General features: G+C 51.3%; 3 protein-coding genes across 7 annotated transcripts in view; 2 read left to right on the forward strand and 1 right to left on the reverse strand.

The window, feature by feature from the left end:
* Nucleotides 1-8058, reverse strand: part of DET1 (DET1 partner of COP1 E3 ubiquitin ligase) — a 22395-nt gene extending 14337 nt beyond the window's left edge. For 2 of the 3 annotated variants that reach the window (XM_044230414.1, XM_044230416.1), the window contains exons 1-2: nt 7984-8058; nt 132-1224 (exon numbers count right to left, since the gene is read on the reverse strand). In XM_044230414.1, coding sequence (XP_044086349.1) covers nt 132-1214 — 1083 coding nt within the window. In that variant the 5' untranslated portion in view covers nt 1215-1224; nt 7984-8058. Of the gene's footprint in view, nt 1-131; nt 1225-4942; nt 4990-7983 lie in introns of those variants that run through there. The other variant, XM_044230415.1, reaches the window with a different exon arrangement.
* Nucleotides 8059-52058: 44000 nt separating this feature from the next.
* Nucleotides 52059-60799, forward strand: AEN (apoptosis enhancing nuclease). Of its 3 annotated transcripts, none has more exons than XM_044230086.1 (4): nt 52059-52150; nt 56105-56709; nt 58220-58420; nt 58863-60799. In XM_044230086.1, the coding sequence occupies exons 2-4, from the start codon at nt 56170-56172 to the stop codon at nt 59097-59099; spliced, it is 978 nt and encodes a 325-aa protein (XP_044086021.1). In that variant the 5' UTR covers nt 52059-52150; nt 56105-56169; the 3' UTR covers nt 59100-60799. The 3 variants fall into 3 exon arrangements, with proteins under 3 accessions (XP_044086021.1, XP_044086022.1, XP_044086023.1); XM_044230087.1 differs by lacking the exon at nt 52059-52150 and adding an exon at nt 52736-54754; XM_044230088.1 differs by lacking the exon at nt 52059-52150 and adding an exon at nt 54763-55833.
* A 3081-nt stretch (nt 60800-63880) lies between these two features.
* Nucleotides 63881-74742, forward strand: ISG20 (interferon stimulated exonuclease gene 20). The gene is made up of 4 exons (XM_044230366.1): nt 63881-63902; nt 64141-64392; nt 72956-73156; nt 74504-74742. The coding sequence occupies exons 2-4, from the start codon at nt 64165-64167 to the stop codon at nt 74588-74590; spliced, it is 516 nt and encodes a 171-aa protein (XP_044086301.1). The 5' UTR covers nt 63881-63902; nt 64141-64164; the 3' UTR covers nt 74591-74742.
* The last annotated feature ends 66621 nt before the right edge of the window (nt 74743-141363 follow it).

A 141363-nucleotide genomic window follows, 5' to 3' on the forward strand; every position in this document is an offset into this window, starting at 1 on the left:
GGCCTAGGCTACCAAAAATTCAAGAGCATGGAAAATGGGAATTCCTGAGAGGCTGGCCATAGGCAAAGAGAGAAACCTTCCCACTTTCCCGAGGGGCTGGAGGCAATAAAGGGCCTGAGAGCACTTCACACCTGTGATGGGTCTGTGACCCGCAGGGTTACCACGTCCTCACTGGTGTACTTGATAAACAGATGGTTTTCATCCAGAAGCTGCATTTTCCACATGCGCAGCTGCCGCAGCTGGTCAAAATATTGGAAGAAGCGCCTCTTGGCCATTGCGCTCCCATCCTGCTCTGCCCGGCGCCACAGGTACACGAGCAGCCGGTGTTTCAGCGAGTTGATGAAAGGGTCTCGGAAAGGATTGGCCATGCCCGTCTGGCTGTCCCGCTGCACCTCCGGGAAAACGGCCGACACCGTGAGGAGGTCATCCTCGTAGCAGAAGCGGCCGATGGTCCTCACATCAATGAAAGTGCCTTCAGGAGTCACCTGGAAGACGTGGATAGTCTGCTGCTGCACCGACAAGATGGCCAGGATGTTTTTGTACAAGTACAGCCCTTGGTTGTGTGACAGGACCACCTTGTCACACTTGAAGGTGCGGGTGTCGCACAGGCGACCCGTGTGAAGGTCGATGATGTGAAGGGAATAGTCCTCCAGGGGGGACCGGGGGTTAGGGGTCACGGACTCACTATTCCGGTAAACCTCGTAAAAAGGGGGGTGCGGCTCATCCGGGAGGTAGGCAGCTGAGCCCACAATGACACAGCGGCAGTCGTCGGTGAAGAGGCTGCACTCCCGGTTCAGGTGCTCCCCGTTGGCGGCCACGTTGGTAATATGCAGCAGGACAAAAAAGCGTTCGAAGAGCCGGCCGCGGATGTTGACTGACCGCTGGTCGTTGCCATTGGACAGGATCTCCCCCTCAGAGCCCTGCAGTAAGTCCTCAGCTGCTTGGCAGCCCTGGTACTCATAGATCTCAAGAGAGGTCTGGTCTGAAGAGAAAGCAATAAAGTAGCGCCCATCAGGCGAGAATTTACGCAAGAAACACGGAGGCTTTTCAACATTGACGACCGTGAAGTTGGGGAAGACATTCTGGTGGAACACTCGGACCTGATGCCAGTGGGTGCCTGCCTTGCCTGAGCTGATTCGCCGCCGTTCCAAGCGGTGAATGACATTTTGGTTCTGGATTCTTCGAGGTTTGATGGTGGAAACATGATGATCCATTATCACATCTCTGCATGGAAAAGTGAAGAAGTCAAAAAAGCAAAACATAAATATCCAGAAGTCAAAGCGATCTTCCTCCTGAGAGCCGGGACCTAAGAGCTCGCAGGGTGACAACGATCAGCACTTCTCCTTCCCAGATTGCAGTCAGAAAACAGTCCTGAGATTTCTGATTCTAAAAACAGGTTTGAAGGAAGGACCTAATTCACTAGGAACACCTTCAAAGCACTCTTAGCTGTTGGAAATATTCAACAGAATAAACAGAAATACATCAAATTTGTTCAGTGTAAGAGTATCATCTCGTGCACGTTCATTAAAGAAATGTATTTACTGGGGCGCCTGGGTGGCTCAGTGGGTTAAAGCCTCTGCCTTCGGCTCAGGTCATGATCCCAGGGTCCTGGGATCGAGCTCCGCATCGGGCTCTCTGCTCAGCCGGGAGGCTGCTTCCCTCTCTCTCTCTGCCTGCCTCTCTGTCTGCTTGTGATCTTCGTCTGTCAAATAAAAAAATAAAAAATAATAATAATTTAAAAAAAAAATGTATTTACTAGCCCTTAAGATGTCCATACTACCTGGGGCACCCGCGTGGCTCAGTTAGTTAAGTGGTTGCCTTCGGCTCAGGTCACAATCTCAGGGTGCTGCAGTCGACCCCACATTGGGCTCTCTGCTCAGTCAGCAGTGAATCTGCTTCTCCCTCTCCCTGCTCTGTGATCTCTCTCACCTTCTCTCTCTCAAATAAATAAATAAAATCTTTAAAAAAGGGGGGGGATGTTCATACTACCTAAAGCAATCTATAAACTCAATGCAATCCCTAACAAAATCCCAACAATGGTTTTGGAAAAAAATAGAAAAATTTATCCTAAAATGCACATGTAAACTCAAGGAACCCCAAACAGCCAAAACAATTTTGTAAAAGAACAAAGTTGGAAGACTCAGACTTCCAGATTTCAAAACACATTACAAAACCAAAGTAATTTAAAAAAAAATTGTGGTACTGGCATAAAAACAAATATACCAATGGAATAGAGTAGAGAATCCAGAAACAAACCCTCACAGATGTAAACCCAAGATTCAGGAAGTTCAGAGAACCCCAAATGCGATAAACCCAAAGAAATCCATGCCCAGACACACTATAGTCAAACTTAAAAACTAAAACACAAAGTAGAAATCTTACAAGCAACCAGGTAGATGAGGTATATTACCTTGAGGGGAACAATTCAAGTGTCTGGATTTTTTGAGAAACCATGGAGACCAGAAGGAAGCAGAACAACTGTTGCCTCTGGGTCAACAATCAAATCTCAGCTAAAAATCAACTCTTCAGATTTTTCCCTATCTTCCCATTCATATCAACTCTCATTCTACCCTATTTTATTTCCTTTAGCCCTCATCATGTTTTGAAATTATCTCAATTACCTTACAAGTATCTGTCACCACACACCAGCCCAGGGGCCCTGCCCAACTCTAGGTGAATCCCACCACCTGGGGCAGTACCTGAGGCACAGTAAGGGCTCAGCAACATGGTAAATGAATGAATGGAGCAACATTCCAACAGGTGCCTCGAAGGATCAAGAATTCACGAGGCAAAGTAAAAGAGGAGCACTTCAGAAAGAAGGAAGCCTAAAAAATACACTGGGAAAGAGTGTGGCGTGATACATTTGGGAAACAGAGTAATCCCAAGTGGTTAGAGCCCAGGAAGCACAGAATGAGTGATAAAAGAGAAGTCCAGAAATGCAGATTGGAGCCAGACTAGAAAATGCTTCACACGCCACTCCACACCACACCATTTTAAGCATGGAGTAACTTCTCCATCTATATCTATCTATCTATCTATATATGTATTTTTTTTAGCTTCTAATAACAGAAATTTATTATCTTGGAGATCCAGAAGATAGAAGTACCAAATCTAGGCATTAAGAGGTCCATGTTCCCCCTGAAGTCTGTAGGAAAGTATCTGTCCTTGCCTCTGCCACCTTCTGGTGGCTCCTAGCAGCCTTGGTAGTAGCAGCAAAACTCAGTCTCTGGCTCCATCTTCACAAGGCTCTCCCCCTGCCCCCAGCTCCCTGGCGGCCCTGTGCCTTCTTGTCCCTCTCTGCTGTGTACAAGGAATCAGTTATAAGATAAGGGCCACTTTAAATCCAAGATGATTTCATCCTGAAGTCCTGAGTTACAATTTTGAAGGCTCTATTTTTTCTCCTTTTTCTCTTTCTTTCTTTGCTATACTCCAATAAAATTTTCTTTTATCTTTCTTTTTTTATTAATTTTATTTTTTTATAAACAGATAATGTATTACTAGGCCCAGGGGTGTAGGTCTGTGAATCGCCAGGTTTACACACTTCACAGCACTCACCATAGCACATACCCTCCCCAGTGTCCATAACCCAATCACCCTCTCCCTACCCCCCTACCCCCAGCAACCCTCAGTTTGTTTTGTGAGATTAAGAGTCTCTTACGGTTTGTCTCCCTCCCTCTCCATCTATACTTTAAAAATAAAAACATAACACACAATGTGGTATTTGTTTATACTGTCTCCTTCTAAAAGGGATTCGAAGTGTTTAGGCAAGTATAGATACTGTCTAATCAAGTTAAAGATGTGCATACCTCCATGACGGACCACACTAACTTTCTCAAACTGCTAGGCATACCTCATTAATGAGGCCTTGAAATCAATTTAGTGGATATAATTGACTTTTTAAAAAGTGGAATAAAATAAAAAATATGAGCAAATACTATTTCATGAAACGTTTCAATTATATATATGAATTACAGGTACCGGGTGAAGATATAAAATATATTTCCTACTGATCTAGACTGCAGCAAGAGAGGGCTTACTGTCTGTCCCCAGGCCAAATCTTGTCTGCCTGCCTGTTTATTTGTAAATAAAGTTTTATTGGAACACAGCCATTCCCATTCATTTACGTATTATCTATGCTTTGCTTTTGTCCTACAAAGACACACAGATGGTTAGTTGAGACCAAAGACCACATGGCCCATAAGCCTGAAATACTTAAATACTTAACATTGTCTTGCCCTTCAGTGCACCCAATAGTGTCTTGCCCCTCACATCAGCCTCTCTTGAGCACTGGTTCCTAACTGGAGCAATTTTGTAACATCTGGACACAATGTTTGGTTGTCCTAACTTGGAAAGGAGGGATGTTATGAGTGTCCAGCAAATAGAAGCCAGGGGTGTTGCCAAACATCCTACAGTGAACAGGACAGCCCTCCACATTTACACCAAGATGTCAACTGTGCTAAGGATGAGAAACTCTGATCTAGAGAAATGTCTGCAGCCGGACCATTAGCAACAGCAAAAACTGAGCAAACTCCAAATGCCCATGAACAGAAGACTAGATTGATTCTTCCAGGCATATTCATGCAGTGGAATCTTACGAAGCAACGAATCAGGGCGCTGCAATTATACATAATGACGAAGTCAACCTCAGAACACAACAATGCCTGAAGCAAGCAAGCAGTAGAATCGCTTTGTGTGACTCCCTTTTTATAAGCTTCAAGCGATTTCTAGTTTAAAGCTATCAATATATATGGTATACAGTTACAGAAAACAGAGGAATTATAAACATAAAGTTCAGAACAGTGGTTACCTGTAAGAAGTAAGAAATGGGATGGGGACTGGGACACACTGGCAGCTCGATGTAATATTTTCTCTTAAATCAGCATTCGCTGTACTATCATACTTTGAAGACTACATATACTTTTAAAGTATTATTTGAACTTACTCAGAGTTGTTCTTTTTTCTTTTATTAGGAAACAATCATCATGAAGAAAATACTAATGCAGGAGAGTAAGATGAAGCCAGATGTACAGAGAAATGCGTACCACGTAGACTTGAAGAACTGCCAAGCTTCTAATTTGGCCTTGATTTTTCCAAGCAAAGCAAAAAGGAAAAACCAATCAGTTACAGAATCTGCACAGCCAATAAGATAGAAACTTAACAGAGGCCTGGAAGAAGCACAGCTCTTCCCGGCATGGGAGTTTAAAAGCAATCCCTCTCCTAAGTTTTCTCAAAGGACCTAGGCATGATACAGTGAGCAATGTTCTCCATACCCGAACAACAAATCCTGAATTTCATACAGCTACTCCTTGTTAACAGTGACATTGTTGCTGTGGCTATTGTAATACAGCCTAAAAAACACACTATTAAGGTTTAAGCATTTCAAAATACCAAACAGCATACAAAACTGCTTCACTCAATCCCTGCCAAGGGCAACCCTGCCAACCAAAGATGAGGGCTGGAGTCAGGGTGACCGGAATGGGAAGACAAAAGCAGATAAGGCCCAGGCATGGGAGGACTAGGCACAAGACACAAGTTTGTTGGCTACAACAAACTGCTGAGTGGGATCAAGTATACTACAGCCGTTCAACTTAGAAAGAGCCACTGATCATACTAAGCAAAATAGATGCTTAATTCTAAGAAAACTGATGCACACTTTGTATAGCCCAATCTTAAATTCTCTGATTTGTCTTCTTAAGGGAAAGACACCAGGGGCGCCTGGGTGGCTCAGTTGGTTAAGCAACTGCCTTCGGCTCAGGTCATGATCCCAGAGTCCCAGGATCAAGTCCCCTATCAGGCTTCCAGCTCCATGGGGAGTCTGCTTCTCCCTCTGACCTCCTCCTGTCTCGTGCTCTCTCTCGCTCTCAAATAAATAAGTAAAATCTTAAAAAAAAAAAAAAAAAAAGGCAAAGACACCAGAAACTGGTGTGAAAGGTGTGAGGGGGTAGGCTAAGTGGAGTTGAGGACCTGTTAACTTCAGCTCCGAATTATACAGAAAATCCTCACTGAATTTCCCAATACTTCTCTCAGCATGCACGCTCTCTCTCCCTCTCCCTCCACACACACACTCTATTTCATATCATACAACTGTGATTTCTGGAGATACAGTGAAGTTATTTAAGGCTTTTTCAACTTGTTCTCTTATTGTTCTGACTAAAAAAATAATACATGCTCATAAAAATTCAAACACTGTAGAAAAAGTATGAAATGAAACTCCCTTTAGGGTGCCTGGGTGGCTCAGTCAGTTAAGCTCCTGCCTTTGGCGCTGGTCATAATCCTGGGGTCCTGAGATCGAGCTCCTCATCGGGCTCTCTGCTCAGTGGGGAGTCTGCTTCTCCCTCTGCCTCTCCACCTTGCTTGCTCGCTCTCTCTCTCTCTCTCCAAAACATATGTAAAATTATTTCCAGAAAGAAAGAAAGTCAGTCCCTTCTAGTCAGGGTGAGAATTATTATAAAAAGAGTCAGAGTAACTGGTGTTATTTCCCCAAAAGCTGGCCCTCTCCCAGCTCCCCTAGACCAGTGAATGGCCCAGCTACTCTCCTGCTTCTCAGGAACCAGACACCTGACTGTCTTCCTTGACACCTCTTTCCCTTGGCCCCCTGATCAGTCATCAAACTCTGGAGGTTTTCTCTCCTACTAAATAGCCCTCTCATCTTCCACTTACCTCTATCACCTGCCGTACCCTTATCCCAACTTTTATAATTTCACGCCTGCGACACCGCATCAGCTTCCTACCTAAGCCCACTCCTTGCAACAGCCAATGATCTTTCCAAAAATGCTTTTGCGACCACGCCCTTTCCACTACGGATTAAAACAGGAAAGCATCTTCCCACTGCTCTTTATGATCAGAATCAAAATTTTTTAACACGACAGCCAGGTGCTCAAAGGTATCAGCTCTGCCTCTCCAACCCCATCTGTTCCCACTAACTCGAACCACTTCTTCAACAGGGATCCCACCTCCTGCCTCGGAAGCTTGGCACTTGCTATTAACTGAAATCTAAAAGAGCTCTTCTGCTCCCTTTGCTAACTCCGATTTCAGACATCAACCTAATTATCTCCTCCTCAAAGAAGTCTTCCTTCCCCTCCCCCTTAGCTCAAATACCAACTTAAGAGCCACATCTCGCCTTCACAACACTGGTCATCCTTCAACTCTGTCTCTGCACTTCACTCCTACCTGTGGCACTAATGGTGAGCTCCTGACCAGTACACTTATTCTGTCCGCCCCATCACCTTCCTGGACACATCTTAAGCCTCCTTTCCTGGACGCGGGACCTGCCTCACGCCAAGTTCTTTGCCAACTCAGACATCCACAGGAGCTGTTCCCTCTGCCTAGGGCGTCTTTCCCCGGGGCCCTTGCATAGTTTCTCAAGTTGCAGCCCAAGTGTCATCTCCTCTCTGCTCTTTCTCTCTACAGCAGGCCTCCCCATTACTTCTCCGTCTGTCTTCTCCATAGTAACGGCCACAATGCGCGCACCTGCCTTTACTTGCACGGCTGTGTGCTTAATGACGGACTCCCCACTACACCGTACTCCCTAGGCGGGAAGCAACCAGGTATGCTTCGGTCACCTCAGCGTGCTCAGTGCCCAGCAAGGGGGCTGCGTACGCCTTCGGGACGTTATTTATGAATGAAAGAAGAAAGCTTGGCTGAATGAGGCCACTCGCTCCTCGTGTGGCACTAGGGGTCCTTTTCCCCTCGCTGCGTCTCAGCTTCCCCACAAGGACTGGCGCACACACCCCTCAAGGCGCCGTGACGGCTTCCAAAGCGGTAAGGGGATACCAAGGGGCGGGCACACACCCCCAAGGGGGCGCCCCCGGAAAGAGAAGCCCGGGGCGGGGCCTCCAAGGGAAGGGACCGCTCAGGGAGGGCGGGAGCCGCGGGGCCTCCGCGTGATGCGGGGAGGGGGCCGCCCCACAGCGGGAACGCGGGAAGGCCTCGGGAAAGGCCTGACGGGTTTGGAAGCTGAGCCAAGAAAGGAGAAGTCCTCACCTGTACGGTCCTCGTTCAAAGGGCCGGGGAGAAGAACCCCCCGGCCTGCTCGGCACGCGCCTCCCCCAGCCCCGCCCCCGCCATGCCTCGGGCCCCGGCACCCGCGGCTGCGAGCCCCCGCTTCCGCTTGCCACCGGAAGTGCGGTGCAGCGAGAGGGTGTGGGGAGAGCGCGGCGGCGTCAGCGCACACTGAGAGTGTTCCAGCGCACCCTGGTGTCCGGAGGGGGAATCGAAGCCACAGGAGCCCAGTAGCTGGGAGGGAAAAAATTAACCGAGAGCCCTAACGTGGGCATGCTGTGATCTCTTAAGATAATGTCTCCGAGCCTGCTGGACACGTTTGCAAAAACACGGATTAAAAAAAAAAAAAAAACACGGATAAAAATTGTTTCACCTCTTGATTAGATGCGCCCTTTCATCGGTGGAGGATCGATCTGCCCTGTGTTGTCCGCTCCTGCACAGTAAGCCCTTGGACCACCGGAATGTACCCCCCACCCCCGCACCCCGAACATTCTGCCCCAATACACTTGCTGGCCCATAGTGGAAGTGCAGAAAAGCTTCTTGCGTTAACCTAGTCCCATAACCTTTACTTCGACAGCCTGCCCCCAAATTTCCCCCCGTCGGCCTCCTTCGGATCATTCAGTTCTCAGCGCGTGTGACTGCTTCGGATTGTTCTCATTCCACTGACACCTCATGCTACCTCTTGTTTTTTGGTTTTGTTTTTTTTTTTTTTTTTTTTTTAAGATTTTATTTATTTATTTGAGGCAGAGAGAGTGTGAGAGAGAGCATGAGCGAGGAGAAGGTCAGAGAGCGAAGCAGACTCCCCATGGAGCTGGGAGCCTGATGTGGGACTCGATCCCGGGACTCCAGGATCACGCCCTGAGCCGAAGGCAGTCGTCCAACCAACTGCGCCACCCAGGCGTCCCTGGTTTTGTTTTTTTTTAAAAGATTTTACCTATCTACTTGTCAGAGAGCAAGACACAGAACACAGCAGGGGGAGCAGCAGGTAGAAGGAGAAGCAGGCTCCCTGCTGAGCAAGGGAGCCCAATGGGGGACTCGATCCCAGGACCCTGGGATCCTGACCCCAGATGAAAGCAGGCAGACGCTTAACCGACTGAGCTACCTAGGCGTCCCTCACTCTATTTTTTGTTAGCATTCATCACTATATGATATTACCTAGTGTGTGTGTGCGTGGGCATGCGCACAAGTGTCTTTGTTCTGTTTCCCTTCCCCCTTCTAGAAAGTCAACTCTGTGAGGGCAGGGATTTTGTCTTGTCCTCTATCTTCGCCTACAGTAGAGTTTGGCATCTTGTCGGTGCTCTACAGTAAGGATTCCGTCCACGAGTGAGGGTCTCCGTCCACATTGTTCACAGCAATCCTAGGAGGAAGGAATGCTAATTAGCCTTTACAGATAAGGACACAGACTCAGGAAGGGTAGGTGGCTAAGAGAAAACAGGGTGGGTTCTTGGAACGGTCTTGACATTTAGGCTGATTGTTCTCAGGTACTGACTTCAGAGTCTTCATTTTCTCTTCTGGGAAATGAAGATTTGCTGCCTAGTGAGGTTATTGAAAAAAATTCGAGGTGTCATCCTTAAAGCGCCTGGTACAGCCTGGAATGCCGTAGATGCTCAGTAAAGTGTTACTGCAGTTACTCACGATCAAATCCCTTAACCCACCTATGATGAAATTGAGACCCCGAGAAGGATATGACTAGTACAACTTCATAGGAACACAAGCGGCAGAATTGAGGCTGTGACCAGGACTTCCATCTCCCCTGTTCAAGGGTTCTCTCCCACAGTATCAAGTTCTGACTCTGCCATTTGTGTTCCTACATGATGTTAGGCAACTCACTCACCCTCTCGAAGTCTGTTTTCTTATATCTGAAATTGGGTAATTATCTGACTTGATTACTAGAGAGATCACACAAGAGAATATCGTTTAAATTATCAAATGCTACCCAGATGGAAATGTTTGGGGACTGCTATCTCTGTGCTGAGCCTGGCAATTAAAATCGGGAGCTTTACTGGTACCAGAAGAATAACTGAAAAGAAACTCTACCCCGATCTCACACTATGTACAATTCCAGGGGTGCCTGGGTGGCTCAGTCATTAAGCATCTGCCTTCAGCTCAGATCATGATCCCAATGTCCTGGGATTGAGCCCCACATTGGGCTCCATGCTAGGTGGGCAGCCTGCTTCTCCCTCTCCCTCTGCCTGCTATTCCCCCCACCTCTGTCAAATGAACAAATAAAATCTTAAAAAAAAAAAATTCTCTCTCTCTCTTTCTCTCCCTTTGCCACTCCCCCCTCTAAAAAAACAGACCAAAGGCCTAAATGTAAAAGGACAACCTATGATACTCTTAGAAAGAAACATAAGCCTAATTTTTTATGACCTTGGATTAGGCAACAGTGTCTTAGAAATGACACTAAAAGTACAAGCAACCAGAAGGAAAAATAGATTAAACTGAACTTCATTAAAATTTTAAAATGTTGGGGCACCTGGGTGGTTCAGTCAGTGAAGCATCTGTCTTTGGCTCAAGTCATGATCTGAGGGTCCTGGGATCCAGCTCCGTATTGGGCTCCCTGCTCAGCAGGAAATCTGCTTCTCCCTGTCCTTTTGTTCCTCCCCACGGCTCGTGTTATCTCTTGCAGTCTCTCTCAAATAAATAAATAAATAAATAACAAATGAGTTTGTACTTCAAAAGACACAAGAAAGTGAAAAGACAACCCACAGGATGGGAGAAAATAATTGCAAATCATGTATCTGATAAGGGTCTAGTATCAAGAATATTTTTTTTTAACTCCTGCAACTCAACAACAAAAAGACCAATTGAAAAACTGGCAGAGGCTCATATACATACATGGCCAATAAACACACGAAAAGGTGTTCGACATCATTAGTCATCAGGGAAACAAATTCAAAAGCATAGTGAGATACCCTTTCACAGCCACTAAGACAGCTATGACTTTCAAAAAGGAAAATAATAAATATTAGTGAAGATGTAGAAAACTGGGGTTTTTCTGCATTGCTGGTGGGCATGGCATAGTCATTGTGGAACATAGTTTAGCAGATTTTGTCTGCCTTTTTTTTTTTTAGAGGGAGGACAGAGGAAGAGAGGAGAGAAAGAGAGAGAGAGAGAGAGAGAGAGAGAGAGTCTTTTTTTTTTAAGATTTTATTTATTTGTCAGAGAGAGAGAGAGAGGGAGAGCAAGCACAGGCAGACAGAATGGCAGGCAGAGGCAGAGGGAGAAGCAGGCTCCCTGCCGAGCAAGGAGCCCGATGTGGGACTCAATCCCAGGATGCTGGGATCATGACCTGAGCCAAAGGCAGCTGCTTAACCAACTGAGCCACCCAGGCGTCCCGAGAGAGAGAGTCTTAAGCAGGCTCAACGCCCAGTGCAGAGACTGATGGAGGGGTTCAGACTCAACGACCCTGAGATCAAGAGCTGAGTTGAGATCAAGAGTTGGAGGCTTAACCGACTGAGCCACCCAGGTGCCCCCTTCATGTTTAACTTCTATTTAACTTACATTTATAAGGATGTCTTTAAAATCCTCTGACTTGCCATATTGTTCTTGCTATTTGTAGATCTACTGCAGAGTCCAACATGGGGAGGCTGTCACACTGTGTCACACTGTGCTTCCTGGAAAATCTGCTAGCTGTGGAGGAGGCCTGGGGTTGTCTTTTCTCCAGCCATTCCCAGGAAGTGGATTTCAATTCGTTGCTCACAGAGTCTGATGTTATAGAGGTGACCAGAGGCAAGACTATGCCTGCCTGGGAGGTCTTTACAAGAACTTTGCCTTCAATTCAGAATAAAATAAGGGGCGACAGAAAGGCTCAGAGCAGAGGAATAGTATAAGCAGACTGATGTTTTAAAAACTTCACTCTGGCTGACACGGAGAGAGGGAACTCTTGAGAGTCCAGCCAGGAGGCTACTGCAATAGTCCAGGCAAAAGGTGATGGTCACCCGGATTTGAATAATAAAGGTAAAGGTGGTAAGAAGTGGTCAGATTTGAAACATACATTAAAGGTGTATCACCAATGGCTTGGATAAGCAGTGTGAGAGAGAGAAAGAGGAGAGGCAAGTATGTTCCAAAGTATTTGGCCTAAGTAACTACGAATGCTTCAACTCAGAAAGTAAGTGTATCTTGAATTGGGCGATGTTTAAAGTCATCTCCTGGGGCACCTGGGTGGCTCAGTGGGTTAAAGCCTCTACCTTTGGCTCAGGTCATGATCTCAGGGTCCTGGGTTTGAGCCTCACATGGGGCTTTCTGCTCAGCAGGGAGCCTGCTTCCCCCTCTCTCTCTGCCTGCCTCTCTGCCTGATCTCTGTCAAATAAATAAATAAAATCTTAAATAAAATAATATAAAATAAAGTCATCTCCACAGGAACCGAAGGTGCCCCTTCGGTTTTGCACCTACTGATCCCAGAGGCCTATCGCCATGCCAGGGACAGAGGCATCAAATAAAGATTTGCTGAATGCTGATACCAGCCTCTTGTGCAAGCAGGGCAGCACCTCAGATCACACCTGCGATTCCAGAACTCTTCAGCCTGCCTCTCCCAGATGTCCCAACTTCTAATTGCCCACCGCCCCCCTCCCACTGTGCTCCTAGCCCTGGGAAGAACATTGAGTCCTGACCCCCTCTGCATCTCGTGCTCCTCTGTCCCTCTCAGGAGTCCCAGGGCACACTGGGTCCCCAAGTGACTGGGCTGATGGAGTGGTAGGGAGGGGGACCTGGAGGCTCTGAGAGCTTTCTCTCCTCTCATTCCGTCTTCCTGTGGCTCTTCTGCCAAGGCTTTTAGCAACTCTGCTCTGTTTGTGCATTAGCTACGAGAGGAGAAGATGGGAACAAAAGCAGGATGAGAGGTTCTTGTTCCTTCTCCCATTCTAGAAGAGGCTGGCTGAGCTCTTTTCACCTCTGCATTCACTGGCAGACATTTCTTATCCTAAGTACTACACCACGGCTGCCCCACCATCCCCATCCTCCCCAGCACCAACATCATCATCATCACCATCATCGCCAGCACCATGGCCAGCGTCATCACCCATCTTTCGGTGAAAATCATCACAAGCACCATTGAGTACCTATTTCCTGTACACCAAACCCTGTGCCGATCATTTCAGCTACATTATGTCATTTAATCCCGTGAGTTCGGCATCATTATCCCACTTTACAGATGCTGAACTGAGGCTCCGTTTCCCTTGGCTCTCATTTAGATTCCCCCCCCACTCTACTCCCGTTCTACAAGGCTCATTTCCTTAGAGTAAGTCCTGCATGGCTAATTGCAGGAAATGCTTGGTTTCTGCTTGTAGTTGCTCAGCCTTCAGATTCCAGATCCAAATCCTTACCAACTGTTTGAAGATGTACCTTCCCGCCATTCTCTCGGCTAAAGGCTTCCTGCCCCCACAATGGTTTTTCTTTGTCGTTGGTGATCCCGCAGCCGCTAGTCTCTCTTGAACAATCTTCCCACTGCCCTGGGCACCTATGCTCAGGCAACAGAGTGAGGTTTGCTCTTGCCAAAAAGCATGGGCGCACGCACGCCTTTTCTTTGGATTTGGAAATGTTTCGGGAGAATTGCTCCCATTCACGTGGCACAGAAAAGGAGTACAGGCTTCAGAATGAGGACTGACCTGGGTTTAAACAGGCCATCCCTTGCTGTGTCTGAGCTGGGACGCCCGGGCAGCACGCATAGGGCTGGAATCTCGTCCTTGCTGGCTCGGCCAAGCTGGGACCTTGGCTCAGTGCTCCATCAGCCAGCACTTTGCCTTCATGGGAAAAAGAGTGCTTTTCCCTGCAGCTAAGATTTTTCATGTTCTCTGGACTTTGCCTCCTTGGAGGCAAAGGAGGATCTTTTTCTCACTGGTCCACACAGAAGACTTGCCTTTTTCGCAGTCAATCCACCCAGAGGAGGAGCTTTGTTCTGATGGACATGAAGGTGCCTTAGGGTAGTAGCAACCGAGGTTCCAATCTCATTTTTCCCCTATGCTCAGTGTGGCTTCAGACAAGGGACTTCACTTGTCTGTTATTTTCAGCCAATTCTTTTAGAACGCTGGCTCTGTGCCAAGCTCTGTGCTGGGTGCGGCAGGACAAAGGTGAGTAAGTCATGATTTCCTGCTTCTAGTTGGAAAGACACTCAGGAACAGCTAATTCTATCAGAAGTGGTGAGCCCTCAATTAGAGGTCTGGGCGAGGTGGGGAGACCAGCACCCAGCTCAGCACTTGAAGAGCAAATGCTACAGAAGGCGCCGAAGGGGAAGGTCAGCCTGCGGTTCCAGGCAGCAGGGACCACGGGCCAAGGTCAGAGAACCAAGTGCCGGCTGGCATTACCGAATCACAAAGGGTAAAGCAGGCAGGGACAGCACAGAGGGCTAAAGCCTCTGAGGGGGGCGGCACCTGGGTAGCTCAGTGGGTTAAAGCCTCTGCCTTCGGCTCAGGTCATGATCTCAGAGAACCGCATCTGGCTCTTTGCTCAGTGGGGAGCCTGCTTCCCCACCCACCCCCCCTGGCCTGCCTCTCTGTCTACTTGTGATCTCTCTCTCTGTGTCAAATAAATAAATAAAATCTTTAAAAAATAAAGGCTCTGAGGTTCACTTAGCTCCTCTTTAAAATGGGAATAACAGTATTACTTCAAACAGTGCTGGATCCGATTAGGTATCCAATCAACGATCACTTCTATGCCCAGGCAGATTTGAAACTTCTTGTCTTAAGATTACGTGTATGGCCTCATCAATCTGCATTAAATAACTAGTTTTTGATTGTCTAGTGCTTAGTACCTGTTAGAGGCCTAACAAGGATTTGTTAAACTACTGAATGAATGAATGAATGAATGAATGGTTTAAGCCAAACCTAAAGTCTCCTCCTTCTAGAGGTGCCTGAGATCTGGGGTCAGAAGAAGGTAGGAGGGGGAGGGGAGGGGGGAGGAGAAGTAGGAAACCATCAGCACCTTCTTTCCTGGGGTGGTAGCTGTTTTAACCACAGAGCGGTGTCCCCTGGAGGGTTTCCCTTAAACTGGGGGACCCGGAGGTGACCCAGGGCCATCTTGTTCCACCCTCCTCTCTCGGGGCAGGACGAGGGGGAACAGCTGAGGTGTGAATGGCCGGGATAGGGGTGCAGGCAGAGCTCTGGAGGAAAGGATTGCTCTTGCTGCTTGCTGGAAATGAAAAGAGGCTGGGGGCCAAGAAGGCAAAGTCCAGAGAACAGGAAAAAATCTCAGCTGCAGGGAAAAGCACTCTTTCTCCCATGAAGGCAATGAAATTACAGGCAATTGTGAGGCACAGAGATTCGATAAAACCTGGGGAGGTTATCAGGTGAGGGGACAGGACTGGCTGCGGAGAGGGAACAGCTGGTCCTCCCCTCCAGTGCCGATAATCGCCCCTCTGTTACGCAGACTGAACAAACAGTCCTTCGGGGCCCCTGTTATGGCGGCCGCTGGGAAGGCTGGAAGAGCGTGGGGGCGGGGCTGGCTTCCTCCCAACCACCGCCGGACGCTGGGGGTCTGGCCGCCCCAGCACTATGGAGCGGGGACCTGTTCTGAGGGCAAGAGCGACAAGGGTGGCTGAGTAGAATGACCTCCTGTCCCACAGACCACCAGAGGGCCGTCTGTGGGAGAGGGACTGGGCGTGCCTTTTTTCCCTATGCATCCCCCAACCCCTGTGGTCCTCCCTGTCATCCACAGAGGACCCAGGAGTGAGTAACTCCCACTGTAGAACGGAACGGGTGTGGAACATGTTTTTGAGGGAAGCACAGGGCCGGGTGGACACACACAGTGGTGACAGCCAGCCCAGGCGCCCCATCGTTAGGGAAGGTCTTCAAGAAGAAGGAATCTCTAACTAGGTCTGGTGCACAGGGGTTTGGGGAGAAAGCCACAGAAGGGGAGAGTAGGGGAGAAAGCACACTGTGAGAGACACCTTCTAGAGCACCTACTGCACTCTGAGAGGCAGGTTACGGAAGGAATAGAACAAGCCATCACTCTGACCAGGAATTATCATTCCGGTTCTTAGGGGAGGAGAACCATCCACGCCAGACTATTCGTTAGAACTGAAATGTCCCCCCAACGGGGCAACGGCTGCGAAACCAAACGGCCCCGCTCCAGGACTAGAAAGCAGCTTCCAAAGCCAACAGTAAGGACAGCTGACTCATAACATTGTGTAAGTTTATGGTGAAGTAAGCATCAGAGTAGGACCCAAATTGTATACGCCAAGTCTAAAATGTTTTAGCAAAACCATACGGGAAGAACAATGCTGGGACATAACCATGGCACGGTGGGTGGGCTTGGGTGAGAGATGGAATGCTCTTTCTTTTGTTCCCATTTTTTTCATGAGTCAATTCGATAATTTACTTTTCCGCAAACTAAAAATGTTACAGCACAAGTTGGGAATGATGTAGCCCAGCTACCGAGAGGGGACCCCGATTCAACAAATGGAGGGGGACCTATGAGCCAGTGTAGCCTAGAGAACACAGTCATGACTACGGTTCGTGGAGAAAGCAGTATGTGGGGAAGAAAAGCTTCCCCGGGTAATAAAAATTCAGCAAGCTTCAACACTGATCTGTTGACAATGGCTACTCCTGAGAAGGGTCACAGAGAAATTCACTTTCTACTTCATACACTTCTCTGGTGTTTTCCATTTGTAATGACCATGTTTTATTTTAATGATTGGCAACCTCAGTACAGATTTTTATACTGTAAGTATTCAAAATAAAACACCAGCAATGGCATAAAATGGTAAGTTGCGGGAAATGCTGAGTTTTCAAGCTGCTTGTAATCCCCCTTTGACCCTCAGAACAGGCCATCCGTGGCCAGAGCAGCTCAGCGAGGACAAATGAGGTTTCCTTCATTCTACGGCCCTGAGACCCTGCACTTGGCTAAGCTCGGTTCAGCAAAACAAATCCTCCCTGTGCACATCTCTTATACACAGATCACCTGGCTATAGCCAGCACTGGGGGTGCTGAGGGGACACAAGAAGACTAAGGTGGGCCCTTCATTGGATCAGAGTATAGGGCCAGGGGAGGAAATTCAGCTAGAAGGAAAAGCATGGGAATCTTCTGGAGAGTCTCCACGGCCTGGACTTGGTCTGCACTGGAGGGCAGCGGTCTGATAGGATTTGCATCAAACCCTAGGAAGATCATCTTGGGGACTGTGGAAGACAGAGACAGGGACATGGAGGAGGGAGACACGGGATCACCTTTCCAGGGGATGAGGGCCTAGGCTAGAGGGTGTATCCAGGGAGCCCCCCACTAGCGACCAGCAGGCTTCTCTTTGGGGTAGCAGGCAGTGAATGGGCTGACTTACCCCTCCCCCCAATTCCCAAGCCAAGTGTGTCCTCTTAACGAGCAGTTCCCAGCCGTGGGTGCCAAGTGAATGCCATGGGAGTTTTAGAGCTGCTGAATCCTAATTTAATTGATCAGACGTACACCCTGGGCCTCGTGTATTCCAGAACTTTCTGAGGATTCCAGAAGATAGTGGGGTTTGAGAGCCACTGCTCCAGAACGTCATCAAACACAGCAGGAGCCCCAGGGGCCTGTGCCCAGAAGAGCTCTCCCACCTCCTCCCAGAACAGACGACAAGCAGCTGGCCACTCTTTTTGGCTGACTCTGAGTTTGGAGCTTTTCTGGGGAAGAGACAGCCCTGTCCTCCGCGGCACTGAGGGTATTCAGCTACTTCTGCTTAGTACTACCCATTACGGTCTTCCTTCTGGAAATCTGATAATCATTTAATGCACGGTTGACCCCTCTTCCTGTTTCCCGCATCATTACAGGGCTATACATTTGGACCATGGGTCCTTCTGTACATGGGAAGGCAGGTGGAGAACACGAGAACACATGTGTTCAGGGAGCCACCTTGACCCTTTCTTTCTTTCTTTTTTTTTTAAGATTTTATTTATTTATTTGACAGAGAGAGAGATCACAAGTAGGCAGAGGGCAAGGGGGAAGCAGGCAGAGGGCAAGGGGGAAGCAGGCAGAGGGGGAGGGGGAAGCAAGCTCCCCGCTGAAAAGAGAGCCCGATGTGGGGCTCAACCCTAGTACACTGAGATCATGACCTGAGCTGAAGGCTCAACCCACTGAGCCACCCAGGTACCCCTGGATACTCCTTTCTATCTTTTGTAGGAGCTGGGGTGCTGGGAAGGATTGTGATCCTGGGGACATCTAGCCTCCCTAGTCTCCAAAGGACTATAGGAATATAGGAAAAGGACATCATTTTAAGTATCATCATAAAGAACTGGGCTCTATCCCAAGATGCTGGGGGTGGGCACTTGCAATTGAAAACGGACATTTGCGATATGGGACTGATAGCCACAGTAGCTGGGAGGTGAAGCTTGGCCACTTCTTCCAGGGTGAGGTCACCCAGTGCTCCTCTCTCCTTCCATCCACCGCACTGGCAAAAACTAAAGGCTGCAAGCCCAGGGTGCACAGGAGAGCAGAGCAGCTAGGATGTGGGTGTCCAGGGATGCCAAAACCGTCCACATGACCGTAGTAGGACAAGTCACCTTCCACTCCAACAGGAATCTTACCTCACAGCCTGCCAGGGCACAATTTCCCCCACCCATTTGCCAGTCCACGATTGGTGAGTTTGGGAGACAGCCAAGGTCCCTCTAGGGACCTGGCCCACAGCCTCTGCCAGGGATCTGGAATAAGGGGGACAGAGTGACAGCAAGCTGCTAAGAACAAATGGGTGCCCTTCTGACTAACATGGGACAGGTTCAAGAGACGGCAAGAGGGAAGGGAGAAGTGGGGATACCTTCCCCTGCTGCCTTCACAAAACATTACTCTCTGCTGAGGGCTGGGCCCCTCGGGACATCTGATAAGGTTGTTAAGTCAGCTGGAACACCTGCCCAGCCATCTGGCACTTTCATCCTCCACACAGGGCCACCCAGGCCTCCTTGCTCACCTCCTCAAAACCAGGGGGCTGAGGGGTCCCCCACACCTGCCAGAGAGAATGAAATCCCCCATGACCCAAGGGCTATAAGGTAGCGTTCTGGCTTCCCAGGTGACACCTGAGAAATTCCTCTTTGACTTTGTTAAGAGATGAGTTTCTATCAATAACCCACTTTCTTTAAGGCTCCCAGTAGCTTAAACAAGGGTTAATTCTGACTTTGCTGAGATAACAGAGAAGCATGGTTGGGGGTGGGGGGTAGGAGGAGGGCTGGAACAGGGAGAGTTTAAACAAGGCTGCCCTCTGTCCATATCAGACTGGAAGAGAGCTGTAGCCCAGGGCCCATTAATCATCTCAAATGCTGGGCTTCCGGATCTTATCTGCTGTACCATCACCGCATCCCTCTACTTCTGGGCTCTGGAAACCATAGCATTTGCAGAGAAAACACAGTACCTATGTTAGCAAATCTTGTTAGGCTCTATCTAGTGGCACATGACCCATTAATGTATATATTTAGCTGTTCCAATAGCGTTCTGATTTGTGTGAAGGAAAGCATCGGGGCTGCTGGGAATGTTCTGTATCCTGGCCTGGGCCATGATTGTACAGATGCACGCATTTGTAAAACGTCACGCAGCTGTCCGCCCAAGTGCCCTTTATGCACGTACTCGCTCTATGTTAGCCCTCTACTTATAGTTTTAAAAGAAAAATCTATTTAAAAAAAAAAGAATGCACAACCGAGAGATGTTAAACTCTCAGGTGTAACACTCCCACTACCAAGGGACCCAGGCTACGTATGTGTGTGCAGCCCCCGCCTTAGTCCCTGGATTCCCTGCCCATTGTGGGGTGGGGGCAGGGGGCAGCAGCAAGGCGGAAAGAGGGCGAATTTGAAGAAGACACATCTGTATTTGACTGCTGACTCTGCTGTTTCCTAAGTCACTCAGGGCAAGTCACTTGGCTGCCCTGTGCCTCAGTTTCCTCACCTGTAAAGTGGGGATAATATTCTCTGCTTTGATGATTGGAGACAGTAAAATGGAAAGCACCTGGCTCATCCCAGACCCACACTAAATCTTGTGAAATAGCAGGTCCCTCGAGATCCTGCTTCTCCCGCTTCGTTGTCCTTACCATAGCTTGACGCACTCAAAGTCTGAATTGAGCTTTGATCCCTTGGCATCAACTCCTCCCTTTCCCACCTCCTCTCAAGCACTCCATGATCTTCCCATCCCCCTTCCAACAGCAAAGTCCCACTTATAACCCTTGCCCTGTCCCCTGCCCACACTGCCACCTGTTTCAGCAAGCGTGGGCCAATCCTTTCCACCACCCCTTCCACGAGATCGCCCCGCCCCTCCCTCCATGTTCATCGCCCCCAGCAGCAACCACGGCCACAGCAGCTATGGCCCCAACCTTACCTATGGATTCAGGAGACCTTGGGCTGAAATGCCCACCGTGTGTGAAGAGGATGTCCACAACATGCCCACCACTGGCTAACAGAGCCTGGAGGATGGCCAGTTCTCCGGACTCAAGGTACAGGGAGGGGAGACTCAGAGCCCGCACGTGGAGCCACCTGCGTCCACTCAGGAATGGAGACCTGTCCAAGACGAGATGTCACAGAAGCATCAGTGCTCACCTGTACACACCCTCTCCCCAGCACGCGTGACTGTGCTGCTGGGAATTCACTGCCCTGCCCCCAAAACAAACCCTCTCCTCTATGGACCAGCAGACTCCCCACTTAGCAGGGAGCCCAGCTTGGGGCTCGATCTCAGGGTCCTGAGATCATGACCCGAGCCCAAGACAGACGCTTAACCCACTGAGCCACTCGGGCGCCCCTTGCTTACAAATATTTAAAGACGTCCATGTCTCTGGTCCTTGAAATGATACTTCTCCAGATGAAAGGTGGCCCATTCCATCAGCCATAGTTCAGACTCCAGCCAAAGGAGTGCCCCCTCGCTAAGCCTGCCCTGGGTTCCATCCCGCAGGCAGCAAGAGGTAAAATTAAATTTTCACCCCGGCACCCAAGTGCCCATTCCAGGCCCTCCTCTGAGCTTTTCACACCCTTTTACCATCCCGCACCATGGCTCCCAAGCCCTCCGTGATTGATTCCCGGTTCACAATAATTAGGCCTTGCTTGCACTGTGACAGGAGAGAGAGCTCTGCCATTTTCTTTAAGGAAACCATGTGCGAGGCCAACCTGCTGGTGGTTGCCAGGTAACCTTGATGATCCTGCAGGAGAGACGAGCTGGGGAGAGACCGCGCTGGACAGCCTAGTTAGCAGCTCCTCTGAGAGGTGTGAGTGTGTGTGTGTGTGTGTGTGTGTGTGTGTGCTGTGGTGCACAGGCAAAGTGAGCTGGGTCAGAATGAAGGAGCGTCAGTCTTTCAGGGGGAATCATAACGACAGATACCGTGGTTGGATAATTTATAATAAATTATGAAACACCGCACTATCTCTTTACACTTAAATGTTCCTTCCTGTCTCCTCACCTCTGGGAGCCAAGCAGGACTTGGAATTTCTGAATATGACAGAAAGCAGACAGAGCCCGTAGGCAAAGGCCTTTCTGCTTTTATAAACTATGAAGCGGCAGACTAAGGGATAAGGTGAGGAGTCTTGGAAGGGGCAAGGGAAGAGGGGTGATGTTGGGAAGGGGGATTTCCTGGGGTCTGGGAAGGAGACAGAGAGGCCCATGACCCTTCTTCGATTCAAGGACCTGACACACTCCTCAGGTGATGGTAAAACTTCGGGTGGGTCAAGGTACCTGCACACCCAACCTCACAAAGGGTTCCTTAACCTACACCTGGCACAGGCCTCCCGACTAGAAGGAAGCACGCAGGTGCCGTGGGCACAGTGCAAGGCTCCAGGGAAACCCATGCGAGCCAGAAGCCAATGTCTTCGCATCTCCAACAACCCAGAACCTTCACAGGGTCCTGATGGAGGCAGAGGACACCCAGGCTCAGACTGCAGTTCCCTCCCTCTTAGGCGGGGCTAGGGAGTGCGGTGCTCAGAGCTCAGCGATTTTGACACAGAGTGATTAAAACTCTTTGGGTAAAGGAGGCCCCTGTTGGGTGAGTCAGAAGAGCATCTGACTCTCAACCTCGGGATCCGGAGTTCAGGCCCCATGCTGGCTGTAGAGGTTATTTAGTGAATAAATAAACTTAAAAAAAGAAAACAAAACACCTTTGCAAGTGAACAACTTGGTTAACATCTACCAAACTTTGAAATGTCACAACCAGTATCTGAACTTGTTTTGTTTTGTTTTTAAGATTTTATTTATTTATTTGACAGACAGAGGTTACAAGTAGGCAGAGAGGGAGGCGGAGAGAGAGGAAGGGAAGTAGGTTCCCTGCTGAGCAGAGAGCCCGCTGTGGGGCTCGGGGCTCGATCCCAGAAACCCGAGTTCATGACCTGAGCAGAAGGCAGAGCTTTAACCCACGGAGCCACCCAGGCACCCCCAGTAACAAGTCACATTTCTTGTATCTCTACTGCTCCCCAGATCATGCTCTAGGACCTGTCCCAGGGGCACACTCACCTGTGACAGGGCTCACTATGGGCTGTTACCAATTTTTTTTTTTAAAGGTTTTATTTATTTATTTGAGAGAGAGAGAGGGAGAAGCAGGCTCCCCGCTGAGCAGGGAGCCCAATGTGGGGCTCGATCTGAAGACCCTGGGATCATGACCTGAGCCAAAGGCAGACACTTAACTGACCGAGCCATCCAGGCGCCCTGGAATGTTACCAATCTTTTAAAACTGTTGCCGATCTGTTGTTGAGAAAATGGTATCTCATTGCTGCTTTAATGTAATAACGCTGAGTAGTGATTTTCAACTCGACTTCTGTTTGTTTGCATTTTAACAGTGAGACACATCTGTGTATTAACTAGTGGTAAAATTAAAGTAAATAAAAATCATGATTCTTTAGGCTTTTCAGAGCATGGCTTTGGAAGATAGCAACAGTGGATAGAAAAACAAGGCGAAACTGATAAAACCACGTTGTGGAAGGTTTGGGCCACATCCTTTAGATATTAGGTAAAAGTAAATGATTTGATAACATAATTAAACTTGATCATATGTAAATGTATATTACATATGGGCATACACAATACACATAAACACACAAATACATACAAAATCTAATGAAATTACGTGCACATAAAGCATACATGTAACAATCTCCAAAGAATGACCCTGCCTTGAGCTACAAAGGTAAACTAGACAAATTCTAAAAATCAAAAATCATAAAGAGGCCACGGTCTCTGAACACAATGAAACAATATTCAAGATTAATAATTTTAAAAGGATAACCAAAATATTATCTGCCCAGAAAGATCATTAAAATGTTCTCTTAAATACTCTGAGGTTAAGAAAAAAGAAAAAAAAATCAAATTACAATGTGTTTAGAAATGAAAGACAACAAATTGGTTTAAAGATTTAAATTTAAACAAAACTAGACAATTTATGAGTAATTAAGAACTAATCTTGGGGCACCTGGGTGGCTCAGTGGGTTAAGCCTCTGTCTTTGGCTTAGGTCATGATCTCAGGGTCCTGGGATCAAGCCCCACATTAGGCTTTCTGCTCAGTGGGGAGCCTGCTTCCCCCCCAGCTCCCACCTTCCTCTCTGCCTACTTGTGATCTCTGTCTGTCAAATAAATAAATAAAATCTTTAAAAAAAATAAACACTAATCTTGGGATAGGAAAGGCCCTTCTAAATTTGACAGCAAGGGGCATCGGGGTGGCTCTGTTGCTTAAACCTCTGTCTTCAGCTCAAGTCAGAATCCATGGGGTGCTGAGATCGAGGCCCACACTAGGCTCCTCCCTCAGCCGGAAGCCTACTTCTTCTCCCTTTGCCTGCTGCTCCCCCTGCTTGTGCACTCTCTCTCTCTCTCTCTCGCTCTCTTGCTCTCTCTCTCTCTCATCAAATAAAATAAACAGAATCTTCCTTAAAAAAAAAAAAAAGACAACAAGCTTCAGAAACCCCAAAAGACTAATACATTCAACCACCTCAGATTAAAAAAATAAAACAAAACCTATGTGATAAACACAATGGGCAAAATCAAATGATAAACTAGGAAAGAATATTTGCAACTTAAATCACAAAGGGCTAATTTCCTAATCTATAAAGATCTTCCATAAACCAGTAAGAACAAATACTAATTGGGGCACCTGGATTACTCAGGCCATTAATGGCTGCCTTTGGCTCAGGTCATGATCCCAGCCAGGGTCCTGAGTCAGAGTCCACCATCAGGCTCCCAAATCAGCGAGGAATCTGTTTCTCACTCTCCCTCTGCCCCTCTCCCCACTTGTGCACTCTTTCTTGTTCTCTCTCCCTCTCTCCCAAATAAATAAATTTAATTTAATTTAAAAAAGAATAAAGACTAATAGCCCAAGAGAAAAATGCCCAAAGGATATGAACCAAGAGTTCACATGGGGCGCCTGGGTGGCTCAGAGTGTTGGGCCGCTGCCTTCGGCTCAGGTCATGGTCTCAGAGTCCTGGGATTGATCCCCACATCAGGCTCTCTGCTCGGCAGGGAGCCTGCTTCCCCCTCTCTCTCTGCTTGCCTCTCTCCATACTTGTGATCTCTCTCTGTGTCAAATAAATAAATAAAATCTTTAAAAAAAAAAAGAGTTCATAGAAAAAGGAATTTAAGAAATGGCTTTTAAAACATACAACATGATATTCCATTGCACATACAATAAATTTAATTGCAAAATAAGACTACATTGAGATATCGGGTTAAAGATAAGGACACAGTAGATAATGACCGTTACATTATTACACAAAGTTCAAAAACAGGCAAAACTAATTGAAGGTGTTAGAAGCTAGTGGCTGTCTTAAGCGGTAGGGAGCTGGAGATATGATGGGGGTTGCTGGAATTCTATTTCTTGATCTGGATTCTATTATACAGATGAATTCACTTTGTGAACCTGAATGGAGCTATACATTTATGATTACCACATACGTCTGCATGTATGTTAAATGTCAATAAAATTTACTTCAAAATACTACATTGAATATAACATTTTACTTATGAGTTTAGCCAAGATCAAATCATTTGATGATGCATTATGTTAATAAGGTTGAGGAAAAGGGAGCGCTCCTATGTATTGCTAATAGGAATACAGACTCACAAAGCTTTGACGGGAAGATGATTTATTAATATCTGTGGAAATTATCAATGCACGTGCCCTCTACCTAGCATTTGCACCTCTAGGAATTTACCTTATAGATAACAGTTGCATCAATATGAAGATGAAATGCATTGCCACATTCCTGAGAGATCAAAAGATTTAAGGCTCCCTATAGAGCCATCAACAGGGGATTAATTAAATAGTCCTTATAATGGAATCCTTACAACAAAATGCTCTACCATCATTAGCTCTAAGGAGGAGATTTTTTATGTGCCAATATAGAATGATCTCCAAGGTGAATTTTTTTTTAGATTTTATTTGTTTATTTGACAGATCACAAGTAGGCAGAGAGGCAGGCAGAGAGAGAGAGGGAGAGAGGAGGAAGCAGGCTCCCCCTGAGAAGAGACCCCGATGCGGGCCTCCATCCCAGGACCCCGAGATCATGACCTGAGCTGAAGGCAGAGGCTTAACCCACTGAGCCACCCAGGCACCCCATCTATGTAATTTTTAAAAATGTTTTAAGAAACAACGTGTCAAATAGTTAAAAAAAAAAAAAAAGAAACAATGTGTCTGCCGTAATACTTGTTGCAGACAGGATAGAGGCTAAAATCAGGGGACAAAACTTGGGGAAGAAGCAAGTAGAAGCATCATTTCGGAATAGCTCCCCTAAGGTATTTATCAATTACAAAGGGAAAAATAATATTATAGTGGCAAAACCTGTCAACCACCACTTTATTAACATCACCAGGAGTAAGAAAACATCATGTACCCTCAGATACAATGCACTGGGAAGGATACAATATCTCTTCTGTAGTATTCTCCCCAGTAATGTGTGACCTCCATCCCATCAGTGAGAAAACACCACATAAAGTCAAACTGAGAGATTTTCTACAAAGTTACTGACCAATGTTCTTCAAAAGTGTCAAGGATGTGAAAGTCAAGGAAAAAATGAGGAACTGCTACAGATCAGAGAAGACTAGGGAGTGATGTCAACCAAACAAGGTGTGAGATCCTAGAACAAGAAAAAGGGGCATTAGGAGGAAAACTGGTGAAACTCAAACCAAGTCTGTAGTTTCATTAGTAGTATCGTAAAGATGTTAATTTTCTGGACTTGATAATTGCCCTGCAGTTATAGAAGTAGTTGGCATTAGGGGAAGCTGAGTAAGAGAGATGCATTAATTCTTTTTTTTTTTTTATTTCTTTTCAGTGTAACAGTATTCATTGTTTTTGCACCACACCCAGTGCTCCATGCAATCTGTGCCCTCTCTAATACCCACCACCTGGTTCCCCCAACCTCCCACTTCCCCCCCCCCCCGCCCCTTCAAAACCCTCAGATTGTTTTTTGGAGTTCATAGTCTCTCATGGTTCACCTCCCCTTCCAATTTCCCTCAACTCCCTTCTCCTCTCCATCTCCCCTTGTCCTCCATGCTATTGATTATGCTCCACAAATAAGTGAAACCATATGATAATTGACTCTGCTTGACTTATTTCACTCAGTATAATCTCTTCTAGTCCCATCCATGTTGCTACAAAAGTTGAGTATTCATCCTTTCTGATGGAGGCATAATACTCCATAGTGTATATGGGCCACATCTTCCTTATCCATTCGTCCGTTGAAGAGCATCTTGGTTCTTTCCACAGTTTGGCGACCGTGGCCATTGCTGCTATAAACATTGGGGTACAGATGGCCCTTCTTTTCACGACATCTGTATCTTTGGGGTAAATACCCAGGAGTGCAATGAGATGCATTAATTCTATTATTTTTACAACTTTTCTGTAAGTCTAAAATTCTTTAAAAATGGAATGAAGGAAGGAAATGGAATGGAATGGAAGAGAGAGGGAAGGAAGGAGGAAGGAAGGAGAAGTACAAAGAAGGGAGATTGGGGAAACTGAACAGAAAAGGAAAAGGCCTGGAAAAGCAGAATTCGACAGTGACTTAGGTACCTGTTGTTTGGTAAGCAATGTTCTAATTTCAGGAAATGACTCAGCCTGCTGGGAATTTTATTCAATTTTAGAGATAGAAATAGTTTTTTTTAGCAAATGGTGCTGGAAAACTGGACATTCCCATGAGTGAATCTAGACTCAGACCTTATATGCTTCACAAAAATTAAAGCAAAAATAGATCACAGACCTAAGTGTAAAATGCAAAACTATAAAATGGCTGGAAGGTAACACAGGGGAAACCTAGATGGCCCTGGGCGTGGTGACAACTTTGTCACAACACCAAAGCCATGATTCATATGAGAAGTAACTGATCCACTGGACTCCATTAAAATTAAAATTTTCTGCTGTGCCAAAAACACTGTCCAGAGAATGACAAGACAAGCCACGGGCCGAGAGAAAAGATTTGTAAAAGAAATGTCTGACAAATATCTCATAAATGTCTGATAAATGTATGTATGTCCAAAATATAAACGAACTCTTAAAAATCAAAAAGAAGAAAAGGAAAAGGCTCAGCAAAACCCCTCGCCAAGGAAGATACAGAGATGACCAAAAAGCATGTGGAAATATGTCCACATCATTTGCCATTAGGGAAATGCAGATTAAAACAAAAACAAGATACCACTGCACATCTCTTTAAAAGGCTCAAATCTGGAACACTGACACCACCAAATGCTGGTGAGTGCGGAGCAACAGGAACATTCATGGCTGGTGGGAATGCAAAATGGCAGAGCCACTGTTTGGTGCTTTTTTTTTTTTTTTTTACAAAACTAAACATACCCTTCCCATAAGATCCTGCAATCATGTTCCTCAGTATTTACCTAAGTGAGTTGAAAGCATAACCATGCAAAACCTGCCCACAGATGTTTACAGCAGCTTTATTCTTTTTATAGTGTATTTTTTAAAAAAGATTTTATTTATTTATTAGACAGACAGAGATCACAAGCAGGCAGAGAGGCAGGCAGAGAGAGAGGAGGAAGCAGGCTCCCCGCTGAGCAGAGAGCCCGATGTGGGGCTCGATCCCAGAATCCTGGGATCATGACCTGAGCCAAAGGCAGAGGCTTTAAGCCACTGAGCCACCCATGCGCCCCTATTCTAGCTGCTAAAACTTGGAAGCCACCAAGATGCCCTTCAGTAAGTGAATGGATAAATAAACCGTAGCACATCCAGACAATGGAAGAGTATTATCCAGCACAAAAAAGAAACAAGCTATCAAGCCATAAAAAAAAAAAAAAAAAGACACCTGGGTGGCGCAGTTGGTTAAAAACTACTGCCTCCGGCTCAGGGCGTGATCCTGGAGTCCCGGGATCGAGTCCCACATCAGGCTCCCAGCTCCATGGGGAGTCTGCTTCGCTCTCTGACCTTCTCCTCGCTCGTGCTCTCTCTCACTGTCTCTCTCTCTCAAATAAATAAAATAAAATCTTTAAAAAAAAAAAAAAAGACATAGCAGAGATTCAAATGCATATTACTAAGCAAAAGAAACCAATGTGAAAGGTCACACTACTGTGTGAGTTCAACTACATGACAGTCAGAAAAGGTAAAACAGGCTAGTAGAGACAGTAAAATGACTAGTGGTTGCCAGGGGCTGGGAAGGGAGAGAAATGACTAGGTAGAGCACAGAGGACTTTTAGGACAGTGAAGTTATTCTTTGACGATTCTATCATGGAAGATGCATGTCATTATACATTTGTCAAAATGTATAACATAGAAAACTGTATATTCTATAGTTCACAGCAAGAGTGAACTGTAATGTCAACTGTGCACTTTGGGGGATAACAATGTATCAGTACAGGTTCATCAGCTGAAACAGATGTACCCTCTGGTGGGGAATGTGGGCAGAGGGGAGGCTGTGCATTCGTGTAGGCAGGGGAGGTATGGGAATGCTCTGTACTTTCTGCTCAAGTTTGCTATGAACCTATAACTCTGAAATATGAAATTAACTTAAAAAGAAAAAATGTTTAATTTTTTTAAATGAAAAAAATGAGACAAAACAAAAACAAAAAGTAAAAAAAAGAAAAAAGAAAAACATTTGCATGTAATACAGATTCTGATGGTTGGAGGGAGTCTTTTTTTTTTTCTTTAAAGATTTTATTTATTGATTTGTCAGAGAGAGAGTGGGCACAGGCAGGCAGAGTGGCAGGCAGAGGCAGAGGAAGAAGAAGGCTCCCTGCTAAGCAAGGAGCCCAATGCGGGACTCGATCCCAGGACACTGGGATCATAACCTGAGCCGAAGGCAGCCGCTTAACCAACTGAGCCACCCAGGAATCCCTGGATGGGAGTCTTGATAGTTATAGCAGGAATCCCCACTTCATCCGGCAGACCAACTAAGAGATTATATGGATATGGAAATGTCTGCCAGTTCACTCCCGGGCCTCCTGGAGTCAGAATCTCATCAACATCATTGAGCCCAAGAGCTTGGAGTAATGAGAAATTTTTCACCAAGGAGAAATCTTATTTTAGAAAGGATCCTGGCTAAGGTGCCCAGGGCTGCGCAACACAAAACCATAAAACCGAGGTCCTTGGAGCATTTAACAAGATTTCCACTTGATTTCTACCTCAATGATTTCATTGAGATTTGTCCAGGAAACTGGTTTCTCCCAATCTGCTAAAAGGTTGAGATCTGCTAAAAGATTTAGAAATAATAATGTGGGAGGGCCTGGGTGGCTCAGTGGGTTAAAGCCTCTGCCTTTGGCTCAGGTCATGATCCCAGGGTCCTAGGATCGAGACCCACATCGGGCTACGAGCCTGCTTCCCCCCCACCTCTCTGCCTGCCGCTATGCCTACTTGTGATCTCTGTCTGTCAAATAAATAAATAAAATCTTAAAAAGAAAAAAAAATAACAATGTGAATAGGAAATACTGGGTCAGCTTGTGTTGAGTCTCCTGTGCATATTAATTAACTCGTGAATTTCCTTCCCGGAGATGGGAAAGATTGAGTGCTCAGAGGCAACTCTTACAGGCCTTCCTGCCCCAAGAATGCCAAGAATTCACCTGTATCCTCTCCAACATGATTTGCCTCTGTGACTAACAGATCACTTCTCCAAGCTGCCTTTGGCTGCTGCCTCTGGCATTTTCCACTCTAAGTCTCCTCTGATGGATAGTCTGGTAGGTTGCCAAAGGAGTGATTTACACTTACAGTTAAACCCAGGACCTTCTCACCTGCCTCCCCAGGCAAGCGGCCTTTATCTGCACTGCTTAGAACACCCTGGGGAAACATTAAGGCGAAATTGAGTACCTTCTCTTTATCTCTTACCTAATTTAAAATTAGTGTGTGCTTTAACTGTAAATCTCAGACTGAGCCAGTCTTAGCTAATTATGTTTTTGCCATTTCATTTTATGTGATAACAATAGTATCAGCTTTAAGCAGAATTTATAGTTTTCCAAGTGCTCTCCTGAGTGTGAGCGTATTTGATGCTCACCGAAACCCCCATCAGGTAGCAAAAGAAGAGTTGCCATCCTCATCTGAGGAAAGAGAACCCATGACCCAGAAGTCCAACAATCTCCCCTCCCCACAAGGTCAAACATCAGTTTCTACCATCAAACAACTTGTGCAGGCCTTGTGTCTGCTTTAAAATGAGTCGCTAACTATTTCAAAGATATGTAAAATACAGAAAATACAAAAGATAGCCCCGTATCTATCTCCCGGTTTTAACAACTGTTAACACACGTGCCTCTGATGCTTTTAAACAAGAAATAAAATGAAACAGGGGTGCCTGGCTGGCTCAATCAGTAAAGCACGAGACACTTTTTTTTTTTTTCAATGAGCATGCGATTCATGATCTTAGGGTTGTGAGTTCAAGCCCCATGGCCCCATGTCGGATGCAGGTGTTGCAGGATTTCTGTCTTTACTGTCCACAGTTCTTGGTCATGCAGATTTGAAAAATGAAGAGGTAGACCAGATGAAAAGTGGTAGGCAATGAAGCAAAGTTTATTGAGCAACAGTATAAAGGTCCCGGAGAGGGAGGGGACCCAAAAGGGTTGCCCTTGGAGTTTCCAAGTTTAAGGGTTTTTATGAGCTCTTTTGCAGAAGTACCTTAAACAATCAGGGTGTGCTGAGTAGTGCCAAAGAGGGCACTACCGACTGAGCCAGCCAGGCCACCGTGTCTTACTCTTCAAACAGTGCTGCAGTAACCATTTTTCTCATGCTTCCTTGTGACCATGCATGAGAATTTCCCTAGAGTATGTACCCAGAAGGAGGGTTACTGGATTGAAGGATATACATACCTTCGAATTTACTAGGTGCTGCCAAATATTAGCGATTTATACTTACAACAAGTGTCTAAAAATTCCTGTTTCACTGTATCTTTACCAACCCTTGGAATTATGACTCTATAATAATTATTATTAATTTTCCAATTTGGTGGGTGTGGTTGGTTGTCTTCATTGTTTTCACTGGAATACCCTCAGGACTCGTCAGTCTGGACAACTTTCATAAGTCCACTGGCCGTTGGAATGCCCTTTTGTACGAACTGTCTGGTTACGTCTTTTATTCAATTTTCAATTTTTAAACTCTTTTTCTTATTTATTTTACAAGTTCTTTTTCAAAATTTTTTTATTAACATAGGATGTATTATTTGTTATTTTACAAGTTCTTAAGGAATTCTAGATACTAATTTCTCATTGTTGATAGGTTTTGTAAATATCTTCTCCCACTTTTTAATTTGATTTTAACTTAGTAGCTAACTTTTGCCTCCACTAAAGTTTCAAAGGTAAATGTTATTGAATATTTCTTTTTTTATTTGTGCTTTTTGGTTCTTGTTTAAGAAATCATTCACTGTCAAGAGTCAGAAAGATATGTTCTTGTATATTTTTCTATTTTTTTCTAAAAGCTTAACACATTTTTGTTTTTAATTCTAAATGTAAATTACTTTAGGGTATGGTATGAGATTACAAACTTCTTTTATTTTATGTTCCTTATAAATGTTTTCATATAAATGTTCCAACTGCCAAACACTCACAGACCAGTCACCCGTGTATCCATAGGTCGGTTTCTGGGCTCTCTGTTTTTTCTATTAGCCTATTTAATATCTCTATGGCTGTCCACGAAGTACTCATTACTACAGCTTTTTTTTTAAGATTTAATTTATTTTATTTTTAAGATTTTATTTATTCATTTGACAGAGATCACAAGTAGGCAGTGAGGCAGGCAGAGAGAGAGAGGGAAGCAGGCTCCCTGCTGAGCAGAGAGCCGGATGCGGGGCTGGATCCCAGGACCCTGAGATCATGACCTGAGCCAAAGGTAGAGGCTTTAATCCACTGAACCACCCAGGTGCCGCTTAAGATTTTATTTTTAAGTAATCTCTCTACCTAACATGGAACTCAAACTCACAACTCCAAGATCAAGAGTCCTACGCTCCACCCATGGAGCCAGCTGGGTACCCCTCCTATAGCTTTATTATAAAACTTGATATTTTATGGGGAAGTCTCCCTCATTAATCCTTGTAAGTCTCTTGGCTATTCTTGGCTGTCTTCATATAAAGTTTAACACCAGTTTGTTAAGGTCACATGAGAAAATTCCCAGGCTTTTTTATTAGAATTGCAATAAATTTATAAATTAACTTTAGGAAAATAAACATTGTAATGTCATTGCCATATCCACCAACAGGTCATGTCTCTCCGTTTACTCAGGTCTTCATTTATAACCTTCGATAAAATTTTAGAATGTCCTCAGTAAGTGCCATCATTACTAGATTTATTCCTTGGCATCTAAAGGGTTTTCTTGTTATTCTGAGTAAGTTCACTTGTTATCTTTTTTAAAATTAGGCATTGCTTGGGAATGCGACTGATATTTTTGAATCGAGGAAGTATTCACATACCATAAAATTCTTACCCTTTGTTTTTTTTTTAAGATTTTATTTATTTGACAGAGAGAGATCACAAGTAGGCAGAGAGGCAAGCAGAGAGAGAGAGAGAGAGAGAGAGGGAGGAGGAAGCAGGCTCTCTGCCCAGCAGAGAACCCAATGCGGGACTCGATCCCAGGACCCTGAGATCATGACCTGAGCTGAAGGCAGAGGCTTAACCCACTGAGCCACCCAGGAAACCCCTTACCCTTTTAAGGTATACACTTCAGTGGTTTCTACTATATTCTCAAGGTTGCGCAAACACTACCGTCTAATTCCAGAACATTTCTGTCATCTGCAAAAAGAAACCCCATAAACTTTAGCATAATGTTTTCAGCGTACACCTGCACTGTAGTGTGGGTCAATGCTTTGGTCATTTTTATGGTTCAGTAATATTCCACTATATGGAGCTATCACATTGGTTCATTCATTTATTGGCTGACGGACAGTGAATTGTTTTCACTTCAGGGCTATTATGAATAACTCTATCATGACCATTTGTTTTGGTTTGGTTTCTTAATTTCTTTTATTTTTAAATATTTTTTTATCTATTCACTTTTGAGAGAGAGAGAGAGAATGAGCCTGGGGAGAGGCAGAGGGAGAAGCAGATTCCCCACTGAGCTGAGAGCCCCTGGCGGGACTCGATTCCAGAATCCTGGGATCATGACCTAAACTGAAGGCCGGAGCTTAACCAACTGAGCCTCCCAGGTGCCCCTTTTGTGATTAGTAATATTAAGAGCATTTCTGTGGGGATGCCTGGGTGGTTCAGCTCATGAAGCATCTGCCTTCAGCTCAGGTAATGATCCTGGGGTCCACGGATCAGCCATGGGGCCAGGCTCCCCGCTCAGTGGAGAATGTTTCTCTCCCTTCCTCTGCCCTTCCTCATGCTCATGCTCACTCTTACTCTATCGCAAATAAACAAATAAAATGCTTTTTTAAAAAAAAAAAGGAGTATTTCTCCCATCTTATTGGTTGTTTTCTGTGTAGCTTGGTTCCCCCCCCTTTTTTTTTCTTTCTAATCTTCCCCTCGATTGATCTAGTTTTCCTCATTCCTCCTCTTTCCTCTGCTGGTCTGGAAATGAAACTTATAATTTCTATCATGTTAGCTGTTTTTAAAAAAAATTTTTTTTAAGATTTTATTTATTTATTTGACAGTGAGAGAGGGAACACAAGCAAGGGGAATGGGAGAGGGAGAAGCAGACTCCCCCACTGAGCAGGGAGCCCGACCCAGAGTTCCAGATCATGACCTGAACTGAAGGCAGATGCTTAAAGACTAAGCCACCAAGGTGCCCCTAAACTTTATTTATTTAAGTAAGCTCCAGCAGGGAACCCAACGTGGGGCTTGAACTCACTACCCTGAGATCAAGTCCTGAGCTGAGATCAACAGTTCAAGGCTTACAGGACGAAGCCACCCAGACGCCCCTTTACTCCTTCATTTAAAGAGCTTACCAAAATTTAGGTAGATTTATTTTTAGACTTGACTGCTTGTCCCACTGTCTCTGTGTGTGAGGCTCCTGCATACTGTCCGGCACATACCAGGTACCCCATAAACATCTGTTGAACAAATCGTTGAAAAAAGTGCAGCGGGGGCAGCTGGCTCAGGCTTAGTCAGTAGAGCGTGGGGCTCTCAATCTCAGGGTTGTAAGGTCAAGCCCCCCCGTTGAGTGCAGAGATTACTTAATAAAATTTCTAAAAAAGAAGAAAGAAAAAAATGTAGCAATGTTTAGTATTTGTCCTCGAGTCCTTTTTTTTTTTTTTTTTTGCCTACAAACAGAACAGTTCAAGGTTTGCTAGACATTATAACTATAACCACCTCCTTTACAAAAATGTTTTTAATTATAGGGCCCCTGGGTGACTCAGTCATAAGGCATCTGCCTAATCCTGGGATTGTGCTCCCTCTCTCACTGTGTCTCTCTGTGTCAAATAAATGAGTGAAATCTTTAAAAAAAAGAAGTTTTTAATTGTAAAATGCATATAATATGAAATGTACCATCTTAACCGTTTTAAGTGTACAGTTGAGTGACACGAAACATATTTGCATTGTTGTGCTACTATATGGGCCCCCCATCCACAGAACGCTTTCATCTCGCAAAACTGAAACTCAGTACCCATTAAACAGCAATTGTTCACACCCCTCTCCCAGCCCCTGGCAACCACCATTTTAGTTTCTGATTCCATGAATTTGACTACTTAGGGTACCTCATATGAGTAGAATCATCCAGTATTTGTCTTTTTGCGACTGGATGGAGATCAATGAAAAATATGAATTTTTAAATGTTTCCCATACCTGCATATTTTGAAATGTGAAAATGGAAGAGGAAACAAACAAAAAACATCCCCAGCCTTACTAGTAGGAAATATCCTGCTCCCTGTGTTGTCTGAAAGTGAACGGCACAGATGTCTATGTGTCTGTCAAAGGCTGGACCCGTAGGGCACTGGCCTGTGAGTAGCGAAGCAAGAATTTCAGCCTGAGTGAAGCCCTTACCAGCTTCTGCTGGACTGGCAGGGTAGGTGAGGGGGGGGGCACTCACATGATTATGCGGCCTGATAGGGGATATTAAGGAAGCGAGGAAGTGAGAAGGGGTCGAAAATATTTCACTTCCCTCTTTACTATTAAAAGGAAAATGGTTGGTTGGGGCGCCTGGGTGGCTCAGTGGGTTAAAGCCTCTGCCCTCAGCTCGGGTCATGGTCCCAAGGTCCTGGGATGGAGCCCTGCATCGGGCTCTCTGCTCTGCGGAGAGCCTGCTTCCTCCTCTCTCTCTGCCTGCCTCTCTGCCTACGTGTGATCTCTGTCTGTCAAATAAATAAATAAAATCTTTTTTAAAAAATAATAATAAATAAAAGGAAAATGGTTGGGACGCTGGGTGGCTTAGTTGGTTAAGCCGCTGCTTTCAGCTCAGGTCATGATCCTAGGATCCTGGGATTGAGTCCCGTATGGGGCTCCTTGCTCAGCGGGGAGCCTGCTTCTCTCTCTGCCTCTGCCTGCTTGTGCTTTCTCTCTCTCTGACAAATAAGTAAATACATAAAATCTTAAAAAAAAAAAAAAAAGGAAAATGGTTGATGATGAATGGCCTTGGTGACACTGACACAAAGGAGAGGAAGGCTTCCGCTGGACGTGACTCAGCCTTGTCTACAGGGTCAATGCTACTTCACTGCATGCAGAACCCAAATGTCCTCAAGTGAGGATTCCCGCAGGTGGTTCTGCGTGGGTGCACCCTGGATGTGCTCAGGCAGGCCGGGGTTTGGGGGGTGGCCTGCGAAGAAAGAGTGTGTGAGAGAGGAGGGTGAGCCTTCACATTCTTCAGTTCAGGAAAGACAAGCTGTGTGTTGTTAGGTGACCAAGGGTCCGACCTGCCAAGGTGGGGCGGTGGGAGGGAAGGGGAAGGCTAGGCAATGTCCCCGTGGAAATGAAGATTTCTGCGTGATCGCCCTCTGGGAGTCTCCCTGAGGCCAGGCGGACCCTCTCCTCCCTAGTTTAGCCAGGACAGAGGAATAAGGGCGAGGACAGAGAGGTGGGCCCCGGACTAGTTAGCTCTAGGGCTCCGTCCAGTGCGCGTAGAGTTGGCTTTGGCACCAAAGCCCCACCCACCTCCAGCATTCTACACCCCCACCCCCCATTCTTCCCCTCCTCCAGCACTCTGCTGCAGCGGAGCGGAGTCCCCGAGCCCAACCACGCGGCAGCAGAGAGGAAAGGCGGCGAGCTGCTGCGTTGCAGGCCTCCTGGAGCTGTTGCCATGGCCACAGGGGACTTTTGATGTGAAGCGCAGTGACCACCCCCGCACCACCAACTTCCCTTCTCCACTTGTCCTCTGGATGACGTCACGGACGTCCGTGGCCCTGACAGGCCACCTGTAGGCTGGTCTCGGCTTTAAAGCAGCTGTTCTCCCCCTGGTCACCGCAGCCGTGGCCACTGTGTCTGCTCCCGGAGCACAGCGCGACTCTGGACCTGCCTGCCCCCCCTGACGGCGCGGCCACCGCTTGGGACCAGACAGATTGACCGAGAGAGGCAAGTATTCACGGGAAGCCTCACAAAATACCTTCCTCAAACCCTAACCCCTTCCACCGCACCCCACATCCCGCCCCGGCTCTGCAGTTCTTGGTGGAGAAGCGACGAGCCCAAGGCGGGGTGGTAAGGGGCTTTTCTTCGAGAAAGAAGTGGAGCCAGCTGTCCTCCTTCCTGGCCGCGGCGACCGGTGCTAGGTAAAACCCCGACCAGGGTCCTCCGTGCCATCCTCCCCCGCAGGGCAAGGGCACGGGACTGGAGGAACAGCCAACTCGAACTGAGATTCGCGAGACCGAGCTGCTTCGGAGGGCCGGGGAAGGGGGGGCGGTAGGGCCCAGCACCTGCCAAAGGTGCCTTGCCCGCTGATAAATTCACGAGGGGGGTGGAAAGGCGGTGAGGGCGCCTGGGAAGCGGGAGGCAGCTCCGCAGCCCCACAGCTGAGGGCTCCTACCGGGTGCTCCGGTCCGCTGGAGTTCGGGAGTGGGGGGTGTTCTCACCCACCAGCCAGACGACGCAGACGCAGGGTTTGCGGTTTGTCCCGCTGGGTCAGAGGCGCCCGCCGGGTGACGGGCTGCACCAGCCTTGGGAGTGCGCACTCTCCGGACCCAGCCTCCCCAAGCCCACCACAGCAACCTGGTCTCCGCTCTGCTCGCCCTTCAGAGTCTAGGTGCAGCAGACCTGTTGCATGTAGAAAAGCGTTGGGGCTTGGTGTTCCAGGCTTTCCTTACCAGCCTGGCCCGCCAACAGATCTGTGCACCAGGAGTCCCGGGAGTCAGTCTGCGGACACCCAGAGAACCCAGCGGCCGAGGAGAAAACGTGGAGGGAGTGCCGGGAGGCCACTGGATAATCAACCCAGTGCAAGGGGCTCTCTCTACACGCCGCGACTGTGGCAAATAATTACACAATTCGGGGAAGGGAAGGAGATTAAGTCCCGGAGGGAACCCAGTTTGCCGCGAAAGCACTTCTTTTGTAGACACGTCCTAGACTCGCTTCTACCCCCGGCAAAGGGTGCCTGCTCTTCGGATCCTGACCTGGGGGGTGGTGTCAGAAACCTGCAGCTGGAGGTCCCCAGAGCCCCTCCATGGCGAATCCGAGGTTCCAGCTTCAGCACTAAAGGCTGGACAGCGCCTGGACCGTACTGCGTCCGGACTCCGCCAGCGCTTAATTTCTCAACCCTCAAGCGGTGGAAGCCAGGAGGTGAGGCAGGGTTCGCCCAGGGGGTGGGAGGTGGGGGAGGGAAACCCCTCTTCCTCATTTTCCCAGGAGCGTAGGTGTCAGATTCTAGGAAGGAATTCCATCTTCCTATTCTCTGGAATACCTTGGCGCAAAGTGCCGAGGAGAGAACAGGCGCGCCTGAAAAAGGTGAGTTTAGGGGCAAGCTGGACAGTGGATGTGCCGGGAGCACCAGGTACTGCTGTGCTGTAAAATATCATCACATCCAAGCCGTGTTCTCGCTCGCTCCCGCCCACCCCCACTTCTTCCTTCTCTCCCTCTCTCCCTGCGACCTCCCAGCGCCCTAACGCGGATGAAGGAAGGGATGGAGCGAGAAGATACTGAGGCTGAGGTAAGAAGCACATTTTATCTGGGTCAGAATATCTGGGTGTAGGTGAAATCTGTCCAAAATGAACATCAAGGTCCTCAATTTTAGCCAACGGAGCCTAGAGAGTCCCCTTTACATGAGGAGCAGAATGACTCTTTTGCTAGAGAGGAAAAAAGCCCGGAGGGAAAGACGTTATCACAAAAGGGCTAACGGAGGTGGGGGAGGAGGAGAGGGGACAGGACCCTGGTGCTAGAGTGTGGTTACCAGGCAACCAGCCCCAGCCTTCTGTTGCCTTGGTTACCGTGAGTGGAGGGGTTTTGGCCACTGATTATCTGTGAACACCTTGATTCTTTAAATTATCTGCTAGGGAGCTCCTGCCTTCCCTGGGCTGGATGGGAGTCACAACCAGTCCTGCAAAATCCCAGGGGTTTAAAAGGAAATCCTAGAAGGTGAATTTTTCCTTTTAAGTCAAGGTTCATTGCGAGGCACCCACCTCCCACCACGGCAACCCTTACCACTCTCCCCCTCCCCTTTCACTGAGGTGATCATATCCTACTCTGCCCTTTCTCTGGGATTTACAATTAGGGCTTTTTTCTTCCTTTTTTCATCTAGTCCCTTAGACTGACCGGCTGATCTTCTTCCCCCCTCTTTTTTAACCGTTAAATGAGAAAAACATATTTGTTCTTCGTGGATGAACGGCAGGAAGCCAGGGAAATTCTCCAAAGGTGGTACAGAGTGTTTCTCCTTGGTTTGGTAGTGCCTCCTCCCTCCCTAAACAACCCCCGCCATGGGAAGAGGGTTGAATTCTAGATCACCCCCTCTTCTCTGCTCTCCCCAAAGACCACACAGCACAGGTCGGTAGAAATGCTCCTTCCTTAGCAAATTGCCCCTGGCATCACCTGCCTTTGATTCCCCAAGATTCTCCTCTCTTCATTTCCTCTCTAGCCTACCTTTAAAGCAAATGCGGCTCTCAAGGCTTCTAATCCTCTAATCTTCCTTTCCCTTGATTGAGGAACACTGACTCCATTTTTCACCTGTCAACCTTACCACCTGCGTTCATTTGTGTAGTATCTGTGGGGAAATCATTTTACCCATCATTTCCCAAGGCGTTTGTAACAGTCTCAGAATGATTTCAAGGGACATCACTAGTAAGTCTATAGGCTTGTGTTCTGTGCACTATGTCACCTGGACTACTTTTCCTTAAGGACCATGAACTTTCCCTTTCCAAAATGAAATCCTGCTTTACACCGAGCTCTGACTTAAAACAGGGAAATCTCTGTTTCAGGCAATAACTGTCATATCATTATCTGTGATGCTCTGCAACCGTAAGCACATATTTCATTTTTTCTTTCTCGTCTTTTCCTTCACACATTGCTAATGTTAAAAAAAATTAATCATGATAACTTCAATCTAAGTTGAAGGTAAAAATTACCCTCCATTAACTGGCTAGTTTTGGAGAGATTTACATTAAAATTCTTTTCCTTCATATGTTACTATAGAAACTTCTTTTTAATACAGACCGGACAGCTGGATTGCTTTTTGTACTTTTCTTCCCAAAGAAGTGCCTCCTTTAGGAATTCTCTGGGGCACCCATCATTGATCACATCAATAATGTCCCAAAGCCCCATAGCAACAGGGTTTTGTTTTGTTTTTAATTATTATTCCTTTTCTGCTCATTTTCTTTATGGACAAAAGATCTACTTTCAAGAAAAGAACTGAGATCTTATTGGCCAGAAAAGGAGAAACGTTATTTCATTGGTTAGTTTGTATTGCCTTGTCAACCAATCAGAGGATGCCATTTATCCTTTTCTGACTAGCTGAGTGAACAGGGTGCCCAGAGTGTTTCAATCTGCCTTAGTTTCATCCAGTAGCAAAGGACGGAACTCAAGAGTTCTAGGACCCAGGAATGTTGACTAATCCAGATTACATTTTACATGCAAGAACGAATTTTGCTACCTAGTTATTTAGTTTTCTTTTTCTTTTTAAGATTATTTATTTATTTTTGACAGAGAGAGTCAGAGCGAGAGAGGGAGCAGGAGAGAGAGAAGCAGACTTCCCACCTAACAGGGAGCCGGATGCGGAGCTTGATCCCAAGAGCCCAGGATCATGACCTGAGCCAAAGGTGCACGCTTAGTGACTGAGCCATCTAGGCGCCACTATTTGTACTTTTCTTAAACAACAACAACAAAAAATTCGTTGTTCTATGGATTCTTCTTTTCATTTAAAAACATATCTTGGGGGTGCCTGGGTGGCTCAGTGGGTTAAAGCCTCTGCGTTTGGCTCAGGTCATGATCCTAGGGTCCTACGATCTCTGCTCAGTAGGGAGCCAGCTTCCTTCTCTCTCTCTGCCTGCTTCTCTGCTTACTTGTGATCTCTGCCTGTCAAATAAATAAATCTTAAAAAAAAATCTTGATCATCTTTCCAAGTCAGTGCAGATTCTTGGTTTCAGCCATATGAAAGGTCCAGGGACCTGGTGCCTGGATGGCTCAGCTAGTTAAGTGTCTGCCTTTGTTTCAGGTCATGATCCCAGGGGCCTGGGATCGAGTCCAGCATCGGGCTCCCTGCTTGGTGGGAAGCCTGCTTTCTCCCTCTCCCACTCCCCCTACTTGTGTTCCCTCTCTTGCTGTGTCTTTCTCTGTCAAATAAATAATCCAAATCTTTAAAAAAAAAAGGAAAAAGAAAAGCCCAGGAAACCTTTGCAATCTCTCTTTAAAGTTCAGAATTGGTTCCTACCCTTAGGGAGTAGGAACTCTGGGAGGTTAAGAGGGGGAAGCTAGAAGACATAAGAGCTGTGTTACGTATGATGAACATGTATTTCAGCTTTTGGATTCATTCTGTCCAACATTGGTCTCCCTGGTAGCACTGTTTTCTACTTTAATTCTTCATAGCTACTCCTTTGGCTTGCATTTTCAGTGACAAGTGAAACATCTAGATAGGTGGAGATGAAGACTTTCCAGTTCAGTGTAAGGGCAGAAATATCACTTCCCAGGAAGACTTGTGGCAGGCCGCATGGTGATCCCTGAAACGAGATTATCCCAACCTCTGGTGGCACTGGAGTTGGGCGTTTTGGTTTTTCTTCCTCCTTGCACCCAATAGTCCTATTTGGGGATTCTGCCCTTATCCTACACTTCTGTAAAAGAAAGGGGCATTAAATTCCTCCCTTTCAAGACAGAAACTCTGACAACAGTTTGGAAGAAGGTTTAGTGTGAACACAGACTTGGTCAGTCTTTTCTTGGTTCTTGCCTGGAAGGAATGCTTGGAGTGGACAGGTGCCTGATCATGACGGGGTTCTCAAGGGCCACCTCCCTTAATGGCCACATCTATGCCAGGGTTTCTGTGGCACCATGACCTCCAGCACTGGACTATAAGCCTTTCAATATTAGGGGCTATCTCTTGTACACTTTTGAGTCCCTGGAACTTAGGCATGCTTAAAATGGGGGCCCAACAAATGTTTGAATTGAATTCTATAGGCTAACGCCAAGACAAGTACCTTGACTTCCTCTTTATGACAACGGCAGCTCCAACCCTGGGCCCTCCCCCATCGCTTCCTTCCAAAAGCTTCACAAAAGATAAATGAAGGCTCAGTTCATCGTTACCATGGTTACATGGAGTGGCCACACTGAGGATCCCTATCACCCATTACTGTCAGGAGGAAAAAGAGAGGAGGGGATTGGGGATCATTGTCAAGGAGGAAACCATGGCAACAAACATTGCCAAGGGGATGGCTCTAAATTCAGAGGAAAGAAACCAGAAGTGGGGAGAGGGAGGTGGTGGGCTCAAGGGCAGGTCATGTTTTCAAGGTACTTTTCTCTGAGACTGCAATGGCCTCCTTTACTATTTGCATCTTAAAAAAAATAATATATTTTTTATTTTATTATTCTTTTAAGTAAGCTCTATGCCCAACATGGGGTGTTGATGATCCAGAGATCAAGAATTGCATGTTCCATGGACCGAGCCAGCCAGGTGCCCCTCTTCACCCAACCCTGAAAGAGCCCAGAGTTAAAGAGTTTAAGAAAACTGGGGCTCATGTCCATTTTCATTGGTTCTGACAGGAAAGAGCTAATGAAAATGAATCTATTATATTCACACCTCATGATCAAATTCTGTCTCTGAATCCTGTCTCTTTGCTAAGCAGTTTCGTGAGCCAGGCTCTGTGGTAGGCTCTGGACTACAATAATGAGCAAAAGAGCCGGTGCTCTCATGGGGAGGGCCAAACAGCTGGAAGGCATTGGGCTTCAGAGCTGGGCACTGCCAGGCTTCTTCATGTCCCCCCTCTGTGCCTCCCAGCAAGCCCTGCCCTGCTCTGGATGGAGATAACAAACCAAGGTTGGAGAGCTGGGCTACAAGGGGAGAGTTCGCAATCAAAAAGAGAAAGAATTAAAATCAGCAGCAATAGGGGAGGGTAATTATCCTTCAACTACTGGAGAAATAAAATTACGGCCGTGCTCTCTGAGCCACCAGGATATTGTGCCTTTTGCCAATTAAGAAGCAGATATGTCCTGCTAGGGTAATTAGATGGTGGACTAGAGGGAGGGGTAGGGGTGGAAGTGGGGGAGCCGGACTGACACGACTTGCTTCTCCTCCATGGTTACCTGGGCTGGCCCAATTCCCTGGGGAGCCCAGCACTGGGCCTTGGGTAAGAGGGACCCTGGGGCTGGGAAGCCACCCTCCCCCTGCTCAGGTTCCCTTTTTCCTTTCCTTCCCATTCTGCTTCCCTTTTTCCTTTCCTTCCCATTCTGCTTGACCCAACACCCTCATCCCTCCTCTTCATTCTGGGCTATGGCTCAGTCAGCACTGAGGGAATTTTCACCAGGGACCATGACCGTGGAGTTGCAGGGATTGGGGAGAGGGGGGACCTGGTAGAGAAGGGTCACCATGACCTGGAATCCTTCCTTTTTCTTCATCCCCACGATAATGCCCTGCTTTATGATTAATGAAGAGAGGTAGAGAAATGAACTACCTGCCTGCCTCCCTTTAAAAATAAGATCTCGTTAATAAAGTATGTTCATTACAGAAAAGGAAACACTCCGGAGGCAAGAACAAGACAAGAAGTCATCCCTCTCCCTCCCCTTTCTGAGCAGAGGCTGCGGAGGCTTCGGACGTCGGGGAGGAGGGCTGGGAGGGTACAGACTGGGCGGTGGGCCGTGGAAGCGTGGAGCGGAGCAGCGCTGGCCCCCCAGGAGCGCGCGGGCTGACTGCGCAAGCGCCGGGAGTCACCTGCGGGAGAGGTCGGGGTGCGGGCGTGGACCGGCTCGCCCCATCTGGAAGACTAGTGATTTTGTTGTTGTCTCACTGAGTCCAACAACAAGTCCCAGTCTGCCGCATGGTGCCGGCCACCGCAGCGGGGTGTGGGCAGGGCGGCGCACCCCTTTCTGGCTCTCCTTCCAAATGTTCTTTTTGTGCTTTCTCTGTGTGCTGGAAAACACCTCCGGGAGCCACCCTGCACACCTCAAGTAGACGCTTCCAGAAACGAGGGCAGATTACAGCGTGAGCTGAGATGCGTGGGGGGTCGGGCGCGGGGATGGGGCGGCTTCCTCCGGAGCGCTGGAGGAGGACCACTGAGGACCCCAAGAGACGATCCTTCTCATCACTCACCAACTCACCCAACCACGGTAGGGTTGTGTTGGCTGGAGAGAACTCCGGGCGGACGCTCAGACCCTGCTTCGTGCCCCCCTGCAGAGAACACGCCGCCCCGCCCCCTTCCGCCCCGCCCCCCTCCCCTCCCCCCGGCGCACGTGGACCGTGTCCGCTGCCTACCCCAGGGCCGAGAGCCGACTCCTCTGGGTGCAACGTCTTAGCCCCAGAATCTGCCTCAGCGCTGCGGGGTCCAGAGGCACTACCGAGGGGAAAACCGGGGTAGGGTAGATCTGCGTGGAGCGCTGCCCGCCGCCCCGCCCGCCGCGCCCGCCCCGCGGTGACCGCAGCAGTCATCACACAAACCACTTCCCAGTCCCTCTGCCTGGCTCTGCGGGTGGGGCAGCTTGCCCTAAGGCGGTCGCTGAGTCCCCTGTGATGAGACCTTAAGTGGGGACACATTCTTCAAGCGACAATCCCAAATGCCCTCTCGGGACCTTTCCAAGTATATTCCCATCCTTCCTCACCCACCCGGCAGGCACAAGGCGCCCTGGGACGCTCCGGCCAAGGAAGGGAGGGTTTGGTCAGCAGCCTCGGGAGGCAAAAAGGCTGGAAAAATCCCAACACTAAAGCACCTTGCCACCTTCAGCTGGGTTGGGATTTGGACTCCTTTGGGGAATGCTAAAAATGCAACCATTAGTTGAGCTCACCCTGCTTCCGCCGCTTGCCAGCTGTGTGACTTTGGCAAAGAACGTAACCTCTCTAAAGGAATCAGCCCCTGGCTCCCACCAGAAGCTGCTGCTGTCACTGCTTCAGCCGCTCGGTCAGCTCCTCCCAACCCGCTCACTTCTCCCCCATTTCCTGCCTCTTAAATTTCTCTTTATTCCTGACCCTGCCTGAAGCCAGCGGGCAACCGGTCCTATTAGAAATCTCATTCACACTTGAGAAGGCTGCAAATTGGCGTCACTCAGTGGGGGGTCTGCCCTTCCTTGGGGGCCTGGCTGGGGAAGGAGAGGGGAAGGAAGTCAGATCTCTTCCGGACAGCCCTCAGCCTCCAGGCCTGGTGTGAAGACAGAAGGGGGAGAGGCCCCGCCTCAGGAAAACTAACATCTGGGGAGCAAAGTGGGGCGCGCTGCTGGGTTGAGAAATGGGTGGAAGAGCCCTTGCTGGTCTGTAGCAGAATGGGGACAGGGGGAGCTAGGAGGCATTCCCTGAAGTCAGACGCCCCCGTCCTAATCCTGGCTCCACCATTCACTGGCTGTGTGACTTGGAGCCAGTCACTTCACATCTCTGAGCCTCAGAGCCACACTTATGAAATGGACTTGATCACAACTACCATGCTTAGGTTGTTCATGATAATTTAACGAGAGAAGTGTCGTCCTACAGAACGGCATAGGTAAATACTCTTTGTCTCCTCTTTCATGTCTTTTTCTCTTCCCCGACCTGGGCAGCCACAGGTGCCCTTTCCTGAAGTAGAAACACGTGAGAACTACCATCTCCCTCATATGGTCTCCCCAGTGGGGTAGTATTATCCCATTCAGATGTTTATCTTTCCCTTCCCCAGATCAGTATCTTGTCCATTTCAGGAGGCTCCATATATATTGAAAAAATGAATATAGGTCATAGATTCCCCCCTCCCTCCCCACCACCACCCTGTTTTGTTTTGTTAAGTAGAAATCAAGGATCAGAGAAGGTGTGTGACTTACCTCTAGATCGTTCAGCAAAACAGACCACAAAACAGCTCACTACTTCCTCATGTAACTTCCAAGGTGTCTCAGAACATAAAAGGGTTGGTGATCCAAGGGTCAGGACATCTGGGTCCCCTTTCCTTAACTGCACGGACCCCCTATTTCGGGGACCAGCAGCCAACCCCGTTTCCAGCGAGCACATCTGGTTCCCCGGATGAGCAGGGACGCAGCGCCCTCTGCCGGGCTCTATAGGTAGCTGCGCTGTAGCGGAGATTCTCTGTCTTGGCCACACACTGGAATCCCTAAGGGTGAGCCTTACAAAAATCTGCAGGGGCGCCTGGGTGGCTCAGTGGGTTAAAGCCTTTCTGCCTTCGGCTTGGGTCACGATCCCACTCCCCGGGATCTCTGCTTGGCGGAGAGCCTGCTTCCCGCACTGTCTGCTTCTCTGCCTACTTGTGATCTCTCAAATTTATTTATTTATTTTTTTAAACCAGTGAACCATTTTTTTTTTTAATTTTATTTATTTATTTGAGAGAGAGAGTGAGAATGAGAGATAGAGAGCATGAGAAGGGGGAGGGTCAGAGGGTAAAGCAAACTCCCTGCTGATCAGGGAGCCCAATGGGGGATTCGCTCCTGGGTCTCCAGGATCATAACCTGAGCCTAAGGCAGTCGCTTAACCAACTGAGCCACCCAGGCACCACCCCCCATCAAATTTAAAACAAAAAATTTGCATGTTCAGTTCTCTCTCTAGAACAGTTAAATTAGAACTTTGGGGGTGTGACCAAGCATTCGTATTTCTTAAAGCTCTGCAGGAGATTCCAATATTCAGCCGAGACTGAAGACCACAAATGTAAGGGTTAACTTTTCTTTAAGATTTTATTTATTTATTTGAAAGACAGAGAGAGAGAGCCAGCAGGCACAAGGAGAAGGAGAGGGAGAAGCAGTCTCCCTGCTGAGCAGAGAGCCCAATCCCAGAACCCTGGGATCATGATCTGAGCTGAAGGCAGATGCTTAACTGACTGAGCTACCCTGGCACCCCAAGGGTTAATTTTATACGTGAAGAAATTTTCTAGTCTAGAATGGAACCAGCAACCGCGGAGGATACAATTCCCCTGAATCATCCCCCCACACGACTTTTTCATTTAAAAAAAAAAAAATCGCTCACGTGAGTCTTAACCCGTGTTTAAGAATCCCAGAAGTTCTCAGAAGTTGAGGGAAGGTATGAAGGTACCCTGAATGTCTTGGTGACAGGCTGTGTTTGGGCAAGTCCAAAGTCACTGTTGGATCAAGAGTGCTATACAGAGGGAATCTGCTTGAATAAAACGAGCAAATTATTTTCATTTGGTTCCCAGAGTTTCGTCAGGTTCATATGCTCCGAACAAGGACTCTGAAACTTGAACATGAACACAAAAGCGGTCGGTCAGCTCATTAAAACGGGTTGCTGGGCCCCAACCCTCTGGATTTCTGCTTCAGTAGGTCTAACCAGTTCCCAGGACCACACTTAGAGAACGGCTGGTCTGAAAAATGACCAGACTGACACCCCCTTTCAAGTCTGCACCTGGCCCAGCGGCACGTCAATCCTACAGCATCCTAAATAGGCCTCAGAACAGGTACACAGGCAGGCAGAATGATGCTTTGACCGTGGCAATGATGATTTATAAATGCAACGCCCATCAAGTCCTATGTCTCAAATGCTGCAGGATTGGGAAGGTGGAGGTGGAAGGGGGGGAAGGGGTGTGGTCCATAGTGACAGGACTGGGGTTAATGGGCTTTCTCCCACCAAGCCCAGCTCAAAGGACTTCTTCTATATAGAAGCTGCAGCCTCTGGGGCTTTTTATTTTTCTGATATTCTCACTCCAAGAATGGGAGGGTGAGGTCCCTAACGTGGGTCTGGGGATATTGCCATTCACAGTCAAGATGCCAGCATTAGGCCATCTGTGTTGTCTATCTGGGGACTTTCAACTTCTTTGCTCGATTTTTTAATATATATATATTTGCTTGATTAATAAGTATAAAATATAAATATATAGTCACATATTATTACATTGTTTATAATAGAATATATTTTATATTATATTTTATAACTTATAATTTTATATTATATTTTATAGGAATATACCTTTATAATTATTAATTTTATATATTTACTTATATATACTATATATGTGTGTGCATATATATAATTTATATATAAATATATGTGTAAATTATATATATCAATTATATATACAATTTTATTTATATATATATATAAATTTTATTTTTTTTAAGTGATCTCTACACCCAGCATGGGGCTTGAACTCACAACCCCAAGATCAAGAGTTGCATGTTCCACTGACTGAGTCAGTCAGCTTCCCCTGCTTGATAATATATATATTTTAATATTTATTTATTTTTGAGAGAGAGAGTGCTCAAGTGGGAGCAAGGGAGATGGAAAGAGAGAATCTTTTTTTAAAAACGGTTTTATTTATTTATTTTTTTGACACAGAGAGAGAGAGAGATCACAAGTAGGAAGAGAAGGAGGCAGAGAGAGAGGAGGAAGCAGGCTCCCTGCCGAGCAGAGAGCCCAATGAGGGGCTAGGATCTTGAGCTGAAGGTAGAGGCTTAACTCCCTGAGCCACCCATGTGCCCCAGAAAGAGAGAATCTTAAGCAGGCTCCAGGCCTAGCATGGCTCATCTCACAACCCTGAGATCATGACCTGAGTCAAAACTGAGAGTTGATTCTCAACCGACTGAGCCACCCAGGTGCCCCCCTACTTGATAATATTTTTAACCATCATTGTGTGTAGTTATAAAGGATGTATTGTAAATATTGATATCTTGTTTTTTTAAAGTGTGCTTAAATGAATGCAGTGAAGTCTAAATATCATAGCAATTTGATAATTAAAAACTCTTACTGACAATATTGAATTTTACCTGAGCCCTGTGCCCCTGGAAAAAAGCAATGGTTAAGAAATTTTCGAATTCTCTTGTGTTCTGGAAAGGACTTACTTCAAAGAAACATCCTGTCTCATTTGACTGAGGTAAGACTCATGGCTTCCCCCTTAGTTTACCTTGAACGAGGCAAGGCAGACACTCCAAATGTCCATTCCTCGACTCCTCAGTGGTTAGCCGAACTGCCTGGCACACTAGTCAATCAGAACAAAATGCTTGTTAACCAAACTTTGGCTAAGCTTCTCTTCCTTCTCTAGGGTCTTCAACTATGGCCATCCTCAGTCAGAGCCAGTTTGCAATTCCTCCTTAATGACCCCTCCAGAGAACAGGCCTCAGAGGAAAACAATTTCCCAACTGTTCTAAGACCTACCATCTGGATCTTGGATTAGACCACTCCGGTCCATCCCTCCTCCCCATCCCCATTCTTTCTACCCTGTCTACTCCTCCCCATAAAAGAAAGCCATTTTCGGGGTGCCTGGGTGGCTCAGTGGGTTAAAGCCTCTGCCTTTGGCTCAGGTCATGATCCCAGGGTGCTAGGATCGAGCCCCACATCGGGCTCTCTGCTCCTCGGGGAGCCTGTTTCCTCCTCTCTCTCTCTCTGCCTGCCTCTCTGCCTACTGGTGATCTCTGTCAAATAAATAAATAAATAATATATATTTTTAAAAAAGCCATTTTCGCCTCAATGTCAGGTGTTGGGGATACCTTCTGGTCAGAACCCTCCCCCAGGACTATAGTTCTCCCCTGCCCCCACCCTGCCCCCCAAAATCATTTCAAATAACGTCTCTCCTTACTAAATCCAGATCCATTTTTCCTTTACATTATATGCAACATTCTTTTTCCTTAGTGAACTTCTATTTCCATTCAGCTGCTATGGAGTTAATCCCAGCCTAAAAAGTTTTCATGCTTGGCAGTATTTTCTGGAGCCGCCAATCATACCTTTCTGTCACAAAATTGTGTACATAAATTTTGATCTCCTTAACTCTAAAAAAGTGTTCTGTGACCCGTCAAGTTCTAGGTGTTCATTTTTCTCTCCTAAATGAGATCTTGTTGCGTTTTCAGTACAAGTGATCAAATAACAAATAGGTAGCATTTCATTACAGGAGAGAGCCTCTTTAAACATAAAAAGTCAGTTTTCATTAGAAGCACTGTTGAAGGGGCGCCTGGGTGGCTCAGTGGGTTAAGCCTCTGCCTTCACCCTAGGTCATGATTCCAGGGTCTTGGGATCGAGCCCCACATCAAGCTCTCTGCTGGGCCGGGAGCCTGCTTCCCTTCCCCTCTCTCTCCGCCTGCCTCTCTGCCTACTTGTGATCTCTGTCTGTCAAATACATAAATAAAATCTTAAAAAAAAAAAAAAAGAAGAAGAAGCAGCACCGTTGAAAATATGTCTCTTAAGAAGGTAGGTGGAGCCAGTTATTTTTCCAATGAGTTTGTAGGTCCAGGGATGAATTTTAATTTTTCCAGGAACGAGACAGAGTTTGGGCCTTTTGTAAGCCCTGATAAACATTGTTGTCCACACGAAAAGCAGATAGAAGTGGAAGGAGGTTGTTTATTCTGTCAGTGTTTCTCAGTTCTTTTAATTCCTGATAATTACTCATTCTCCAAAAATATATATTTTAAATGACCTATTAGCTGACAACACGATTAAATCCTCCTTGGATCACAGGGAAAGTAAATCAGAAACCATCTGACTTAGGAGTGGGTTTTTTGCCCACTCATCAGTAATAACCCATATTTAGAACTGCCTTCTTGGGGCGCCTGGGTGGCTCAGTGGGTTAAACCTCTGCCTTTGGCTCAGGTCATGACCCCAGGGTCCTGGGATGGAGCATAGCCTTTATGCTCAGCAGGAGGCCTGCTTCCCTCTCCCCTTCTGCCGGCCTCTCTGCCTATTTGTGATCTTTCTCTGTCAAATAAATAAAAGCTTTAGAGCTGCCTTCTTGTTTTTCCTCCCTGGTACTATAATTTCTTCTTCTTTTTTTTTTTAGGTTTTTAAAAAAATTTTATTTATTTGACAGAGAGATCACAAGTAGGCAGAGAGAGGGGGAGGCAGGCTCCCTGCTGAGCAGAGAGCCCATTTCGGGGCTTGATCCCAGGACCCTGAGATCATGACCTGAGCCGAAGGCAGAAGCTTAACCCACTGAGCTACCCAGGCATCCCATCAATGCCATTATTTCTCCAGGTAAAGCAGCAGGGGCAAGATTCAGCATGAGTGTGTGCATGAGACCTTCCTTTGTAAAGCTGGAAACTTGTTATAAAAGGGGAGCTTGTTATAAAAGGGGAGAAGAAGGCTGAACCTCAAGGACTCCAGGCTTGTGCTCAGGTCCAGCCTCATGGGAGTAGAGGATCTGAATACTGAGTCCTCCTTGCCCCCCGAGTTATATCTCTCACAAAATGTCCATGTCTGAAGACCTTATGTCCTCTTCCCTACCACTCTCTGTCCTATCGCTATTGTCTCCTAAGGAGCTCTGGAATCTGTACCATCCTCTCCACCACGCTGACCCCCAGGATCTTATCTTGCCTGAATGTCCGCCATCACCCCCAATCCCTCTTTCTCCAGACCTAACCCATTCTTCCCTGCTAGGCAGCCCGAGGGAACTTCCCCAAATGTGAATGAACCAGCTGGGATTAAACTCCTCCTAGCTCCCCAAAGCCATCAGAAGTCTGAGTAGAAGGACTTCCTCTCTCTAGTGGCCTGTCTTTTGTCCTGCTTCCCTCAAGTCTGTATTCCGGTCAGAAGTAGCAGATTCCTGGATGCAGGTACCCTGGCCTTCTGGGTACCTTTCCTATGCCCTCTACTTGCAAGAGGGAGCTAGGAGGACTCAGACCGCTTTGGTAAGGGTCTTTGGATCTTAGCTTCTTGTTTCTTCTTAATTTCTTTTAGTGTCAATTTCCTTAACTGTAAGACAGAAATAATAATAGTACGTATTTCACAGGGTTCTTGTGCAGATTACATACATATGTCGCCTTTGCACACAGTGATGCTCACATAATAAATGTGAACTGTATATTATTGTTATGATGCACGTCGCAGTGGTTTATCTGTTGCCCAGCCAGACCTTGAGCAACTGAAGACTGAAGGACTGTGTTTACTCTGCTGAGCCCACAGTAGGAACTTCATACTTAGGAAGAAAGTATTGCAAAGAGATAAATGAGAGACTAGCGCCGAAGGAGCAAACCTGACTTTAAAAATCTTTCTTTAGTATCCCTCATGCACATTATTTCTCTGAATCCCCACAACAGAGAGGAGGTAGGCACTATTTATTAATCCCTATTCTGCAAATGTGGGTGTGTCTTCTGTAAGCCATTCAGCTTTTAGCGGCACGCAACTCGTAGGAGGCCACATCCCGACCCAGGGAGAGGGATGGATTGGGGTTGGAGGGACACACAGGGGAACCGGACACGGGAGACATGCTCCCTTGGGGTTGGCGAAAAATTTCTCCCGGGTTGGCTTGGCTCCCGGCACAAACCACACCCCTTTAGGAGTCCCCGCCCTGTCTGCTGTCCTGCACCTATCCGCCGCGAGCCAGGCTCCCAGCCAATCAGAAGAAGCGTTAGGCGGGCGCTGCTGATCGGCGAACCAATGGGCAGGCAGCCGGAGCGGGGCTTGCCCGGGCATGTGGGAGCTGCGGGCTGCTTGGACACCACGTGCGGGCGGGAGGACACGCGCGGCGCCTCAGGTGATCTGGGGGACCCTGCTGGGGTCGGCGGGCTCGGGAGGGCTGGCGCGGCGTCTCCCCGGCTCCGGGGTCCGCGCGCGGTGTCCGCCTCCGGCCCGCGGTGCGGGGGACCCCAGGGCCAGGCCGAGCGGCTCTCGGGGCCCGCGGGTGTGCAGGCCCAGCCCCGGGTGCCGCCTGTGCCGTGTCCCCGCCCTGCTCGGGGTTCTGAGGCCTGCGGGGGCGGCGCTGGGCGCTGGGGCTCGGCCTGGCGGGCTCGGCCCCGCCGCTGCGGCCAGCGAGTGACCACCGCCCGAGTCCCTACCGGGCTGAGGCCCGGTCTCCCCCGCGGCGCTCCTTGGGGAGCGCGGGCGGCTGGGGGAGATCGCGCGGGGCTGCTGGGCTCTCCTTGCCTTGCCCGGAACTTCCAGTACCTCGGGGGGGGGGGATCGCAGCGAGCCCGGCTTTCTCAAATTCGGGCGCCAGTTGGTACCACGGCTCGGGGGGTGGGGTCGTGCGCTCTGCAAAATGCAGCTTCTCAGCTCCCGTTCCCCAAAATGGCAGTTAGGACGGCGTCGGGTGGGGGGGGGTAGGCCCGAGGATCGGCGTTTTAAACAGACGTTCTAACTGCTTTGGGGGGACCCCCAAACCTCGCTTCACCCTTGGTTTTAATAAACCCTCGTTTTGTGGTCAGCGGATGGTGACTTGGTCCGGGCCATCTAGCGTTTAGGGCCCGGACCCCAAGAAGGGGGCCTTCAACCGCCTGCTGCCTCCCGGATCCCGCGGGTAGCCCTGCCACCGCCGGCGACTCTGACTTCGGGGGTCCTCTGGGGACTCTGCTGCTGGAGTCCTTGCCTTAGGCCCCCAACCCCCACAGGGAGGCCCAGTGGCTGCTGATCCCTAGGGAGCTGGTTGGGGGCTGGAGGGAGATTTGAGTGTGTCCTTATCGAAACTGGTGTGTTACTTGAGCCAAACTTCTCTCCGACCTCGCTGAGCTCCCTCCTGGGGCCCAGGACGGGCCAGACGTGTCCTAGATGATTAATGGCCGGTTCTGACCTGTCGGCAGGGTCAGGGCCCGTAGAAGAGGACTTGCTTTCATGTCTCGAAACCCGAGGCCACTTCTTCTCAGGGAGCTTCACTTCTGGCTTTGAAATCTTGCCAGCGGGGTCAGGGAGGCCACCGGCCCTGCTCCTGGGCTCAGCTCCTGACCTGCGGGGCCCAGAGCCCTTGCAGAGAAGGGAAGGGGCCCTGTTCTCCCCATTGCTGGGCTGGGGCAAACTGAGGTTCTGTGCGCGTCAGCTCTAATACGTGCCCTGCCCCGAGGAGGATGTTGATGATAGTTACGCGCACTATTAAAAAGGAGAAGGCCTCTTGGGGAGTGGATGAGTCAGGATGGGTCACCACGCCTGGCATCACCCAGTAGCTCCTCCCCTCGCCTCTTCATCTCTGCCCCTGCCGGTCAGAGTCCTCTCCAGCGCTCTTCCTGTGAGGCAGTAGGGATCCTGTTCCCCATCAGTCCCTGGATTATGCCCAGACTCTCGCCGCCTTCCAGAAGCAGTTCCCTCCACCTGTCTCCTCACCCACGAACGACCCCCTTCTCCAGTGTTCCACCGGCCTCCTTGCCTTTCCCAGTGCGGACGCTTTGCCTCGTGGGCTTGGTGTCTGCATGTTCTCTGATGGCCCTTCCCTTCCTGCGCTCCTGGCAGGTCTTCCCGACACCCTTCAACAGGTCCCTCCACCGCCACCTTTCACTAACCCGGCCTTTCTGTCTGTCCAGTACTCAGACCGCTGAGTCTGTCCTGAGGTCACTGCTCCCATCTGGAGCACCCTCTCATGCGGAGTTCCCCCAGTTCCCCGTCACCGCCAGCTTTGCTGTCCCCACAGTCCGGCAGGTTAGCAGCCCCGGCTTCAGCTCCCTTCACACGCCTCTGAAGAGGACCTGCTTGATGCCGGTCCAGGCTGGCTGTTGGGGGCGGGACAGACACACAAGACACACACGTCTGGGTCCCCACCTTCAGAGCGCTGTGAGGTAGTTCCTCTGTAACTGTCGTCTTCAAGCGCAGCGAGTTCCTCTGTGGTTGTGCCGTCAGGCCTGGAGGGGTGAATTTTCTTTGCTCCCCATCTAGATTGTCACTGTCTGGGGTCAGGAAGTCCGTGACTCCCGTCGGTGCTCTGGGACTCCCCCACGTGATGAGCAGAGATCAGTCTGGGGATCCCCACTCAGGGGCTTAGGGGAGGACCACCAAGGTGTGTGGTGGCCTTCCCAGAGTGGGGACAGAAGGTTAAGTGGTAAAAAGGGGAGAGGGACCCACCTCGTGCTTTGCACCGCAGCGGCATCAAGCTTCCGGCGGGCCCCTCTCCCTCAGCCCTGGGTTCCTTCTCTTTCCAGCCTTTGCTCCTCATGTGGCCACCAGTTCCCCTCCCTGTCAGCTGGAGGGTTACTGTTTCTTCTTCACACTGATTTAATCTCCTCCAGGGAACCTCCCAGAATCCTCCTCCAGCCTGTCCTGCTCCCCTTTTACTTCTGACCCAGCCCTGCACACTCCCTGTGCTTTGTTTCTGTCTCTGCGTGGAAGCTAAGCTGCTTGGAGTCCAGGATCGCCCTTGTCACTCTGTGCTCAGCACCTGGTGAGATAAAGGCTTGTCCCCGCAGGGCTTGCCGGAGGGTGTAGACAGGAGCAGAGGTGTGTGAGGGGGCAGGCCTGTGGTTTGGGAGGGGCAGTGAGTCCTGGGCCCAGGCACCTTTTGCCTGGGAAGAGCTGGTTACTGACCTGAGGAGAGTCTTAGCCTCTCTGGGGAAGAGGGGGCGAGTAGTTATTGAGCCCCTGCTGTATGTAATGTTTGCAGAGCGCGCGTGTGTCATATGGTCTCGTCTTCCTCAGGAAAGGGGGTGGGAGGGCCATTTCTCATGCGAGGAAGCAGAAGTGTAGCCGGTCAGGTAACTTCCAAAGAGCCGAGGGAAAGCCTGCTCTGCCCACTGGGAAGTCCTGGTTTCCTGGGCTGCTGCACACGCACCAGCTGACTCAGCAAGAGAGTGAAGCTTTCTAAGCGCCGCGCCTTGCTCTTGGGCAGCCGCTGGCTTTGTTGCGTGGGATTCACAAACCCACCCAGATTCCGGACATTTCCAGTGTTCAGTGATGGAGGGAGCTGCACACACTCCCTTCTCTGCTTCTCCTTTCTGGCAGCTGAGCCGATTTCCCGTGCCCCTCTGCCTGCAGTCTGTGGTGACTCAGCCACATGCCCGGCTTCTGAAAACTCTAGATGCAGTTGTGATGAGTGAAGTAGAAAGTCCCTTAGTCAATTACCTTATTTTGGTCAACGCATACCAAAAACACACAACTATTGTGAGCCCCTTGTGAATTTTTTTCTCCAGTTTCTGAGGGTCTGTCCTTTCAGAAAGGATTCTTTTTTAAAAAACTGGGATTGTGTTGCCCCGCTGGAGGGTTGACTCCCACGCTGGGTCTCGAAATTACTTAAATTTTAAAAACTTAAAAATGGATTTTTGTATGTGCGTCTGTATATATTTGTACGTGTGTATATGTATACACACACACACACACACTCTGGTTCTGTAACCTTTATTTTCCCTTATCTGTGCCTCTCTAAAACATGCTGATTCTCCTGCACCTGGAGGTGAGCTGTGGCCTGGAGGCTGAGACGGTGGATTCTGGGTTCGTGTCAGCTCTTGGGTCCTCCTACCTGAGCAGGTTACTTAACCTCTGTGCTCTCCTGGGAGATAATCATACTTGTTCAGGTTTTTGGGACTATTTAGTGATTCCATGTAAACAGACTTTCCCCTGGGGGCTTGACTGAGTGCGGTGATGATTCAGCAGGGTCCTGGACTCCGTGTGCGAGCCCAAGACAAAGAGTAGGGCTCTCGGGTGGCGTGGCAGTGAGCGCCGGGGGGGCCAGCCAGGCGCACCTCTCCCCAACACCCCCTCTCACCCTGCCTCTCTGCCTTGTGTGTTCCCTCTGCAGAGCGCCGCCCTGCTGGCAGATCACCCCCCAGACCGCACTTGCCCCCGAGCGCTGAGCCCACTGGGATGGTACCCCGGGAAGGCCCTGATTCTGTGCAGTGCCCGTGCCCTTCCCTGGCTAGCCTGCAGGCCAAGGATGCGCTTCGGAGGAAGCATAAGAGGAAGAGCCGACAGCACCAGCGATTCATGGCCCGTAAGGCGCTGCTGCAGGAGCAGGGGCTGCTGAACATGTCCCCAGAGACGCGGTCCTCCCCACCGCCCACGCCGTTGGGGGCACTGCCGGGCACTGAAGGCACCAGTGGCGGGACGCAGCGTCCAAGGAATGAATCGGGAGGTTCTTCATGGAGCAGGAAGCCCACCCCCAGGGAATCTGCAGGGCCCTGGCCCAGCAAGTGCGTGGCTATCGACTGCGAGATGGTGGGCACGGGACCCCGAGGGCGGGTGAGCGAGCTGGCCCGCTGCTCTGTGGTGAGTTACCATGGCGATGTCCTCTATGACAAGTACGTCCGGCCAGAGATGCCCATCGTGGACTACCGTACCCGCTGGAGTGGCATCACTCGGCAGCACATGCGCAAGGCCATCCCCTTCCAGGTGGCCCAGAAAGAGGTGAGTGCAGAGGTGGGGGCTTCTATGGGTGGGTGATGGCCAGGGAAGGGCAGCCCTGGGTGCAGTTTCCTTCACTCACTAAAATGTTTCTCAGAGGCAGAATCATGCATAGGGAAAGGTGAAATTTTGCATTATTCTCAAATAGTGTCCTCATAGATCAGTTGTGTTGGAACACGTATTTTCCAAATAAGCATTACTGCAGAACTGCTTAATGTTTCTGGGTTATTCTTGGGATTCGGTGAATTTGGGAAATACTGGTACACGTGGTCTTGTGTCCTCCTTTTTCACATGAGACATAGCCTAAGCGTGTCTTTCCCAGAGTTTGGAGATGATGCACAAGCGTGTCGCTGGGATAGCAGCAACAGGGCGGGAGGCCTGCGGCCAGCCCTTCAGCTCCTCGGTGCCTCCCTTGGCCTGGTTGGTGGGGCTCTGGGAACGGAACCGTGTCTTGTCAGCTCCAACCCAGCCCATACGGAGTGTGCTTGATCCCTTCCCACCACGTGCTTGTTAGGGGGGTGTGACGAGTGTGGTGGCGTGTCCCCACCTCGGAAGTCTAAATGGCACCTTCTTCCTCTGCTCTGCAAGCTGGGTTTAGTGATCAGCCGGACACGGCCGGCAGAAGCACTCCACGGGAGCCCACAGCGGGTGATCGGGAGAGCCAGGCTCGCTGCTGAGGGCTGGAGGCCGTTGCAGGCCTGGGGCCCTGGACGTGGCCTCCCTGGGGCCCGAGGAGGCTGCAGGCAGGGAAGAGAGACACGCACAGTGCAACTGCTGAGCACTGTGCCAGAGAGCGAAGGTTTCCAGGCTGGGAAGCGGAGTCCTGCACGGCTGAGAGGCAGAGGGATAGAATCCTGGGGAGAGGGCCTGTGTCTGCTGCTGCTTTCGGCTAATCCCCAGGGCCCGTCGCAGCCCACGGACGTTAGCCAGCGAGTCTCTGTCGATCACCTCCTGTGTGCTAAGCTTTCACTGAGCGGCGTCACTAGTCCAAGCAGACATGGTCGCTGGCATTTACGCCGAGCTGACTCGGAGGGCTGGCGGGAGACGGTGCCAGCGCTGCAGTCCGCTCCACCGCGGGAGAGGGCCACAGGGTCCTCTTGTCGCTGGGGCAGTGCTGGGGAGGCCTCGTGGTGTGGGAGCCGAGCCGGGCCCCGAGAGAGCTGGGTGGGGAGGTCTCCCGGGCTGAGAGAGGAGGGCCGGCGCCAGCAGGACACAGTCGCTTGTGTTGACTCCGCCAGGAGACCCACTCCGTGCGTGACTTCTTCGTGCCCGCAGCCACCCCGTGGAGAGCGCTCTTCTGCTGACTAGAGGGCTGACTTGGGTCGCGGGGTGTAGCAGGTCCAACGGCCGGGCTTCGGACTCAAGGCAGCGTGGCTGAGCGTGGGGCTCGGGTATCCCCTCCCCACGCCGCCCCCCCCTTTGCAGGGATCCACACCCCTGTGGTCAGGGCAGCAGCACGTGGCCTGGGCCTCCTAGACAGTGGGGCCTTCCCCCGTCCTCTGTCCGCTCACAGATCCTCAAGCTCCTGAAGGGCAAGGTGGTGGTGGGGCACGCGCTCCACAATGACTTCCAGGCCCTCAAGTACGTGCACCCTCGGAGTCAGACCCGTGACACCACTTACGTGCCCAGCCTCCTGCAGCAGCCCGGCCTCCACACTCGCACCCGGGTCTCTCTGAAGGACCTGGCCCTGCAGCTGCTACACAAGAAGATCCAGGTGCGTGGGGCGGGCGCAGAGGGCGGGTGCGAGGAGGGACCCCAGGCTGGGCAGTGGCTGAGCCTCCATGCTGCTAGTCCTTCTCCCTCTCCACTCTGCAGGGGTCCTGGTAACTGTCCCGCACGTACAGGCCACCCTGGGTGTCTTCTCTACCGACCCTGGTCCCCAGTGGATTGTGACAACCGGCCACAGGCTTGTGGGCTGGACTTTTCGGACCTGTCCCCCACGTAGTTCCTGGCTCTGTCCCTGCCTGCCACGTAGAGCCCACCTGGGGCGGCCCGAGAGCCAGGGCCTTCTTCGGGGGCGGCCAGTAACGTTCGCTTTCCTGAGTAGCTCCCAGGTACCCCGTGTCCCAAGCCTCACATACTTATTCCGAGAGGACGTGTTTGGGGCCGGCAGCAGAGCTGGGACCGTGGGCGGTGACCAGGGCTGTCGCCCGCAGGTCGGCCAGCATGGGCACTCATCGGTGGAAGACGCCACAACGGCCATGGAGCTGTACCGGCTGGTGGAGGCGCAGTGGGAGCGGCGGCAGGCCGGCAGCCTCCCGCCCCGCCCCGAGGACCGGGACCCAGACAGCAGCACGGACGTGGAGCAGTACATGGAGGACCAGTACTGGCCGGAGGACCTGGCCCAGGGCACCTGTGGAGCAACGGGGGAGCCACGGGACAGAAGGGAGTGAGGCGGGAGAGGCTCCCAGGTGGCCTCTGAATGGAGCGTTGGGGGCGCGGAGGGGCCAGGAGAGCCCTGGGCACGTCGTCCCCGGTAGGGCAGGGTGCGGCTAGCCTGCTGCCGGGGTCCGGGGAGCTGGGACCATCTGTCCTCTCCGCTCCCTCTGTCCAAGGCTGTTGTGGGCACTTAACCCCACCCCTGTGGCCTGCTAATGGCACTTTATAGACACTGTGAAAATGTCAGGTGCACAGGGACCCAGCTGGGGGAGGACGCAAGCCAACAGACCATCCCAGCTGTCACCCTACCCCCATGGGTGGATAGCACCCCCGTGCTGTGCTATCTCGGGGTGATGTCTTCTCCCTGGGGTGTGAGCTCAGTGACTTGGGGTACAGCTCTCTTCTCTTACTGTCCTTTTCCTGCCTCTTCCTCCACGGGCATCTTCAGATTCAGAACGAATGTGCCCTGAGCCTATAGGATTAAGGCCACTCCACGGGACGTTCCTTTCCTTTCTCTCCGAACTAGAACTTGGGCCGGCGCCACAGTAGGACCTCAGTGCTGGGCTGTGACAGACCAGCAGGGCCCCTCCAGACGCTTGGGGAGCTGGCACCAGGAGTCACCAGGCTCTGTTCGAGGGCGGGTGGAAGCGGGGAAGCTTTGGGTGGAGACGCTGGTGTATTAATTTTGACCCGACTCAGGCAGGAGGCTCTCTTAAGCACAAGCCTGAGGAACAGCACAGCAGTCTGAGTTCTGGGACCCGTGTGGGACCCCCTACCCAGTGTGTAGGGGGGCCGAGTGCATGTCCATGGGGCGAGGGCCAGGCAGGGAAGCCGTCTCCACACTCGGGCTGGTGTCCCCTCGGGCACTTGGATCCACAGACATTGTAGTCATTGGATTGCCTACAGCTTGCCAGAGCTGTCTCTGTCAGGATCTCATCTGCCACTCCTCTTGCCTGCTTTCCCAAAGGGCAGTTTGGGAGTATTGAGGTTAAGCAAGAGCTCAGGTCCACACTGACCTTTGAACCCCATCTTTGCTTGCCACTTAATAGCTTGGGACCTTGAACGAATATGAGACCTCACCCTTGAGCCCATTTCCTCCTCTGTAAAATGGGGCTAATGCCGTAGCCTACCTCATAGGGTTGTCCTGGGGGCCAAGTGCCCAGTGCTCAGCGTGGTGCCTGGCTCCCTTTCAGCCTCTTCTGGGGACCGCCTGAGCCCGCCCCTGGGGTTGAGACGGCTTGTCGCTTGGCTGCCCCAGCAGGGGCGGGCTGAGGACACAGCGTGCAGGTGCCGGGTCCTCACTGCTCCCTGCGGCTCGGTGACCGGTATATGCTCAGCTCCCCCCCTCTGCGTGCAGGAAATGACAGTGATTTTTATGTCCGTCTGATCGAAGCAGCAGGGCCAGGAACTGAGAGACACTACTGAACCCAACACTACTTCCAGGCTGCCTGTCCTCCGCTCCCTCCCTGTCTGCGGGGCAGGGAGCCGGCAGTGGCATTGACCTCTGCTGGCCTGGCTCCAGCGCTTTGTTCTGGAGTCCTTCAAAGTCTGTAGCTAGTGCCAAAGTCCCAGCCCAGCCGGGCTGCAGTTTCGATTCTTTGGGCTACAGACGGAAGGAAGAGGAAACTGTTACCAGTGGGAAAACGTACTGGGTTTAAGGTCAGCTTTGTTGTAAAACCATTTGTTCTGGAATAAAACACGATTAGAAAAGTAAGCCAAGTGGTCCTTTCTGAATTCTGAGGCTGGGGTGGGAGGGCGGTGCCGGGCGCGAGGTCTTGCTGCGTGCCTTGGCCTTTGAAGCGGGGGGTGCTTTCCAGAGGATGCTTTGGGATATGACAACATTTTAGAGCTACGAAATTCATGTCGTTTATTTTTTTAAATTTTACAACTGTCTTATTGTGGAGCACAAAGTTTGTTTGTCCTGAAGCTGTGTTCCCACTTCTCAAGAAAATGTGTAGTTCTCATTGTGATAAAATTCACATAAGATGCCAGCTACCATCGTAACCGTTTCTGAGTGGCGTTAAGAATATTTACAGTGTGCTGCCAGTCTCCTGAGCTTTTTCATCGTGCGAAACTACAACTGCTCATTAAACACGAACTCCCCGCCCCCTCCAGCCCCTGGCCACCACTGTTCTCCTTTCTGTCTCTCTGGATTTGACTAGCCCAGACGCTACCATCTGCCACCCAGGATTGAGAAATTCACACATGCGCATTTCGGAGCACAGGCCCAGCTGAGGCAAATGGACAGGAATTCAAAAGTCAGGGTGCCTGTAGGGAGCGGGGTGACCCGCTGTTCGGAACCAGCCACCCGGCCTGTGCCCTGTACCTGGGGCCACACAGTGGCAGCCTCTATACCTTGTATAGTCCTAAGCGGGCCAACTGCAACAGGACGACAGGACATGTGTCTCCTAAGGCTGAGAGCTTCGCCCTGAGTGACTCACTTTCCTACTGTCGCCTGACCTGAGATTGCCAGGGTGGTGTGGTCTGGCCAAAGGGTGAACCAATGACACCGCAGAAGCGTCCCCTCTAGGAGCAGCCCCTCCCCAACCTCCCCTCCACCTGGCTGGGGTCAGGGCTTCCTCCCCTGGGCTTCATGGTGCCTGTGTCGAACCCCAGTGCCCACAATACCAGCGAAAAAAATTCCACAGGACCCAGGCAGCTCTCCAGGTGCTGGGGGCCTTGAAGCAAACCACAAAGTGGGAGCAGGAACAGTAAATGGACAAGTAAAATCACAGTATTTCTGATGGCGCTGATTATTCCTACAGGAGAAATCCAGAAGGGAGAGGAGGTCCAGTTTTAAATAGAGGCCAGAAAAGGCCTTGGTGGGAAGCCTAAGGGAGAGGAAGCAAACTGGGTAGATAACCTGGAGGCAGAGCTTTCCAGGTGGAGATGGAGGTTGGATAACACAGGCCCACCCAGGCTCTGGAGACCAGACAAAGCCAGTGCCACGTGGGAGGAAGTGAGACGTAGTGGTGAAGGTGTGGAGATGGGCTGACCTTTGCATCGGGACCAAAGATAGAGACCTGATCCTGCCCTGTGGCCAAGAATGGGAGGCCCTGGGGGCAGTGGAGCGGGGAGTCTGGGAGAAGGAACCATGTGAATACACAAAGGCCTCCGGTTAGGTGTAAACAGTGATGCCAGATGAGATGGGGAAGGCTGGTGGAGAGGTGACAGGGTCCTGGAAACTGCAGGGGAGTTGAGGTTTGCTTTTTTTTTTTGATAACAGGAAACCACTGTAGGTTCTCCAGCGAAGTGCTGTCCCAAACAGTGCAAGAGATTAGATATGGGGAAACGAAATCTCTTCGGGTTTGAAGGACAGTGTGGAGTAGGGTGCGAAGGGGGAGGTGGGAAGACCCGGGAGCTGATGGGCTGGTAGGGAGGGGCCACGGGGAAAGGCAGGGAGGGGGACCATGGAGCAGGCTCCGGACTGTGGGGCAAAGAACAGGAGTGGCGGGCGTGTGTTCTCTCTGGGACGGGCGGAGGCCAAGTAGGGTGAGGGCGTGAGATGTGTGGGGTCCTAAGGGGACTGTAGAAGCAGAAACCTCACCACTGAATCTCGAGGGGGTTACTTTTTCAATGCACTTTCGCAAAAAGTAACACATTCTGCTTCATCTTCTCCCTAAATCAGGGCATAATCCTTCATGCATTTGAGAAACAAAAAGTCCCCTAACAGTCCAAAGTCAAGCAAAAATTGCTCATTCAGGATGGGAACCCAAGATAATCTCCTATCTCCAATTCAAACCCATGGAACAGCTGTGAGCTATGGCCTACCGTTTAGATGTATTTCAGGACTGGATTTCATGTTTGAGGTGAGGTCCGCTACAGTCAGACGTCACGTGGTGAAAACATCAGGGACCTGGGGAAATTCCTTTACAAGCCACAAACCTTGGTGACATCTGGGGGAAATCAGATCCCACGGCTCAAAGCTTACTCTTCGTGTGTCTGGGGCAGGAGGCAAGAATCTCGATGCCAGTCCATGGTGACAACTTCCTCACTGAAAGCTGCTTCTGTTTTTGTCTCCGCTGTAACTCATTCATCTATTCGATAAATACCGAGGGCTCTCTGTGTTGTCAGGCATGGTTGTAAGAGGCCAGGGTTCTAGCCTGGGAGGGAGTGTAACCCCTGGAAGTGTGGCCAGGCTGGTTGGGGCTCTATCCAGGCTCTCTTTTCCTTATCCTCAAACAGTGTCAGCCCAGCTAAAGGCAGAGCCCATTAAGGGCAGACAGATGGCAGGTTCTGAAATACCCCTGAGGCACTGGTGACTCCAGGGGCTCCCTCCCAGCTCGCCTTCCCTGGGTGGGGGGGAGGGTAGGCTGGCCCCACTCGCACCCAGCCTTTTCATGCCCTCCCTGTTGATAGCCGCAATGTCCCAAGAGCCAGGTCCCCCTGCTCCCATTAGAGACGTCTCTAAGTATCAGGTTGGTCATGGCCCCGGAAGTTGTGGGACATTCTGTGGTCCCCGATCCTGGGGATGTTTATTCTCTGGACAGACCGAAGGTGAGAAACGGAGGAAAGGTGTGGCGAGGCGCTGGCTTCTCATCAGCCCATCGTTTGAGAAGAGGAGGGCTCCGTGCACCTGGGTGGGTGGGGGGTGCGGGCAGGGGCAAAGGTGACCTGCGAGGACAGGGAGGCTGGAGCAGCCCAGCCCACGTGCCCGGCCTCCGGCCCCTGACTTCGCCTGATAAAAACCAGAAACTGAAACAGGGTCGGGATTCCCGGTGTGAAGTCAGAGATGACTCACAGCTCGGAGGGACTGTAGTAGCGGAGAAGTGGCACCAGAGAGGCAGATGTGAGTCGAGGGCAGGGGAGGCGGGCAGGTGAGTGGGAGCCGGGGCGGGAGTGGGGGAGGGGGTGGCCTGCCCGTCCCCGAGGACCCCAGGACCTCTGGGCTCCGGAAGCCGGGCGGGGTGGCAAGAGGCCCCCTTTGCCTTTCGCTGGGTGGTGTTCGTACAAACAGGGCAGAGGGCACAGGCTGGCAGGGTGGTGGCTGAGGACACCTGGGGCCACGGTGTCCTCATGTTGAGTTGTTGCCCCCCACCTGCCTCGCCTCCCCAGCACGTCTGAAGGTCTCGCTGAAGCATGGCGAGCGGCGCTGCGGTGGTGGCCATCGACTGCGAGATGGTGGGGCTGGGGCGGGGCCAGGGGAGCGGCTTGGCTCGCTGCAGCCTCGTGGACATCAATGGCACGGTGCTCTACGACAAGTTCATCCGGCCCGAGGGGGAGATCATCGATTACAGGACGCGGTTCAGCGGGATCACACCTCGGAACATGGAGGCGGCCACGCCGTTCGCCGTGGCCAGGCAGGAGGTGAGTAGAGGGCTGTCCGCGGGCCAGGCCGGACCCCCGCACACACACCCAGGTGCACACTTCCCGGGCACCTTCTCCGGGTGCCAGGTCTGCGACCTGTGACCCCAGATGCGGCAGGTCCCCCCCACCTCTGTGTGAGGGAGCTCTGGGGCATCCCTGTGAAGGCCTCCTGACCTCAGCCTTAGACTCACATCTGGGAGCGGCCTTCAGGGCATCCGATCCGCCCTGCTGGCCCTGTGATGGGGGAACCTGGTCCCACCTGAGGTGCCCCATGGTGGGGTTCTTTTCTCTACCCCGGTCAGCCTCTCGGTAGGGAGCTCCCGGAGCTGGAGAACAGGCCTGGAGCCCCTGGGCCCAGGGGAGAGCTTGTGCCCAGCCCCACGGTAGGCCTTCCCTCAGCTCGAGGTCAGTACGTGGCGCCGAGATTTCCCACCCTCCCAGTTCACCTAGTTGTGAGAACATGTTTAGGTCCCAGTTTCTGTTTCTGTTTCCGTTTCGCCGAACCACTAGAGGAAAAGCAAACTCATCCTCTCTTGCACCAGCTTTAGTCAATACTCGGAAGGTTACAAGGGCACGTAAATTCGTGAGTCTCTAGGCTGCTGGGGCTTGGTGGGGGGGCAGTCCCCGAGGAACAGAGAGGAACGAGCTCTGTCCTAGGTGCACACACCGCACCCCAGGCTCCGGGCGCTGGAGAGAAACCAGACGTCAGCAGTAACAGTTCCTGTTTCCTGCTCACGGGCAGGCCGGAGCTCGCTCCCGCCTCACGGGACAGCCACCGCCGCCGGGAGGGTTCTCGGGGGCTGTAAACTCAAGATTCAGCCGCGGGCCAGTCTTGAATCCTGGCTGCTGACTTAGCAGCTGAGTTACCGAGGGGAAGTTACTGGGGCAGCCGCTCTGTGTACCCAGTTGCCCACTCCTGTAACAGAAACTGGGTGTAAGAATTACAATTGCATAGGACTATCGTGAGGACTGAGGGAGCGCCCAGAGTGCCTGTGTAAGGACTCGAGAAATGTTAGCTGTTACCGTCGATCGTCTGTTATCCCCAAGTTAGAGACGCAGAAATTGAGGCCCGCTGGAACTAAGTGTACTGGTTTGCTGGGGCCACTGTAGCGACTTGCTGCAGACTGAGGGCTCAAACGGCAGAAATTCATCGTCCCACGGTTGTGGAGGCTGGGGCGGGGGCAGGCTCGCTTCCTTCTGTGGTGCGGGAGAGTCGGTGCCGCGTCTCTCTCCCAGCATCTGGGGTCGGCTGGCCGGCCTGGCTGTGGCCCGGCTTACAGAGCCATCACCCCTGTCTCTGCCTTCAGGTTTGCGCGGTGTTCTCCTTGCGTGCGTGCTTTGTGCCCCCGGGGCTCGTGTAGGAGGACAGGCGTCCTGTTGTATTAGGGCCCCGAGGGTCTCTGCTAGTAACACCTGCAATGACCCGATTTCCAGATAAGTCATATTTTGAGGTCCTGGGGGCTAGGATTTCAACATGAATCAGGGTTGGGGGACACACAATTCAACCCATAGCACTAAGTGACCCGCAAAGGTTCACGTAACAGAAGGTGGTCAGGACTCGGAACTCAGGCCCAGACCTCTAGAGCTGTGTGTCCAACGGGACCGCCGAGCCACATGTGGCTGTGAGCTCCCCAAAATGACGGGTCCGAACCGTGACGTGCTATCAATGTGAAATGCACACGGGACTGCAAAGCCTTGTGTTAAAAAATTCATAAAACACCTCAGTCGTTTTTTACATCACTGGCATGTTAAAATGATAGTATTTTGGAATCTTAGGTTCAACGAAACATGAAAACTAACTTCCCCTATTTTTACCGTTTTAAATATGGCGATTAGGTGATCTAAAATTACACATGTGGCTCATGTTATAGGTCTACCAGACAGCACTGTCTTCTAGGTACTCAGAGGAGGCTGGGGAGCCCTGAGTCATCGGCGCGGTTCTGGAAAGACTCCGTAGGCTTGTGGTATTCTTGAGGAATGGGCGGAGCCTGTGTCTGCCACCCAGTGGGCCACAGAGAGCCATGGAAGATTCTTGAGCAAGAGCATGGCAGGATCAAACCCAAGTTTTGAGGAGACTAGAGTGGGGGCTGCTGTGGCGGATAGATGGTAGGGAGGAAAGATATGTCAATAGGGGATGAGTCAGAGCCCCTGGGGAGGCATCAGCAGACTTAGGACTGGGAAGAAAAAACTCTCAGGTTGGAGGAAGCCAAAAGGGAGTCACCAAGCAGGGGAGGGCAGCATAAGGAAGAGGTGGGTTGGCTGTTCAGGGGTCGGGGGGACCCAGGGTCATGGCAAGAGCTCCCCACACACAAATCCCCATTTGAGAGGCCAGGTGGACTAAAGATCCCCATCCTTCCTCCCCGTCCAGCTCCCCACCCTCTCGCTGGCAGAGCAGCAAAAAGGACAGGAGAGCCCAGAGCAGGGGACAGCAGGAGAGGAGGCAGCAGGGAAATCCTGCTCACATCCCCTGGCCTGGACACACAGCCAAGTCCCTGCAAGCCTTTGGTCCCCACCCAGATTTGGGGCAGAATGCTTCGGATCTCATTTGCAGATTGTGCTAGGCCCCAGGCTTCCTGGGTGCAGCTCGGAACCCTGCCCAGGGACTGCCCACTGAGCAGTCGTTCAGAGAGGGAGCCAAGAATCTATAGACCAGGCAGACCTTTGACCCACATCTGAGGTTTCTATTTCCTGCTCCGTCATTCACCGGCTTGTGTGACCTTTGGCAAGTTCTCGAACTTTCTGAACCTGTTTGCTCATCAGTGACGGGGCTGCTGATGCCTCCTCCCTAGCTCTTGGAGTTTGGATGGAGTGCCATGCCTGTAGCCCGGAGCGCAGCGCCGGGCGCACAGTGGTGGTCATTAACTGTGCCCGTGGAGGGAGAAGGGCAGACACCCAGATGATCAGTCTGAGTCCCCTTTCTGACTTCCCTTGAGCACTGTGGTCTTAGATTCTGGCTCTCATTTTCTGCCTGAACGGCAGGTAAGCTGTGCCAGAGAAATTTTCCCAGGCCTGGCTTAGATCACAGCTTCCCCATACCACTGTTCAAACACCTCCCATGGCTCCCCATTGCCCAAGGTCCCCCAGCACAATACTCGTGGACCTCCGCGCCCTACCAACCTGCTTTTCCTGCCTGCTTTCATGACTCAGTCTCTATCCAGCCACACCCGTACTCTCCCCGGCCCCCTTCCCTGCCCCTAAATCCCTGCCCCATGCTGGCAGGCCTTACCCTCCTCCCCACCCTGCCCATCATCGCCACCTCCCCGCCGTGGGGCCTCTAGTTCTCTTGCTGTGGCCCCCATACTTTAAAGCTTGCCTGTCCGCACACCTGGTTTGCCTAGTTCCACGCCGCTGCTGTTTACTCTGCCCCCAGACTGGGTGGTGTGCTTTGTGCACAGATGTTTGTGGGATCGGAGTTGAATTGATTTTCAAAAAATACAGGTGTTCCGGTAGCTGCGTGGCACAAAGTTGCCCCCGCCCTCATGCCAGCTTTGGCTGCTAAGAAGCAGCGATTCACACCCAGCCGGGGACTGGAGGGCAAGCACACGGTTGTTAGACGTGCATGGACGTGGATGTGTGTCCTCTGGTTTGTTGCTAAACTTCTCTGCGCCCTTTGGTAGGAGTGTCTGGGCCACGGGGATGGGGTGAAGCAGGACAGGTGTATCCAGCATCGTGTTCTGGCTCTGTTCTAAGCGCTTGCCATGCACCCCTGCCTTTGCTTCCCACAGTAGCCCTGCGAAGTGGCTAACCGGCATTGCTGCCCCATTTTACAGATGAGCAAACTGGGGCGCAAGGCTGTGCAAGCTCTCCAACAAAGGCGTAGAGCGGAGACCCAAATCCTGGCTCCAGAATTTGCTCTGGGATATTCAGATCCCATCATGAACATGCATAAGTGTGTCATCTGAACGCTAGGTCGCCGGCGAATGTGAGGGACAGGGTCAGGCACGGCCTGTGCGTGAAGATGTGGTACAAGGCAACAGCTGTCCTTTGTTTCCACAAACAAGGACACAGAGGCAGCTCGATCCCCCTCTCGCCCCCATGTGCTAATTCCAAAGTCAGAGACCGGGCTCACGGGTCCCAAGATATGCTGGGTTGGGGGCTCCCAAAGGGGAGAAGCCTATCAGCCATCTATCGGACCCCCCAGGGCTGGGGGACACCTCTCAGGTGAGCCTAGGGCTTGCCAGGCCTTGGTTTCATGCAGACAACTTCCAAACGCTGCTCACCAACCTGTCTCTTCCTCCGACGGGAGCGGCGAGTGGGCCCGGCTCACCGTGAGCCATAGCCCGTGGTGGCCAGCAGGGCTTGGGGAGCCGGAAACCCCACCCAGTGCACCCAGGAGGGTTCCTGTCACAGGCCCCTGAGAATGTGCGTGGGATCCCACCACTCCCTTCTTTGTTTTGATTTTTTTGTAATGTGGTTTGATTACTTTCATAGTGGGAAGTTACTGCCTGGCATCTTCTGAAACCTCTAGGTCTGACCATCATCTAGAGCAGTGGTTCTCAGTGTGGAGTGATTTTGCCCCCCCCCCAAGGGATGTTTCGCAGTATCTGGAGACATTTCCGGTTGTCATAAATGGAGCAGGGGGCCTGCTACTGACATCCGGTGGGGAGAGGACAGAGATGGGGCTAAACCATCCTATAATGTGCAGGACAGCCCCTCCCCCCAGCCACACACACACCAAAGAAGCATCAAGAGTGCCCAGGTTGAACAGCTGGTCTAGAGAGCCCCACAGATCAGGCTGACAGCACAGGAAGAGACAGGTCTAGAGAGGGGCGGCAACTTACTTAAGGACACACAGCAAAGCTGTGATACAACTCGGGGTTCAGGTTCTGACCTCTCACCTGGTAGGCTATTGAATGCTGTTTTTTCTTTTCATTGTAATTTTTAATCACCTATAGTGTATTTTTGTAAGTTAATGCTCTCTTAATGTTAACCCAGTCCACTGAGTAGCATCTACCCATGATCAGGATTGGGGAGGGATAATTTCATTTTTAGTTGGCAGACAAACCAGCTGAATCCCATGAAGCCTCTGGGTTTAGGAAGGAAAAGCAGCAGAAGGGAGGCTTTCTACAGCTGTTTCTCAGCTGCTGCCAAGGCCACCCGTGCTTGGGCCAAGTGCCCTGTTGGGGCCCTGCCACCCGGCCGGTGTCCCTGGGGCCCGGCCAGATGGAGGAGGACGGCTTCACCATCCAGGCTTCCTCCAGCAGAAGCAGCCTTGCGGGATGCGGGCACAAGCTGGGGTGGGCGCACCTGCAGAGCAAGGCAGGGGACCGGATGAAGAAGGGGACCAGGGCCATTCCAGAAGGTGACAGGAGGGCCTGGCCCTGTGGATTTTTAACAAGGGCCCCAGGTGATCTTTTTCTGATCAGGCACCTCTGGGAAATACTTGGAACGAGAGTGGGAATGCAGTGGCGTCCCTGGCCGTTACCCCCGCCACGGGACACGGGCACACGCCGCTCTGTGCCCTGCTTTCCCCGTCAGGAAGATGGTATGATGACTCCAGCCTCACAGGGGCCCCGTTTCTGCTTCAGGAAGTCCTCGCTGAGAGCCGACACGGGCGCGGCATCCCCCTCCACGCCCTCCGACATTACTGCTGCTGAGCGAGGTTCCAGCAGGTGGTGACAAGGACAACTTTAATGACAGGGACGGGGTCAGGCAGCTCCAGACACCTCACTGCAGCTTTCAACTCCCCAGCTGTGTCCCTGGGCACACCTTTCCACGTCTCGGGCCCCCAGTCCCCTCCTCTGTGGCAGGGAAATTGAACTCCTTGAGCTGAGAACTCAGCTCCCCGGGAATTGAACTCCCCGGCTGAGGTGAGGAGAGTCCCTGTCCCAGAGCAGGTGAATGTGTCCTTCCTCCTCCCCACTCGGCTCTCCAGGAATCTGAGACTGCCCCCGTGTCCGAAAGACCTGCCTCCTGACGCTGACTCAAGGCAGGTCCCACAGCGCTGAGGGCCCCCCAGCTGGCACCTTCCCGTGCCCAGGCTCCGGCAGGCCCCCCGCACCCCTCCCCAGCTCTGCCTCAGGAAGTCGCCGGAGCCTCCCCTCTCCCTGCCTTCACCTTCCCCCTGGGGAACCGAAGCGCACATATGGTCTTTGACCTGAGAGCACACAGCGAGGACCCGCTGTTTCTCCCTGCCCGGGGCCCAGCATCCTTGGCCTGAGAAGTCGCTGGCATCTTCCTGCCAAAGACATTCTTCTCTTTTCCTGGTTTCCTCTTCCTGCTGCTTGTCCACTCCTTGTATATTGTCTTGTCATGAGTCCCCTGCCTCCGGACCCTCGGGTTCCAGAAGTGACTAAGTTCCCAGGAAGCCACCAAGTCCCAGTGACTTGGTCCTCTTGGCTCCTGGGACCTGTGGATGCAGTTTTGGGGATGGCAGAGGGTCCCTCAGGGCTCTGCGTGAACTGGACCCGAGCCAGCTCCTCACTGGGGGCAAAGAGGCCACATTGTTCAGGAATGTTAAAGGAGGTCAGTGAGAAAGGGTGTGTGACCCCCGGCTGCCCAGTGCAGCCCTGCGCTTTCCTCCACACACAGGACTCAGCTGCTGCTGAGGCCGTGTGCCCTCGGCGCTCACGTGAGTCCTGGGTCAGCAGCAGCGGCACCCCGAATCCCAGATGTCCGGTGCTTCCCCGGGGGATGCCTCAGCCCATCGTGGTGTCCCCCCGCCCAGCCCAGCTCCGTTCCTCCAGCGAGCCTCCCCAGTCCCCAGGCTGACTGCAGGCTCTGTCCAGCGGTGGCCCGACAACGGACAAACCACGGGAACGGGGGACGCGGTGATGGGCAGGCTGGTGACAGTGCCCCCTGATGACAGACAGACAGACCCCACAGACAGGTTGCCTCATGTGTCCCAGCCTTGGCTTCCCCTCCTGTGGACTGGCCGCAGCGATCCTGTGGTGGCCAAGGGAGGGCACGTAATGCCTACGTGATGTCCCAGGAAGCCGCTAGAAGCAGAAGCAGAGCACGGGAGGGTGTTAGCCAGAAGACGGGACAGAAGCTACTGAAGAGCTGACCAAAGAGGGGCCTGAGCCCTGAGCTGCCCCTCCAGTGAGGGCCTGATATGGTTTCGCCAAGGTCCCCCTCGCATCCTGATGACAGCCACAGTAAAGAAAGGGGACCGGCCCATGGGGCCCGAGGTAGGAGGCTGTCCACAGGGCCGCCACGGGAACGGAGTCAGGACGGAAGCACCTGTGTGGGTGCCTCGGGTTGTTCCCCCAAAGCTTGACTGCGTGGCTGGCGGAGGCCGGGAGCCGGCCTGCTCGGAGTGTGGCTTTGAAGGCTCACTCTGCCACTAAGTCACTTGCTGGCTGTGTGACTGTCCCAGTTACCTAATGGTGCTTAGCAAATCACCTCCAAACATAGTGGTTCACAGAAGGTCAATATTGACTGTGCTCACACAGTCTGCAATCTGGACGGGGCTTGGCCTGTGGGCTCAGGTGTTCCACAGGCCGGGAGCCCGAATCATCGGGAGCTTTGCCAGCTCACCTGCTGGGGCCCCTCGGGCTCGGCTCTCCGCCTCCCTGTGCTCTCTCCGGCAGGTGGCTTCGGGGTAGCTCGGGGCTGCTGAGGGACCGGCCCCTGAGAAGTCAGAAGTCACGTAGCAGGGTCCGTATTCATTCGAGGGGAGGGCAGCTGAGCTCCACCTTTGGAGAGCGGATGCGACAAGGGACCCGCAAACTTGCTTAAAATCCACACAGGAACCCAGGGGCAAATTATTTCCCTTTCTCGGGGCTTCAGTTTTTCTCCCCTGCAAAATGTCCATCCAGGACAGGCCTCTCTCCCAGCTCTGTTAACTTCTTACGGTTCTGCTGTAAGGAAACCATAAGCCGTGTGGTTTGAGGCACCACGGACGTGTTGGCTCACCGTTCCACAGGTCGGGAGTCTGGCACGGGTCCCAATGGCCGAAATCGAGGGGTGGGCGGGGCTGCGCTCCTTTCTGGAAGCTCCGCAGGAGGGTGCGTCTCCTTGCCTTTTCCAGCTTCTAGAGGCCCCGTGTCCTTGACACCTGGCCCCTGCCTCCCACGCCCAGGCCAGCCGCTGCCTGTTAGGCCCTCAGGGCAAATCACTGACCCCCACATCTGAGGGCCCTCGCAATGATGTGGAGCCCCCGTGGGCCGTGCAGGCGATCGCCCTTCCTGGGGTCCGTCTGCAACCTGAAGCCCGTCTGCAACTTTAACTCCCCTCTGCGGGGCAAGGCGTCTGTATCTTTGGGGGGTCGCTATGCTGCCTGCCTGAGTGAGGGTTGTTGAAAGGATCAGACGGCCTAACATGTGTGACGTACTCAGCGCGGCCCGCGGGACACGCTCAGCCGCGGCCACTGCTCTTCTCCATAGAAGCCACTGAAGGAGTCGGGGACTCCCCTTTGGCACTGACCGCAACCACGGAGCGTGAGGAGGGGCCCGTCCAGTCTCCCCATTTTGTAGACGACAGGTTGGAAGCCCAGAGAGGGGGGACAATGGGCTCAAAGTCCCACAGCAAGTTGAGGGGTGGGGGACTGCTTCCTGCGGGTGGCCCCAGGCCCGCGCGGAGGACCCTGCGTGAGGCGCGGGTGGCGTGTCTTCCCGGCCAGATCCTGCAGCTCCTGAGAGGCAAACTGGTGGTGGGCCACGACCTGAAGCACGACTTCCAGGCGCTGAAGGAGGACATGGTCAACTACTCTGTCCACGACACGTCCACCGACCAGGTGCTGCTGCGGCAGGCCAACCTGCTGTCCCACAGGCAGGCCTCCCTCCGGCTGCTCAGCGAGGTTCTCCTCCACCAGCGAATTCAGGTGAGATGCCCCCCCTTCTCCCCGCCCCCCTTCCCCCTCCCCCTCCCCCCTCCCCCCTCCCTCTCCCACCCCTCCTCCCCGCCACAGGCCTCTCCACTTTCCCGGGCTTCAGAGGCCTCCTCCTCCCAAGGCTCTCACAGCCCCCAGGGGCTCCACAATCCTCACATTTGGCCCCAAAGATGCTCTGCCCCCCCAGCAAGTCCTTCCCCAAGTCCTAAGAGACTGTGGGCTCGCCAGCAAGAAAGGGGTACTGGCTCTGGGCATCCCCAGCCCCTGGCCCCAGACAAGCACCAGAGTGTGGGAGCTTTACTCCAGAGCTGACCCCAGGACGCTCCGGGAGAGCGGGGATGACAGGCAGGGAAGGGAAGGCACCCCATGTAGTACCAAGCCAGGTACTACGTGGTAACCGAAGTTTAACCCCAGCGTGGGCCTCTGGGAAATCCCACAGACCTCAGATTTACCCAGGGAGGGGGGGTCCGGAAAGCTCCCCTCAGGCATGGCTGCTGCTGCTCCCAGGGCCCCCACCCCTCAGCATCTGTCACCTCCAGCAAGCCCAGAGCAAAGGCGTCCAGGTGTTGGTTCTCGCGAGATTACCGAGGTGGGCCGCACACTAGCAGTCGCAGCTGCATGTGGGGCTTTCCCTGGCCAGCAGATACTTACCAACCCCTACTCTGGGCTGGGCTGGATGGGGTGCTGGAGACGTGCGGCTGAGCAGGGCTGGGCCCGCCCCATGCTTGAGCAACTCTTGGTGGGAGGGAGAGTGGCCCATTAGCCTGAAGGGGTGAAGGGTGGATGGGCAGGGAGGAGGGCAGGTGTCTGAAGGGTGCCTGAGTCTGAAGGGTGAGCTCCAGCCTGAGGGAGGAGGCACCACTTGGCTGGGTGACTGGGAATTGTGTAGGTCGCCGGGAAGGGGCTTGAATTTGGGCCCCTCCACTAGCCTCGTGGCCCATGGGACCAGGGACAGAATGGTCATCATGTTCATTCACTGAGGTGGCGCTTTAAAAACCTTGTTTTGACCTATTGTTTTAATATGGGCCCGTGCCGCGGGGCTCCCTATGTGTCGGACAGCAAGTCTGCCCCTCACCCCCACCCTGAGGGCACAGCCTGGCTCTCCGGAGGCTGGAAGTTGTGCTTGGCCACGCCTGGGCCTAGGGCCCCAGCTTGGGGGCTGACAGCTGAGGCCAGGCCTGCTCCAGCCACCTGCTGAGTCCAGGGGCGTCAGAAGCCTGGGGAGACGCGCTCACGGACCCAACGAACCAGGGGTGTGAGCGGGGAAGGGCCGGGTCACCTGGGGTCTCTGCATTCAGCCCCACTGGAGCCCCCCCCGCCCCGCGCCTGTGTTTACAGAGCAACCGCGCCGGACACAGCTCGGTGGAGGACGCCAGGGCCGCGATGGAGCTTTACAAGCTCTCCCAGCGGCTTCGAGCCCGCTGATGGCTGCCTGCTCTGGCGAGAGGGGCTGGGGATCTGTTCGGCCCTTTCCATCAGAACGTCCCCAATGTCGTCATCTCTTCAAGACAGCAACCCCCTTGCTTTTGGAAAATGCATCTTTAGTAATAAAATAGCTCTGTATTTTTTCTACTCCATCATTGGACACCCCTCTAGCCTTTCTCTGAGCCAGGGAAGGGTGATGGCCCCAGTCTGCGGGACGCTTCGAGGACGGTCAAGACGGAGCTGGAACGGGGGTGGGGTGGGGGGCTGGGAGTATTGGTTTCCCAAATAATCTTGAAGGAGTGCGTCTAAGAAGCAGTTGGAGGAATCGAGGTGGCATGTAACTAAACTCTTGCCTCCGCCTCCCTTTTCCTGAGGCGGTGGCTCCTGGCTCAGAGGTCCGTTCGTGCCATCTTGAAATGGGTGCCACCGCTCTGAGGCCAAGGTCCGGAGAATGTGGTGACCTTCAGCAAGTCATCCCCCCTCTTGTAAAACGAGGAAGCAAAGGTAGTGGATTTTGAAGTCAGAACTAGGAGAGAGTCTTAGTAGCTAGAGTGAGTTACTGAACTCTGTGCCTCAGTTTCTCCACCTGTAAAATGGGAACTCTTAAAAAAAATTTTATTTATTTGACAGACGCTTCACTGACTGAGCCAGCCAGGTGCCCCTAAAGTGGGGGAATTGTAATCATAGGGTTCTTGTCGCACACAAAGCTCCTAGCATCACGCCTGTCAGAGCTTAAACACCCACCCAGCAAACCTCAGTAATGGTTACCGTCTCCGATGCTCACTGATCGAGGAGACTCCGGGGAGAGCAGCTGTGCTCTGCCATGGGAGCCGAACCCCGGAGAGGGGCACGCGTAGCTCGTGGGGAGAAGAGTCCACAGCAGAGCAGTGGAATCAGCTGTAGAGTTATTTTAATCTGTGCCCGGTGTCTCTAGACACAGAACTGTCGGGGGGGAGGGGGGAAATGGGCGGCAGGTGATGCTGATCAGGTCCTCCACGGGGGATTCTGATGTCTAGAACCGTTGAGTCACCCTAGTTGTTTGTTAAGCAACCCCAGGCCCCAAGCACAATGTTCTCACACTGGACCGAGTATCAACCTCACCTGGAGGGTGCTGGACCGCACCCCCAGAATTGCCAACGCAGGTCTGGGGTGGAGGCCCAGAACTGCATTTCCTACAAGCTCCCCGTTGATCCCACTGCTGCTGGTCTCGACCGTGCTTTGAGAACCACAGCGAAGCATCGGCTGATGGTTGAGAGCCCCTGGCTTATCGTCAGAGGACCACGAGGGTGGGCTCCTACTACCGGCCCAGCTGTGCCCCCTGCCATCTCCCCCAGCCGCCTGCTCATGCAGAGAGAGGTCCACAGCCCTGAAGAACAGGCTCTAAATAGCCCCACTACATAGATGAGGGACTCGAGGTGAGGCTAAGAACCCAAGGGTTCAAATCCAGGCCCCTCCGACTCCAAACTTCAGAGCTGTTCCCTCAGATCTTGTTATCATGGCAGCTCCGCCCATTTGCACACTGACCTCTGGGAACCCGGCGGGGGAGGGGGCTCCATCCCTCCCGGGTCTGGGAGAGCAGAGAGGGGCAGCTTGCTCCCTTACATTGCTCACTGGGCGCCTGACTTTCAGGGCTGTGACCCCTCCTTCTGCAGCTGCCCCGTCTGGCTGAGACTGGCCACCAGGTGGCGCCCTTGGGCCATCTGTCGGTCCTTGGAACACTCAGGAGACGTGAGGTGTGAGGGGCTCTGTCTTTAAAAACCGCTGGGGGCTGCTGCATCAGGGACTGGCCTGGAAGGTGAGCCCTGGCTCTCGGCTCTCGGCCTCCCAAGCCAAGGTCTTTTCCACCTTGAAAGGAAGGATGAACTGGGATTCCCAGAGCAAAGGCAGTCCCCAAGGAAGTCTCTAACCCAGCTTCCCGCTTCCGGCTATGGTGCTTGGATGTCCCCAGTGAGGAGGCGCCCACCCTACCCCCCAGGTGGCACTGAGCTGAGGGCCAGGTCCCCGGGGGCCCGGGGCATGTGCCGGGGGCCCTGGCCCCACTCGCGAGACCCCCACCTTCTGTACAGCCAGTAGAGAGCACCAGCCGCAGAGTCCGGCTGACTTGGCCTGTGTGTCTCAGCTCTGAGAGAGCAGGTGCCCCACCCATCAGGCGGACGGAGAAGAGGGTGCAGAGCCCACGAGCAGGGCGCCCAGCCCCAGCTGGTGGGGGGTGGGGACCCATGAACGGCGCCCGGCACTACAGATCATAATAAAAATAAAGGCCTGCCTCTGGGCTGCGCCTCAGGACTCCTGACCCACCTGGGTCCCAGCACAACCGGACTGTGGCCTGCAAGTGTCGGTGTCCTTCCATGAGACTGTAAAGCGCAGAGGACGGGAAGGTGATGTTGGCTGAGTGGCTGCTTTGGGACGAGGTCTGTCGTCTGCAGCAGCCCGGCTCCCAGCGACCCAGAGCGGGTGAAGGCCCACGAGCCCCGCCCTTCCCCGGAGCTAGACTCGGCCTTGCACAACTTCCACCTCAGTCTCCTCTTCTGTAAAATGGGAATATTAGTCCCAACTCCCATAGCTATCGTGGGAGCAGATGGGACCGGGGGAAGTGAAACCGCCCTGACGGCTGGCCCGGCCTATACAGGGTGCAGGTGACCGGTCCTTGCCCGGGGAGGCCATGCCGTCCTGCTCTCCAGCCCTCAGTCCTGGCAAGAGCAGGTAGGGCTCCACCCCGGGCACACGGGGACAAGGCCCAGCTGGGCTTAGCATCGCCTTGGCTTCTGCTCTCTCCTTCCCGAGCCCTTCGGCGGCCCCACTTGGCTCCCCCGGTTGGTTTTCCAATCCTCCACCTCCCCAACCCTGCCCCACCTTCCTTCAGACCCACCGCTGCTGTCACTGTCCCCTGTGCCGCCCTCCTGGACCGCGGGGGTCGGAGGGTGACCTTCCTCACTTTGTCCCTTCTATCTCTTCCCTTCCAGGACCCAAAATACCCTGGGGGACTATCTCTGCTCCAGGGCAGGAAGGCCAAGAGAAGGACTCTGCTGTCCTGGGTCAGAAGACCTGGTCCCCGGGGACCTGGGTGGATCCCAGTTTAACGGCAGCCCGAGGAGGGTAGAGGCGGGGCTGGCAGTGATGAGGGTTTCCAGCAGGTGGAAGTTCTATCTGGCACCCCAGCCGGGGCAGGGAAGCTCATGGCGTGGGGTCTTTCCTGAGCCCCTGGGAAGGACCTGCCACCTCCTCCTGCCCCAGGCGGGTGTACAAGGTGAGCCAAGAGAAGAAGAAGGGAGGGCCTGGGCAGGGCCTCTTTTCCAGCGCCCATAGGCGTTAATGCATAAGGGACCAGTGCGGGAAACAAAGGAGTGACTCAGCCCCGACGTGCCGTGCAGAGCTGGAAATGCCTGCCCAGCTGGACAGGTGCCACTCAGCCTCTGCTGACTGTGGCTGTGCAGAAATGCCATCCAGTGGAAACAGCTTCAGGCCTGCGTCCGGCCCGCGGGCCACCAATTTGATACCTGAGCCCTAGTCCACCTCCCACCTGACTCCTTTCAACCAGGGGCCTGGGTATGTCCCAAGACAGACCTCACTGTCTCCGAAACCCTCCGCAGTGGGGCGGGGCCCCTGATTTCTAAGTGCAGGGCTCGCCCCGCGGAAGCTCCGATCGGGGATAAACCCAATCCCACTCGTACGTCGTGACCTGTCACCCGTTTTTACATCACTTTCATTTCTCTCACTTCTACCCCGAGTCTTTGACTTTCCAGGTTTTTTCTTTTTTTTTTAATATTTTATTTATTTGACAGAGATCACAAGTAGGCAGAGAGGCAGGCAGAGAGAGAGGAGGAAGCAGGCTCCCCACGAAGCAGAGATCCCGATGCGGGGCTCGATCCCAGGACCCTGGGATCATGACCCGAGCCAAAGGCAGAGGCTTTAACCCACTGAGCCACCCAGGTGCCCCTGACTTTCCAGGTTTAATGCCCTCCATTTCTTCAACGGTTTCCTCTTCTGCGGAGCCCCTCCCATTGCCCCTCTGTCCCCCTCCACCCTCCGCCGTGGGAACCAGGACTCCGCTGGGACAAGCGAACGAGTGGCCCCCTCCGGCCAGGGCTGGCTTTGGAAAGACCCGTATGTTCACACAGATCTGGCAGAATGAATACAGGCACCAAGGATGCAGTCGCTTGTTGCCACCTAACCCTGAGGCATCGGGGGGAATTTGGAGGGGGACAGTCTTGGAATGGCCCCCCGCTTCCCTCGGTGCACCCAAGTCCCCTCTGACTGAGGCCTGTTTGCCGCAGGAGCGAGGGGACTGCAGAACTCTCCTGTCCGCCTGAAACCCCTCAGCCTTCCAGCCCTCCTCTGCCCTGCCCGGCCCGGCCTGCATGGAGGAAAGTGCTTCTGTTCAGGGAAAGGGTTCTCTGGCCTGGCCTGTTAACGGTCTTCGGGCCCTTACCCAGGCCCCGCTCCCCACCAAAGGCCCCGTGCAAAGGGCCGCTGTCTTGGAGGGTCAGGAGCCAGCCCGGGCTGGTTCCAATAGCGGTAAGAAGGCTGCCCGCTTCCTGCCCGGCGTGCTGAGGGCTGGGCCGGGCTCTGCCGCCAAGAGGCTTACTCACTCGTGGAACAATTTCTCCTCTATATGGAAAGAACATATGCTTTTCCTGCTGGGGGAAGCGAGGGTTTGGAGGAGCTTTGCCGAGACGTGTAGGAAAAGGCAAACGCTGGCCTGGCTCCAGCACCCTGATTTCCAGCCACACGCTGTGTGTCGGGTGGCAGAGCCCGTCGGCCTCTGTTCCCAGGTGCAAGGGGAGAAGAAGGCCCAGGGGGTGCTGGTTGGGACCTCGGTTTTAGGACACGGAGCGTCCCTTGCTCGGGGCTGGATGTCCTCATCTCATTTTTCCTGTTCTGCCCTCCAGGGTTGAGGGCTCAGACAGAGGGAGAGAGACTCTGCTAGCCAGTCCCAGCTCAGCAAATCCCTCCTACCCACCCCGCCACCGCTGTGTCCTCGAACAGGGGCTGCAGCAGCCCCTCCTGGCTTACCCCCACCCAGGACCCTCCGTCCGAAGGAAGAGCTTGAGCCAAGGGGGAGCAAGTAGGGCCTGGCTGCCCAGATCTCCCTGCACCCAGGACCAGCCGGAGTCTAAAAGGAGGCACAGATTCAAAATAAAAATTCTTCCGATGTAAGCTCGCCTCTTCCCTCTAAGGGACAGGAAAAGGCTGGAAGCAAGACATTGAGGCTGGTGCTTTTCCGCAGAGAGGAAATCCCAGGAGCCTGGACCGCAGCGCCGCCCGGGGAAGGGCAGGACCTGGCCAGCAGCAGGCCGGAGGGCAGCCGCGGCTCGCTCGCTTCCCGTCCCGGGCGCTCCTGACCCCTCCGAGGTTTTGGTTCCTGAACTGCAGATAGAATCCCTGCCCGGTGCAAGACTCAGAGACAAGGATGCCAAGAGCCAGGCACGGCAGACAGGTGCTCCATGAAAGCTTGCCTTTGAGCAAAGATGCATTCGGGCCCTGAGTCGGGTTCAGGGGGCTGGCAAGGGTTGGGGGAGACCAGCTGTTTCTAGCCCCGTGGGGCCTGCCCATCAAGCTATGAAACTCTCCAATGTAATCAGTGGGACTCCTGGGGTCCTGCCTGGGTCTTAGCAGTCTGGGCCGCTCTCACAGAACACCACGGCCCTGGTGGGTTCAACAACAGGCTTTAGTTCTTCTAGTTCTTCAGGCTGGGAAGTCCAAGCCCCAGGGGGCAGCAGATCTGGCCTCTGGGGAGGACCCTCTTCCTGGTTTGCAGCCATCTTCTTGTCATGTCCTTCCATGCTAGACACAGAGGCCACAGCTCCGGTATCTCTTCTAAGGATACAGATCCCCTTCCCGAGGCTCCACCGCGATGACCTGACTGCCTCCGAGACGCCCCACTTCCAAACACCATGGCAGTGGGTGGGGGGCGGTGAAGGGCCAGCTTCACCGCTGGGGGGAGGAAGCCCGGGCCAGCCCAGGGATGTTACTTGGCCACAGTCACGCAGGGAGGCAGGGCTAGAGACGGGACTTGAATTCATCCCAGGGGAAAAGATGCTTGGGATTCGTCACCCATGGAGGAGACGGATAAGCCTGATCTCTTCTTCTAGAAGCAGCCCCATGCTGGTGTGGAGAAGAAAGTGTCCCAGGCCAAGGCGAGAGTGGGGTCAGGCCTCAGGGGTCCTGGCCTTCAGCACCGGGCATTGGAAAATGGAATTCACCAACAAGATTTGCATGTATATTTGCAAGCCTTGCCGTAGTATCTCCCAGTTTAAAAGCCAGCAAAAGGAAACCCTTGCTCCTACAACCTTGTCCTCCCTCCCCATGAATACCTTCTCCAGAAACCACTATTCTAACGCCTAAACCTCCATGAGTAGTTCGGTCTGTTCTAGAATGTCACGTAACTGGGATCAAATAGCATACATCCTTTTGCTCACATAGTATTTTTTTTTTAAAAGATTTTGTTTATTTGACAGAGAGACATGGGGGGGGGGACACAAGCAGTGAAAGAGAGAGGGGGAGAAGCAGGCGTCCCGCAGAGCAGGGAGCCAAATATGGGGCTCGATCCCAGGACCCTGGAATCACGACCTGAGCCGAAGGTAGATGCCCAATGAGCCCCTCCAGGCATCCCCAGCATCAGAGTTTTGAGATTCATTTCCACTGTTGTGCGTATCCACTGCTCATTCCTGCAGGGATGGGAACGTTCTGTACCGCCCAATACAGCCGCCGCTACGACACGTAGCTTCGGAGCCCTTGGAGTGTGGTTGGTGTGCCGGAGGGACTGTGTTCTTAAATTCTATTTAGATTTAAATTGTTAAAAATAAAATAGCCACGCGTGGTTACTGGCTACTGGCTCCTCTAGTGGACAAAACAGACAAAATAAAAAAACCACTGAAAGAATGAGGAGGAGACTCCACTCCTGCAATGGTAATACTTGGAAATACGAATGTTCTCGTCTCAGAAATGCGCCGACGAAACCACAGGGAGTGGCAAGCGGTCATAAGACCCTTCACCATGTGTGCCCTCATTTCCTGTTTTGAACCCCCCAAAAGTTGGACTGTTTTCACTGTCTGATAACAAATAGACATTCTACTATGTACAGGACTGATGTCATCCACTGTCCTCATGATTCACGTCTTCGGTGTTAAAAACCATTTTTGCCCTTTGGAACTCAGGGTCAGTATTTGGATGATCCATCGGATGGAAGGCAAGACGTAGTAAAGGGCTCTCAGCACATTCATCATCTACCGTCCCTTGACCCTGGGGTCCTCTCTGGCTACGGCCACACCTGTCCTTCCCTCCCAGCCAGTGCCTGCCCCCGGAGAAGCTCGTATTTACCTAGAGTCTTCTCCTTCGCCCTCTCCAATGCACTGGCTTCTGCCCCAAGGACTGAGCTGGAAGAGCTCCAACCAACTCTCTTAATGACCTTCAAATGGTCAAGTCCAATGGATTGGTTGATCCTCAGGGCTCATCCCCCGTGACTCCTCGGCAGTATCTGACAATGCTGGCCACCCCTTCCCAGAACTCTATTTTTTTAAGGACATGAGCCTCTCCTGATTCTTTCCAGCCTGCTACCTACTTCTCTGCCCACCCTTCAAGAAGGTGTTTCCTTCAGCTCGTCCTCCTCAGCCACACCCACTTCTCGCTCTGCCTGTCTCCCTGAGCCATTTTACTCATGTCTATAACTTCAATTGTCCCTTTAGGTGATGACTCACTCGCCTCTCAAATTCTAAACCTGTCCGACAGGATTCTCCATGGGCACATCAAACCCAGCAGGTCCCCAAATTCCGCAGAGAGTCGTCATTCCCTTTTACATTTCTTGTGTATTTTTTAAAAGATTTTATTATTTGACACAGAGAGAGAGATCATAAGTAGGCAGAGAGGCAGGCAGAGAGAGAGAGGGGGAAGCAGGCTCCTTGAGGAGCAGAGAGCCTGATGCGGGGCTTGATCCCAGGATCCCAGGATCATGACCCAAGCTGAAGGCAGAGGCTTTAACCCACTGAGCCACCCAGGTGTCCCCTGCCCTGTTTTTGAAGATTTTATTTGAGAGAGGGAGAAAGAGCACAAGTAGAGAGGAGGAGCGGGGGGTGGGGGGAAGGGCAAGCAGGCTCCCCACTGAGCAGGGAGCCCAATGCGGGGCTCGAACCCAGGACTCTGAGATCATGACTACAGCCAAAGGCAGACCCTTAATCAACGAGCCACCAGGTGCCCCTCTCCAGAAGCTTTGAATCTGGTGTGGCTTGATCCAAGGCTGCAGGAATCCGGCTCCCCGACTCCAGCAGCAGCAACAACGGGACCACCCTGACCAACCAGACGTCCTCACGGCCTAGACTCTTGGCACCTCTTAGTTCCTGTTCTTTTCCAGACCTAATTCATGAGCCTTTTTCTTTTCTTTTTTTTTTTCTTCCGGGTCTGTAAGTTACTGGATATGCTTCAGATGAGTCCCTTTCTGTTAAAATTAGCCCAAATCTATTTCTGTTACTTGTAACTGGGAAGATGCCTCCCAAATCCAGTCTCATTAATAAGGCAGTGAGCGGCCTCCAGCGTCCCCTGCATTCCCTTCTGTCACGATCCCCCTGAACCAGTCACTCCAGCCTGGAAAGTAACACGCCGTACCCTGAACACACCACAGCTAGAAAAGTCCTCCTCTTCCTCCCCTGTGAGTCTCAACTTACGCCACTTCCTCCATGAAGCCTCCCCTCCTGCCCCCAGGCATTCCACCTACTGGGGAGGGCCTGGTACCCCCCATCACATTTTACTGAAACTGCCGCCTTTCACATTTAACCCTCCAAAGTAGGACTAAGCAAAGCCTGGCACACAGCAGTACTGTGCTCAGTCAATGCCCCTCTAAGCCTGGCTATTCCCCCAAATGGAGATAATGATACCAAGTTTCTTTCTTTCCTCTTCTAAGATTTTATTCACTTACTTGAGAGAGAGAGAGAGCACAAGCGGGGTGGTGGGGTAGAGGCAGAGGGGTAGAGAGAGAAGCAGACTCCCTGCTGAGCAAGGAGTCCAACATGGGACTTGATCCCTGGACCCTGAGACAATGACCTGAGCCGAAGGCAGACACTTAAACGACTGAGCCACCCAGGTGCCCCGACGCCGAGGTTCTTACTTCAAACCTGCAAAAAACAACTCTTAAGTCCAGATGCTAGAAGGACGAGGGGTAGCTTGGAGAATCACCAGGGAGGGACCTGGCTTGGCTTGGGCTGCGACCAGGAAGGACAGCCAGGGCACAGCCAAAGGCAAGCCTGTCCAGGCCCTGTGACATTGGTCCCGCTGGACGCTACCGCAGGTCCCAGCAGAGGGAACTCTGATCTGATCCCGTATCTGTGTGCCACCTGCTGCTTTGGTGTGTGCCCAGTCCTACCTGTGGGGGCGAGTCAAACATGTAGCTGGCTTTTTCAGCTTCTGACTGAGAGTGAGGCCCCATCTCCCTCCCAGACTCTGTGGGGACATCCTCAAATCTGGGGGGGGGGAGGAGTTCAGGTGCTCAAGGTTTGCCCTCAGTGAAGATGTCTTTCACAGAAAGCCAGAGGGTTGTAAGGGGGATTCAATGAGAAAATGCATCACCCAATGATTCTCAAATATTTCCCCTAAGGGCAGAAGGGATGGAAGGGATCTCGGTCGGGAGTTCCCGCCCGGAGCCTCGGGCTGCGTGCCTGTGTTACATTCATTCTACCAGCACTTGCCGTGGGGAGCACATCTCTGAACAGAAGAGGCAAACCCCCTACTTGGTGAATGTATATTCTAGTGTCGGTCTTTGAAACCTCATGTCTTGCTTGAAAGTGAAGGCAGACTTATGCCTTCTGTTTTGTGATGGGCCCATAATAATATACCCATACCATACAGGGCTTGTTTCAATACAGAAGTAATGGCTTCCTACAAATTTGTGGCCAGCCTGCTATTTGCTTAAGATACAGAAAACCATGTCTTTATGGGCCTGTGTTTGGACAAGTTCTGGCTGATACCAAGAACAAAGCTTAAACCAAGTTTGTGGGGTGGGGGAGGGGAGGGAAGCTGGGGAGTCTGGCCCCGTGGGAGTGGGGCAGAGACGGAGAGAGATGCTGGAGGGATCTGGGGCCTCGCCAGCCTCCGCCAGGGTCCAGGAACCATCCGGAAGCCCCTCTCTCCGCCTGAGGCTCCAGAAAGAACCACACACTCCTTCTTGTAAGGGGTTCCCATAAAGAACAGTCCCATATTTGGCAATGAGAGTGCCCTTGTGGGCCAGCGGTTCGGGGCTGATGGGCAGCTGGCCCCTGGATGAGTGTGGACTTGGACCCCTGTGGTCATCAGGCGTCCCAGGGGGATGGTGAGCTGTGGGCACTAGTGGGCAGCCGGGAGCCTGAGGGGTAGGCAGGCTACAACAAGGACAAGGGAGTGACCTCCCTTGGCAGCAATGCTAAGAAGGTAGCGGTGGCCCTAAGGTTTGTCAGGGCCAGATGTAGGGTGGGAAGGAGGCCCAGAGGGACCCGCCCACCCCACGAGCAGCCCGGCTGCCCAGATGGGTGGTTTTGGAGGGCTTTGTGGCCTAAGGAAATTCTCTGTCCTTCCCAGGCAAACCACCGCAGGAACCGATGAAAAACAGATGGTGGTTGGCATGGGGTGAGGGGGTTGGGGTTGAACTGACTTTTCCCTCCCCTCCCACCCCGGGTCAGGAGCAGACCCAGGAAAGACCATCTGGGGTGAACCTCACCAGCCCAGCTTGGTTCCAGGAGAGACCCTCAGATCAGCGCTCCCACGTTTGGTCAGCTAAAACAGGGTCCCCGCGGACACAGTGCTGCGGCGGGGCGTGTGGACAAGACAGGGACAGGAGGTAACACACAGGATGCCCACCGCGTGCCAAGCACTGCTCGGGGCACACTGTTCCTCCCTGCAGTCCTCTGGGCTGTATGGTGTCTGGGTGCATGCATTGCCCCCATTCTCACAGGCACAGAGAGGTTAAGTAACTGGCCCAAGGTCACAGAGCGAGTAAGTGGGCAGAGCTGGGATTTGAACCCAGGCAGCTGGGTTCAGGATCTTAAACCGTGACTGACATTGGCCTTGCACTTTATGCTCAAGAAGGAGAGGGCGGCTAATGTTTTTTTCAGCACTAGCTATCTGACTAGGTGATGTGTTCATTTAAATTTCAGTTCATTCATTTAAATTTCAAGGATATTGCTAGTGTCATCCCCATTTTATAGGTGATGAAGCTGAGGCTCAGAGGGTACATCACAGAACTCGCTCAAGGTCATATAGTTACTCCCCGATAGATTCTGGATCTGAATACAAGTCCGTCTCACTACAAAGCTCAGCACATAATAGCACCTCAATAAACGCTGAGCCGCTCCCCTCTGCTGAGTCTAGGAGTCTGTCCCGGTCTCGCTGCCGTGCCCCACCCAGGGGTCCTGCCAGCGTCCCCATCTCAGCCAGACCACTTCCTGCTGGTGAGCCAGCGAGAAAAAGCCAGAATGAACGCAGACCTCAGACAGGGGCTGATGGGAGCCCCCGCTGTCCCCTCTCAGCGCACCCTCCTCCTTTCAGGGACCTTCGGACAGGACCCAGGCACAGACAAGGGCCGTATGCATCAGCAGCCGGCAGCTGGCCCCCAGGGCAGGCAGCCAGGTGCCCACAGCCGCAGGAGAGAAGGGCCCCTCTTCTCTCCACTCAAAGGTGGATTGAGGAAGCCTGGCTCCGTGATTTTTCCAAGAAACTTGTCCAGAGCCAGAGAATGGGAACATCTGTGTCCTGAGCTCTGTTCTGGATGAGACTCAGGCCACAGTCTGGGGCTGGCGTCAGCGGGAGACAGCCCTGCGTGGAGGAGGTTCTGGCTCGCTGGCCGGCGGGTGGGGCCGGTCTGGCTGGCTGGCTGAGGAGGGCAGCCGCTGGCCTCCACCCCAGGAGACAGGGAGCCCGGGCCAGGCAGGCGAGCGAGGACAGGGCGGGAGGCTGGGGCATCGGGGGCCTTCTCCACTGACTGTGTGAAAGGGCTGGGGAGGCCGTGGCATTCCAGCAGGTGGACCTGGGGCCACGGGCCCTCCTGCCCAGGCCTCCAGCCCCAAGGCCCCTCCCTTTCAAGACAGGCTGTCGTGGGCACCTCTTAGCTCTCCCATCCGCCTGCTTCTGGCCGGCTGAGTCTTCCTCTAAGTCTTGTTTTCCCATTTGGCATATTTTTTTTAAAATGTAAATTATATTTTCTTGGAAATGTAATATATTTACATGGTTCAAAGTCAAGATGCTATAAAAAAGACCTTCCCCGACTTCTAGTGGAGTCACCCCCTGATAACCCATCGGATGGAAAATAGCCTATAATGAAAATGCATTTGATACACGGAGCCTACTGAACATCGCAGCTTAGCCTCGCCCACCTTCCACGGGCTCAGAGCACTGACGTGATCAGCCTGCAGTGAGGCGAAGTCCTCGAACCCAAAGTTTACTTTATAATAAAGTGCTGACCCCCTCATGTAATTTATGGAGCCGTGCGCGGAGAGTGAGGACAGCTGGCCCGTGAGGGCGCAGAACGGCTCTCAGAACGGCGCACCCCTGTGCTTGGGGGCCTGGCTGGGCGCGGCAGCACTGGGACAGAGGATCGTACCCTGACTTTTTTTTTTTTTTAAAGATTTTATTTATTTATTGGACAGACAGAGGTCACAAGTAGGCAGAGAGGCAGGCGGTGGGGGCAAGCAGGTTCCCTGCTGAGCAGAGAGCCTGATGCGGGACTCGATCCCAGGACCCTGGGACCATGACCTGAGCCGAAGGCAGAGGCTTTAACCCACTGAGCCACCCAGGCGCCCCTTCATACCCTTACTTTTAAAATGTCTCTTCTCCAAGGTGCCTGCGGGACTCAGTTAAGTGTCTGACTCTTGATTTTTGACTCAGGTCATGAGATCGAGCCCCACCTTGGGTTCCATGCTCAGCAGGGGGTCTGTTTGAGACTCCCTTACCCACCACCTCTTTCCCATTCTCTCTTGGAAATAAATCTTAAAAAAAAAAAAAAAAAAAGTATCACTTCTACCTGTGGCTGCATCCCTTCTCCTCCTCCCCTGGCTCCCCAACACCAGGTGACTGTTCCATTAGATCCACATGTGTCCTTCTGAGTTTTTTAAAAAAAATGCAAATCAAACATATGCGGATCTACTGCTTTCCTCCCCCTTTAATTATATCAAAAACAACATACTCTACATGATTCTGGATCTTCCTGTTTTTACTTGATATATCCTGGAGATCTGGCCTTATCATTACTTTGGACTGTGTCCTCCTTTTCCTGGCTGTATAGTATTCCACCCCATGGCTGTTCTAGAGGTTACTAACCAGCTGCCTAAAGAGCACAGGGGCGGTTTCCAGTCTTTCCTACCTTCTTTTCAAAAGAGATCTTGGGTGGAAGTTTGATTCATGCCAGGCTGCGCTGGGTAGAGGCAGGGTAGGTGAGACTAACACCCCACTAACAAATTCCACCACCCCTGTCAGGTCTCAGGAGAACCTCACCAGGATCTCATCACTCGAGGGAACCATGTAAGAACCCCAGCTTTTAAATCCCAATCTTATTCTATAAAAAGATTTTTTTTTTATTCATTTGAGACGGAGTGAGATCATAAGCAGGCCCCCACTGAGGAGGGAGTCCAAAGCGGGGCTCGACCCCAGACTCCTGGGATCATGACCTGAGCTGAAGGCAGAGGCTTAACCGACCAGGTTAACCAGCTGCCTCCAATCTGCTTATTTGGTGAGAAACAGTGTCAGCCTCACGACAAGGCTGATCCACGGTCACGAGATACTCTGTGGCAGATCTGGAAACAGAAACCAGTCTCTGGGGTTCTGTTCTCCACACTAGTCCTGTTTCATCCCAGGGGTAACGGATCAGGGCTCTGGGACCACGTGACTGGAGTCAGAGGCAGATGTTACCGTGGACCCCAGACCTGCCTCTCTCTTACCCTCGGTTTCCACAGTCTCTCCCACTGCTTGGGGTCAGCCCTGCACACCCCCAGCAGAAGGGGCTCTGGGTGCACTAGAGGAAAGATGAGCCACCCAAACAGGGGGAGGGAATCGGGTCGCTGACCCGGACCCTTAAATGGAAAGTCAGGAGGGAGCAGGAACAAGGGGGTCTGGGAGACCTCCAACTTCCGAGGCACGTGTAAGCAATCTGTGTCTTTGAAAAGAACCACTGGAGAGTTTGACTACTGCTAAGTGATTGAGAAAATGGATTTCATGAAAGAGAAATATATTTACCGCCCAGCAAACGTTGAGGGGAGGGAGGGTCTGTGGAACCAGGAACGATTTAACCAGTAAACAGGAGCTTAGAAGGCCAAGAGCAAAACAAGCAGAGAGGGTGGACAGAAGTGGACGGAGGCCAGCTCACACCTGCAAGGCTGCGTCTCTAGTGAGATGGGCACAGCCGGGAACACAGGGAAGAGGCAGGGTTTGGAGGGGACCAGGGTCTCTGGCGGCACCGTGCCCCATCCTAGAGAGGAGGAAAACCTCCTCTCTGGCCGAAAACCAGCCAGCACAGTTTTGCAGCCCAGTCCCAGCCCCGAGGATGCTGCCACCACCCTTGTCCTAAGCAGGGCGGGGCCGTGGAAACAGATCAGCCTGGGAGCCAGGAAATCCTGGGGTTTTTTTAGATTTTATTTATATATTTGACAGAGAGAGAGAGAGAGAGAGATATCACAAGTAGGCAGAGAGGCAGGCAGAGAGAGAGAGGGGGAAGCGGCTCCCCGCTGAGCAGAGAGCCCCATGCGGGGCTTGATCCCAGGAACCTGAGACCATGACCTGAGCTGAAGGCAGAGGCTTAACTCACTGAGCCACACAGGCGCCCCAATCCCGGGGCTTTGACTCCACCACACACTGCGGGACTCCAGGCAAGCCACGCCACCTCCCCGGGGCCAGCGGTATCTTTTCTATGACCAGCGGCTCAGACAGAACGGGACGCCTTTTAAACTTTCTTTTGAACTCCAAAGTGAGGGGACCAGACCTTGTCTTGGCGGTTGTGACAAATAGCCCTTAATTGTCACCAGCTGGGGAGGGAGGCAGAGCCACAAGCCAAGCACGAGCCCTTGGACAGGGAGCACCTCCCTGAGCCCAGTCCTCCCCAGGGCTCTTGCTGAACCCAGGGACAGCCCGAGATGGAATTCCTCATCGTCCTGGGAAGCCAGACCCAGGCTTGCATGCAGTGTGGTTCAGGAAAATAGAAGAATGTGAGATTGTTTGCACCCAGACTCACGGAATGAAGGGTGTCCTAAAAAGCCCATACAGTCTTGCTTAAGATTTTCCCACCATGAGGCGCCTGGGTGGCTCAGTCGGTTAGCGTCTGCCATGGGCCCAGGTCATGATCCCACGGTCCTGGGATCAAGTTCCTCTTCTGGCTCTTTGCTCAGTGGGGAGTCTGCTTCTCCCTCTCCCTCTGCCTGTCCACCCTGCTCGTGCTCTCTCTCTCAAATAAAGAAATAAAAATCTTTAGAAACAAAAAAGATCTGCCCACCATGGGGGCACTTCCCGTAAGCCCTCCCTGTCCTCCCAGCCGGCCCCCGTGTGAAGAACGCATGCCTCATCCCAGGACAGAGATGTGGGGCAGCGGGTGGTCCATCCCTGGCCCCCCACCCATGGCTCTGCTTGCTGGGCCCCTCTGTCCCCAGTGGCTTGAAGGATGTTGTGCCCTGAGGCTTCGTGGCTGGGAGTTTGAGAGGAAAAGGTTGGTGGTTCTTTCCTGGCTACTGGCTGCTATATAGAGCCTTGGTCTCACTGCACATGCGCACAGGCACACACGTGCGCAGTGCACGCCCGCAAGCGCACGCCTTTATCTTGTTTATCTATTTAGAGAGAGAGAGGCGGGGGAGGGGCAGAGGGAGAGAGGGAATTTCAAGCTGACCCCCCTGCTGAGCGCAGAACCCCACGAGGAGGCTGGATCTTCCGACCCTGAGATCCTGACCTGATGGCAAATCAAGAGTTGGATGCCCAAGTGACAGCCACCCAGGTGCCCAAGGCCGACACCTTGAAAGCCAGGCTGCAGCCCGCGGACAGGATGCCAGGTGTGGGCTGGTAGGGCAGGTGCGACTGGCCAGATAGGGGGGAGGGGCTCTTGGAGATGCCGCTGTGGGTGAGGACAGACATGCCCAACACCTGCGGGGCAGCTTCTCACCTGGAGGCCAATTTGGGGCCATCAGGATCCGTTGATTTTGAATCAAGGTATACTGGGTGAATGGCACAGACATTCCAGAACTATTCTCTCCACTCATTGTCCTTGGCTGTGTTGAGAGACTTGTTTTATCCTGAACCTGACAGCAGGGTCCTTTGGGGCTTAAAGCCATGAATGTGTTTTAGCTCTTTACGCCGTGTGCCCCTGTCCATGGAGACCCGGGGTGGCCCGGTCCTGACCCGAACAGACGTGGGGTGATGTGCAGTCTCTCTTTATTTCACTTCGTGTGGATGTTCCAAAGTTCAGCTAAAGAAACACTAATGTGTTTGATTACAAAGTGCTTTCAGACCCTGGCCGGGTGTTAACATAATAGAGAGTATGTGCGCCATACTCCCCATGTGGACTCGAAATGTTCTGATTTCTGAAATGCACCTGACCTCAAGGGGTTTTGCAAAAGGGACTGTAGATTGCACAGCTGATCCCATTTTCCAGGTGAGAAAACGAAGGCTCGGGGAACTTAAGTGCGTTCCATGACAGCACATGACCAGCAAGTGGGGACTCCAGATAACAAGGTCAGAGCTGTGGCCCTGATCCCGTCTCTCTACAGCCCAGCATTTCGGCAGGCCCGGTGCATGGGAGGCCAGAACCGAATTCGGAGGGTGTGGGGACCCAGGAAATGCTGCAGAGCCCATGGCCTCCAGCCCACGGCCTCCTTCCATGGCAACCCAAAGAGACATGTGTCTGGGCCTTTCCTCCCTACAGCCAACAGCAGGAAAACCTGCCATCTGGGGTGACACAGCCCCACCCAGAGGAGGGCAGGCTTGAAGGGGAGCGGGGGCAGGTCCAGAGTAAGAGCAGCATGGTGGTGACAAGATGCCGTGGGAAGTAGTCGCTGTTTGGAATTTCCCCCCAATTTTGCCTTAAGCCCCCAGTTTTTCTCCTCTGAGAAGGGAGACAAAAAGCCAGCACTACCCTAAGGGGGACTGTCATGGAGGAAACACAGAATAAAAGACTTAATGCTTGATGTTAAGTTTCAAAGCTGTCATCCTGGAGTTAGTCTGGAAAGGGCTAGGAGCGGTGTTTACTGGGGTGAGGATTTTCTGACCCAGGAGACCGATTAGAAGCTTCCAGTCTGGGGAGAAGGTGGGGGTTGGACATGAACAATGGGGTAGTGCCTGGAGGCTGATGTGGGAGGTTTTCCGGAGCATCCCAGGGAGGGGGGGTGCATGGAGGGACGGTAGTCCCCCACCGACCTTTGAGGCCAGGATCCAAAAGAGGACACCTTTGGGACTTCCAGAGGTGGTAGCCTCGAGGATGGAACCAGGATGGAGCTGGGAGGGGCAGCCGAGTGGAGATGGCTGGGTAGATCCTGGGGTCTCAGTGGCCCCGAGACAGCCAGGCAGATGTCTTATCATCTGGGAGGGTTGGTGCAGGCATACATGCATATCGTCCTCATGACACAGGAACGTGGCCAGCTTTCTCAGTGCTGTGAGTGGGCTTGGAGCAAAACCGGCAGAGGGAGAACCACGGGCCTGATGGGTTTCTATGTCCTGCAAGGGAACTCCATGGCATTGCTCAGGCCACTTGCCTGACAGAGTCCACCAACCCGGGGTGCAGCTAGGCCTCCCACAGGGGGCCTCCTCCAAGAGGTGGGGGGACAGGAGTGCCTCCCCCAGCCCTGCTTCCTCCTCAGGAAGAGCTGCCCCGTTCCAAAGGAACTATTTGCTGAGAGGCGCCTGCCGGGCTTCAGGGCCAGCTCTCCCAGCCAGCAGCCAGCCTCGAGCCATGCGGGGCTCTGTCATTTTTGCTAATAATAAACCCTGGGGAAAAGCTGCGGCTGGAAAGAGAAACAGCAAACCCTGAGAATCTGCCTGGGCTTCCCAGAGTTCCTTCAGCCCCCAGTTGCTCGTGGAGGCCTGGAGACACTTGGCGTTCTAGTGGGCTGGGGTGCAGGGAGATGGGGGGGTCACCCTGTCTGTCCTCCAGTCTCTCCCTACCAACCTGCTTGAACTCACCCTATGACTTCCAGCTGAGGCTTAAAGACAACTCTGGATTCATTTAATAATGCCCCAGAGGGAGGACTTGGAGAAGGAGTGGCATGGGATTTCCAGCTGTGTGACCCTGGGCAAGGTGTGTGTCTCCTCTGGGCTTTAACTCTCCCAACCGTAAAGCAAGAGTATGCCCAAGTTTCCGGAGCAGGCCCCCGCCCATGAGTCGGTAAATGGTGCCCCCATCCAAACACATCCTGGGTTTGGCTAAGCCGTGCCTGCCCAGCTGCTGTGCCTGTCAGATCTGGAAGAAGTGAGCCTGGGACATAATGCCCGGGGTGGGGAACAGAAGATGTGCAGGGAGGTCAGAGGGCGGGGAAGGTGAGGTGGGACACTCAGTTGCGGGCTGGGTCTGCTGCAGGTCAGGGGGTGCAAACCTGTGGGAGCTGGAGGTGGCCCCAGATGGCTCTGGTTCTCCTCTACGGTGTTCTCCAGAAGAGGCGACATAGAATTGCCTTCCTTCAGTGTTTGGTAGCGGCTCAGTGTTTCAATTTCACATGCAAAGCCTGATTTCCAACTTCATCTGCAGCAGCATCGGGAGATCTGGGAACACGGGGTGTGCGTTCCCTTAGGACGGCGGCTGGCTGGAGAGGAGCAGCTTCTCCGTGCCTGTCCCTCATGTTGCTTGTAATTCTTCATCTTGGCTTGCTTTTTCTATTTTTTTCCTTCTTTACATACATCATTTGACATAAAACAGGACTAGGATCCTATCGCATATGCTCCGTTTCTCCCCCGGCGGGTTCGCCTTCCCGCCTGCTCACAGGAGCGCCCCCCCATCCATGGAACCCCCACGCCGCCCACCTGCCACACAGCCTTCCACCTGTTCCCCACGCTCTAAAGTCGTATTTTGACAAAGGTGTCCGTACAGAGGCATGTGCTTGTAGAGGGTATCTGTAGATTTTTACCCCCATTCATAAATATGAGGTTATGTTATGGAGGCATTTCTGCATCAAGCTCTTCAACCGTCCCCCGACAGGTGCAGCCTGTCTCCCCAAGTTGGCCTCGGTCCCCCTTTACTAATTTCATTCCCTTGGTGGCTCCTGTAGGCATCTCCGCGGACTCCCATTCTCTGGATCAGTGGGCCTCACATACTGGGGACCACGGGTTAGGAAGAGGTTGCCGTGGATCTAGCTGACCGCCGCTAGAGCAGGCATCCGCACGCTTTCCTCTAAACTTTAAAAAATACGATGAAGACTAGACTTTTCATTTCAGGGTCTTCATCTCAGCTTAGAGCAACTGCCACAAATCACCATAAGCGTGGTGGCTTAAGGCAACCAGAATGTATTCTCTTGCAGTTCTGGGGACTACAAGTCCCAATCAAGGAGGCGAGAGGGCTGGGCTCTCCCTGCAGGAGGTAGGGGGTCCTGCCTTGCCCCTTTTAGCTCCTGGCAGCCCTGGGCTTATGGCCACTGACCCCCAAACTCCACCGCCATCTGGGCGTCCAGATTTCTTCTTCCTGCCCCTGTCGGATTTACAACCCACCCTCCATCCAGGGTGATTTCCATCTCGAGATCCTTAAGTCATGACCTCTGCAGAGGCCCACGTTCCTGATAAGGTCACTTTCTGAGGTTCAGAGTACATATGAATTTGAGGGGGGACACTCTTCAACTCACAATGGTTCCCTTCCAAATCTTCCTTTTTTTTTTTTTTTTAAATAGTATCTTTGTTCAATGTGTTAACCCACAAGCCTATTTGTTGTCTCTTTCAGGTTGGTGTAGTTTGTTGGTGTTCTTGTGGCCCCAGGCCCTTGACTGGTACTCATGGTGAATCAGATCTTACCATCTTTTAACATTCTTTAAACTCTGTTTTGGCAGGACTCCTTTTGCCTCTGAGAACCCCTGGCTGCCTGGGGTTTGGGGAACACTCGCCCTGAATAACTGGACCTGCTCCCCGCTGCAGAAGCGCCCCCCACCCCGACCAGCCACTTGACCGGTGGGCACTAATTTTGATTAATTTCTTAGTCTTCAAGTGTCTGCCCCTCAGAAATCACGTATCTCTGGGGCTCAATCCACCAGAAGAGCAGACTTGACATTTTCATTTCTCCTGTGGACACTTTTTCAAAAAAGATCCAAAACTCACGTGGAGGCTGATATGCACCTTGCAGCCCGTGGGCGTGGGTTTCCCTTGTCTCCCCCTGGTCTGTGGCTGCAGACCACGCGGTCCTGGCTTTATGGCAGCGTCTTGGCTCTAACTCCTATCCCTGTGCCATCCCAAAGCCTCATTTCCTGACCCTAATAGATGAAAAGGTTGACCTCCAGAGTGCCATGCTCTAGTCTCTTTTCCACTTTCCCACACCCATCCTCCCCCTAAGCAGCAGAAACACCAACCCTGCTATTTAAGAGCCATGAAATCCTGTAGTAAAGGATTTAATCCTGAAACTCCTGCTCCCTCTTCTTTGCCTTGTTAACTCTAACTTTCCCATTCAGACTCATCTCCCAATCCCCTCCTCCAGGAAGCCTTCTTAGATTTCACCAGCTCCATCTGCTGATGCTACCAGACTGACCCTTCTGAGCCTTTGCCCTACTGTGAAGCAACACAGTGTGGGCAGCACCCTGCAAGATCCTGGGTCCTACAAGTAGGTGTTAAGGTGAGACAGAGGGTGGTGACAGGGATGTGTGGCAGGAGCTGCAGAAGGGCATGAAGCAGCGGCACCACGCTCTGATGGGCCTGAGCCCCAGGGAAGAAGTCGGATTGCCACTGTCAGCACTGATGGCTTGGAGACGTGTTCTAAGGAGGGACCGCTCAATCAGATGCCCACTTGGAAAGTGTCACTCCAACTGCTTGGAATAAAACAGAATGGAGGCCAGCCAAGAAGCTGGGTGGCCCGTTTGGAGGCTCCCAAATTCCCCAGCCCAGGTGAGTGATGACGGTGCTTGAGAAAAGGCCATGCAGGGGCGGAGGGTGGGTGCAGGTTTATGAAATGTTTAGGGAGCAAACATCCAACAGATCTCGATGATGCGGTGAGGCCAAGACTGCCCGATGTCTGCTGCTGCCCGCGGCAGCCGTGGCCTCCCCTCTTTCCCCAGTTCGCTTACCCACCTTGGACCCCCCTCCTGGTCGCTCCCCCTACCCCGCCCCTGGGGCACTGATACACCGGGGCCGTTGAGTAGGACGTCTGAAAGGGTTTCAGAGGGGCAGAGAGGGCTCCTGCCTTCCACAGGCTCCCCGAGGAGCGTCCCAAAGAAACGTATTCATCCTTCCCCTACCTGGGCCTGGATACTTGGCTTGTGTGTGTTTGAGGATGGTTTGAATTTTTTCAAAAAATTAAAATTCTCGCCCAGGCGAGCCAGTTCCAGTGAATGACCACACAGTAAAACGTGACAAGGGTCCCTTTCAGAGGCCCCGACAGTGCCGAGCTGGCCGGGCGGCCAGAGGCAACTCCTGATGAATCAGCTTATGTTAGAAGGTCAGTGACTCAAAGCCTCGGGGAGTCGGGCTGAACGGTGACCTGAGCTTTTATGATGGAACGTGGAAGGGGAGCCTGTGTTGTCTCAGAGGACAAGACCCCCACGATGACTGATTGATTGGTTGATTGATTGATTTTTTTTTTTTAGTAATACAATCATGTTATTCTTTGTGATTTGGGTCCATGTAAAAACTTACTTTTACATTATTATGATGATAATATGTGATTTGTCTTTTTAAATATTTATAATCACTTTCCACATGACCATGATAAGGTTCATAATTCCTTTTTTCCTGAGGTATAACTGACAAGTAAAAAGCTGTAAATGTTGAACATACAGGATTCAAACGGGATAAATACACACCGTGAAACCATGACTACAATCAAGGCCACGTGCATATACTCCGCCTCCAAAAGTTTCCTCCTATCCCTTTTATTATAATTATTATTACTCTGTGTGTGTGTGTGTGTTGGGGGGCAAGAATACTTACCCTAATCCCACGACTGCTGATTTCAAGTTGTTCATTCAACCAAAATCTATGGGGTCTGTGCTGTGCCAGGGACTGCTCGAGCCCCCGAAACCCAGTGGTGAATGCCGACGCCAGACCCGTGTTCTCACAGAGCTCCCCTCCAGTGAGGGGACTCAGACAACAAATCCACGAACTTGTTAAATACTTGAATGAGATAACTTTGAGCAGCAACGACCACAATAAAGAAGACAAAACAGGGTCCTAGGACGGAGCGTGAAGGGCAGACGGTACTTTTACAAGAAACTTCTAGGGGCACCTGGGTGGCTCAGTGGGTTAAAGCCTCTGCCTTCAGCTCGGGTCGTGATCCCAGGATCCTGGGATCGAGCCCCGCATCGGGCTCCTTGCTCAGCAGGGAGCCTGCTTCTCTCTCTGCTTCTGCCTGCTGCTCTGCTTGCTTGTGTTCTCCCTCTCTCTCTCCCCCTCTCTCTCTCTCTCTGATCAATAAATAAATAAAAACAAAAAAAAATCTAGAAGAAACGTCTAAGCAAGTGATGTGTCATTTGAGGACTGGAGGACAGGAAAGGGGTGATCATGTCCCAGACAGAGGGAAATGCTGTGCCAAGGCCTCGAGGTGGGAACAAAGTGGCTATTGTGAGATTGAGTACATGGGGCTTGTAGGATCTGGGGGTTAAGAGTGTGCATGGATCAGCGAGCACTCCAGATGGAAGGTCACAGGAAATGCACGAGCCGATGGGCCCACCAGCGAAAGTGGTGAGCACACAACCCTATGAGCCAACAATTCCGCTCCTCAGTGTTCTCTCAACCGAAGGGGAAGCCTGTTCTACAAGACGTAGGCAGGAATGTCCGTAGCAGTTTTTTCATAGAGATCAAAGCTGGCAACAGCCATTACATTCATCAACAGGAAAGTAGCTCAACGAGGGTGATGTATTCAGGCAGAGAATGTTAGCAATACAAGGAAATGAAACACACACACACACACACACAAAATGCATCTCAAACATCTATGCTAGGTAAAGGCAGGCAGACACAGAAAAATGTAGACTGTAGGATCCCAGAACAGGCTAGACTAATCTAAGGTGGGGAAAAAAAAAATCAGAAGCATGGTCGCCTCTTGGGGTGGGAGGCATGGTTTGACTCAGAAGGGGCATAAGGAAACTTTGGGGGATGATATGGCTGCAAATTTTCATAGGTTTGCAACACGCAGGTTTTCACATTTCCCAAAGCTCACTGACTGGTACTCTCAAGACTTGTGCATATCGTTGTAGAGAAATTTTACCTCGAAGAATAGAAAAGAACCATAAATATTGAACTCTGGAATGCTGAAATATTTAGGGTTGGAGTGAAGTGCACTGATATTTTAAGTACATAAAAGGTGGGGAGCCTGGGATGGCTCAGTCGTTGAGTGTCTGCCTTTGGGTCATGGTCCCAGGGTCCCGGGATCGAGCCCCACATCGGGCTCCCTGCTCAGAAGCCTGCCTCTCCCTCTCCCACTCCCCCTGCTTGTGTTCCCTCTCTCGCTGTTGTCTCTCTCTGTCAAATAAATAAATTAAAAAAAAATAAAAAGGTACGTGTTGGAGGGATTTTGTAGGTTACCTGAAGTATTTAGGCAGTGATGATGGCTGTTCCTGCATCATTCTTTCAAATTAGAAAATTTTCACTCCCCATTTTGAACACATTTTGAACAAAAAACATATATATTTAAGTTGGATGGAAGACAACGAGAGTCACAGGATACAACAGGTCTCTCAACTGTTTCTGTGTTTTGTTTTAACAAAGTCTGCTGTACGGAAACCAGTCTCACGGAATTAGAGGGATGGACAGAGATTTTTGAAAAGTCTCGTCAAGCTCAGGATATTTATTTAACTTTCATCAAAAGCAAGATAAATGACGAAGCTTTAAAATATTCATCGTCAGTTCTTCTTCAACAGCCAGTTTCAACAATTATCCCGAAAAATTACAGGTACATTTAAATAATCTTCCAATGAAAAAATGGATTCTGGACCCATGAATTTTTTATGCATGGATTTTTTGTGTTGTTGTTGGAAAACACATTCCGGTCAAATTCAAAATTCCATCCCATTCCAATTTATTCAAAATTCAAAATGTTTCATCATCCTGTAAACTGATAACTTTTTACAAATGCGCAGCATCGAGATACGCATGCACTACCTTGTTGGCAAAAGTTTCAAGTTACAGAACACATTTTTTTAAGTCATTTCTACAGCCAACGTGGGGCTCAAACTTACAATCCCAAGGTCAAGAGTTGCATGTTTTGCTGACTGAGCCAGCCAGGTGCCCCCAATTATGGAACATATTATAACGATCGGCAGAAAATCTATTTTTTCCAAATTTCTTTCTTTTTTAAAGATTTTATTTATCTATTGGACAGACAGAGATCACAAGTAGGCAGAGAAGCAGACAGGGAGAGAGAGGAGGAAGCAGGCTCCCTGTTGAGCAGAGAGCCTGTTGCGGGGCTTGATCCTGGGACCCTGGGATCAGGACCTGAGCCGAAGGCAGAGGCTTAACCCACTGAGCCTCCCAGGCACCCCTATTTTTTCCAAATTTCTAATTCTTTATTTTTGTCCTTTGATCTTATTTGATATCAGGAAGCGTGGCAATACGGAAACTTAGTGTCCACTGACGGGTGAATGGATAGAGAAATGTACACACATACCTGTATACATACATGCACAGGGATATCGTTCAGCTCCCCAGAGAAGGACCCTACCATTTGCAACCCCAGGGATGACCTTGGAGGACATTAAGCTACATGAAATAAGCCAGACACAGAAAGAAAAAAAAACCCCGCATGATCTCACTTATATGTGAAATCTAACAAACTCAAGTTCATAGAAGCAGAAAGGAGAACGAACGAACAGTTACCAGGGGCCGGTGATGGGAACAGTCGGGAGATGCTGGTCAAACATGAAAACATTGCAGTTTTGCAGGGTGCTTAAGTCCAGAGGTCTGACGTACAGCATGGTGACCGCAGTTAAGACCAGAATGAATCCTGAAAAATCATGAAGAGAGTAGATTTCAGGGGCTCTCAGCACACAGACACACAAGTAACTGGGAGGGAATGATATGCTAAGTAGCTTGATCATAGCGATTAGGTCATTGTGTATCTGCATAGCAAATGAGCATGTTTACCCCTTAAATAGATACAATTTTTTATTTTATAAGAAAGCAGCAAGTACAAAGGCTGGAACCACGAGTCGGTGCCCAGTCACAGGGGGTCTTAACTGTCCCATGAGAAGCTTGGGTTTTTCATCTTTTCTGAAAATGTCTAAGATTTTTGAGAAGGGTAACGCCGTAATTTAAAAAGTAAAGTTTCTGGAAGATTCATCCGACCTATGTGCGCAGCATGACTGATTTGGTAAAAATGATGTAACATGAAAAAAATTTTAATAAGAAAGCATGGCACCACCTTTTCCTGGCAGGGAAGTACCCAGGTCATCAAAAGTAACTGAGGATAGTGAATAAATACAGAAATCTGGTTGTCCAATTGACATATTTGTGAAAAGTTAGGACAAACTTATGTTGCAAAAATTCCAAGAGTTTGTTCCATAGTTTGAATATTTCCACAGGACCTTCCCTTTCATGACCATTTTCCTTTGTACGGGACAAGAGTTCTTAGCAGCTAGCTTCCGTACTAGTCTGTGATAAAGACAGTGATTTTCAACTTGCCGTGTTAGCTTTCCGTAGTTCACTTCTTCTCTCTTCATCAAGCCTACTGTTCAGTTTTGCTTTTTTTTTTTTTTTTCTGGCAAGGCATTCTCGATGAAGGGAATCAGTGCACAGATTTACATTCTGGCCCAGGCTCCTTAATCTGAGTAATTACTTTTCCTATCATCGCGACTGAGCCACCAAACACGCTCCCACGCAAAGCTAAACTCCAAGCCACATTTGCTGACTCTGATCATTCTCTTGGACCTTTCGACAATGTCAAGTTGCTATAAAAGTTTCTAAATGCCTGCTCTCCCTCTCTGTACTAACCTCACTGTGGACCAGGAATAGCAGGAACCCACTCGTATCCCCCTGCCCCCATGGAGCCCTCTCTGGGAAATGCTGGGTGACCCAGGATGGGGTGTAAAGTGGGGGGGGGGACTGTAAGGTCCCTCAGCCCAGGGGAAGCTCTGATTCTGTAGTCCAGGAAGGAGACAGTCTGGGCAGACTAAATGCTCAGCTAGGCTACCAAATATTTCTGAACCCACTTCTCCTGACCCTAAGGGAAGTCATTGATCCAGATGGCCAAACCAGAGAGAATCTTACACCCGTGCTCCCTGACTTACTCTGTTTGGTTCAGCAACACTGGAAAACGCTGATCCCTTGGGAGTTTCGAGAAGGCCCCTTGGAAGCTCCTACCCTTTTGTTCTCAAAATGTCTTTCCAGAAATATGCACACACGTGGCCCAAAATACTGCATTTCAGTTCCAAGCCCTTTACAGATCTCTTATAATCTACCCTATGACTTTCAAGCAATCCTATGAAGCTTGCCTTGGAGGAATAAGTCAGCAGGCCCTTGCACTACCTTCCCCTCAGCTGTGGGTAAACCAAGGCTTGGGCTCACAATCAGGACTCCCCCTTGTGGTGCCCCCCAAGTGCCAGAGATCTTCAAGTAGGCAGGAGAGCCCTCGGGAGGCATGGCAAGGAGTCTAGATCCTACCAGTGATGTCTCCCATTCATTATCATGGTCCTACCCTCCTTGTGTGTCTCAGGGAGTTTGGGGAGCCTCATGGTATGATCCTCCAGAAGGTAACTATTGAAACCTATGGGGAAGGTGGACGACTGTTTTATTCCTCCGTATGTGGATTAAAATACTTCCCAGGGAGTTAAGTGTGGTCTGTTGTGTGGATCTTGAGGAAATGAAGGGTTCCCTTCTGAACTGGGGCTCCAATGGGGGCCGCTTGCCACAACAGGCAGTGGAAACAAAGGGCAGGGAGAACTGGGCATTGTTGGGGGCAGAGCGGGGGGAGGGGAGAGAGAGAGAGATCAAGGCACAGAATCTGGCAGGGACAGGCCATTTGCAGCCTGTGTACTACACTAAGGGCGGCAGTGAGAAGTCACCGTTGAGTTGTAAGCAGAACAGCAACGTTCACTTACCCAGAAGCCTTCGGGATTGTCCTCCAGTATAAGAAAATAACAGATACCCAGGGAGGGCTGTTCCAAAAAGTGAGAGGGGGACCCTGAGCTCCAATACTGAACACTCGTCTGCTGCAACCGGGCCGTGTATAGAGCTGCTGTCCCTAGGGACAACTTGAGAAACAAGAGTGACCCATTTCAACTTTACAGCGGCATCTCTGGGGGGGAGACGAGGGTGTTCTGAGGGAGATTAAGCTTCTATATGTGTGTGTGTGTGTGTGTTTCTGTTCTAGTGACAGAGGAAATTACCTTGGCCATCCTTGGGAGATCACCTATGAAGCAATGTATGGGGAGAGCACATAGGGTCCCCTGAAAACACTAAGGTTTCTCAGGGGTAGGACAGTGGCTTAAGAGCCCCACTCTCCTGAAAAGGTGGCGTTTCAAAAGGTCAGAAAGGGATGGTGGCTGAGCCCCGGTATGGGAGTCCCAGGGAAGAGTCAATTCCCAGAGCTGCTGGGCAGCACCCCCCGACCCCCCGACCCCCCACCCCCAGCTGGGAAGGCCTGCAGGAATCCATTCTGCCCAAATGGATTTCGTGAACCCTGGTTAATACAGGCTGAGTCCTGCCCCCATCCTTTTTGGGGGTGGGATTGAATGGCTTCAAAGAACACAGCCACTTAATGGCAGACTTGGGACCAGAATCCCGGCCTCCGGCATCCAGCCCTATGGCTCCTCCAGTTTTGCACCTCCAGGAGCTCCAGAAACGACCCTCTTCTCTCCTGGGGAGCCGAGGTCCTGGCATATGCAGGGAAAAGGCACCTGAACGAATCATGAGGACACAATGGCCAGAGTAGATGCTCAGGGATCCTGCCAGCCCCGAGCCCCCAGCTCAACCTGGGGCATCTAGATGCAAGCGGAGAGTGCCCCCGAGGAATAAGGACATTTGATGCCTCCTTCTAGGCCCTGAGATCTGCTTGGGTAATAAGACAGCTCAGGCATTTGCAGGGGAGAGATTTCACACCTGAGAAGCACGCCCCCTACCGCGTTTGACATGCTGTGAGCCCGTGGACATATCCTTCCCAGTGACAAGTCATCTTCGCCACCACACCTTGGAGCCTGAAGTTTAGTTTCTTCACCTCGCCACCAAGGACCCCCAGAATACCACAGGGCCTTGGGATAGTCCCTTCAGGCACGACAGAGCCAGCCTGGCCTCCAGGACCAAGTGTGGTATCAGGGACTCATGACAGGCCATTACTCAAACAAACCGCCACTCTGAGGGCCAGAATAACAGCAATTATTTAAGTATTCTTGGAAACCCTGAAATGTTCTTTCTTTTAGTCTGTACTAATTTTTTCCTCTGGGCTTCAGAACAGACTTGTAATTGTCAGCACAACAGTTCAGCCTCCCTCCTTCTACCCTCCCTTCCCCCCCAAACACCACACACACACACACACACACACACACGAGAAACCCAGGCAGGCAGGGGCTTCTGTGGGTTCACAGACAGCCCGTGATTCCGGGCAATTCGAGTCCTTCCTCTGGGGCACCTGGTCAGGTAGTAGAGCCTAGTTTCTCAGGAAGACTCAGCAGGTGGATGAGCCCCGGTGGTTGAAGGCGATGATGGGGCTGGGGATGTGGCTGGTAAAAAGGCTCCTCTTCCAAAAGCTCAACCCCCCCAGAAGCCGCCCAGCCTGTTAAGCTACATACAATTTCTCCCCACAGTGAGCAGATCCAGCCAGGGAGCCCCTGGCTTCCTGCAGCCAGTAGGCGGCGCCCTTGCGCCTGTTACCCAGCATGGTGGGGTCCCAAGCTCCCACCTCTACCTGCGGCTCGTCCCGGACGACGTGCCTCTCCCAGAGTGGCCCCTGATGACCTGCAGCTGCCACTAGAACCAGCAGCTCCAGCAGCAGCACCCTTCCCCCACCCTGTCTCCCTCCACTGCTAATTGCACAAGCCAGGACTCTAACCCGTCATCGCCGTGGCCCGGACTCTACCTGGGGTCCCCAGTGACATCACTTCCTCAACCCTCAGCTCACCCATTTTCCAGTCATTGTGCCCAGAGCACCAGAGCTAATTGAAACAAGACGGGGACTTACATGTTCAAGTAGCCTTCAGCCGGCCGGCGAGGGCTGCTTCTGGAAAATGTTAGCGCTTTCCTGTTGGACGCCAAGCCCGCTTGGAACTAAGCTTCAAACGAAACCTCATCTGTAAAATGAGGGGGTTGGACGATCCCAGAGAACCCTTCTGACTCGGACAGTGTATGCTGCTGTGAAAAGAAAACCCAGCGGAGCCCTGGGTGGGGGAGCCGAGGGCTACTGCTGGTTGGCGCGACTGTGTCACAAATAAAGCGGTGGTGAATCAGGTTTTATTTTCGGCCCTGCAGCTGATAGATTAATTTCTTTTCTACCAGCCACACTCTGCATAGTTCCAAGAAAATCACGCTCTGACATCACCAACCACCAGATAGGAGGCCCCCCGAGGCACAGACCTCAGGCTGAGTGGCCCTTGGAAAGCTTGGCTTGGGGTGAAAAGAGGCTGCCATGGTCGCTCCTCCCCCACGCCATGGGGTTGCCATGGAGACCCCCCCCCTTCTCCCTCTCCATCCTCCCCCAAGAGGTCTAAGCTTCAAAGGATTCCCCACCTACCCATCCCCAGATGCAAAATTAATGGATCGAATCTCAGGTCAGGCAAATGCATTCTCCTTGCAGAGACCTCGAAAGACAGACAGATAGACAAAAAGCTCTGTTTTCTGAACAGCTGGGCAAATTGAATTTGGCCGCGTAATTTTAGCTTGGAGAGCTACTGTTTATTTGCTTATTTAATTATTTAATGATTTTTTTTTTTTTTTTAATGGAATGCCTCCATTTGGGTACAGTCTTCCCGGGACCTCCTAAGCTCTTTCTTTGGCAAAGAAAAACGTCTTTATCTTATTTTTTTTCTTTCTTTCTTTCTTTTTTTTTTTTTTTTAAAGACAGAGAGGAGAGAGGTTTACAGTCATGCAGCTGGAAGGCCAAAACCGCCGAATGGAGAAATGAGTTTAGAAGACGCCAGCCAGGAATCAGATGAACCACGGCTAAGACCAGAGGACAGTTTCCAAATCGACAAAGCAAGGAGCTTTCTTTTTACCCCAGTGCGAAATTCTCTGGGATCCTGGAGTCTCCACGCTGAAAGGGACCTCTGAAGTCACCCTGTGCAGCCACCCCGCCTAGGCAATCTCGGGGCCTTCCTTCTTGGCAATTGTCACCCATTCTCTACTTGACTGGGTGGTCAGTTCTATGTTCTTATGCCTCGGATGGGAAAAATCTTCTGGGGTCCTGAAGTGGAGCTAAAATGGACTCCCTGTAAGTTCACGTCCACCAGGGGCAGGTCTGTTCTCTGGAGGGCCACGCAGGGAAGAGACTACTCTAGCCCCAGCCAGCTTGGACCACACCCTTTGTAACAACCCTTCAAATATTATTAGTGGTCATCAAATCTCCATCTCTCCCGGCCTTATTCTCCTGGTTTGGTTTTGTTTTATTAAGATTTTATTTATTTATTTGACAGAGAGACCACAAGTAGGCAGAGAGGCAGGCAGAGAGTGAGAGGGAAGCAGGCTCCCCACTGAGCAGAGAGCCTGATCCCAGGACCCTGAGATCATGACCTGAGCCAAAGGCAGATGCTTTAACCCCCTGAGCCACCCAGGTGCCCCTCTTCTGGGTCTCTTAATCACGTCTCACTTCACGGTCATTTCCAGACCCTTCACCTTCCTGGCCACTTGCCTCCGGATGCTTTCCAAGTTGTCACTGTCCCTTTTCCACTGTGGCTGGGGCCTGGTGGTGATGCTTCCCAATGCTGTGTTGATGAGCTGATGGATGTCGAGACGAGCCCAAACTTGAAGTTACTAACCCGCATGCCGATGTCACATCAGGAACAGGCCACAGGACACATCCTGCCTTGTTCTCAGACTAATCCTTGATCCGCGGGCAACACGATGGCATGTTGTCTACCGTGAGAACCACATGCTAAGTAAGTATCCTTCAATGTGTTTCTAGGGGATCAAAGTGTAGTCGGAAGTGATTTACTTTTTCATTCAATGAACGCTTATCGTTTATCAGCCAAGATCTTATGACTGGTCATAGAAGTTAGGCTTTGGAGCTGTGACAATAAATGCTATAGTGTCTACCCTCAAGGAGATTAAACCAAATAATCTATAAAAGCCTAATTGACAGAGATGGGCCAACTCTAAGCAACTTGGGAAGAATGCTAATTATGACAAAAAATATATATATATATGTATGTAGTCATAGATGACTGGAGATGGAAGGAACCTCAGGAAGCTTGAATTCATACCCCCTGGTTTATATTTAAATGTTAAATGTTATATTTAAATGTTATATTAAATGTACTTGTCCAGCGTGAGCAGCAATGGCAGAGAAGGAGCCGTGAGTGACTTCGCTCGTGCCTGATAAAGAGTTCCAGCTGAATGAGCTGGCCAAGGAAATCCGCTTGGTTGGCACCAGAGGCAGGATCAGAGACCAGATCTTGTGACATCGGGCACTGGGCTCTTCCCAACACACCACGATGTCACTGGTAAACGACAAGATGTAGACAAGAGAGTACACGCTCTCTGTGGGGGAACTCTGTCCCGACGGAATCCGATTTGGACATGGCAGGCAGTGTGTCTGTAACTGGCGGAGATACTGGCTGTACAGAAATCATGTTTCACCCCTGCAAAGCGCCAAGCAGAAGCCAGAGGCACTCCTGTCTGTCTTCCAGGAGCTCAGACAATCCCTCCTTAGCCCTAGCCAACAGACTACTAAAATTCTCTCCCAGGATCCACCAAAGAGAAAATCCAACTTGTTTTCTCCCTCTTTGAGCTCCATGAGATTGGACATTACGGATTTTCCTAAAACGTCCTCCTCTCTGGGTTCCCAGATTGTGTCTCTCTCCACGGCCCCCAAGTCCTCGGGACTGAGGACTAGTTCCCCAATCCCGAACAGCATCCTTTCTCTTTGTCCATCTGGCTCAAAACACAGAGATAAAATTTCACTTTCCTCTCTTTTGTAGAACTTCGTCATCTACAGAAGATTCTTAGGGATTCCTCCCAGAGACTGGTTTGATTGGATCCATCCATCTCTCCATGAATCCATCCTTCATTTTTAAGAACACTCCAGCTTGCTCTGGGATGACTAGGTCAAGTTCTGGGGAAGTCAGAGCCCTGTTTCCTGAGCCCTAGGTGATGTCACATCTCAGCTAAGGCTGATGGTAAATGCCTCCACCAGGCGTTCAAGCCATGCTCAGCTTGGGTAATCCTGGCCTCTCACAGAACCCATAGCCCCTCACCCTCCTTTCACCCTTGAGTACAAGATCAAGGCCAAGAGTGTGTGCCAGGCTACCCTACACACAGAGATGCCTTCCCACCAGAAGGTCTTGCTGGACAGCAAATGGCCCTCTTGCTCCTCTGGGAGGGAGTCCTCTCTCTCCTGAGACTGGGCCATACCCTGAAATCAGACCCTATTTTAGAATAGGCAGCTGGGTGCTCAGGGCTCCCCAGGGTTGAGCAGAGCCCCTCTATGCAGTCACTCCTAATGCCTTCCCTCCTTAACCTCCTCTCTACACCACCCCAAATCCCGGCATCATGCCCTCCTCTATGGCTCTTCTCGAAGAAGAGAAGGGATGAGTGGGGCTGTGTATTAACCAAACATCCTGAGCCTTCCCAGGAGCTTGGATGCAAATGGCCAGGAGAAAACCCCTTTCGGTCCGTGTTGGGGCACAGGGAGCTGCCAGCATCCCGGTGTGACTTTCCAGGTGCCCATGTGAAGATTTTTTCCATCCGATCCCATTTATATCTGCATCTGGCTTCCAAGGCTTACGGAAAATCGGAGCTGAGAGGGCCCTCAGAGACCAGCCCATGCAATGCCCCGCTGTGCGGATGGGAAAACCAAAGCTTGGTGAATTCCCCAGGTCAATCAGTGAGGCAGAAACACAGCCGGAACTAGAGGCAGAGGGCCAGTCCGCTGGGCAGGAAGGAGACAGTGAGCTACCTTCTCACTGATGTAAGACCCCACGGTGGCTGGGGGCTCTGGCTTCTGCCCCTCAAACTTGGGGTCACACAAGTGCCCATGCTTGACCTGGGAGCCAGCCAGGAACAGCCCAGCAAGGACCTGAACTTCATGTTCCTACCAAGGGCCTGATCGCCTGCGGAACCAGCCAATGTTGAGGAAGGACCCTCTTCCTGGCCTCTGTGCCTACTGGCAGGGTACCTGCCTGGCCAGGAGGCAGCCCTTCCACCCACTGCTCCAGTGTTGGCCGGGGACTGAGACACGCTACCCGCTTACCTCATCCTTTGTGTCCAGACGTGCTCAAGGCACAGGCTCCCTTTGCCAAGGGCCCTTAGCTCCAGAGAATCCGGGTCCATTTCCAGGGACTGGGGTTCCCAGTGTTCTAGAAAAGAGAGAAATGCCAGAGCAAGGTTACAAAAGTCAAGCTGTGTTTAAGACATTTCCTGTGGACAAATACTGCACACACACAGACACTCAGACACACACACACACACACGCCCTCCCCCCAAACATAACACAACATAGTTGTGCCATTCACAAAATAATCATAGAAATTATGGAAACATAATTCAGAGCACTGGTGAAGGCTTCCGTCTGCAGATCTCTGTGACCGGAAGTAAGACCCCCCCTCCAAGGTAACATCTCAAGGGGAAGTGGGAAGTCCTTCTAGGATCGGCCCCATTCTGAGGGGCACAGCATGAAGGTTGAAGGGGTTGGGGGCTCAGGGTGAAGGTGAAGGGGGCGGGGGCTCAGGGACTGGGCCTACTGAGGGCTGCCTCCCAGCCCCCACCCCCACTCCCAGCCCCAAGCCCTTACCTCAGGGAGAAAGATGGAAAGCAGACTGCCCCCAGGGATAGCGCAGGAGTCTAGGACTACCCGTGGGCAGCCATCCCTGACTGAATGGGGCCTTTTTACATCACACCACCCAGGAGGGGGACGTAATCCCTCCCCAGCCACACAGAGCACTGTTCACACAGCTCAGGAAACAAAATAAATATATTCTCCCTCAAAGTCCCCACAATGGGGCTTTTTCATGGCAGAGAATCAAGAACAGCCCTCTCCTTCCACGTGGCGGAGGGGCTGCCCAGCCCTGAAGCCTTTGCCCCACTCTTCCTGGGACTCTGGGTCCACCTGCCCTGGTCATGGCCTGGTATGGACAGGGGCCTGGGGCAGGTCTTGAGCAGAGCCTGTAAGTGTCTGGGGAAAGGAGAGAGGGAAGAGAGGAACCCAGCATTTACTGATTTTCTACTGTGTGTTGGGCAGGCAGAGACCCGGTGAAGACACTCGTGTTGGAAGAAAACATCTACAGACTGGATTCCTCAGGACTGAAGGTGGGGGCACTCACTCCTGCTCACTGTTGAGACTCTGCCCCCACACCCCATGCAAAGCTCCGGAGCCAAATGTATATGGGGGGAGCCACCATTAAATCCGGCCCAGAACTCTCTCATGCCCCCATGGCTCTGGGCACTTACTTTCAGGGGGATGACAACAAGCCTTAAAATGACGTCCCTTGTTAATTTGACCTGTTCTCTAGGCACAAACCAAATCAACATGCCCACCTCCACCTCTCCCACACCCCCATCCCCAACCCCTCTTCCTGGAACCCCCTCTTCCTTTCTGCTTTCCTTTCTCTAAGATCATGGGGAGCCATAGTAATACAGATAGTACTCAGCAAGTGTTTACTCTGACCCAAACACCTCTGAACTCAGGCATCACCTCTTACAGGAAGCCTTCCCTGACTTCACCTAGCTTTGTGACTATCTGTCCAAGTGTCTCTCCCCAGCTGGGTGGGAGGGCCTAGAAGGCAGGGCCTTGTCCCCCATCTCTGAGTGCCCAGTGCCTTCCCTAGAGATGACCCTAGGGCTTGGGTGAATGCCCCCATCAAATATAGGGACTTACAGAACACCTTGAACTAGGACAAGCCCCGAGCCACAGAGTATGATCGTGACAGTGTAGGAGTCAGCATCCAAGCTGTGAGGCCTGGGCACGCCATTCAACTATTTAAGCTTTCTTTTTTGCTTTATTTTTATTTATTTGTTTATTTATTTAGGCTTTTGTTAATTTTAACTTCAAGGGCAACAAGTTAAGTTAGTCACATCCCTCAGTTCCAAGTACATTATCATCATCGGTTAATGCAGAGCCCTCTTATTTTCTTTTTTGCAGCTTCAATCGACATCAAACACCCTGCACGTATTTAAAGTGTACAATCTGATGAGTTTTGACACGTGCACACGCCTGAGAAACCAGCGCCGTAACCGAGATAAGCCACAAATCCGTCTCATCCCCCGAAGTTTCCTGGAACCCTTTGGTAAATCCCTCTTGCCCACCTCTCCCCTCTCCCATCCGCCATTCTTCAGGCCACTGCTCATCTGCTTTCCGTCCCTCTAGACCAATTTGCATTTTCTAGGAGTTTATGTGAGTGGGCTCACACAGTCTGGATTCTGTCATTCAGCATAATTATTTTTGGAGTCATTCATGTTGTGTGTGTCGGTGTTTTTGTCCTCTTTAATTGTTGACTAGTATTCCGTTGTATGCTTAGGGTATAATCTGTTCATCCGTCTCTCTGTTGATGGACATCTGGGTTGTTTCCAGCTTGGAGCTCTTACAAGTAAAGCTTCTATGATCATACGTTTAGAAATCTTGGTGTAGACATATGCTTTCACTCTCAAAGTAGAATGGCTGGGTCGTATTTTATATTATAGTTCTCTTTTTTTCCCCAATATTGACTTTCAATCTCCCTTAAGCATCTGCTCTGATGTTTATCATATGCCCTTAAATATGCATATAGTCTCATAAAATGTGCAGAACTATTGTGTGTGTAGGGGGTGGAAATCTAGTTCTGCTCCTTACTTGTTTCAATTGGTCCTATTTTTTGAGGTCCACGTATGCACATTTTGCGATGAGAAGGGCGACATCCTATAGTATGTCCCACCACCTGACTTAGCCCTCCCTCTGATGAATGCCAACGTGAAGTCCAAGGCAGCATTCCTGTAAGGACTGTCCCAGCAACCATGTGCTCCTTCTGGCCCCCCTGCCAACCTGCACGAGCACGGAGAGCTGGATCTCCGGGTACCAAGGTCACCAAGGGCTGCAGGCTTGACTGCCACTGCACTGCCTCAGCCCGCTTATCATGTGCCCTCCTGCAGTGCACCACCCGCACCTCCTCACATCCTGGCCTGCTCCGGGTACAGCCCACTTTCTAATCTTTGTCATTCTCATGGTTGTCAAGCCATAGGATGCTTCTACATATATTTGTCTAATTACTAATGAGATTGATCATCTTTTCAAATACTTATTGGCTCCGAGGACATCTCTTTCTTTGAATTACACACACACACATACACACACACACGTATATATATATATGTATTACCAATTTATATTCTTTGCTCAGAAAACATTTGTATTTCTCAGCTTTTCCTTGTTGATCGGCAGGAGCTCTTTGTTTTATTGGAATTGAGGTGTAACTGACATCACGTGAAGCGTCCAGATCTTCAGCGTGGAGCACGCTTACACTAGTGAGACCATCGCTCAGATCAGTATTTAGAGCCTTTCCAACCCCCACAAAGGCTCTCTGTGTCCCCACAGTCAGGAACCTCCTAAAGGGACTACTACTCTGATCTCTGTCACTTTAGGTCAGTTTTCCTGTCCTAAAACCTCATATGGATGGAGTCATACAGTACGTTCCCCTTTGTGTCTGGTTCTTTTCACTCAATATTATCTGTGACATCCATTTATGTTGTGTCTGCTGTACTGGGGCATGCTTTTTCATTGCTGCATAATATTCCAATGCATGCCTATACCATTATTTATTTGTTTCCTTGCCGATGGACATCTGGTTTGTTTCCAGTCTGGGGCTAGCATATATAAATAAAGCTTCCAGGATTATGAACATTACTGAATAGGTAGGTCTTTTGGTGGACAGAAGCACTCAGTCCATTCGAGTTGTTGCATCCTGGGGATTTTGTAGGCTTAGCCTCAGCGGGCACTGCCAAACATTTTTCTAAAGTGTCTGTACCCTGTTGTACCAGGAGCGTCTGAAAATTCCAGCTGCTCCTTGTCCCTGCCAATACTTGGTATTCTCAGTTTCTTTAACTGTAGCCTGTAGCCTCACTGGTGGGTTTTTCAAGTTTTGGGTTTTTTTTTTTTTTTAAGATTTTATTTATTTATTTGACAGAGATCACAAGTAGGCAGAGAGGCAGACAGAGAAAGAAGAAGGGAAGCAGGCACCCTGCTGAGCAGAGAGCCCTATGAAGGGCTCTATCCCAGGACCCTGGGATCATGACCTGAGCAGAAGGCAGAGGCTTTAACCTGCTGAGCCACCCAGATGCCCCCACTGGTGGATTTTGTAAACAATCTATATATCCTAAGAGATATACCTCTTTAGGGCTTTATATATTGTGAATGTAAACTTCACTCATTATTATCTCTGTCCAATGTATGGTATCTGTCTCCTCATATGTAAATGGGGATAACATTACCTACCTTCAAAGACCTGGCAAACAATGGGTACCAAATTCTTACTACTCTACATTTCTGTCTGGGCACCACAGTGCTGCTCTAACATGGCGGGGACTGGATTTTAATTTGTGTTAGGGCCTTGCCTGGATCCAGCAAGGAGCAGCTTTTCAATAAAGTTTTTTGATTGAATGAATGATGAGCCTCCCAGAAGGGATCTCCAGATTGCCATTCAAGGATCTCTGTGAGGGAACGAGGGGTTGTGGCATGAAAGTGGGGAGCAGGGTGGGGAGTGGTGGGGGCATTTCTCTACAGGAGGCCAGCAGGTGTGCGGTGGATGGCGGGGGAGGACTCTCCTCCAGGCATCTAGCCCTGGACACCAGGAGCAAGGACAGGGGTGGGTGGTAGTGGGGGGGCACTGAGAGGGGGCAGCCTTTCCTCTTGAACCTTGGTCTGCCCTGCTGGCTGCCGCAGGGCTGTACCCTTTTTTCCAGCCACTCTTCTTCGGGGGAGGAGGACCAGGAGGAAGAAAGAGGGGGTGGAAGGGGGGTAAGGAGGAGGAGGTGGGGAAGGAGTAGGGGGAGGGGAAAGGAGCGGAAAGAAGAGGGGGAGGGGAAGGGGAAGGAGAAGGGGGAAGGGGAGAAAGTGAGAAGAGGATGGAGGGGAAGAGGAGGAGAGAGTAGGGGGAGGGCAGAGGAGGGAAGGGGCAAAGAGGAAGGAGGACGGGTTGATGAGGCCAGGAGAAGGAGAGGTGGAGAGAGGAGGGGAAGGAGCGGGGAGGAGGACGGGCGGGGGTGGTGGGGGGGAGGCAGACGCTAGCCCCGCCCCCGCGCCCGCGGGGACTGCCCCCCTCCACCCGGGTTCCCACTGCCCTGGGCGGGCGCCGCCAGCGGCCAAGCGGAGGCGCCTCGCCGCCTCGCCGCCGCCTCGCCGCCTCGCCACCTGGCCGGCCCGGCCGCCGCCTTCCCCGCCGCCGCCGCCTCCCCCTCCGCCCTCGGAGCGGTCCGCAGGCCCCGCTGGGCAGCCACTGGGGCGCCCACCGCCTGGGGCCTCAGCCTCCCCCGACAAACAGCACTTCCCAGCCAGAGGGATCGCCAGTCCCGCGCCCGAGCCCTCACGGACTCTCAGTTAGCGTCCGTCCACCCCTCCCTCCCTCCCTCTACCCACCCAGCCCGAGCCCGAGGACCAGGGAAGGGGAGCTGTTGGCGCAGGGTCGCACGGTGAACGGAGTCAGCCCTCGCTCGGACTGAAATCCGTGTCCTGGCCTGCCTCTGCTGCGCGTCCAGCGCTCAGGCAAGTCACTCGGTTAGGGCCCCCCCCACCCCGGTCCCCCAACACTGCAGGCTCCCCTCCCTGCGTGTGCTCGTGCTCAGAGTCATGGACTCGGGCTGGGTCCACAGACCCTCAAGGGCCCTCCGCCTTCCCTTGGCTTCTCCTAACATCCCATTCTCCATCCAGCAGCCAAAGTGAGGTCTGATCACCACACCCCCTGTTTAAAACCTCTGGGGGCTTCCCCCACAGTGAAAGTACAGAGGAAAGCACGGGTCATGGCCCTGGTTTCACTTTCCGCCACCCCCTGAGCTCTGACCCCTGGACTGTCTTCTTGTCCCCCAATCAGCCAAATTCATTTCTACCCTAGGGACTTTGCACTGCTTGTTCCCTCTTGGCCAAACATTCCTTCCTTAGGGCTTCTGAACCAGGGACCTCTATGGATTGAGCTGGAATTCAATGTCATCCTTTTCCTGTGTCACCCGATGTGTATTATGTTATGAACTTAAAAACATCACTCTGGGAAGGGTTCCATAGGCTTCACTAAACGGCCCAGTGCCTGTGGCACAGAAGAGTCTAGAAACGCCCTAGATCTTTGCACTTGGCCGTCAGGTCCTGCTCCACATCTCTCAGGGGGGCCTTTCTTGGCTATGTCCGGAACACTGCTCCGCTTCTCATCCAGGCACTGCCTAGCACAATGGCTCTCAAAATATAGTCCCCGGACCAGCAGCATTAACATTGCTTGGGAACTTGTTCAAAATGTATGTGCTGGGTGGTTCAGAGGGTTAAGCCTCTGCCTTCAGCTCAGGTCATGATTCCAGGGTCCTGGGTTCAAGCACCGCATCAGGCTCTCTGCTCAGCGGGGAGCCTGCCCCCCCCCACCTCGCCTACCTGCTTATAATCTCTCTCACTCTGTCAATAAATAAATAAAATCTTAAAAAAACAAAAAACCAAAAAAACCAAAATGCATGTGCTCAGGACTTACTCCAGACCTACTGAATCAGAAACTCCGGAGGCCGCGCCCAGCCCTCTGTTTGAAAAATCCCTCCAGGTAATGCTGACCTTGGAGTCTCAAGGAGGAAAAAACACACTGGGCCACCATCGTCTCCCTGTCCTGTCACAGCTGTCACCGGCCAGCTAAGGAAACCTGGAAGCCCAGCGGCCTAAGAAAGGGGAAGGGCTGTGGAGGCCAAGGTGTAAGGGGGTTGGGCTGGGTCATAAGGTGTCGCTACCTTAGACGGAAAGCCCGCAGAGGACTGGGCCATCTGGAGGAAGGAGCCCGGCTGGACTTCAGTGGGGGTGGGGCTTGAGAAGTCCTGTTGGCTGGCCGGGGTCGCCCTGAGTTGGAGAGGAGAAGGAGGTCCATGTCTCTGCATTTCCCGTGTGGCGGGAGAGGAGCTGGCATTCCCCTGGGAACTCCTACCTCTGGCCTGGTCTGAACATTAACCAGTGTCCCTGAGGTCCCATTTGGACCCGGCCACAGTCGCTCCCAACTCATACCAGCCTGGTCTCCTGGCCCCTGCCCCATCGCCCACAGGAAGTTTCCGGGCAATCCCAGGGCCCTCCCATCCTGAGCTGTTCTCTGTGCATTTTCTAGGCAGACCAGATGTTCCTGCAACCCGAGCCTGAGCCCATTCTCCAGACTAGAGAGCTGGATTCTTGTCGCTGGTCCCCAGGAGCTGCCTGACACAGAATGGCCCCGGGGCAGTGCTGCAGCCGCTGGCTTTGGTGGAGTTGTCGAGGGGAACTCACAGCCTGGTTCCTGTGGGTCCCTGGTCTCTGGCTTCTGTACAGTTCCCAGGCCCCGGGTGGGGGCAGGGGGGAAACGTGACACTTTTAATCGACTTCCTCAATCTGATGATAGAGTATTGAGTATCAATAGACCGCAGCAAGCTATTTTCATCCATGGTTTCAGATGGGGAGCCAAGGCCCGCCTGCCACCGAGGTCCTGCCACGCCACCTCAAGGGATGAGCTCACCCCTGTCGGCTAGCCCACAGCAGCAGTTGCTGTGGCCGAGGCAGTCTGATTCAGAATCTCCCGGGGAAAGTTCTAGGAAGAGGGGTGGGGGAGGCATAAGCAGTTACAGCCCCGTGCCTGAACCAGAGTCTGCCGGGAGACCAGCCTGGAGACGCTAGACCCCTCTCCTCGCTCAGCCTTGTCCCGGTTGGGGAACCCTGAGCAGGTGGCTTGCCCAGTCCATGCCTCAGTTGCCTTGTCTTCAAGAAGAGGTTGAAGCAGTTGGTGACATTGGCTCTGGAATGTCACAATGAAGCGGGGACACTTTTCTCCCCCTATCTTATCCTAGAGTCCCGAGCCTTAACCTCGTGTGCTGTGGTCAAGATAAGAATCACCAACGTGATACATTCATGGGTCCTGGGTTTGGTTCCAACGTCCCCACTTGCATGTCCTTCCTGACCTTGGCCAACTGTCCTGGGCACAGGATTAGAGACATTGTCTCCAAACTGTTAGGACCCCTCGTAGGCACGTCTACAGTCTGGGTCTAGTGTGAGCAAGCATTAATTGAAGGTGGAGATATGCCAGGATGCTGTGGGCACGCCTTGTCCTCACAACTCCCTGCCAGGCCACTAACCTAGACCTTTCGTTTGGCATCGTCCTATCTGACCTACATGCCGCCCCTCCCGTAGCAGTCTGTGAGTTCAAGGGCAGGGAGGGGATCCTATCACCTCTGTGTCTACAGGACCCAGTGGGAGCTCAGTGAGTGGTCATGGAACAAATGAAAGAGTAAGTGAATGGATGGGTGGCAGATGTGTGGATGAATGAAAGCAAGCCAGCCAGCCACTGGACGCACACTCGCTTGCTCCCCTGTGTGTCTGTGTGCCTCGTTGCTAGGTGGGGGAAGTGGACAGGATTAGTCACAGCCAACCAGGAGGGGGCTTGATGGCTCTGCCTGGAAACCTTGCCTCTCAGTCACGGTCTGTAGGCTCAAGAACAAGGAGAAGCTTTCCTCCATGAGAAAAACCATAGAATCATGGAATGTTGGCTCCAAGAAAAACCACAGGTCACTTAATCTGCACCCCTCCAATAGAGAGATGGAGGCCCAGACAGGTTCAGTTCCTGCCTCTAGGCTGAGCTCATCATGGAAACTGTTGTTTTTCCCTGAAAAAGGAGCCTGGGGGTAGGAGAGAAGGGGCAGGGGGAGGAGTCAGTATTAAACAGACCAATTGTTAATCGCAGAGAAAGCCTGGGCCTTTCCAGGGGCCTGACCAGCCCAGGGCAGGGGGCTCACAGAGGAAAGCAGGCTCGCCAAGCTCCGGGCGTGCCAGCTCAACTGGGCTGGGCCATCAGGCATTATGTAACCAAGCCAGAGGCTCCAAGAAACACCTAAGCTGGCCTGGTGTTCGTCTTGGACCGCGGTTTCCAGCTATTTCCTATAGGGGCAGGTTTTGCTGAGCACAGGGTTTTCTACATTTTCCATCCGTTTGCTATTAAAGAAAAGCAGGAGACAAAATATGAAATCCTTCCCTGAGGTTGCCAGAAATCTCCCAGTTCGGAAGAAGGAAGGGCTTAAACTCTGTCCCGTGGTCCCTGGACGCCTGGGGCATCTGACGCAGCAGGAGCGGGTTCCAGGGAGAAATGTGCTCCCACTGGCAGCTCCCCTGGGGCCCGGCAGGGAGCAGGAGCTGAGCCCACATCCTGCAGCTGGGCTGCCGGAGGAGCGTGCACCGCTCTTGGAGGAGAGGTGGGGACAGGACCGGGCAAACCATCAAGAGCCCTGGAGGAAGGAGCTCTAGTTAGAAGGCTTAAGTCAGCTCTGGGGCGGTTAATACAAGATCCTACCTACCAAAATTACATTTGCACCAAAAAACTCATCATCAAAATTCTCATCTCAGTCTTAATGCCATAGCTCCACAAAGCCCCACAGGGGGAAAAAGGACAGATGTCTTTAATACATTCCTGTGGGGAGAGCACCTTGGGAGGCCAGAGGGGCCCTGGCAGGGGTCACAATGAGTCAAGAAGGGTCGGGAGCACAGGACCTTCCTAGGTGGGGAAGTCTAGAGGATATGAACTCTCAGGTCCCACGAGACCGGTGTCAGGGGTCTGCGTGGACCCCCACCCAAGGATGGGAGCAGAAAGACTTCACGCGAATATGGGCACATTCCAGCTGCAGAATGAGCCTAAGTTGAGGAAGCAGAGCTATGTCCAGGATGTCCTTGTACCTGTCCCTCCCAAGACCACCCCTAGGCCCTCGGGCCACTCCCTTGCACAGGTGGGAGGCAGGAGAGCCTGATGACCCAGAGTCCACCACCTGCCCTCAGGGTCAGCGTCCTCTGTGTGACACGGCAGGAGCTGACTTTTCTCTCTGCCTCCCTTACTTCATTTGTGAAAGAGAAATCGCAGCACCTCCAAGCAAAGCGGGGGGGGGGGGGGGGGGGAGGGAGGTGCGGGGGGGTTGGGGGGCTGGAGAGGGGAGTAGGCAGCCCATATAAGGGTTGAGATAAATCAGAGAAGCAAATAATACAGCTCTGGGAGCATGCCCAGTGCTCCGTAAATGTTAGCTGTTAGGAAACTGACCGATGCCTGGAGAGCGGAATATGGACAGCTCGGGGGCATCTGCTCCTGCAGGCAGTGGGGGACCTGTCAGCGGGGCGAGGCAGGGAGGGCACCACAGGAGTGCGTGAGGATGGAGCCCTGTCCCCAGGGGTTTACAGTGAGGCCTGGGCCTTAAGGGCTGGGGCAGGAAGTGGAGTGCGGGGAATGCTGGCCAGACAGGACTCTGGTTTCCCTGCAGGGACCAGGCTCTGTGACCACAGGGACTGTGCCACGACAGGCAGTGTCATCCCACCATCCAGGCCAAGCACTCCTACAGGACCCCCATGGAGGTGACCCAAACGGACCCACCTCGAACCATGGGGAATTCGGATGTTGGAAGAAGCTGCCTGATGTCCCCTCCCTCTTCTGGAGGGCTTCCCTGAAGCTTCGTGGGAGCTCCCAAACCCCTGTGCCCACAAGGTACCTCATCATGAAGTGTCTACACACCATGCCCCATAGTGTGCTGGCTGCTGAGGGCCGGGGTCTCCCCATGCACTGAGGTCCCCGAGGCAGGGACGGCGTCGTCCCCATGATGGCTCAGCCTCTTGGCACACCAGCGCAGCAGGGGCACACACACCGAGATTTTTTCTGAAAAAAGGTGGAGTTCTGATACTGCTAATTGAAGCATCACAGTCCCCATCACAGGGAAAATCAGAATGTTGCTGGGCTCCCTTCCACTTCCGTTGTTTTAGTGTGACTTTTGTATTGACTTACCTATGGGGACACACTCTTTTAGGTCCATTGCGACTTTCAAAGTCTTTTTCACCCAGCAGCCGTGCCTGTGAAACATGTGCTTCTCCTTTCTGGTTTCTCAAAGTAGCCCCTGGAAAGTCTGGTATTAGCTGTTTGCCACGGAGACAATGAGCCCCAGCACAGACTTCTTTCAGAGTTTTGTCATTTAAAAATACATACATAGATCTGAGGGGTGCCTGGGTGGCTCAGTCATTGAGTGTCTGCCTTCGGCTCAGGCCATGATCCCAGGGTCCTGGGATCGAGTCCCACATCGGGCTCCCTGCTTGGCGGGAGGCCTGCTTCTCCCTCTCCTACTCCCCCTACTTGTGTTCCCTCTCTCGCTGTGTCTCTCTCTGTCAAATAAATAAATAAAATAAAAATATAGATATGTATGTATGTGTTTACGATGTTTATTTATACACATACATACACAAAGCAACATAATGGCTAAATACATCATTTCTTGAGAGACAGCCCATGAGGGAAACCTGGGTGGCTCAGTCGGTTAAACATCTGCTTCCCCTCAGGTCATGATCCCGGGGTCCTGGGATCGAGTCCCGCATTGGGCTCCCTGCTCAGCGGGGAACCTGCTTCTTCCTCTGCCTGCTGCTCCCCCCTGCTTGTGCTCTTTCTCTCTGACAAATAAATAAATAAATACAAATCTTAGAAAAAAAGAAAAAGAGAGAGACAACCCGTGATTAAGAAGGGCATTTTGGAGATCTGGGTTTGAGTCCTGGCTCACCTCCCCACCAAATGAGTGCTTGCACAACCACAGGCCTTAACATCCCGGATGCAGCAGAACTCCTAGGAGCCCTTCACTTCTTCATCTAGTGACTCATTCATTCATTTATGAGCTCAGTACTTATCAAGGGCTTACTGTGTGCAGACACCTAGCGGAGCTTACATTCAAATACAGCCAATAAACAAAGCATATGGTTAAGTTAGAGGGGGACAAGCGGCCTAGAGAAAAAGAAGTGGCAAAGGACAAAGGGGATGGGGTGCTGAGGGCAAGGCTGAGGGCAAGTTGCAGTCTCAAGTGTTGTGCCTATAAAACATCTGACATGATGGTTAAGAGCCTGGATTCTGGAGCCAGACCTGGGTTGAAATCCTAGCATGCGTTAGCCGTGCAACAGGGGGTAAGTCACTTAACCTCTCTGGGCCTCGGTTTCCTCATCTGTAAAATGGGGATGATAATGATAGTAGCTCCCTTCTAGGGGATTATCAGAAGAACTGAGCAATTACAGGTAAAGGGCTCGGCACAATGCCAGCACATCGTGAAAGCTACGTAAGCATCGAATATACACAACAGGAAGCACTGGCCATGTGTCGGTGAATCCAGGTTCTGCCTCATTTCCCTGGGCCCTCGAGGTTGTGGCCATGGAAAAGGGTAGGCAGGTGGCCATCAGTTCCTTCAGCTCCGGAGCCAGCTGGAAGCTCCTTCCTCTGTGTGGCCTTGCAGGGTGGGACCAGCTGATCTGGGCTTGAGCCCTGTTCCCCCTGTGGATTGGCTGTGTGACCTTGGGTAAGTCGCACGACCTCTACAAGCCTTGGTTCCTCCTCTCTGATGTGGGAATAGTCATAATGGATCATTGGTCAAGACCCAGGCACTGTTCTAATTATTTTGCAAACATCCCCTCATTTTGTCCTTGCCACAACCCTCTGAGTTGGGTCTTCTGTTATTCTATCGTACAGGTAGGGAAACTGAGGCACAGGCAGGCAAGAAGTCGGCCTGGTACAGCTAGGACTCTGATGCCTCTCTGCTTGACCGCAGAGCTCCCCTCATCCCTCACTCTAGTGCCGCCCGGGATGGGGGCGTCACACACGTCAGCCAGGCTCAGAGCATGAGCCCTGGCTGGCTGTCCCTGTCATCACTGGTGCCTTCCCCAGGAGTGGCCAGATGGAAGGTGGGCAGTTGGGGCCTAGGGGTCATTTTGCTGTCCTCTGTGCTTTCAGAAGTTCCTTCCGCCGAGCAGAGAGCAATCATCACCTGCTCTAAGTTTGCCGGTGGCCCGCATTTCACACCCCACACCTGTCCTGCCCACCCCCCAAATCCCAGGTTCTGCTACTTGGTGACATCAAAACAATTCATTTTTAAACACCCACATTTGGCCCAGACTCAGACCTCTCAGAGAGACGGGGCTGAACCATGATTCAAAAAGCAATAACAACAGCTAAAGCCCTAATAGACTAAGCTGTTTGTTTTCATGAAAAGACCCAGAGAGACTAAAATGTCTGGGGGTGGTTTCGGGTCAACAGGGAAGTGGAGTCACTCTTCGGCGAGAATTCCAGAGGGCCATGTGGACAATCAGAAATAAACCTACCTGTGCTTATTCCAGTCTGTGGACCTTTAAATAGAGTCCCCCCCCCCACCCCCCGCCCCACCCAGGGACATTTCTGTAACCTTGGGATGAGGTGTCCCTTGTGCAGACTGTTTATGGGACTGGGTCGTACTAGCCTTCATTGGGCTGCTTTGTTGTGTGTCGGGCTGTGCAGCCACAGCCCGACAGTGAGGGGTCCCGGTGCTCACGCTCCTTTTGCCACTTACACTCCAAAAGCAACGGTCAGCCCAGGAGTGAGGTTTCGTAAGAACAGATGGAGCTCTGGCTGTGGCACCAGGGACCTTGCAGGGCTCCCCAGGGAGGACACCCTCTGGGGCTCCAGAGCAGTTATGGGATGGGTGTTGGGAGGACCCTAGGAAAAGCCTGGACCCTTTGGTCCCTGAGTTCCCTGACCTTTGGGGGTGCTCACCTCGTTCTCTGATTCCTAACACAGTACCTTTTCTTGCTGCGGGGAGGTAGTACACGGGGCCCCCACAGAAGGCTGTGACGAGTCCAACCCTGGCAGATGGCCTGTCTCCATCCATGCAGTCACTCACAATGTGTTAGGCATTGCACCAAAAATCACAGTCGCCGGGCTCCATCTGTGGGATGTGCACGGTGCACCTGGCCCCGTGCTGAGCCCCCCACAGGTGTTCTTGCTTTAATCCCCACAACAACCCCAAGGGGGATGATCCTCACTTTATTATCCCCATTTCACAGGTGAGCAAACTGAGACTCTGAGAGACCAAGTTCCTGCCGATAATGGAGAGCAGGCGGGGCCTGGGACCCGGCTGTGCACACAGTTCTGAAGCACGAAACTCTCCCACCTCCATGACGCAGGAAGCACCAGCCCTCCCCTCCCGGAGCCCAGCCTGATACAGCCTACACAAGTTCAGGTTTTCAGATGGGGTAACTGAGGCTCAGTGATATGAAGACCCTTGCCAGGGTGCACGTCACAGACATAGTCTCCAGGACTCAAAGGCTTTAAGGACGGACCCTTCAAGAGTACCTATTTCAGCTGTCCCTTCAGTTGGCGACTCCCCTCCAGATGTCCCTCCAAAGTAACTGCCCTAACTTTTGCTTGAGTGCATTTAATAGGAGATAACTCATGACCTTCTCGAAGCCGTCATCTGTCCGCAGAGAGATTTCACAGTTACTAACAAGTTCTTCCTTATTTTGTATGTAACTGTTTCTCCATTACGCCTGTTCCCTCTGGGGGCCATTGAGATCAGCATCACTTTCGCCAGAGGCCAGCCCTCCAAAAATTAGGAAGAGACCATAGAGTCTTAACCAGGTGGCCTCAGACATACAGTGAGGCTGCTGTGTCTCCTGTCCCACGGCTCTGTGGCGCTCCTGCCCTGGCATCAGGCCAATGCATGCCTGGTTCCAGCACTCAAGGCTGGGGGCCCTGTTTGCAGACCCCGGGGCCTCTGCCTAGTGACCAGCCCCAGGGACTTTCACCCAACCATGTCCACAGACTTACTCCAGCCCCCGTGGGGTCCCCCACCCTGGTGCCAACTTTGTCTGCAGCAAGCTCTGTTCTCCTCTCTTTCCCGGAGCTGGAGAGACAGTTCATAGTGAGAAGGAAGCAAAACGTCCTGCTGTTCACGCGCGCGACGCCCCGGTGTGAATCTCACCCAGGACGCGCGGCCCCCTGACTCACCCGGGGTCCGCCCTGGGTAAATGTCCCGTGCTGGGCTGTCCTTTCAGAGCGTATATTTCCATGAGGCCCAGGTTTGGTTCCCAGAACAGCAATAAAGGGAGGATCCACGCAGTCCTTCAGCCCCCCTCGCTTAGCCAGTGTTGACAGAAGAGCCACGTGACACAGAAGCCAGTACGGCAGGGGCCTGGAATGAGTGGGAGAGAGAGGAGGAGCCGGAGGGCCGGGTGCTGTGGCTGCTCATCACCTGGGACAAAGCCTGGCATTGTCCACCTGCCCCTTCCCCGGCTGTCCCTTGTGGGACTGTGGGCTTCCAATCCTATCTGGACTGAAGCTGGGTTGAATACTCCTCACTAAAGCACCCGCCCCCGTAAGGGCCTGTCCCCAGGGAAGCGGCTCCCACTCGGGCTCAGAGGGCATCAGGTAAAGAACACCCAGCCCTGGCACTTTGCTTCCCTCCTTCCCTCGCCTAGCCCCTTGGACAGAGCGTGGCAGTGGAGGGAGGCCTCTGCATCTGGAATCTTCCAGCCCTCCTGTTCCCTTGCCCGGGTGTATTTGTCTTGGCCGCCTTCACCTGGGCTTTTTACAACAGATTTTCTTTCCTCTGCTTCTACCCCCCGGGCCTCCCCACCCCCAGCAGCTGGCCTCCGCGGGCCCAGCACACAGAGCGACACTTGTTCTCAAGGAGCCACAGATCCCCGCTCTGCGTAGCAGCCCACCCGTGTCTGAGCCCCCAGTTGCCAGTTCCCTTGAGGGCTGCGGAGAGCCGCCCTGGACCGAGTGGCAGAGGCAGGGCCAGGGACCGGGGTGCCAGGAAGGGGGGCACCGGGAGGCCCGAGTTAGCAGGGGCAGGAAGAGTGGGATCAACGCGCGGCTGGCACGAGGCGACCTTACACGGAGACTTACTGGAGAAAATTAGGGGTCGGATGGAGAGAGTCAAGTCCCCAGACCAGGTGGTGAGAAGAAGGTAGAGTAGAGCTGATCTAGAGGGGACCCTAGGAAGAGGAGGCCTGCATTCAAGTCCTCACCTGGCCCTTATTATCTGGCAGCTCCGGGCCCCTGCACCTAGCTCCTGATCTGTAGCATGAAAATGATAATATTTTACTTGCTTCAAGGTAAGGAACTGGACTTCTTGAGGTACTTTCCAGTTTGAAAACCTATGACTTAATCTTTTTTTTTTTTTTTTCAATCCCAGTAAGAGGTTATTTGTGTGCAAACAGAACATTGACATAACAAGATGTGCCTGGGCTGGGGGCTGGGGGAGGGAAGCAGTTTTCTGCCTGGTAACTTCCAGATCCGTGGTGAGGATTAAATCCTGTTCTGAATCACAGCCAGTTTTCCTTCGGGGATGGTTTCTGAATAGAAAGGCCTTTATGGTTCCCTCAAGGGCAGAATTTCCCCTTGAAGCCCCTCAGCCTTGGCAGGGCATTCGGCCCCCTCTCCCTGCTCTGCTAAGACCCCTCCGCCCCTGCCCTTGCCCATGGCCGGGTGGCCCACAGGGCAGGCCTGGTGCCCAGGGCCGGGCTCCTCTGCTCCGAGGGCAATTTGGGGCACACGCTACACACGCGCACCTTCATGAGTGTTCGTGTCTAGTTTAGGAAGCCCGGCGCAAGCTGAAAGTTCCTGCCTGTGGAGGGACAGACAGACAGACGGCCTCTGATCCTCAGGGCCCATCTCTCCACTGTATCTTGGGGTGCTCTCCTGCTCAAAGAATTCCCTTCCGAGTGTGCCTGTCCCACTTCATGTCTCAGCGGGGTCACCATTTCTTAGCTCCCGTGGCCTCTCTTGTGGGCTTCTCCGCATGGGTCCCTGGTCCTTGCTGTGGTCAGTGGCTGGGAGTGCTGACATCTCAGTGGCTGTCCTCACGGTCCCACGGCTGCTGGCCTGATGCATCCCAAAGAATCTCGGCCCCTTGCCACAATCCGGTCTCCATCTTGCCCCTTTATCCCACACTGTGTCTGTCCTGTCCCGGTCAGTTCAAACAGACGGTGTCTATGATCTGTAGGGAATTCCTGTCCTTCTGCAGTACTTACGTTCTACAAAGTTGCCATAAACACCAAATTAGCAAACACCCTATCATCATTCTTAGGAGAGAACGGGGTTAGTGTCAACGAGCCTCTGCTCACAACATCCTCACCAACGCACAACTTTGTCTTATGCGTGTTTCCATTTAAACACATTTTGATCCATTGACATCGGACTGTGAGTCCCGCTCACAAAGCTTCCCTAACCTGTATTTCCTTCACAAGGCATGTCACACCAGGCAGCACTTCAGAGCTTGGCTTGAGGGCCATTTTCAGCAGTGAAGTCACCCACATGGCCCCAAGAAGGACACCTGCTAAAAGGGTGAGAGCAGAAACAAGCAGGCAGAGGGTTCCCTGTTCAACCTCCGTGGGAGGAGGCTGCTGGGAACATTTGGGAACGCATGTGTGGTGAGTTAGAGCCATCACTGACCTGTGCGTGTCCGTGAGACACCGGGCCCACAGCGTCCGTTCTGGATTGCCATAAATCTTAGCACGTGGGCAAATTTGCAAGAATGCAATTCACGAACAGCGAGGACTGCCTGCCTGCCTCTTGCTCTCCCCACCCTTCTTCCTTTCCTTCACCAAATCGTTCTGGAGCCTCTCTGTCATGTCCCATCTCTGCCCACACTGTCCCCATACAGGTGTTTCCTTACCTGTGCTAAGGACTCTGGGGCTCCAGAAAATGGATGGGAGTCTAGCTCAAGGGTTGGCACACTTTTTCTGTAAAGGGCCAAAAGGTACCTTGCCTTTGAGGACTCTGTGGTCTCCGTCACAACTACCCAACTCCGCCATAGACGACACATAGATGAAGGGGCCATTAATTACGAAACAGGTGGTGGGCTGTAGTCTGTCTACGGACTCCTGGTCTACCAGCATATTGTCTCCTGTCTCCTTACTATAGCTCTCTATCCCCGGGCTCATCACTCTTTGTCATTTGTATCTAGCTCTGCGGGAAATCCTCCCCTAAAACTGCCTGGGGCCCAAGGGAAGGAATCACAACTGTCCTGTCCCCTTGATGTGTCAGGGTCTAGCACAGCAAAGATGTACTGGAACAACAAATAAATACATAGATCAATGTCCCATCTTTATGACAGCGCTGGATCCAACTTTTGACCCTGATGCTGTCAAGCATATGTCAAGCCAACTCAGTGATCCTATTTAAAAACAAAGACCTCTGAGATACTGTCTGGAAGCAGCCCCTAAAATCATAAGCACTCCTCCAGAGATAGCCATCTGCTGGCCTTCTAGCCCCACCTTTGCCTTAGGGAAAGTCCAAAGAGGCATACAGTTTAGAGTTATGAAAGGAAGTTTCTCTTTCTTTCTTATCCCTCCTTCCTCCTCCTTATTCCTTTCTTTTCTCCTCCTTTTTCTCCTTCTCGTTCTCTCCCCAGGCAAAGCAGGGTAGTCAGGTGGCTGCTGAGGCTTGCCTCTGGTCTAGGGTTTCCGGGAGCAGAGTGGCAGAATTCCCTGATTCTGGGTTGTCAAGACCAGCTCTTCCTCGCCCATACAGATATCCCAGCGGGCATAATAGTCCCCTGCACTTGGCTAAGTCTCTCGGAGTCTTCCCAAAGCTGCAGGGAGCAACGTTCAGATCCCAGCAGAGGTCCATCACCAACACAAAGCAATGACTCCCCCCGGAAGGGGATATTAGGCAGTGGACCAAGTGAGTGGAGAAGAAACTAAATTCCCAGCCCCCCCTGAATCCCATGGCACAGATCTGCCCCTGTGAATGCACACGTACACACACACACATACAAACACGGCCTCATGGTCCGCAGGATGGAAAAGCAGTCTCAAGTTGGTTTAGCGTGTCTCCTCAATGTGTCACTTCTATCTATAAAGTCTCCACCCAATAGGAAAAGATTGAGAAAATCCGGGACATGAATCCTGGGCCTTGGGGGTTGACAGGAACTGTGAGTCGGTGTGAAGGTGAGTCATCTTTCACACTTGCTCACAAGCCTTCTACAGGGCTGTACAAAATGCGGCCTCACACCACCCTTCAAGTCTGGGCTGCATAAGAGAGGCCTAGAGGGGGTCGGCGCCATACCACACAGAGGACAGAAACACTAAGAGATAGAGAAGATGAGAAAGGAACATAACGGAACAAGTTCTGGGTGAGGGTCCCCCACACCCGCACCTCTGGAGCTTGCTCCCATGTGAATGTGGCCCCAGGGACCCAAGACGACAGCGGTCTAAACTCTTCATCTGCACCATGGGCTAACACGAGTACCCCCCACCCTAGGCTTGTTGGGGGGATTAATTAAAGAAGGTTTAGCGCAGTGCTTGACATGTAGAAAGTCTGCAAAGCCTCAGCAGCCATGACAGGGAAGACAATAAGGACGATGATGGAATTCTTTTAGCTCCTGGGAGGGATAGCGTCCGTGAATCCAAGCTTCTGTTTCTACAGCCCCTTTCCCAAAGTTGGGGCTAGAGCCACAGACTTAGGACTCTGGGACTGGACACATTCTGGGACTCCACAGAAAATACCTAATCTCCTGATATGGTCCTGATCAGAGCAAGAATGGGAAGAGCCCAGCCCTAGATATAAACGGGTAACATTACTCTGATGCCTCATGTCCTCTCTTGACCTTTGCAGCCAGTGTGACTCTGCAGAGCATCTAAACCCTGGATGGAGTGCCTCCCACCCAGCCTACCTGGTTGACGGCCTCCCATTCTCCTGAGAATGTGGTGATCCGCTTCTCTGAGTTATCGCCATGCATTAATTATGCCTCATAAATGGAAGCAAACTGTACATATTCTTTTCTGTTTCCCTTTCCTCAGTATGTTTTAGAGATGCCTTCATGTTGTCGTGCGTACCCACAGTTCTTTTTTTTTTTTTTTTTGGTTGAGAAGAATTCAATTGTATGTAGGTATCACAAATGGCTTTTCCATTCATGGACATCTGGGTTGTTTTTCATTGAAGGCTGTTAAGAATAAAGGGGCTCTGATTTACAATAAAACTCCATTTGGTATTCCATGGGAGAAAACCTTCTTTTTCTTCTCTCTTTTTTTTAAATAAGGTTAACCATATAGTTTTGACCAGATGGTAGTTTTATTTTTTTTTAATATTTTATTTATTTATTTGACAGGCAGAGATCACAAGTAGGCAGAGACGCAGGCAGAGAGAGAGGAAAGGAAGCAGTTCTCTACTCGGCAGATGTGGGGCTCGATCCCAGGACCCTGAGATCATGACCTGAGCTGAAGGTAGAGGCTTTAACCCACTGAGCCACCCAGACACCTCAGGAGAAAAACCTTCTTGAAGTAAATGGTACTGGAGCAGCTGGATATCTAATCGGGAGAAAACTAACCTTTATCTCTAATTTATACTTCAAACAAAAATTGATGCAAGGTAAAATGTCTATGCTACCTAAGCAATCTACACATTTAATGCAATTCCTATCAAAATATCATCCATTTTTTTCAAAGAAATGGAACAAAAAATCCTAAAATTTATATGGACCCAGAAAAGACCTCGAATAGCCAAAAGAATATTGAAAAAGAAAGCCAAAGTTGGTGGCATCACAGTTGTGGACTTCAAGCTCTATTACAAAGCTGTCATCATCAAGACAGCATGGCACTGGCACAAAAACAGACACGTAGATCAATGGAACAGAATAGAGAGTCCAGAAATAGACCCTCAGCTCTATGGTCAACCAATCTTCGACAAAGCAGGAAAGAATGTCCAATGGAAAAAAGCCTCTTCAACAAATGGTGTTGGGAAAATCGGACAGCCACATGCAGAAAAATGAAATTGGACCATTTCCTTACACCACAAATGAAAATAGACTCAAAATGGATGAAGGACCTCAATGTGAGAAAGGAATCCATCAAAATCCTTGAGGAGAACACAGGCAGCAACCTCTTCGACCTCAGCCGCAGCAACTTCTTCCTAGGAACATCGCCAAAGGCAAGGGAAGCAAGGGCAAAAATGAACTATTGGGATTTCATCAAGATCAAAAGCTTTTGCACAGCAAAGGAAACAGTGAACAAAACCAAAAGAAAACTGACAGAATGGGAGAAGATATTTGCCAACGACATATCAGATAAAGGGCTAGTGTCCAAAATCTATAAAGAACTTAGCAAACTCAACACTCAAAGAACAAATAATGCAATCAAGAAATGGGCAGAAGACATGAACAGACATTTCTGCAAAGAAGACATCCAGATGGCCAATAGACACATAAAAAAGTGCTCCACATCACTCGGCATCAGGGAAATACAAATCAAAACCACAATGAGATATCACCTCTCACCAGTCAGCATGGCTAAAATTAACACGTCAGGAAATGACAGATGCTGGTGAGGATGTGGAGAAAGGGGAACCCTCCTACACTGTTGGTGGGAATGCAAGCTGGTGCAACCACTCTGGAAAACAGCATGGAGGTTCCTCAAAAAGTTGAAAATAGAACTACCCTATGACCCAGCAATTGCACTACTGGGTATTTACCCTAAAGATACAAACGTAGTGATCCAAAGGGGCATGTGCACCCGAATGTTTATAGCAGCAATGTCCACAATAGCCAAACTATGGAAAGAACCTAGATGCTCATCAACAGATGAATGGATAAAGAAGATGTGGTATATATACACAAAGGAATACTATGCAGCCATCAAAAGAAATGAAATCTTGCCATTTGCGACGAAGTGGATAGAACTAGAGGGTATCATGCTTAGCAAAATAAGTCAATCGGAGAAAGACAACTCTCATATGATCTCCCCGATATGAGGAAGTGGAGATGCAACATGGGGGGGTTAAGGGGGTAAGAGAAGAACAAATGAAACAAGATGGGATTGGGAGGGAGACAAGCTATAAGTGACTCTTAATCTCACAAAACAAACTGAGGGTTGCAGGGGGGAGGGGGGTTGGGAGAGGGGAGTGAGGTTATGGACATTGGGGAGGGTAAGTGCTATGGTGAGTGCTGTGAAGTGTGTAAACCTGGCGATTCACAGAGCTGTACCCCTGGGGATAAAAATACATAATATGTTTATTTAAATAAATAAATACATAAATAAATTTAAATTAAAAAAACTAGTAATTATCATGGATGATTAAAAAAATTACCCAAGGGGCGCCTGGGTGGCTCAGTGGGTTAAGCCGCTGCCTTCGGCTCAGGTCATGATCCCAGGGTCCTGGAATCGAGCCCCGCATCGGGCTCTCTGCTCAGCGGGGAGCCTGCTTCCTTCTCTCTCTCTCTGCCTGCCTCTCTGCCTGCTTGTGATCTCTCTCTGCAAAATAAATAAATAAAATCTTTAAAAAAAAATTACCCGACATTAAAATTACTACCATAAAAGGAAAAGATTAATAAACATTAACTGCATTAGAATCTAAAAAAAAAAAATTGGATGCAAGGTGAATCAGCCACCTGAAGTAGAAAGGTAAAACACTCTTCTATAAGAACACAGGGTAATAGCTTCCTGACTTTGGGAAGGGCAAGCGTGTCTTCACCAGGACTTAAAAGGCATTAACCATTAAAGAAAATAAATAAATAAAAAGAAAGTGGACTTCATTGAAATGAATAACTTTTCATCAGAAGACATCATTAAGAATCTGAATAGATAGGACAAAGACTGGGAGATATTTGCAATACATATGTCTGGCAAAGTAGTCCTATGCAGAAGGTTGATTTTTAAAACTCCACAAGTCAGATATAAGGAAAGAAAGAACTCGATTAAAAAAATAGGTGAGGTATTTGAACAGAAACTTTAAAGAGGATATTCAAAATGGAGGGCAAGCCTGAGAAAAAATACCCAACATCATGATTTGCCAGAGAAATGTAATTTAAAGCCACAGCAAGACCTCATGGCATACCGGCATTCCGTCAGAAAGACTGAAATTAAAGAGGCTGACATTGCCAAGTGTTGGGGAAGGGGGGAGCCACTGGAAAGCCCATACCGGAGGTGGTAGGACAAAGTGTCTGGTTCAGCCACTTTGGAAAAGCCTAGCATCTATGACCCAGCAATTCTACCTCCAGGCATATAACCAATAGAAAGTATGAACATTCACCAAAAAGACACAAACAAGAATGTCTGTAGCAGCTTTACTCCTAATGCCCAGCATACTTTAATCCAGATAACACAGGAATGTTATCTTCTAGGATGACTTTAGTCTTAGATTTGAGAGGACACGGGACCAGAAAGGACATCGCAGAAAGCTGCATAGCTCGGCTCAGGAAGGAGACGGATGATGAAAAGGAAAGCGAAGCAGGTGGTCCCTGGAAAGCCATGATGAGCCTGGAGATGAGGGCAATCATGATCCCAGCTAGCTAAGTGAGCCCCGTCAAGCTGTATTTGAGCCTAGAGCAGCGGTCCCACAAACTGTGCCTTGAATTTGTCCCTCATGTGCTTAACCAGAGTGTATATTCCCTGTTGGAAAGGACAGGGGGAGAGAGAAGCCAGGGAAAGTGAGGTCTTTGAAGGGGACCTTTTCCACTTCCATGTCACCCACCGTCCAGTGAAACTTGTCACCCACGCCAAGCCTCAGGGGAGCTGTTTCTGCTTCCAGAGAACTGGCCCTTTAGCTGCCCGGCTGCTGATCCATTCCTCATGGCTCTTCTGCCAGGCAAGGGCTGTGCCAGTGGGGATCCGGGAAGCCCCTGGCCCAGGGTCCCTCCGTCCACCCACACTGGCATGCATACCAAACATGACATCTTTCCTAAGAGCGGAAATCACCTCGTCCAAACACAGAATGGAAGAGACATTTGACAAGGAGATACATGAGCATTTCCTAGAGCAGGCCCTATGGCTTCAGAACCCGCAGGCCAAGGACACATGTGGGGCTCCGTCCTAAGTAGGGACCTGGATCTCACACAGGAAATACTTGGGTAAACCTCCCACCTCAACACACACACACACGCACTGGATGAAACTTCCCCTCTCGGTGATAGGGGAAAACCCGAGAAATGTGCCGTTTTTAGTAAGGGGGACTGCTGGAAAATATTGTTAGGAAAAAATAGAAATAAATAGAAATCTCTCCTGCTTTAAAAGTAAACAGTCCACAGGAAGCCGCAGGACTATTTTAAAATCTCACGTTGAGAGTCCAGGAAAGATGTGATTGAGGGCTCCAAAGAAGTAGCTGCTAAAAAATGAACCTGTCAGGGGGCGCCTGGGTGGCTCAGTGGGTTAAGCCTCTGCCTTCGGCTCAGGTCATGATCTAAGGGTCCTGGGATCGAGCCCCACATCAAGCTCTTTGCTCAGTGGGGAGCCTGCTTCCTCCTCTCTCTCTCTGCCTATGTCTCTGCCTACTTGTGATCTCTTGCTCTCTCTCTCTCTCTCTGTCAAATAAATAAATAAAATCTTTAAAAAAAAATGGGAGCTGAGTCTCAGGAAACACAGGAATCCAGAAGCCCCCTCCGAGAGGCAGCAGGTGCTGGGCAGCTAGAGCTCTAAGCCTGGCCCTGCCCAACCACACCTGCACCACCTGCTGATGCGTTCAAGGTCCTGCTCTGGCCTTCTCTGTGCATTCTAAATCGTTCTCATAGGAGTGCGGGTTGTTTCATCCAGAAACCCTTCTTTAATGGGCTGTCCTGATAAGGTTTATGGATCAAAAGCGTGATTCAAGGAGCTACTTTTTTTTTTTTTTTAAGATTGTATCTATTTATTTGACAGAAAGAGACACAGCGAGAGAGGGAATACAAGCAGGGGGAGTGGGAAGGAGAGAAGCAGGCTTCCCGCTGAGCAGGGAGCCTGATCCCAGGCAGGGGTTCAATCCCAGGACCCTAGGATCACGACCTGAGCCAAAGGCAGATGCTTAACGACTGCGCCCTTCAAAGAACTTCTTATACAAGAACGAGTAACACAGGCTGTTTCAAGTCAGAGATAAGCCCGGACCTCCTTGGCCCTGCCCCATGGAAAGCCCTTTGAGACAGACTACGAAGCAGGTGGAGGAACCGAGAAGAAGCCCCAGGTGCAAGAAGACAGAGCTGTCAGGGCTTAGCAGGTGGCGGGAAGCCCGAGGGAGGGAAGCAGGATGGGGGAGAGAGAAGGCCAGATCAGAAGACTTGGATCCACCGCTCTTCTCTTCTCGGTTTATCCTGAAGGCACATGCATGGGAATCAGATGAGAACCGGGCAGCAGGGGTTTCACAGTGTGGAGCCGCCTGACCTCGCCTCCAGTGCTCAGGGATGAAGGCATTATTAAGCCAAAGGAGGTCCGGGAAAGAGCGAGGACCCCTACCAGAGCACAGAGGACCCAGGTGGAAAACAGATGTCAGTATTCATCTTGTTCGCTCTCAAGAGAATTGAGAAGAGAGAAAGCATTTGTCAGGAAGCTTGTGGAAAAGCCTCGGGACTTCCAAGCGGCAGCAGCAGGGAGTACCCCCCACAAGCTTAGCAAGCGGTGCTTGGGGAGGAACCCAGGAAGCTGCAAACATCTGGAACTAATCCACCCTAGAGATGGGAGGGAAGCAAATAGAAATGGGTTCAAGGAGGGTTTTGATCACTTCAGGGCTGGGAGGGCAGAGTGATTACTGAGGGAAGCTGGGGATGTCTGGGATGGAGGCCTAACCGCTTGAGGCTGGTGTCTTGGAGCACCAGCAGGCTTTCCCCGCAAGCTTTGCAGACCGGGCGGACCAAGGGCTGGGCCAGACGGCAGGGCAGGAGCTGCTGAGCCTGCGAACCCACCCCAGGGACCCGACCCTGCTCTCTTTCCCCGCCCCCCCCCCCCCATACGTGCCAACCTCTAGTCCCTGAGAAGGACTACGGACGCCCTTGTCCGTGGGCTTCGCCCGTCCCGGAGTTCGCTTTTTCCCTCCAGGTCTCTTTAGCTCAACAGAAAAAAGCTCATTTTTCCACAGGTATCTCTCACGGGCGGGGGTCAGATGTGAGGTTTCTACGTTCAGGGGGAGGGGCAGGGAGAGTGTTGAGAAAAGATCTGATCATCAGGAGGAGGAGGAGGAGCTAAGCCTAGGGGAGAGAAAGGCAGTGACAGGTAGCGGTGGTCACAATGGTGACACGGACGGTGGAGACTGAGCCGTGGAAGGAACAAGGAACGCTGGAGCCCATGGTGGTGGAGGGGACGGAGGTACGGCTGGAGGTGAGGGGGATTATGCAGGAAGTGGTACCGGAGGTGAAGGAGCATCAATGGGGGAGGTGACAGCGGAAGGGGCGGTGGACACAGGGGACCCAGAATGGTAGAGGTGACTTGGGAGATGAAGCCAGTGAAGGTAAAGGTAGGGGTGGGCTGGAGGTGATGATTAGTGGAGGCGGTAAATCAAGAAGTCAGAGCTGGAGCAGTCAGGGAGGGCTTCCTGGAGTGTGTGGGCATTGAACCCGCACTCCGGACTCCGGAATTTAGCTAGAGAAGACAGAGCAGGATATCCCAAGCCAGGGGCCTGTGAGGGAAAATCTGTGGGGAGAGAAGAAGTAGGCTGTGCCTGTGGGGTGGGGAAGAGATTCCCCTGGGAGAGGGGAGGGTGCAGGCTGGGCTGGCCTGGGGAATGGAGCACAACGAGGAGAGGAAACCCAGACAGAAGAGTTCAGATTATGGGTGGTGAACGGAGAGCCCAGGAAGCCTGGGCTGTCGGGGAAGAAAGTGTGCTGTGCGTGGTCTGGAAATGGTGAGCCGTCTGCTGGGAGGTGTAGCATTCGGCTCGGAGCTGCTGAACCCTCGGGAGCCCAGGGATGAGCGCCAGGATCCTGGCAGGGAAGGCGCTGCCTCTGGCAGGAGGATCTTCTAACCCTAAGTCTTAGCTGACTTGCTGTTTCTTTCCCGGGTCCAGATTCCAACCATTCCTCCCCCAATACCTTAACTCCAAGTCAGTGACCCCCGAGGAATCAGGATGCTTTTTGTCAGATCCGACGCTCTGTAGGGCCACACTGCTGTGGCCAACAGGCTTGTGAGAGCTGATTGGGCCAGGGTCCTTTCAACTTCAAGTTCAGTGACATAACGGGAGTTTGGTATCAGCTGTGGTAAGAGCATTTATACCACAGAGACTGGAAACGCTGTAAGTTGGCTTTTCTGTTCCTGGAGATCCAATTGTTAAACATTAAACCCTGACTCTCTGGGAACCACCAAAAGGAGTAAGGACACTCCCCGTGCTAGGCCTGGGCCCAAAACGTGTCCCTGCATTCTAACATCACTTGTGGTGTGTTTCAAACCTAACCCATGTTGCAGTAATTTCGAATCCCCAATAGGCAGGGAAACCCATCAGGCAGGGCTGGATATTTTCCCCAACTTCTTCTTATGAGAAAATTCAAAGGTACAGAAAAGTTGAAGGAACATACAAGGACCATGTATACGATTTCCAAATATGTATACAGATTTTCCTCCATTGTCCCAAGAATGTCTTTTTCTGTCTGTCTTCTCTCCCAAACAAGGATCACATTAAAGCTCCCCGTTGCCTTGAGTTGTTTTGCTCTTTACACTGTTTTCCTTCTTCTTTAGTCTCTTTTCATCTAGAATCTAGAGCAAGGGTCTGGATGTTTCTGGAAAGGGCCAGATAGTAAATATTTCACATTTTGCAAGCCAAGAAGAAAAATCAAGGTTGGTACTTAGATTAACAACCACTGAAAAAACAAAAGACTTTCCTAGCTCACAGCTGTACAAAACAAACTAACAAACAAACAAAACCCAAAAAAGCAATGAGCTAGATTTATCCTATGATCTATAGGTTGCCAATGTCTGAGTTAGAGCTCTCTGCCCTCCCCCCACCGCCCCCCCCCACCCCCGTGACCACGTATGTGTGATCTGTGCATTTGCCCAGGGCCCTGGGTGCTCACGAGGACCCAGAGCTTGGTTTGATGTCCTGTGACTGCTTTCCTGAAGTTCTTCATTTCTCCCAAAATTTTATCTTTAACTCGTAAGTGAAGTCTGATGAGCAGACCGCGGATTACGTGCACAAGCAGAGGAGAAACGCACAATATGTGTGTGAGCTGCCATTCCGGGCCACCTATCTGTGGATCTTGTCCCCAGAGTCCTATGAGCACACAGTTCCAGTGGACCCACAATGGCTGTTACATCTACAGCGGAGTAAGTGCGGTCCCTTTGTTCAAACCAGAAGCATTCTATTCAAACCAGAACTGGCTTCAAATGCAGAAAGAAGGCAAGAGAGGGTCTAAGAAACACACGTGACCAACGGACTCTGTCACACCCTTCCCTACTACCTTACATCCCTTACAGTGTCCCTGTAACTTACACACTGCAGAAGAGGACATTCAAGGAAAGGGAAAGATGATCCATCTTTTCCTTCCAGAACGCCTGCCTGCCTGCCTTCCTTCCTTCCTTCCTCCCTCTCTCCCTTTACTTTCCTTCTTTCAAAGATTATTTATTTATTTCAGAGAGAGAGAGAGAGAGACCTCAAGCATGAGCAGGGGGAGGGGCAGAGGGAGGAGGAGACTTCCTGCTGAGCAGGGAGCTCAACACCAGACTTGATCCCAGGACCCTGGATCATGACCTGTGCTGAAGGCAGACGCCTAACTGACCGAGCCACCCAGGCGTCCCTAACTCCTTATTTATAAATACATGGATGGTAGAGAGGGTTGGCAGAGTGTATCAAGAAATGACATAAACACAGTTTTGTGCAACGTTTCCACTGTTGTGGTAAGAATCAAATGCCCACGCATGTACACAGTACAAAACATGAAATGTGTCATTTTGGTATTTCCACATCCGAGTTAAATGTTTTTACCTTTGTGTTTAAAGGTGGCATTGTGCAATATTGAGTTTACATATATTACATACCAGTGACATAAAATTCTACTTTCTCTTTTCTTAAGATAGCACTAAATAAGCCTAAAAAACATCATGACCAATCGAGAGGGAGAGAAACTGTGAAAGAAAGGAGTATCTTTAACAGCCCTGTTTTCTTGCTTTTTGAACATGAGACTGCCCCACATTTGCCCTTTGTGTTGGGCCCCCCAAATTACGCAGACAGACCAACGATGCCGGCTTTTTGAAGAGATTCTGTAGAAGGTCCCATATTATCGAATTGCATCCAAATGGGGTTATTTCATTTGTTCCTCAAGCTTCATATTTCTTTTTTTTAAACTTTTTAATTTTTGACTTTGTAAAAGATTTGTATTTACCCATCTGAGAGAGACAGAGTGAGAGGGAGGGCGTGACTGGGAGGGGGCGAGCTGCAGAGGGAGAGGGAGAAGCAGACTCCCTGACGAGGAGGCACCCGATGCGGGGCTCAATCCCAGAACCCTGAGATCATGACCTGAGCTGAAGGTAGACCTCTGGGCACATTTTTCTCTTCGAAGTCAGTAATCGTGCAGAGTGTTACTTTGGCACCGGGCAGTGCCACCGTGACCTCTGACCTAATGATTTTGGCATCTCACGATGATCTTTGCTTTAATGAATTATTACACTGGAGTTTGTAAAACATATTCCTAATTCCATCACTCTTTTTATGTGTGCAAATAGACCTTCCTCATTTAAAAAGAGTAGCTTTCCTTACCCCTTACCTCTGTATTTAATTTTGGCGGGACATCCCGAAGGACTCTTAGTATTAATTAATTACTATTGTTGTTCTCTGTGATTTGGCTCAAACTGGGCCACATCTGTTCCGAGGACGCTCTTTCCATTTGGCGGCTGTGTTCTGTTGACGTGACTTACAGTGATCTTTGAGCATCTCCCTGCTTTCTGACACAGAATGTTCCAGGCTCCTCTTGTAGTTTTCCTGCATAGTGTTTAGAATCCAAGACCTGGGCATGGCATGAACTCAATGTCACTGGAATAGAACTGCTTTATTTGCTTTTCTTTCTTTTTCTTTTTCTTTTTCTTTAAGTGAACTCTCTCCCCAACATGGGGCTCAAACTCATGATCCCAAGATCAAGAGTCACACGCTTGGGGCACCCGGATGACTCAGTCGGTTAAGCATCTGACTGTGGATCTCAGCTCAGGTCTTGATCTCAATGCCGTGAATTCAAGCCCCACTTTGGGCTCAAAAAAGAATCATATGCTCTACTCACTGAGCCAGCTAGGTACCGTGCCCTTTTATGTGCTTTTCAGAGAACAGAGATAGAAAATAAACTTTTCAAAACCATGCACCTCTATTATAATTTTTAATGCTACTTTAATCCTGCATGTTTTATTTTCTAAATTTCTTTTATTTTTTATTTGTGTCTCTGTTCTCTTATACTGAAGATCTCGGTTCCAAGTAAAATTAATATATTTTCTTATTTGCTTTATTCTACAAAAATAAAATAGTTTAAAATTACGATACTAATATACCTCTAACAGTAAAATGACTAAGTGCAATCTAAATTTTCTTTTAAAATGTCTTTTTCTCCTTAGCATAAATTCCACTGTAGTCAGAATATTGTACTTAGAGGTTGATTGAAGTAGTAATTCCCGCCTGAAAATTAATATTATCAGTTTAACATGGAGTTAGGTTCATCTGCTTCTCTTTGTATCTGGTTTTAGGGTTTGCTTTTTTCCCTTCTATTTAATTTTACTTTCAAACCTGTAAGACGTTTACTAAGTTCCAAAGTTAAGATGGTAAGAAAGACTTAACTCCTAAAAGTCTACCTATGGTCTTTATCTTCCCCAGCTTATGCCGCAGCTGTGTCAATACCTAGTTACTATCTCCATTTCTTTCTTACACAAAAGGTAACACTATGTACTACTCGTGATGGGACCCACCAGTTCATTCAACGGGTCCCCTACTGGTGGGCATTTGGGTTCTTCCCATCTTTTGCTTTTATAAATAATGCCACAATGAATAACCATGTTCTCCTTTGCTGAGTTGTACCTTCAGGGAGATCCCTGGAGTGAGACGGGGGCGGGGGGTGGTGGTTGTCAAAGGGTACTTGCCTACCCCGCTGGCTTGGATGTCGAGTTCCCTGCCATTCTGTGCTCCCACAGCACAGTCTCAGAGTGAACCATCATCCTTTGGGATTTTAGCAATTTAATAAGTGAGGAATGATGGTTCGATGAAGTGTTAATATGCATTTCTCTAAGAGTGAGACTGAATGCAGTTTTCTATGTTCGAGCCGGTTGCCTTTTTTCTGGGAACTGTCTGCGCATGTCGCTCACCCATTTTTCTAGTACGTTTCTGCTCCCTTCCTCCTCAGTTGAAAGAGCGATTTATATGTCAATGCTCTATCTGGATTTAGACTGTGAATATCCATTCCTCCTCCCCCTGAAATGGGTCATTTGTCTTCTGACTTTGTTTATGCTGGGTTCAGATGGGTTTTGGAGGACCTCAGGCCACTTTTGTCCCTGCCCAGGCCAAGAAAGCTGCCCAGAATCAGATGTGTCAACATCCAGGAGCTGGTGAGACAGGGGGCCGTGGAGACCAGCGTGAGCCTGGTGAGGGCCACCGCCACTCCTCCCCTCCCAGAGCTCAGGGGAGTCAGCAAACAGGGGGGAAGCCGCCCTCAGGGAGAGGCCAGGGGTCAGATCCCGCCACAGGCTGGGTTTGTACAGAGAATGTGAAATTCCTCCTGAGCTCGGCAGGCAGGACGTGGCTTTTGGACTCCGGTGAGCAAAGCATTCCATACCCCACCCAGAACGAGGCATGAAGGCGGCCAGTCATGAGAGGGGAGGGGCAGGACCCTGAGTCAGTCCTTCTGACGGGGACCCTTGCTGACTCACCCATGCTGTGGGCCCTTCCCATACCTGGAAGGAGAGAAAAACACCAGAGATCCCAATTCTAGGGCTGGGGGGATGTTCGTGTTCCCAGCTGCCTTCCTTTGGGAATGTGAAACATGAAGCCTAAGATTGTACGTGATCATAGTGAGTGTTCATATCTCTTGGCACTCACACAGTTCAGTTTGGGCGAGATGAAATGTCCCCTTCTGTGGGCCCAGACTGGTTGAGCGTTGGCAGCTCCTTATGGCCAGATCTGAAATGTACCAGGGATGTCGTGAATGTTTTCTGCGCGTCGCCTCATTTGATTCTCGGGGCTCTGCATGACAGGTTCTCACCTGGAGAATCGAGGCCCAGAGAGCCAAGGGCCACCCTTGGCACCTGCCTCTTCTGTCTTCCTGTCTGCCTCCAAGATACCTCCCGGAGCAGCTCTTGCTCTCCGCCAAGGGCAACCTTCAGCCGGCAGAGACAGGAGCTGGTAGACAGGCGCGCACGTCGGAGGCATGTCCCCCATGATTTCCCAGGTGGCCCCCAGTGACACGGAGCTTCACTTGCACATTCTGTCACCTGCCCAATAATGCACTCTGTATGGGCTTTCCCCTTTTCCCTGCCTCACTTTGCCCACTCCCTCGCTAGGATGACCGATCAAAGAAACCACCTGCTCCCCAAGGACGTGTCTCATGGTGCGTGCGGGACATTTGGTTTCCAGTTCCGACTGCGCTCGTTAGTTACATGGCACTCAGTCTGGGTCTCAGTTTACCCGCAGGAAAGTGGGGCTACCATCTCTGCACAGCACATGGTGGGGAAATGCTGGTCGGAGACCATGAGTTCGCTGAGGCCATGCCTGGGAGCCAGTCCTGCCCCAGCAAAGGGGTGGACATGAGGGCTGTGTCACGTCACCATCAGTGATGCTGGAGCGAAGACAGCAGGCTGATTCTACAGAACCCAGGGAGTCAGTAAATTCCAGAACAGCAGCAAAAATGAAACTAATGGGCCTCTCCTTTTACCCTCTCTGTCCTTTCTCTAGGCCTGAACGTGCCAGTCCCCCTGGCTCCTGAGCAAGCATCTGACCTGGCTCTCGTCTTCTGCATTTTCTAACAGGTCCACGATGGCTAGGAGCCAGGCTAGGAGCGTTTTAATCCCATCAGCCTGCTCCTGAGAGCTGTCCTTGACTTCAGCGAGAGAAAGGAAGATTGGCATTCAGGGAGCAGCTACTCCGCTAAATGCTTTCCATAAATGATCCTTTTGAGCCCTCTTCGCTAAGGAGTTCCACTTTAGGGACGAGGGAACCAATGCCCAGAGGCTGGTGTCTCAGTTCTCTCTGCAAAATGTGGGAGAGCCAGAGTGCGAATCCAGGGTGGTCTGCCTCCCCAAGCCTGTGTTCCTCCAGCAATCTAGACATGCCCCGTCGGGAGGCCACGCGTGGCATCCAGGGTCCCTGTCATGGCTCACAAATCTTTAAGAACTGTCTTCAGTGCCAAAAAAAAAAAAAAAAAGACTAGTCTCATTGACATTTGGTTGTGCATTATTGCTTACCCACAGGCCCTCTCCCTTTCCCCCTGGAAGCAGCCCAGTGTGGAAGTCAAACAGGTAGACTCAGGTATCAGACCAAGTGGGTTTGAATCTACTTTCCTGCTATGGGATGTCAGAAAAGTTACTTAAAAGTCTCGGTGCCTCAGTTTCCTCATATGTAAACTGAGGACGAGGGAATCCTATCGAATCTCCCTGGAAGGGGCTATGAGGACAAAACAAGGTAATGGACGCATATAAATTGCTTATCACCTTGTGTAGAGCATAAAGGGTGTTCAGTGAACGCTGACAATTACCATCCTTCCCAGGGAAGCCCTGGAGGGCTATCTATCCCTTCCCTGTGTAGTGAGGACTCTTTCCTCTCTGCTCCCCCAGGCTACCTGTCATTGTCATTTAATCCCTGGGCATTGGCATTATACCAATGCCTCCTTATACCAGGGGTAGGTAATGCTCTCTGAGGGCTGCGGTCATTCCCATACCAGGCGGGCTGGGGGTGGGGGTGGAGGCTCTTAGCAGGATGACCAGCCAACCTGCTAATCACCCCTTG

Source organism: Neovison vison, chromosome 13, assembly GCF_020171115.1.
Source record: "Neovison vison isolate M4711 chromosome 13, ASM_NN_V1, whole genome shotgun sequence".
Lineage (NCBI taxonomy): Eukaryota > Metazoa > Chordata > Mammalia > Carnivora > Mustelidae > Neogale > Neogale vison.

Bases quoted from the DNA above. Each gene is read 5' to 3' on its own strand.
- ISG20 (XM_044230366.1), top strand. From the start codon at position 64,165: ATGGCGAGCGGCGCTGCGGTGGTGGCCATCGACTGCGAGATGGTGGGG. The intron at 64,393-72,955 runs GTGAGTAGAGGG...CTTCCCGGCCAG, and splicing joins TCGCCGTGGCCAGGCAGGAG to ATCCTGCAGCTCCTGAGAGG. The intron at 73,157-74,503 runs GTGAGATGCCCC...CTGTGTTTACAG, and splicing joins TCCTCCACCAGCGAATTCAG to AGCAACCGCGCCGGACACAG.
- AEN (XM_044230086.1), top strand. From the start codon at position 56,170: ATGGTACCCCGGGAAGGCCCTGATTCTGTGCAGTGCCCGTGCCCTTCC. The intron at 56,710-58,219 runs GTGAGTGCAGAG...GTCCGCTCACAG, and splicing joins TCCAGGTGGCCCAGAAAGAG to ATCCTCAAGCTCCTGAAGGG. The intron at 58,421-58,862 runs GTGCGTGGGGCG...TGTCGCCCGCAG, and splicing joins TGCTACACAAGAAGATCCAG to GTCGGCCAGCATGGGCACTC.